The sequence below is a fragment of the Amblyomma americanum genome, chromosome 1 (genome assembly GCF_052857255.1).
Source record: "Amblyomma americanum isolate KBUSLIRL-KWMA chromosome 1, ASM5285725v1, whole genome shotgun sequence".
Lineage (NCBI taxonomy): Eukaryota > Metazoa > Arthropoda > Arachnida > Ixodida > Ixodidae > Amblyomma > Amblyomma americanum.
Window position 1 is genome coordinate 529,356,939 of NC_135497.1, and position 144,179 is coordinate 529,501,117.

Genomic DNA, 144,179 nt, shown 5'->3' on the forward strand with positions numbered 1-144,179 from the left:
GCTACTATGCGCATGTTTTCTCTAGTCAGCCAGTGAAGCGCATAATTACAGGTTATACTGCGCCGTAATTATTTCAGGTCGAAGGCTTGGATCGAGTGTGCCGAGAGAGGCGACCTGTTAGAAAAGTCGCCGACTCAGCTGTATACGCCACGTACCGCATCTGCGGGGAACATTTCACCACAGATGACTTCATGGACCCAGGGATTACTTCGCTGAAGAAGTCGGCTATTCCTACTGTTCGGCCTACAGGATACTCGGATTGTGAGCTTGCTGAAGGTAATTTTCAGTGTGCGCTTTTCGCTTGACAAAATCGCCCGGCCAATGAAGCTTTGAATAGCCTTTTTCTAGCTACGATTTATGATTACCACAGGACCCACTAGATGTAATCTCAGCGATTGAAACTTACATTTCTGTATAAAATATATAGAATTCACCTTTTCTGGCATGTACGTTTCATTAATAGAAACTTAGCATTCGCTTCAAGAAATCAGTGTCGGGGCAGACAGCTAGACGAATTTAAAGCCTGACGTCTTATTGTTTCTCATTGCTGCCAATAGAACACAGAGTTCGCTTACATATCACTTCAAGAATTGTACTCCCTGATATGTTCATTCTTTGTGTATTTTACTTTCTAGTATTAATGCCTTACGTTAAGTTTTACTCGTTATTTCCTTAAGTGTGCCTTTATGGCCTTTCATTACTACAGTTGTTCCTGTTTCATGTTTTTATCTTGGTAGTAATGTTGATGAGCCCTGTATTGAGGCGTATCTTTGTATACCACTTTAAAAGGCTGCTTACTCTGTAACCCCCCTCACACAATGCCCCCATGGGGCCTGTAAGGTATTTTAAATAAATAAATAAATATATCCGTCACTAAGTTCATTATTGCGCTGATCATTCATTACATCTTTCCTTCCCTTTGCTAGGTTCGATAATAAGTAAAGGTATGGTCTTATCTCTGTACATGTAGGAAAATGCTTGAAGAAAGTTGTATTTTTTCTCGATGGCAACTGCAGCCTTTCTCGAAGAAACGATTTACGTTGTTGTTTGCTATTTGTCTATATTGGTCTTGTTTTAGATCAAGAGCGTGCAGCATGAATGTCGATTTTTTTGCCTGGTGTGTACACCTTGACCAAAACATCGCAATAATCACCTTTTACGAAGAGTGCAAGCTTACTATTGTGTCAGTATGATGTATTGATTATGTTTTGAATATCTCTGAACAGCCCATGAACCTATCGCTCGGAGCTGCTGATGTGCAGGAATCGAGCTCGCTATACGTGCCTTTTTATCCCCTTACTTATGTGTATCTGTTGACAGCTCCTGTTGTGTTGTTGGCACGGGCGATGTTTTGGATAAGGAACCGTCAGAGCGTATGTGCAATAGTTTTTGTTCGTGACATGGTGCCACCGGCTTTACCACAACTTCTTTCTTGTTGCTCATAGTATAATTATGTATTTTATAAAATGTGTGTGGTCCAGTATTTTTTTTCTGTACAGTTCAAATTGTAAACCAGAAAAAATAAACTATTTGTGTGAAACCACTTCCTTCTCTGTCTGCAACTGAAAGAGGTGGCTCAATGACTGCACAAAATTAAAGTAAGAAGAGCTCTGATTGCATTGTTCGAACCTGCATGAGCTAATTCAACTTAGGTAGGTTCTTTGAGAAGCCTAGTAGTATTTCCAGTAAAAGTCTGCGTTTCTCTGCGATCCGAGAGTTAATTACGTCTATATGTATGGCAAGCTTAGAAATGAAGTATTAAAGCACTTGTGCTCCACTTAAACGATGTAGTTGAATATTTTTATAGCCAAATGTAGTCTGCTATTGAAACCGATACAAAAACAGACCTGAAGCTGGGCCTTAAAACCTCGGAGGACAAAATTAGCCGTCTGACCAGCCGCTCGGGGCGCTGGCGCAAGTGCAGTAGCTCCGCCGCAGGGCCCTACGGGAGTGCCCGCTCTTTACGTACGTTTCTCTATGGGCGCTTGCCAGGGCTCGTCAATACGGAGTGTACAGCAGCTGCCGTAACTTCGCGCCCTCACTCTCGTTCTTTGGATGATAAAAAATTAGCGGTCGTTCAGTTTTGGCCAAACCCAGACAGAAGCGGTAGCTTCACGATGGTTTAATGGTGTAACCTGGCAAAGTCTTGTTATGCTATGCTTAGGTCGTTTCTTTGTTGTTTGCCTGGCCAAACCATCGTGAAGCTCCCGCTTCTCCCTCGGTTCAACCCAAGCGAAACCACTGTCAATTTTCCGTCCCCGGCAGCCGGGTACGTCACAGCCTAGCAGGTGAACAGCACATGTGGACTTCATGCCTAGGCGTGCCGGTACTCCTGCTATATACTCGGTTTCGGAGGCCGTGACGTCATGGCCTAGGACGTGAACACCGCTTGTAGGCTTTGTTCTTAGGCGCGTTGGCGCTGCTCTCGTTATGTACTCGGATACTATCACGTAAACGCCGCTTCTTGGTTCCTCAGCGAGCCACGAGTCGATCACGTGACCCGATTTTGGTTGACCTTCACCATGACGGCCGTGTTGACCTTGACTTGACCTTGAAATTTACCTTTTCCTTAATCTTTGACCTTTGCAACGTCTTGACAATTGGTCTCACCACTGACCATTCACTGGTTCTCCAAGCATAAACTGAAGGGTTGACCTTGGCTGAGCCTGGAAGGTCATGTGAAGTACACGGCGATCTCAGCCCGTTACCTCTAGTAGTGAAGATACCGCTTCAAAACTGCTGTTCCTTGCGAGAGTGCCCGATACAACAGTGCTCCGAACACGTGAAATCGCAGTCCGCACATCATACGCGCCTAGGTTTATCTTCAAAAGAAAGAGAAGGAGGGTGTGAACATACGTCAGTTGCTCTACCCTCGGAGCTGACGAGCGCCGGCAAGCGCCGGTGAACGTAACGCCCGGCCACGCGCCTGCTCCAGCCACGTTCGCGGAAGCCTGGATACTTTTGCAAATACTGTACTATGTAGTCGTAGTGGTCAGCAGTCATTTCCCCTCTGAAATATATGTATACAGTTATGTGTGCAGTCACCGTGCTATCTAGTTTAATCTATGCCTCGTCACTGCACAGATAGCACGCCAACGATAATACCAGGCACCTACCAAAGATGCTGCAGACTTCAGTAGTAGCTGCACTGTTGACCACGCTTCTTACATCGAATAACATTGCGCATATAGAGATTGAATCTGTAATATCCGATCGCAGTCTCGTAATTACCGAGGTGTAACTGAGTTTTTTGTGATGCAGCCAAATGCTTATGGGTAACACCACGCAAAAATAACCCTAGAATACAGTCTTCCGTTTACGCACTAAATTCAAGGTATGCAAGCTATTAGCCCATGAACATCTGAAGGCTCGCCAAAAATGAATCACCACGCTTTTATCTCCAAGTCTTCTAGCAATTCTCTAGTTAACTGGTCTTCGGCCCTGTCCAGAACAGGGGTCATTTCGAAGCCTAAAGCGCACTTATGACGCCTACTTTTAACGCTTATATGACCTGAAATCAGATTTTCAGTCATGTTTGGACGCTCATATATTGTGTCGTTTAAACACCTGCCCGTTTGTGTAACGTTTGTAGCACCGCACGTCAACGGAACCGATTAAAATTTCTTTAAACAAGTAGCAGGCTTCTTGCCATGTTTCTTCCCTCAAATCTGCTTTTTTCACGTTGTGCATTCACCTTTGCACACACTCCTCTAAGATGTTTATGATAAGGAGCAGATATAAGGACAGACCGCACGCGTCGTTCTAGAAGTGCCTGTATGAACCAGATCTACCTTTCTGGGTTCCTTGAGCTTCCTAGGGATTTCTACTGCGACAATGGGGAGGACAACGCGCCACACTGAGGCGGCGGATCTGATGAAGATATTACTTTGCAGGTAATGTACGCACTACTTACGTGGCGAGATTAAACAATGTCTGCTTTTATCATTTGTGAATGGGATTAATCGGAAGAAAAGATGGGTTTGCTTGCTTTTCGCTGCACCTCCTGGCTAACCAGAGACGATGGGATTTCCATATCTACAAACCTTAAAAAATCATGGTCCGAAATTCTAGGTCAGGATTAATTGCGACTAAAGCGGATTTTACCATTTACAAAACTAACCAAGACTGGTTTTTAAATTGTTGTTTGCGACATTCTAAGAACAAGAAAAAGTCAACAAATCAATGCTTTCAATCTTTTTTTTCTGCTAAGCACAGTTCAATAGGTTATCTGTTAAGGCTAAAAGGTGTCGCTTAAAGCTAGGGCTAAACATGGTCCTATGCAAACACCTTCTTTCTCTAGGAAAAGGTCGCTTGTGTTCCATGTGCGTAGATTTTGACTACTCTCGGTGTGAAATGGCCGGCAGTACAATCAGAGCGATCTACCCGTCACCGCGCTTTCAGTATCAGCAGGCGGTGTGCACTAATGCGTGACTCGCTCACATGTGCTTGGCTGCTGCTGCTGCGGCCGATAGGCTTGACCAGCACCTCCTCTATTTATAGGAGATACTGCTCGCGGGGCAGTTCCGATGGACGGCGCGCGCGCACGTGCGCTGTCCCAGTACTAATCGCTATTCATAGCGGCGTCAGTATAAATTCCCATAGAGCAGGCGCTGGTTCTGGGCGACTGATGCTGATAGAAGCCCCTACTTCCCCATCTCAATAGAGCAAAAAGGTTCACGTTGGCTACATGTAGGACTAGCCTTGCGTTAAATATGCCGGCAATTGCTTTACCATAGCGACACATTAAAGTAACCGAGTCTGGCGCAACACCATGACTGAGCCAAGCACACAAGAACAACCAAGGTCGAACTCCCACTACCAGGATTGGTGCTAGTCCTCCAACATAAGCCCAGAGGCGCACGCAAACTCGTGCACAGCCGAGAGGAAGAAGCCTAAACAGGAGGAAAGAGCCTTCCTTCTGCAGCAATGCGCGAGGCTGTCCTCCCGATACGTGATGCTAGCAGCGCTACGCGAGGAGAGTTGTTGGGCTGCCTAAACAGTGCTTACGCAATGTAGCAGGATGTGGCGTGGCCAAATATTTCAAGGTGTAATTTTTGCAGTGTTAACGAGTTTTTCTCGAGATAAGCGTCATAATCTGCCGCAGCAGCCACACCTTATTGGTCGAAACGCCGGAAGTGGATGTGGTAGTTGGAATGCAGAGATAAGGGTTAAAGAAACTGGACGTGATGACAAGCACATCGCGTACGCCGCAGATGCTCAAGGGCAGCCAGCATGGCGGCGTGCTCTGGAGCGAAGCCCCTCTTCGAAGTCTACTGCGTTTTTCGGCAGATCAACTGGCTATAAACAGGGTGTGGGGCTTTCGCTTTGTCTTATCTTGCCAGTAACAAACTGGATGGACGAAAAATTTTTTACGTTCATTTCGTTTGACGACTCGGTAGCTCCTAGGCCTGATGAGCACCGGTTTGTTGTAGAAATTGTTCTCTTCATTCAAACAGGATGGCGCGAGCATCACCGTAGTTATCTCGCCTGCGTCCGTTTAATGATGAAACATACATCGTAATGTCCCGCAAAATGCCCGAGCTTACTGAGCGCAAACGTACATTTCCTAATCTATAGATCTATTAGCTCATGAAGCTTTGGATTATGAGGGTTTAACATCCCAAAGCGACTCAGGCTATGAGGGACGCCGTAGTGAAGGCCTGCGCAAATTTCGGCCACCTGAGGTTCTTTAACATGCACTGTCATTGAACAGTACACAGGCCTCTAGAATTTCGCCTCCATTGAAATACGACAGCCGTGGCCGTGATCGAACCCGCGTCTTTAGAGTCAGCAGTCTAGCGCCATAACCGCCAAGCCACCGTGGCGGCGGAACTGTTGAAGCGTTCTGCATCATGATTGTGTGTAATGCCTGGCAACGTCAAACCGCTAATGTGCATGGGTGGCCAGACGCAAGGAACTCGCTACTATACCGACGCGTCTGATATGCCAGAGGTGGCTTTTCAGCGCCCCTTATGGTTCCCGATAAGCACAGTGGTGTGGCTCCATTGAGCTCCCGAGTTAGCTTGCAATTTAGTTGTCAGGCATCAGTGGGCATGTGCGGGCTTCCTACCATGACGAACCTATGAAAACTACTTCCGCTGGGTCCTTAACACATATATGAAGAGAAACAACAAGAATTTTTTTGCTCAATCGTTTTCTCTATTTGCAGCAGAAAAATTAAAAACCTAACAGCAGTATCTCGCGGCTCTTGCAATGCCTACATGAAAGGAATGAAATACGTAGATTACCGTCTGCACAACTTACGTTCGCAGATGTTGTAGATGGCGAGTCGTCACGGCATCTTGGTTCAGCACGACACGGAGCGCGTATTGTGCAGCGAATCATTGAATGCTACAAATGTTCCTGTTTTCTTTTCCCTCAAGATAAATGTAAAACGCCGTTTTGTGCGAACAAGAAAGCTGCCCTTTTTTAACCATCGGCGATCTCAGGCTGTAGCGGCCGCATTTTGTCACTGAAAAGCCATGCGCAGTTGTGTAAAATATTTCCTTCTTTAAGTACACTTCCGGTCTTTAGGTTGAAAAAAGAGTATTTGAACTATTGTTTCTATTTGTTGAAGTCCATTGGGTAATTAAGTCAGCTTTGATATTACCCTTTTACAGTGGAAACCAAGGTGCAACTAAATTGTGCCTGAATTTTATTCTGTCGGATTGGTCGCGTTCCATTTCTCGGCAAAGAGCCGCAGCGCCACTAGACGTTCCGCTGCGGCAACCGCAACAGTGACATCCTGCCGCCGCTAACAGTAATCACCGAACCGACATCCGCTTCCGGCGTTTCGACCAATCAGCTGTGGCTGCTACGGCAGATTATGAGGCTTTTTATTATGACAAATCCTGAATACGTCCCGAGGCTGGTCTTGTTTCCTCACGGCTCATTTGACATTTATTCCCTTTGGTTGCATTCTTCCTGTAGTACAGTGTCATAGAAAAGACCTAGCGCCGAGGTATTTCCACACGCGGCTCCGCCAGTAGCTCTCAGAGGGTCAGAACATCAGCGCTGATTTATTAAGTTCAACACACAACTTCCGCGTCTACATCCTGCAAGGAATCCTTATAATTCTCAGTAGCCGTTGGTGCTCGACATGATTAAAGAGGCTCCCACATTGTTCCAACTGGCAGGATTGCGTTAGAAGAAGGTCGCCATGGACGTTTCGCTTTAATGTTAGGGGTACTGCTTAGTCTCATGACGCACACAGCAGAACAATTTATTTCTAGTCGGAAGAAATTTAAGTAAACACAGCTGCAGAACACATTTTAAAGTGTTGAAAAAGGAGCCAGGCAGTGAACAATGCTTCACCATGGTTCAAGTGGTAAAATGCCTAAAAGCACTAAAAGTTAACTTGATTTCAATTAGATGCGCCTAAAAACCTTCAAAACATTACCTTAAAAACTGTCGCTACAGCGAACACACAGTGACTGTGGTGGCCGCGGAGACGATGGTTCGCCGAGAGGACGACTCCTTGCTGCGGCCCACTTGAAGCCAGGAGGCAAGCCGATGCCGGAGGGCGAGCCGCGTGAATGCGAAGAACACGAAGGCACCCTGCGAAGGTGCGACAGCTTGGCACTCGGGGCGAAAAAATGCAGGCGGTGTGTTAATTGGCGGCGCCCGCATCCGCCACTCGAGTATGCTGCTCGTCTACAAGGAGCCAAAGTGCGAGTAAGCTGCTAATTAAAGAAACCGCTCCGTGCCATTGAGAGCGAGATTTAGCACGCCCGCAAAATAAATGAAATGAAGAGTCCATTAGCGAATACCTCAAAGGACTGTACTTTCGGAGCTCCTTACTGAAGAACTAAATATTTTTACACAATAGAAATTGTTTCCAAATCACACCATCACGCAAAGATTCCGTTATAAACACTCAGAAATTCACAATAACTTTTAAATAAAGTGTAAACTGCTTTTTATTTACCCCGATTCTCTAAAGAAGGCCGCATGGCTGCACTCGAGGCTGGATGCCAAAAACGTTGTGACACCAAAAATTAATATCGCGCAACAAGACTAATTCGGAGTAGGACATTGCCAATGCAGTCACAGCCAATATTTTGAGGACAGTACATTACTTCTATGACAGAGTTTTCATACGGCAGAGACAGGCAACGCTCACCCTAGCGGGAAGCTTCCCGCGCCGGCACAGCGTCAACGTCGACGCTGCCTCGCAGCTCCTCGGAATGACGCTCACACTACGCGCGTTTTCTCGCTGCGGTTGTCTTGGAATGTGGAGAGAGGAGGCACTGAGGGAGGACCCGAACGAGCAGAAAGAGAAGGGGATAGTCACGTGACACTAGAGAAGACTGGAAAGCGCACCCTGCTAGCTCCCCTCCCGTCGCCCTGGCAAAGCAGCCGCCGAGTGCCCCGGCCGGCCGGGGCCGGCCGGCCGGACGCGCGCAGCCTCCGCCTCCGCCGACGGGGTCACTGAACTGGGACCGACGTCACGGTTCACGGTCGGCGCCCATTGGCTGTTCTGTCACCGGCACGGGAAAAATAGGTACCGAACCCATCGCTCCGCGGGACGGGAGAGCAGGCTGTCCGCGGGAGAAAAACCGGCTTGGGCGGGAAGCGGCACGCGGGAAACGCCCGGCGTTGCGCGTTTTCCCGCTAATGTGAGCGCCCCTTAACAGTGTAGGTGAAGTTATGACGTCGAACGAAATGAAAGCCAATCGAGAGTGGTGCTGGGAATACGTTATCGGCTGCTGTCAAGGCGAGAATGGCATTAACCGCCGGCTACGTTCCACTTATGCCTGATTGGGGACATTGCAGATAACTCGTCTGCATAGTCGCGAATAATCCTGTGCATCGCATCGACAGGACGTGGTCCGTTTGTAACACATGCAATTTAAGTACAAATCGTACTTGTGAGTCCGGGCGCGCCGATACGTTAGACGTTTTCTCTAGTGAGTTAGGCCACCGTCTTCGGCGCTGTGTGTGCAAGGTAGATGGAGAGTTCTACCCTGAAGCCTGTGGGACACGCTGGTATCCCCTCCTCGTCCCCCGCGCCAGTGGCGACCGTGACCTACACGGGCGCGCTGGCCACCAGAAATGTGGAGAAGGCACCCCGCGACTCTGCTCATTTCCGCCCCAGCACTGACGTGACGTCACGGCAGCGCGCTGCCCTCTGCGGAGAGGGTGCCATGCCTAAGCTTGACGGCAACGATTTGCTGCTAGGGAGGCAATGACATAGGGGATAAAAGGGGGAACGCGCGGCGGGAAGGGACTCTCGCTGCTGTACCTGTCCTGACTGCCCCACGGACCCCTCCGCTGCCCGCCGGCCCCCGAACACCAACGCCAGACGACGTCAACGACCTGGTGAGCTGCTGAACATCTATTTTACGGATAGAACATTCTTCCGCAGTGCGCTTTACCTCGCGTTAGGATAATAAGCTGTTTCCTAGTGTGCCCTGCCGTTGCCTATTTCGTCCGGACCTGCCATGGCTGCTACTCTGTGCCACGGGTTGGGGAAACGTGTTGCGTCTTTGAATAACGCCTGCGTGTAGCTTGCACGGAAGCTCGCCTTCCCGGCCGGCTGGACGCAGAGTGACCCCATATCTTGTCGCCCGAACGTGGGGGGAACTAGTCAATTGAGCAGTGACCTTTGTTCGAGCGAACGACTGCCGTCGTCATAACAAAGGATAGCAGCCGGTAGACCTGACTTTCAGTCTTTGTTCATGCTGTCAGAGCTAGTGGCACAGAACCAGGGCTCCCTACTTGACGCGCCTTGGGAAGGGTTTGAGTTTGTGAATCTTGGGCGTTCCACGCGGAATAGCCGAGGAACATCCTGACGCGTTGGTAGGGGGCTCCACATCGGGCGCCTCGCCGCTCCGCGGCGCGAACAATGAGACCCCTAGGCCTCATCATTCGACGCCATCAGCGGCTTCGCTCAACTCCGGGGGCGTTAGTCCGCAATCATCCGAGGTGCTCTTGCAGAACGCAATGCAGGTTATGCAGAGTCTAGCGGGTATTTTGCAAAACAATTTGCACGCCCCAGCCCAGTCACCACTTGTTAGGATAGACTTGGCTACCTACACGGGGTACCACGACAGTACGGGAGCAAACGAGTACCTTGACCGTCTGCTGCATTATCAGCAAGTGACAGGAATAGCAGACGCCGAAATGTTCGCGCGTGTTGTGCCTGTTTCTTTGACGGAGCAAGCGGCCCGCTGGTACCGACTAGCCGGCAACCGAGCGAGGACAATGGAGGAGTTTTGCGCAAGCTTCCGCGACGAATTCCTTCCCGCAAACTATGAGTGACGTTTGAGGAGAGAGCTGGAGCTCCGAATCCAGCACCCCGACGAGTCTCTGTTAGAGTACGTCCGAGGGATGGACGAACTTTATCGCCTCGCTGACCCTCGCGCCACGAACACGGAGAGAGTTGAGCGTGTCACGAGACAAGCGCACCCGACTTTCAGGGCCTACCTGAGACGAGTCAGATTCAGAGATTTGGATGAGCTGGCAGCTGAGGCGAAGCGCATTCAGGGAGACATCCTCCCTGCGCGAGCGTATCGGCCGCCCCAACCCGCATCGCTGTCACTTGAGCCGCGCTGCGCGTGGAATGGCAGCTCAGCGCGCAGTCCATCTAGAGCTGAAGCGTCAGCACAGTTTGCTGACGAGCGTGTCCCAAGGGGTTGGGAGTTGTCCGACCGCGGTTTGGACCCGTTCAGCTACGCGTCGCGAACAGCACACGCTGCCGCAGAGCGGAACGAACCGAGGCGAGATCGCGAGGCCGACACGCGGCCCCCACCATCCGCGCCGCGAGTTCGAGATGACCGACCGGAACGGGGCGACCAGCGCCTAGCCCGTCGGGGCCCGGGCAACCGTTGCTACCGGTGCGACCAGCCGGGGCACTTCGCCCGCGAGTGTGGCCGCCCTCCCGCCCGTGACCAAGCACGCTCGGGAAACGGCCAAAGCCGCCGGTGATCGACCTTCGGTCCCGCGCGGCGTACACAGAAAGCCCCGGTTTGCTAGCGCCTTAGGCATGTCGCGTAGGAAGTTCTGTTGACCAGTCAGCGCCGTTCATTGAGCAAGCGATAGCTCGAAAGAAATTCACCGCGTTACTAGATAAAGGAGCAAGCGCTTCTTTGTTCGGTGACGAGGTGTTAAACCATCTCCTCGAGAACAAAATCCGGCTGAGAGAGTGCGATACCACTTTTCGCCTCGCGAGCGGCACAGCGCAATCAAGCGGTGCAGCTAGGATAGTGGTTCGCTGGGAAAGACGCGTGCGGCGACAACGCCTCGTTCATCTTCCCTGTTTATCCGTTCCTGTAATTCTTGGACGAGACTTCCTAGCCAAGACAGGTATTGTGATAGACATCAGCAGCGGAAACTACAGGGAGCGCACGTCAAACGCCTTGAAGTATTTCGCGAAAGCGCCCGTGGCGTCGCAGACCATTCAGACTCCGAACGCGGCGCGAGCGGGTGGAGACCGTGACAAATCCACCGCGCCAGCCCGAGATCCAGGAGGCGAGCGGACCATCGCCGCTGAGGGAGAGGGCAGGGAGAAGGTTGCCGGGGTAGGAAACTGCTCTGCCGCGCAGAGAAGGTCAGCGCACCCCCACCCCTTGTTGTCGGAAGTGAACAGCGTAACGGAGAGGGAGAAGGCACAATGCAAAAAAACAGCGCGAACAAACGGGGACTAGACGAAGAATACACAGGAACAAGCGCTGACTCTCAACTAAAGTTTAATCACAGGAAGCACACTTATAAAAGGAAACAGAAAACAAAAAAAACACAAAATCAGAACGCATGTGTTACTATGTGATGTCCAGATATGCAACCTCACAGTCACGCAGGAGCAGGGATGGTTGGCTGACACATAATCTTGGTTTCTTTGTCATGTTATACGCCTCGATAATTTCCCTGGTCAACTGGTGGGGTGTTTGTACAAAATGTCAGTAAAATGCAAGGACGGAAAACATGATTGACACTCTCGGCAATGATCAACTAGATTAGTGGAGCGATTAGATTCTAATGAATTGAGATGTTCTCCGAGTCGTGTGTTAATACAACGTCCCGTTTGCCCAATGTATATCTGACCACAGGATAGGGGGATTTTATAAACTACCCCTTTGGAGCACGGCACAAAACTTTTAGCGTGCTTAACACCACAGGACGCTACAGATTTCTTGGGGTTGCGGGACTTATTTTCTACTGCTGAACAAATTTTACTGAGCTTATTCGGGGCCGAAAAAACCACATCAACTTTATACCTATGGGCCACATTTTTAAGACCATGAGACAGGCGATGTACATAGGGAAAGACTGCGAACTTTTTCCGTTTCTGTTCTTTCTGTGAAGACGGCAGCAATGTCGGCGCTTTAAGCTTTTTAATTATTTTATTGCAACCCAAAGTGATAAGCTCAGCTGGATATCCTGCTTCCTTTAGTCTCTTAGCCTGATTATCAAAGCTTTCTTGCATAGCATGGTGACAAGATTTTGACAACGCAGATGACAAGGATGAAACAACAATTCCACATTTCACTACCTTAGAATGATGTGACTTATAGTTCAGCAGCGGTTTGTTGGCACGTGGCGCGTAATTCCAACACATGTGTCCCTTCCCCTCAGTCAAACATAAATCTAAAAATTGTATCTGGTTATCGACCGGTACCTCAGTGGTGAACTGTAAACCCCGTGCATTAGCTTTAAATGCTTCTAACACTGTAGACATGTGCTTAGCATAGTCCGTTTTTTCAATGAGGATTAAAAAATCATCGACGTATCTGAAAATTCGGTACGGCATTCCACACAAATCTTTCTGGATAGCTCTATCCACGAATGACAGAAAAATATGACTAAGCGCAGGCGCTACTTTAGACCCAATACAAACACCCGCTTTCTGGGTATAGAGTGTGCCTTCCCATTCAACAAAGGTAGATTTAACATAAAAAGACAACAGCTCAAGGAACCCAGACACAGCAATACCACAAACACTTATAAACTGTTCTTCATCATTGTCCGAAGTGATGCAATCAGAAACAGCAGTCATCATTTCCTTGTGCGGCAGGGAGTAGTATAAATCTACCACATCAATGCTGAAAGCCGAGCATGAACCTGGGTTATGCGCCTGTAAAAACTTGACACACTCAGAGTTTGGTACCTTAAAAGGATCATTAATAGTTAAAGCTGCCAATTGTTTCTGCAAATATCCAGAAATTTCGTGTTGCCAGGTGCTCTTTTCCGTCACTATGGCCCTAAATGGTAATCCCGTTTTATGTGTCTTAGCGTAACACATGCGTTCTGATTTTGTGTTTTTTTCGTTTTCTGTTTCCTTTTATAAGTGTGCTTCCTGTGATTAAACTTTAGTTGAGAGTCAGCGCTTGTTCCTGTGTATTCTTCGTCTAGTTCCCGTTTGTTCGCGCTGTTTTTTTGCATTATGTATCACCAACTCGCCCGCTTATCTATCCTGTTGAGAAGGCACAGTTGTCATCGCTCCTCTACGAGTACAACGCGACATTCACTGACCGCCCGGGCCTCACTACTCTAGTTAGGCATCGAATAGGCGCGGGTGACGTACTGCGTTGGAAGTGCAATCCTAGGCCAATTAGCTTGGCCAAGAGAAAAGCACTGGACAGCGCCTTAGACGAACTTGTCGACACTGGCGTTGATGAGAGGTCTAACAGCCCTTGGGGCTTCCCGGTAGTCGGTTCCAAAGAAAGACGATACGTATCGGCTTTGCGTGGACTACCGCAAACTGAATGAGGTTACGAGAAAAGACGCGTGCCCTCTACCAACCATTTCTTCCCTAGTGTCCAACCTAGGTGGTGTGAAGTACTTCACAACGCTCGATGCTAGCCGCGGATACTTTCTGGTTGAAATGAATGAGCGGGACAAGGATAAAACTGCTTTGACTTGTCACAGAGGCCTTTTCCAATTCAAGAGAATGTCTTTTGGCTTGGCAGGAGCACCCGCTACTTATCAGCGCCTAATGGACCGTGTTCTGGGAGATGCGAAGTGCCAACATGCGCTCGCGTACCTAGACGACATCGTGGTGTACTCGAAAACGTTCGAGGAACACCTGTGCCACTTGAGGGACGTCCTAGAGAGGCTGTGGTCCGCGGGAATCACTTTGAACCCGAAGAAGGCACAGATCGCCGCGACCCGAATGACACTGTTGGGATTCACGATCGACAGAGGCCGCATTCTGCCGTGCGATGATAAGATTGAGGCTTTGCTTAAGTTTCCGTCGCCCACAGATATAGCCGGTCTCGGGCGCTTCCTGGGAATGGCGAACTTTTATCGCCAGTTCATCCCAGATTGCGCAGCGCTGCGGGCGTCTTTGACTAAGCTTTTGAAGAAAGGCGAGCGCTGGAGTTGTGGTCACGAGCAAGAGGATGCACTGCGCAACCTCACCAAAGTGCTCGCTGACACAGCTGAGTTGCAGCTACCCGATCTAAACAGAGAGTTTGTGATTCAAACCGTCGCAATCGACCTGGGCTTAGGAGCACTGTTGCTTCAGGAGCATGAAGGCGTTCTCCGACCGGTAGCTTTCGCGAGCCGTTCGTTGACGCCGGCAGAGAGAAACTACTCGGTGACAGAGAAGGAATGTCTCGCGATAATGTTTGCTCTGCGTAAGTTCGACTACTACGTCGATGGGGTGGCCTTTGTGATCGAGACGGATCACATGGCGCTCACCTGGCTGAGACGACTCAGCGAGCCGAGCGGCCGCCTAGCGCGTTGGTCCCTGTTGCTGCAGCGTTACTTCACCGTGCGCTACAGAAAAGGGAAAAACAACGCTGTGGCTTACGCACTCTCGCGAGCGCCTGTCCAGTGCGAGGAAGGTCACGCGACCATCCGCCCGACAGCCGGAGGGAGTGAGGTACAGACCCGAGCCGTAGCCCATGTAAGGAACGCGGACCAACCGTTGATCCAGGGCGAGAGCGTGAACCACGTGGATTTCGTTCATGATTGAACTGCGCGAAAGAAACGGGAACCAAGAAGAAACACGTACACACACACAGCGCAGACTTCCAAAAAAAGTTGGAAGTCTGCGCTGTGTGTGTGTATGTGTTTCTTCTTGGTCCCCGTTTCTTTCGCGCAGTTCAATCGTGAACGAAATCCACCAACTAGCCCGCCTCATAACCCTTCTTGAACCACGTGGAGTACGCGAGTTCCGTGGGGATCATGTTCAGCAGAAAGGAGCTGCTCGAAGCTCAGCAGAAGGATCCGTTTTGTCGAAAGTTGCTCGACGGGCTACGGGAGCCGGGCGGCTGGGCCGCCACGCACAAGAAGACAGCTGGTTGTGCTGTCGGCGCGGAGCGCTCGGAAACAGCTGGTAGTGCTGGGAGCGCGATGAATTCATATCTGCTGGATTCCGACGGCGTCCTGCTGAGGTATATCCCCTCCGAGAACGACACAAACGAGGCGTTCAAGGTGGTGATAACGCGAGTATTGAGAGCAGTACTGTTAAGCTACTTTCACGACTCGTGCATCGCTGGGCATGCAAGCGGCCCCAAGACTTACACTAAGTTGTGTCGCTTTGCTACATGGCTTGGCATGAAAAGGGACGTAATACGCTACGCCCACTCGTGCCATTTGTGCCAAAATGTGAAGCCTCGAGGCTGACGACCACCCGGCCTCATGCAACCGATTAACAGCCAGACTCCCTGGCAAATCGCGGCGTGTGACATCATGGGGCCGTATCCATTGACACCGAGTAGGAACAAGTTCTTGCTGGTGGTCACGATCACTTCAGCAAATGGGGTTAACTTTTCCCCCTTAGAAAGCTGACGGAACGAGTGATCATGGAGAAGCTGATGGACGTATTCACCAGGTTCGGTTTCCCAGAGCAGCTGATAACGGACAACGCGTCCTACTTCACTGCGAAGGTGTTCGCGGATTCGTGCGCTGCACTCGGCATTAAGCACAAGAAAACGACCACCTATCATGCTCAGTCGAACCCCACGGAACGAGTCAATCGCAACGTTAAGCACTTGCTTGTCGCGTACTCTGAGAGGCACAAAGATTGGGACTCCTATCTGCCGGAGATCGCGTTTGCTTTGCGTTCGACCGTTAACCGCTCGACTGGGTACGCACCGTCTTCTCTCAATCTGGGTAGAGAGCTGCTTAATCCGATGGACCGGATCCTATCGGACAGCAGGAAGACGCCAGTCGCTTCGTCAGCACGAGCTGAGTACGCGATGCAGCTGCGCGCTAAGATGACAGGCCTTACGCAAGGCTCGCCGCAACCTGAGAATCGCTAGGGTGCAGCAGAAAGCGCAGTATGACCGCTCGCACCGGGATGTTCACTACGAAGTGGGCGATCTGGTACTTCGACGTCAGCCGTTCTCAGCGACGCTAGCAAACAGTTTGCGGCCTCGTTGGCGCCGAAATAGATCGGGCTGTTCCGCATGCGAGAGAAACTTTCCTCGGTCGTTTACAGGCTCGAGGACTTGCGGTCGAAACCGACAGGCGGACCGGTGCACGTATGCGACCTGAAACGCTACGTGCAGCGAGATGAGTGGGTAGAGGACACAGCCCGACCCGCGCTGCAGTCGGATAACGAGCGCTGCGATCAGCCGGCGAACCCCGCGTCCCGCTGTAACTTGCGCCCTAGGCAGAAACAGAATCTGCCTGCGCAGCCTAGAGCGAGGGCGCGAGCCGGCAGGCAGTCTCGTTAGATGCATGAACGTACGGGCCGCTCGTGCCGATCAGTGTCACGCAAGACTGACTTGCGTTAACCCTCATGACTATCGTGAGGGTCGAACAGCCACGCAGCACGGGCTGCGGGAGTTGGCTGCATCTGTGTTGACCTTTTTCAGCGCAGATGGAAAAGAAGCAGGGCACATCAGAACGACACCGTTCCACTACCAACTACCAGCCACCATCCAGCTTCGGCAACGCGCCGCGCCCAAGGCTCGACGCTACGCCCCGCCCGCGACCTGCAGTCGCCACCCTGGCCACCCCGGCTACCTCCCACATCGCATCGGAGCTGCCCATCCGCCGGCTGTGCGCCACCGCCTGCGGGACCCCATTACCACCGCAACCCTGGGTCCTCGTCTGCTGACCAGATATGCCAGGGCAGCCCAACCGCGGCTTCAACCATAGAAGCGCCGCAGCCCTGGTCCCTGAAGCCACCTGACCCAGTACCTCAGGGGCACAGCCATGGGCCTGACCTTCAAGCCATCGCAGCCGGCGCCAAGGAGGCGGTCGACCGAATTCACCGTAACGGCGCAGCAGCGCGCACTCGGAAGACCGAGACGAGCAAGATGCCGACCGTCATCGTGCGGGAGGCCAAGCCTACGGAGCGAAGCAGCTGATCGGCGGGGGCGTGGCGCGGCCGTCAACTGATGCACCTGCGGAAGCCGAAGAACATCGAATCTCAATCCCTGGATGGCGGAGGTCAAGTAATGTTGCCCCTGTTTCTGTGTTCGGGAGGCTTCTTAAGGAGGGGAGTATGTGGGATACCCTGGTATCCCCTCCTCGTCCCCCGCGCCAGCGGCGACCGTGACCTACACGGGCGCGCTGGCCACCAGGAATGTGGAGAGAAGGCACCCCGCGACTCTGCTCATTTCAGCCCCATCACTGACGTGACGTCACGGCAGCGCGCTGCCTTCTGCGGAGAGGGTGGCATGCCTATGCTTGACGGCAACGATTTGCTGCTAGGGAGGCAATGACCGAGGGGATAAAAGGGGGAACGCGCGGCGGGAAAGGACTCTCGCTGCCAGACCTGTCCTGACTACCCCCCGGAGCCCCTCCGCTGCCCGCCGGCCCCCGAACACCAACGCCAGACGACGTCAACGACCTGGTGAGCTGCTGAACATCTATTTTACGGATAGAACATTCTTCCGCAGTGTGCTTGACCTCGCGTTAGGATAATAAACTGTTTCCTAGTGTGCCCTGCCGTTGCCTATTTCGTCCGGACCTGCCGCGGCTGCGACTCTGCGCCACGGGTTGGGGAAACGTGTTGCGTACTTGAATAACGCCTGCTTGTAGCTTGCACGGAAGCTCGCCTTCCCGGCCAGCTGGACGCAGAGTGACCCCATAAGCCAAATGCCAAAAAGTTTTCCTTGCTCGTGTGGAGGCCTGCGTGTCGGAGGAGGCGTTTCATTTCGTGGCGTAAGGCCTTCGATTTTCGTTTGTATGCTGTAATCGCGTCTTAAGCACAGATTAGACCCTCTCTCAGCGTGCAATACTTGACTTTAAGGTTGTTTCCGAAAAGCAACATAGGGCCACTCTCTTTTTCTTCCTAATCGCCCCTTTCGTGTTGCTGTTCTACCTCGGTTGTTCGATCGGGCATGTGAGGCAAAAAATTACTATAATCGCATCTGCATGGTACGCACATTTCAAGATCAATAGTGACAATCTGGTTTAACAAAGGCAAACCAGACTGACATCAGTAGCCCCCGCTATAGATTTCACTTGCTATGGGAATTAGGCACACGCCACTTCCTTTACTATGAGACTCGCACCGCCTACATTTAAATTCTCGCGAAAGATCCTAGCTATACTGACGCTTGTGGTTATTTGTGGAAAAGCGAAGTCGAACTTGCTTGCGCCTCTTCAGAGTATAATTTGCGCATACGGGAGGCTGCATGAGATGATGTGGGTTACATGGTAAATGGATACGCTTTGTGCTGTCTCTCCTCCAGCATGCCGCTCACCGAGCCCCCTCATGTAGCTGTAAGGTCTTTTCTCCTCGCTCTGTTAAGGGGTAGTTTCTATTTGCAGTAAGCAGCAGCGTTTTCGCTTTTAGGTGTTTAGGCTTCACTACGGCGCCCGCACGCGATCGCGTTATTGCAACCGCACGCTGCTCAATTACGCATAAATTACCTGAATTCAAGGAGAGACTTCGTTCATATCACGTTCTTGCAATAGTTTTGGCACCATACCCCTATCCTCACTCGGAAGCTTGTTCTTGTTTTTACGGATTTGTTTCTTTTGTCAATCCCCAATGTTCTGTCCAATTTGCGCCCTTATAATACGCAGTGCCATACGAAATAGAAAGGAGGTAGAACTTTACAGTACAGCAAACTTCGGGATCATGTATGCCCGGTTCTTTGAAAGAAAAAAAAAGGTAGCATTAGACCGCATTATTCACTTCCCACTAGCGCGCCCACTCTTCATCCCTCGCTCATATCTTCGTGCTAGTCGCCCTGCGAAATCACATTTATCCGAGCAATGCTTGCTGCAGTGTCCTAGCACTTTAGCCGTAGTGCTTTTTCGCAGTCATCAGTGAAGTGGACAAAAATGCGCCGGTCTCTGTTAGCCATACTGTGAGATGGGCGCGACAAGCGACAGAGTCGCAGATATTGGAAAATGCAGAGGTGGCAGCTTAATAATCAAACACCAGATGTCGGTAGATTAATGTCATAGCCGCTAAACGAAGCTAACAGGAGTAACAGAATTCAGGCGATCACAAAGGCGCTGTGTTACTGTTCCATCCCTTAGAACGCCGAAATAATGAAGCTTGCGTTTTGCTTTTATACCGGGATGAGTGTTTGGCGTTTGAAGCGAACGGCTGTTGGCACGCGTCGCGTACACTGTAAGCGTTTTCGATTTCGCCAGAACTGGCTTCTTACCCATGCGCTTAAACAAATCCATTGCTGCTGGTCAAGAATGGGCGCAGCGTAACGACTCCGAAGAATAGGTATCTACCTAGGCTTTGCCAGAGAAGCCCTTTTCACACCTGGCTCTGTCAGATAAAAGCAAGCCTACCCATGGATTCTTTCTGGACGCTAGGTTCATTTAGAGGGGCATCGCTCGAACAATCGAGATCTGGAGCGTTTTTGTGCACCGCGAGCACACTAACCTGCAGGCTGTTGAGGATGACGAAGGCGTGCCAGAGCGCCTGCGCCCGTGCGAACGGTGCCACAAAGCCCAGAGTCCACGTGGCGCCCATGACCAGCGCCAGCTTCACGTAGACCACCAGGCGCCATCGGGTATGCGCACCTCGCCGCAGCTGGGCGCGGAAGGAAACGCTCTGAGCAGCATCGTCAAAATCATTGATTCCGACTGTTCGGATTCGGTGCCCGAACAACCCGCACTAAAGAACGTCCGGACTGCGGTTCAGAAACGCATAGAATTGTCCGAATTTGTAACATGGAAAACGTAGTGCAGGAACTCGACGGCATACGGCAGTTTTCATCCGTTTTCTGTACGTTTTTTTTCCTGTTGCACATTCAGATGTGCATATATATGCTCCGGATCTGCAATACTTGAAAGCACTCCCTATGTTTCCGCCCTATGTTTTCCGTGTGACAGACTGCGGTGCAGGCAGGAATTAATAGTACAGGGAGAGGACACTGCCATACCAATTGCGAATATGCAATATGCTGGCGGGCCGACAGCCTGAAAAAGATTCCGAGCCGCTTTTTGCACCACCATTAACAAATCCTTCATACTGCCAATTTAACCGCATCAAAATCATCACCAGGAAGGGCCCAAAGATATAACTAGGAGCACTAACCAAGGCGCTTCCCACAAGGTATTGTGGGAATCTCAATGTCTCGAGTATATATGACTACAGGCATTGGATAGGCTGCTTTTAGATTTAGACCGACTTGAAATTCGACCTATTCGGCGTGCAAGAATCGAAAATAATTTTTTGCAGTGATTCGCACCATCTGTGCTTTGGGATACTCTTACGATGAAGTGCGAGCACGATTCTCCATGGGCCTACAAAGATATTAAGTGACGCCCAGTTACCCCAACTGCGCAAAAAATTGTTCACGTCTGCGGTGAAGATATGATACCCCGTCTCAGCGTCTCGACAATTCCTGTGTAGAGCACCTGCAAGTGTACACCAATGGCACTGGCACGAAACATCGGCTATCTTCTTCTGCTGCATCTGTGATCCTTAGCCTCGAAATATCTTGGACAAGCACACTTCACAGAATGGTGCCGTCTAGAGTGGCAGCATCTGAGGGCATTGTAAAGCCTCTTAGACGCATTCCTCTCTGTGAACCTCAAAGTGAAGTGATTCTAAAACATCTCTAGAGTGGCTGCAACACCGGACATCCTAGGATAAATTCAGTCGTCAGTTGTTAATCTGGGCAGGAAAGCTCCAATATAATATTCATAATGTGCTTTAAGTAGCTCACCAGTCCCATAAGAGTGCCAGGTAACAAGGCTGCGGATTCTATAGCCCACGAAGGCCGGTCACATTTTTCATTATTGAAAGTCCCAAAGGATTATACTTTTGCAGGGCAGCTTGTATCAAAAACTGTTTCGCTTCGACCGGCTCTACGCCTGAATTGAGGCGCGAGATCTGTCGAGAACAAAAGCGCTTCTCCTGCACCGCCTGCGCACTATAACAACCTACACGCCGGCATGGATACACAAACTTCGTAGTGCTGCATCACTTATGTGCTCGAGGTGCGCCTTTCTTGGCGATATACAGCATTTTTGTGTTACTGTGCTAGTCTTTATCGCATTAGCACGAGACTTCTTTGCTCAGCCCTAGGTGATAGGAAGCGTCTATGGACTACGTCACTAACATCCTGTTTCCTGAAGGTCAAAGAACAAAGAAGAGCGAATAAATACGGCACCAATTTATTGATTTATTCACCGATAGTGCGTTAAAGGTGCAGCAATTGCAGACCATCAATGCAAGGCTTATTCCACCCGTTCCTTCAATGTAACCATCAACCATGATCTTGGCCCAGCAAAGAGTACACTGCTAACAATAGTGCTTGCGACTCGGTTACGTGTTCATCATCTTCGCGGCGTGCACTTAACATGCATGCGCGTATATTTGTATGTCGTCGAGTAAAAACATGTGATAATTTCGTGTGAAAGAGGCGTTCTGGGAATTTCGTACAACGACAAAAATTATGCATTTCCAAATTAGTACGATTTGCACTTCGCATGTTGCGGAGAACTGGCGAATATGTCACATATGAGATGTTCATGCCAGAAAAATCTGTATTGTGAGAATAATGACCAAACAATTGATGACTGGGATGCACTGCTGTTCAGCTCAGAACCGCACGACTAGCTTTGTCTAGTGAGCCGGCGGGCAAGAATGGCAGTAAAACTAATGGGCTACCGGAATGATGTGTGAATAACGGTGTCAATCACATGTGATTAATTGTGATTAACTGTAAGCTCATTTCAACATCTTAAGAGCGTTAGCTCTTGCTCATCCCGTTTCGAAATTTCGTGAGATCTCTTACCACCCTGACATCACAGCGCCATGTGTGACAGCAACTAGAAAGCAGCACATCTCGCACTGAGACTTGAAGCACCATCTACAATAGCATCGTAGAAACAACCACCTGCCGCCTGCAAATGATGACTTCACGGTCAAATATGGCGGATATAGGTAGAACTGTTTGAGTGACGTCAGGGGACGAGATGGCGGCATAATTTCGGTTTCTCGAATAAAAGATGGCGGTCATTAAAATTGCTTTTGCCCTCGCAAGCTCCCCCCCCCCCCCAGAAAAAAAAACATCTCATAACGGACGCAGAAACTGTCCTTTTACTGGAACTCAGTATATCTATACATTCGTTCCGTTAAATATACTCCGACAAGGGGCACCCCTCTGGGAACAGTTGTGTACCGAATTTGGTAGGAAAAGAAAACCGTATGGGTTGTGGTATCGAAATGAAACCAGAATTAAATAATAGGTAAACATTGTATGCATGTAATATCTGATTGAAGCGTTACCATATCGCACCGCAAGCCGAATTCTAGGCCCACCTTTACCGCTCAAACGAAGCAAATTCCGTTTGGGACGTATCTTGAGGGGGTGTAATTCGACAATGGGTAGACGGGCATCGTAATTTCTCTGACAGATGGCGTCGATCGCTCCGGTTACGTGCACGCGTAGCCGAGCATGGTGGCAATCCACCCCATTTCAAAGGAAACGCTCTTGTGTTCCATCCATCCATCCGTAATAAGACGTCGCCCTCGGAAGCTCCTCTCAGATACGCTCGTTTCGCCTATACCTTCACTACCACAGTGTGTTTGAAGAAAGACATGGATGTACCTCCCTCTAATCTCATTCATATCAATTCAAATGCTAACGCTCGTTACTTAAACGTCTGCCAGACGGTGGCGGCTTTTTTTCACAACCAGGTTTCTCTTGCTTTGTCAGTATGAAGTTGTGCATAAATCGTGTGTGTCCAATGCGAAGAAGACTTAAAATTACCACTATAAAGCACTCCTGGTGCCTACAGGTCCCCAGCAGTAGTTTTACAAAGTGTAGCTTGCTAAATTTGTTGTTCCAAGTCGCCTGCCATTTTGATCTTAGTTTATTTTATATGAACTTCATGCAGTATTTAAGAGGTGTATTTACATATTTTACTGTTCTGTTACGGATTAAGTGCCGCACATGCATCAGCGCTCTCCTTCCCGCTGATTTCTACGTGACCAGAAACTAAACAACATTATTGTACGTCCTTGTGCATGAGTTATTACATTATGCATTATGTCTTATATTATGGGTTGGACTGCATTTGTGGAGTCTAGTGGCGTAATTACTCTGAGGCAGTCGATGTATTAACCCTGTTTTCATGTTTTTCTTTTCTTTTTTCTTATTTCCACAGGCACAGCAGTGGCGTAATATTCTGCTATGAAAACTCAAGCGCACAGAGGCATCTTGACTACTTTCTCTCATTTCCCTTGTAATACTGCACTCCCCACGTAGATTAGGTTTAGGTTCAGAGGGGTTTAACGTCCCAAAGCGACTCAGGCTATGAAAAACGCCGTAGTGAAGGGCTCCGGAAATTTCGACCACCTGGGGTTCCTTAACGTGCACTGACATCGTACAATACACGGGCCTCTAGAATTTCGCCTCCATCGAAATTCGACCAGCGCGGACGGGATCAAACCCGCGTCTTTCGGGCCAGCCATTACATAAGGGGTGGGTCCCAGACCGATCTCAGACATGCCCAGACCTATCGTTACCGATATCCTACCTGCCTGGTTGAAGTGAACATTTAGTCTTAGCATTTGAAGCTAGTCTCCAAAGTTAAGCTAGTAATATCGCTAAAACCAATGACGATTACATAAGAGATTGGTTTGGTTTGGTTTATTGGGGTTTAACGTCCCAAAGCGACTAGGTTTATGAGAGACGCCGTAGTGAAGGGCTCCGGAAATTTCTACCATCTGGGGTTCTTTAACGTGCACTGACATCGCACAGTACACGGGCATCTAGAATTTCGCCTAAATCGAAATTCGACCGCCGCGGCCGGGATCGAACCCGCGTCTTTCGTGCCGGCAGCCGAGCGCCATAACCACTCAGCCACGGCGGCGGCGTGATTACATAAGAGATAACTTTGAATAAATGAATAATGAATTAGCCACTTTCCTAGACTTCCTCAGGACTCATTGTTCAGAATGAAGCATGAACGCTAATCGGAATATTTTTAAATCAAAAGTCAACGGATTCACTACAAAACATGAACCGAAACGTGTAATCACTTCGGACGCTAACACGCTCAGGTATAACGCCTACTCGCGCCGATTATCTAACTGAAAAACAATTTTATGGCACGGCAAAACTGGCTCCTTCAGACTGCCTTTGGGTAGTGTAAAGAAGTTAACAAAAGACGTTCTGGCACTGAAAACGCAAAAAATTACTTCGCGCCGGCTGCACTACCATGCATGCTCCATGATAACCCTAATCAACTATGGCACATTGTTAACCCTTCATCAAAAACCTCAGTAACACAAACCGACTCTTGCGGAGTTTCTGTCGCTGAGTCTCAATGCCCCACCATTTTGAATAATATAATTTGCAAGAATTTTGTCTTCTACAATAGGTAATCTTTACCGAATTCGCCCACCTAGAATTATTTGCCTACTAAAAATTTGTTGATAGTACTTAATCTTTAGTAATCTTTATGTGGCTAGACCACTTCCTTTGTCACTGGTTTCATTTTGTATACTATAACAATCATACTTCATCATGTAGCGCTGCAAACTCTGGAGTGCCTTAAGGCTTCGTTTCGGGTCCCTTCTTTCTCTAATCTACATTAACGACTTACCCCAGCACGTTACATCTAACATGTATCTACTAGCCGATGACTGCGTTGTGCTCAGAATTACCAGTGACCAGGATGTTAACACATTAAAAACTTATGTTAACGCCATTTTTGATGGATGCAGTAATTGGCTGATGTCACTTAATAGCAATCAATGTAAAGTCGTGTGCGTGTCTCGCAGTGAGTCACATCCAGCTGGCTATCATCTTCGTGACGCTATCCTTGTGTCAGCAACATCTTACCGCTTCCTTGGCGTACCTATCACGTCAGACCTAACGTGGTCCCTCCATGTTAAACATATAATATCCAAAGCTAATCGAATGCTCGGTCATCTGCGACATAATTTTTCTTCTGCCCCGTATAGCTAAAATTCTTCCTTTACTAAACATTAGTCCTCACTAAATTTGAGTTCGCCTCCTCTGTATGGGACCCGAACTTTGCTAGGCTAAATCACTCGAACTTATTCAGAACAATTCTACTCGGTTCATTCTTCATAACTACAGTTGGACTGCCAGTATCTCTACCATGAAACAAACCTGAAGTCTACCGTCACTTGCCTCTCGTCGCTTTAATTCTCGCCTTTTGTTCTTCCACAAAATATACTTCCGTAACACCCACCTGCGCTATGGACTAATCTCTAAACCGCACGATCGTTCTGGCCACGTTTATCACTCTCACAAAGTTCTTGTCACACTCATTCCTGTTCGCGCAATTTTATTCCACGCACATCGCAGGATTGGAACCACCTTCTAGGTCTTATGGCCGCCATTGAAGGCCATCAATGTTTTAAAAATGTACTACCTTATATTTTATAGTTAGGAGTCTAAGAACATGTGTTTTTTTGCAGTTATTGCTTTAGTTTAATGTGTTTTCATTTAATGACTACCTGTATTGTCAAATGGCCCAGGGCGTGTTCGAAAAGAATGAAAAAGGTTTCCAGTTATCTTGAACAGTTTCGAAAATTAGAAGCAAAGGGTGCAGTTGGTTATTACTGGCTTTGTTCAGTCGTTTTGTGCCATTTTCGAAGATAAAAATTCAGTGAGACCAAGACAAGAGTATTTCCTACATTCTAGAAAAAGAACTTGAATAAAAATCGTAAACATCGCCTGAAGCGAGCTGCTACTGCGAATGGCAGTGGCACCTCAGCCCCGACATGTACTTTCAAACATATATTCGAAAGACGCCTCTGAGGTGTGGTTTTGAAAAATGAAATGCACGCAATTGCTGAACTATACTCCTCAATTTCTTCTTTCTCTTTACAGCGCTAAGCGCGAGTAGGTGAGGAGAAGCGGAAGGCATCGCACACATTTGCAGCGCCTTTCTTTCGCCCATGACCTTTTGGTAACGCTGAGCGGGACCGACCTCGTAGTGCGCCACCTAGAAGAGGTCGAAGATCCCACACGTCCGTTTCTCGGCGCCTGCATCGCTAGTGAGATCGTAGTGTTGAAGGGGGGACGGCCAGACGCCGCGAACCTACTCGACATTGCTTGAAAAAAGGTGGCGCGCGGGTCATATCAAATGCGCGTCGTCACACCCACGGGTGGAGGTTTCTCAAGTCTAGGTGGTATTGACTAGAGTTTGCTACAGTGCCTTTTCTTCGCTCATAACCTGCTGGCAACACTAAGCACGACCGAGCTGGAGTGAAAATTCTCGCCACTCTCGACTAGCATCCACGCACTGATTTTTTTCCTAGAGCATTGCTTTGATAGCTACTAATGAATTAGGGCGTCTCGGAGCCAAAACATCGTCCAGTGTGGCTCGTACGGTGCGTAAGAGCGCAGTGGCAGTTTCCCCGCGCCGGGTTTATTTTATGGGAGACACCTGTTTTGGCAATGGGGTACGGAAACTCGGCGGAAGCTTTAGTCAACCCTGACATGTATGGTTTATGGGGGGGGGGGGTTAAAGTCCGAAAGCGAGTCTGGCTATGAAGAATGCCGTAGTGGAGGGCTCCGGAAATTTCTACCACCTGGAGTTCTTTAACGTGCACTGGCATCACATAGTACACGGTGCTCTAGAATTTCGCCTTCATCGAAATTCGACGCTGAAATGTAGAACTTTCGTATCCACACCGTAGCTATACGAAAGTTAGCAGTCAGGCCGCGGGCTGGACCCCGTAAGTAACAAAAATTGCGACATTCCTGGCACTGCTCAGCTCGTGCTAGGAATCTCGTCATTCGATTCCCTTGTCTTTTCTGTACCCAACAAATGTCTTTTTCACCACTGACCTTACACAGTGCGGGTAAAGGCAGTAATGCCACGCACCTTGTCAGCGTGGGTGAGGGTGCCGGAAATGCGGACGACACAGAGGGCGAAAAGCGCCATGTTCACTGCAACGATGGCCGCAATTGGCGCGGCGAAAAAGGCGAGCAATGCCAGCCGGTTTGAGATCCAGCAGACACCGCGGCCATAGCCGGGAGAGAGAGGGTGGGACGTGGGAAGGATCCAGAGGTCCATGGCCGCGGAGAGGACGACCACCGAGCAGGGAACAGACCAGCAGTAGGCGCTGAAGAGGCAGAAAGAGTGGCCCCCTCTCCTCTTGGTTGGGTCTTCGATGGACGCGACGGACCAGTACAGGTCCAGGGCCAGTGCATTGGTCCACAAGAAGCTGCAATAGAAGCGCTTTAGCATTTTTGCGGCACCCAAGCAGAGGCATCAGATCCCGGTAACTAATAATCTCCCGTTACGTTCTAAAGCTTCGCGACAGGATCCCACTTATCAGTATAGCAATGATCGGCAACGAAATTCCAGCAGAAATCACTGTTCTAATGAAACTACAACTCTGACAATTCAATCAAGCTTTGGTGACACCAGCCTTCAATTACAGCAGTTTGCAAGATGCTCTTCTGTTGCATCGACTTTTTAGGTACTAGACCTAATCTGTCATTACGTGATGCTAGCGCGGGCCGAATGAGCTACTACGTGGTCAAGGAGTGGTAGAGCGGCCTTCCGAGATCAGAGAAGGGACCTGTTCTCTGAACTTCGTGTATACCGTGTATCATTAAGAGAACAAAAACACCGAAGAGAACACAACACAAAGAAAGACAACGTAGGACTTCCAGCTAAATGCTTATAGGAAAGCGACCACATTCATCCCCCTTGCTAAACGCTCTACAAACGCGTGAAGAAACGCCGGGTGAACCGCTAGTCTAGGGTGGAAATAAAGCGCAGATGTCAGGTATTTCGGAACGCGGCCGAGTTTTTCGTCGTGCCACGATCTAGGATGCCGCACCCAGCAGCTTTACCTAAAGCAGTAGAGGACTCGTGCGGACAACCAAAACATAGGAGAGCAACTCTAAAAAGTAACACAAGTGCATGCGTAGTACTAACCTGGCCAAAAAGAAATAGTGCACGAGCATGCCGATCAGTGTGCACAGCGCCCGCTGCCGGGCAGCCACCATGACAAAGAGGAAGAGTAACTGCGCGGCGAAGATGGAAAGGGACAGCATGCTTATGAGCAGATCAGGAAGCTTCCAGGGCCCCGGCGAACAGATCTGCAGCGCCATTTTGACCAGTAGGCAGGCTAGGGAAACGATGCTGCCGGCAAGCGTGATGTAGCCGTCGGTGTCGCGGAACTTGTACACGGCCATCCTGCGCGCGGGCAGGAGGCCGGACTCGGCGCACACGAGTATGGAGCCGTCTATGCGCAGCTCGTACTCGCCAGGCACCAGCAGCTCCCCGGTGCCAGCGTCGGCCCGGAGCGTAGCCGTGTGGTTCTCCCAGAGTGTGAACTCGTCTGCGTCTAGCGCCACCTTGCTGCAGTTGGATGCCAAAAGAGCGTGAGACACAGCGGAAGACCCATATGCGGCCCTCAGAGCGCTGGCCACGCAGAGGCCATCCCGGAGCTCGAACAGCTTTCCGCACACTAGATTCCGGCAGGTCTGTTTCCAAGGGTCGTACGCCTGGTTGGGCGCACAGCGATCCTGGAGCCCCACTTTGGCTCCTCCCCTGGAGAAGTCGACGTCTATGAGCAGCGAGTACGACGGCAGCACGTCTTTGTGGGAGACTTCCTCGCTCTGGTCACCTTCAATCCAGGGATATTCCACCACACTGCCCTCTTCGACGCAGGCTATGTCTGTCGCTGAAACGCCGTAGCACAAAGCGCAATAGAAGTTCTTGTAGTTGACGCCTGTGAGTTTATCCTGCACGGGGGCGAAATACGCGTGACATCCGTCGCGCAGCCGAGAGTTGCGGTCATGGAAATCGGCCGGACAGTCCGACACCAGGTCCGAACGACAGACGCGAAAGTACTGCTGAGGCCTCTTGCCATGCATGAAATCTGGGCATCCCAGGAACACGGGGCACTGTGACGGGTCACCGAAGTGTGGGCAGGCCTGCACTGTATTGTCACTTAGGGAGCGCAGGAAAGTCGTCCACATCTTCACGTTGAAGTCCCGATTGCACACTGCGCAGCGCACGTTCTTGTATGTTACGTTGGTGCTCCTACTCGTTACGGGGATGGTAAGGAATGGATCAGTCTCCGCCGCCAGATCTTCGCACTCTCTGCGAGTAGCAAAATCGCAGGAGTCAGTGAGGGACCTAAACCTTGCATCACGTCTGACAGGGCCAATTCGCAAAGCACAGAATTACAAGCAAGTTTTCCAAGTGCCAGGAGAGCACACGGGCCACGTCTCCACGATATCTATTGTGCTCTACGTTAGCTGCTGGCTTTCTGCAATTAGAGTTGTGCCTATATTTGCTTATATACCGGAAGACGGCCCGCCTGCCTGCAGCTAGACTTGACTCCTAGAAGAACCGAGACAGACGAGTAGAACGAAACAACCCTGTGGTGCCAGCAGCGAGCCTATATTCGTTCTTTTAAAGGCATTCAGTGCTACAGGCTTTAACAACAAATTTATGAGCGAGTTCGTTTAACATTTCAAGGCGAATATGTCAAACATTGAGGCAGGATGTATCATAGAGAATATATGCAGTATTCTCCAAGTTCAATTTCAAGAAACAAAGCGTGAAAAGAGGTTTCATTAGCCATCAAGGATTGTGGACGTGAGTGCCTCGCTAAAGCTGGGAAGAAAGCTAAATAAACTGTATAACACTGAATTTGGAGAAGCTGTCACCCTTGATAGACAAGTGCAAAACAGCCTGTTTTACAGCAAAAACCAAAATATTGATGTTCCTTGGAATTTCATTGTCTCTGAGAATTTCGCATGTGAAAAGTGCTTAGGAAAATATTTTCAAACACAACTAGCTTTCCCAACTGCTGACAACCATTATCAGGACGAAAAATCCATGACAACAGAGACAAGCGGTTGTGCGCTTTTCCTATTGACGCAAAATAAATTTAATTCCTCACGACAATCATTTAACGTTCATTAAGTAAGCGATTGGTAGCCATGCAGATGCAGCTTTTCAGAATGAGTGAAATTTTCGTATATCTGAAACATTTTAGACTTGCTACAAACTTAAATTGAGTCTAGCTATGCAGAATGGGATGACTACACTTTTATGCAAAAATATTCGGTAGACAGACTTAAGACCGTTTACTTGGGGGAATGCGAAAAAATGACTGCCCTGGATGCATTGTTTACGCGTAATATTTTTACATACACTAAATTTTTTTTCTACGAACTTGTCCTTGCGTATTTGTTGCGCGCCAGACCGCAAAAGTTCGGACCCTGTCGCTGGAGAACCCAGTTGAAGGCATAAAATACACCACCCGGACACCACCCAGAAGGCTGTAAGACGAACAGTTGCATCACAAATTTGATACGAAAGTCTGCGAAGGCATACTACTCAAGGTCCATATGTCATCGGCTCGAATCCCTGTCATAAGCTAGCCTCCAACTTTACGTGCACATGTAAGCTATATCTATCGAGAAATCGTACGACACCACCCGGAACACTGTACGAAAAACAGTTGTGTTGTAATTTTGGTACGAATGTCGGGACGACTGGCGCAGTGTGGAGGTCGGCCAGTGTCGAGTGTTTTGCCTGGGACTTTACATATTTTTTGAATTAGGCTTTGAGTCAGCAGAGCACTTTTTTCAGCATAGACTTGTCAGCGGTGTAGTACATCAGAACGCAGATGAGACGTGCTAACTAGCAAGTTGGTTCAATAGCTAACTTTTTAACTAATATTGCTAGGCTAGTTAATTATTGACAGGCGTGTAGCCTACTGTACGTAATATGCATAACAACATACCTTCGACTATTTGGCCCAACCCACTATGACTACATCGCGCTAAAATACATGCGCTTTGAGAAGCTCGCAGGCAAAGAAACCTCTCCAATGCACGCAACTCGTCAAAATAACCAAAATTTCTTGGATTACGACCCCGAGGATAATCGGGTTTTCAGGATTCTAAAAAGTGATATGGATATTAACTACGTTGGGCTACACGCCTGTAAATAATTTCGCAGCCTAGCAGTAATAGATAAAAAGCTATTAAGCAGCCTAGCAGTAATAGATAAAAAGCTAACTATTCATAAATGCTAACCTGCCTGCTAGTTACCACGTATTAGCTACATTAAGATGCACTTCTCAGCCGGCAGTGCTACTCCGAAAAAAGCGCTCTTCTGACTCAGAAAGCCTATTTTCAAATATTGTGTAAAGTCTCAGGTGAAACACCCTGTATACACGAACGAGACCTATAGGATTGTCTGAAGTGGCGGGAATAACCTAACCAACTGTATTGAACTTGCTCAAAACGGCGCCGTTTGATTCATCTTCTCAAATTACTTATACTGCATCAGTGTTACTTCCCCCAAAAATAATGCATGCCTATACCTAACCTCAAGCAACGCCGTATAGTTGCAAGGCTATGCTTCTATCACAACTTTACTTACAACTGTCCTATCGAGCCTGCTGACCGTTCTTCAGCACGCACAAGCCACCACAAGGCCGTTTATACACCTCCTTCTCGCACCGTGACCCATCTTTATTCCTTCTTCATCAAAACAGCGTATGACTGGAACAGTCTTCCCACTAGTGCCATCCTTCATAAAAACGCGGACAATTTCAAGAAAGCCATCGAAACAATGTTTTATTAGAACCAGGTTGCTGGCCCACCTCTCAAGTAAAGCCCTCACCCAAGGGCATTTAAGGTATCTGTAATAAATAAATAAATAAATAAATAAATAAATAAATAAATAAATAAACGACACGTATAGGATTGTCTGAAGTGGCGGGAATCGGCATGCTGTGGGTCTCATACGACCGCTTGATGACATCACCTTGTTTTTCTTGCAATGCTTGGGATGTAGGCACACACATTCGCGCGCGTGCACGCACGAGCACGCACAAACGCCCCAGACTTCACTCGTAATGGGAGTAGTAATGAGACAGCATTAGGAATGGCGTACACATTGGAGCATATATTGTTCCGTTCCTCAGATTGTTAACAGTGCCCCACAGGACACTCAGAATTCCTCCGGCAATCCCACGCCAGAACATTCTTCCGCTTTGTCGGCAATTATTTTATTTTACTTGACTGTGGCTGTAGTTTTCAACACAGAAGTAACAGGCTTCTCTGTTTTTTTATGTTCCTGAACCAGCCGTGAAGTTCCTGCCAATCTCTGGATCAGATTCCTCGATTTGACTCTGTATTTTAGGGCTGTACCGTCTTTGGCAAAAGTAACCGAGCAGCCGCGTGAGCGCTGGAGCGGTCTCGCAGCCAATCAGCGGTCTTCAGCACTGGCCGTTGCTCTTCGGCTGGGAGTGTAAACTGGCTGATCTAAGCTTGCTGCCTCGCTCAGTTGTACATCGCTACAAAGGCATGAAATCGCTCGTCGGAAATGCTACCCACTTATCATCCAAGGAAGGACAGCGAGGGGGAAGGCTTACGTCAGCCAGTTTACACTCGCAGCCGAGGAGCAACGACCAGCGCAGGAGACCGCCGCGCCACCGTTCGGCTGCAAGCCCGCTCCAGCCGCCGACGTGCCTGCTCGGTTACTTTTGGCTAGACGGTACATGCGTGTGGATCTTCGAACCTAGGGATGAGAAGCCTTTACTTTCGTATAGTTAATTCTGACTAGAAACTTCTTGAACAAGGCGCTGTCGCGTCGTGATTCAACAATGCCTTAAAGAAATTCTGTCCTCATAGACTGGCTACGGTTTTTTACTTGTAAGGATGACATGCTGATCGCTTGATTATATCCTCTTCATAACTTCAAGAAAATTTGAAACATGGTACATCATTGCCCCAGAGTTGTCGAAGGAAACTGACTTTTACGGTTTCTTGGCTGCATTACTTCCTTATTACAAATGAACTCCACTTTAAGCGATTCCTCTAAACATTGGACCAACGCCGTGCCAACTTCGAGCTGTTGATCAATTCGCTTTCGCCCTAGCATCGCCAAGCCGTACTGATTCACTCGGTTGGTAGAACGACTGGCCTGGATGGGACGGTCCGTGGTTCGTACCCCGGACCAGGACGAATATTTCAACAACGAGGTTCCTGTGAAAGTTGCATAGCTTTGTAGCCATATGGCTGCGCTTGGGTGTATGCTAATCAGTAATTACTCTGCTATTGCCGGGCGTTAAGGACACGGCGGCACGCTCCTAGTTGAGACACGGAAGCCCATGGCTTCATAGAGGCGTGTGGCTGTTATCCGCTATTCAGCAGTCATTTGACCGTTTCTCGCTCCTTGTTGTGCGACAAGCTTTAAAGATTATTACCCTACGCTTAACCGTCTCATACAGTACGTAACGTAAACTGCAACTGCAAACTCAAAGCTGCTTGAAACTTAAAATTGCACTAAGGACGATTGTGGATAGTGGTTTTAACTTCCCAACACGACGTCCTAAGAAGGACGTCCCAAGAAGGACGTCGTAGTGGTGTGCTCCGAAAAAATTTTGGCCACCTGGGACTCTTTCAGGTGGGTTGCGTCGCCCAGTACACTGACCTCTCGCATTTCACTTCCACTGAAATGCGACCGCCGCTGTCGGGACCGACACGCGTCTTTCGGGTCAGCAGCCGAGGATCATAACCACTGACGTAGCCTAGCAGCTTCATTCGGCCCAGCGAAATTCGACGGTAGTGAGCCTGCTGCTGTTAATTTATGTATTTCCGCCTTTTCAATTATGTCACATAACATATTGGCATTAAGATCACGAAATGCACGCGATATAGGGGGCAGATACATGGCCTAGCATAAATAGGCCATGCAGGTTAATTATTAAAAAATGCAGGGGACACTCAAACACGATACCGCAATGGTTTCATTAATGACCGCATATGTGGAATTGATTTTTTTTCGACATCGAGTCATCTCACCGCTCCTGGCGGACTGGTGGAGCGGCTAATTGATCCGCCCCTGCCCTGCGATGGCAGGTTCTGCCACCGGTTGCGCTTTTGCGACGCAGGTTATTCTCCCCGAGTGACCAATCATTAATTTAACTACCACCTGCCGCTGTTACCAGTTTGCTCACAATCCGGTTGGCCGGTCGTGCTGACGCAGGGATGGCCGTGCGGATGCTCAGGAACCCGTGGTGTCGCCACTCACCAACGTCTGCACGCTGCAGGTCCTGGATTTGGATCCCATGGGCAGTATGCGTGGTTTTTCTTCTGCTGTCTGATCAACTGCCTTTACAAAATAATTACCCGATTATTTTTCCACTGATGAAAACCACAAATTAAATAAAAAAATTCCCTATGCTCCTTGGCTTCGGTGATTGCTAACTTCCGTCATGTATGGCATAACGAGCCCTTTTTTCCCTTTTGTCTACACTTCTGACTGGTAGCCAAACTCTAAACTATGATTCGCGCTAGAAAATTGTTTGAACATTTGGTCTGCCCTTAACTCAAAATCTCCTCCTTGAGGGTAAGACAGGTGTATTCGTAGGGACAAGTTCGGTTACCGTTGTGAGCTAGACGCCATCGCATGCAAAATCCAGCTAGTCAGAGAGCGAGAGATTTACACGGAAATGCACAAGACTGATCCCTCCGGGATGCTAACGACCTTCATTTTTCAGCGCCCCGATACAAAGGCGGCTAAGCGCTCGCGACTAACTCATACGCCAGCGAAGAGTGAGGAAAATTTGGCTTTTTCTCCCTTCTTTGAGAGGGGGCTCAATTGCCTATGTTGTAGAGAACAACACACGACTCAGAGGACCAATCGTTATTGATATTTGCTGTGATTGGGTTTCGGCGGATAATGGGCCGGACTCCAAGGTTTCTAAATAGAGACCAAAGCCTGGTCACTTGTTGTGGCTTGGGTTCAGTGCCACGCACCAAAGGGCCTGCCGACGATGCGTCTCTCCCAGTTAGACAGATTCAACTTTTGTGTTTTTGAAGCTGATGTATCACACAATGCGATTAGGTTCTATATAACTTCTAGTGAGCTCTTTACACTACCTTGAAGAACTATTGCTTGCCTCTGGCACGTTCCGTTTCTGGTGGGTGCACTTCTGGTTCGAAAGCTCCCCTACCTGACTATCACACGCCAGGCTCCGGTCAGCTTCGAAGGGAAAGAACCATCACAACTTTACTATCTCCATTGCCTTCAGAGGAATTTCACCGGCTCGGACAATGCCCTCATTCAGCGAAACATTTTGGGGCAGCACATAACGTGGCAAAAACGCAGGCGCCCTCTGGCTGCTGAGCCCTGCGAGCAGATGAGACTATTCCTGGAAGGCGAGTGACACGGCCCCCTGCACTACAGATCACAGGTGACAATGCCTTTGCTCGGTTCCATGCAGAGCAAATTTCTTACATTTTAAATTCCGCTAATTGCACGGAAAGAAAATCATGGCTAAACCAGCGCTGTAGATTCACGTACACGCGCATGTGAAAGCTTAAGATATGCAATATTAGCGGAAAACTTTTCTTGGTCGGGTATTTACATGCAACCGGGAATGCATGTACGCAGTCTTATCACCATGCGAATTTTGCACAGAGCTATTCAGTCTTAAAAAGATTCTGAAAAACCTGAGGAGAGCACATAAACGCTTTCATTCACTACACTTTCTCGCCATGAACAAGTGAGCCAAATGATACACTTCAGAACGCAGGAGAAAACCCACAATCGCGCGCGAAAGTTCAGTAGTTTTCGCCGACTTTTTCATGCTCGCGCTCTCCATCGTCTCACGCTGGTGCGTAATTCTGTTCAGAAATGGCTATTAGATTTTTTTCAGGCGTCGCGCAGCCAGCATGGCTGCGGCCAGTGAGCGGTTCAGGAAGCTTTCCCCTCCCCCTCTCCCTCCCTCCGGTAAATGCCTGCGCGCTTCGGCAGGAGGCGGAGAGGCAGCGAGCAAAATGCTCAAAGACGCATAAATTAATTTTGACTGCAGAGAACTCAGCTCCTACAATACGCAAAAAAAGATTCGTGCTGGAAGATGCTCGTGAAGCGGCGTCTTTAGCATTCCAGGAATACCGCACCTTTATTGAAAGCCTCTGTCGAGCCTCTTTAAGCGATCAGGTGCGAAGAGAAAATATCCTCAAAAGTCCCGCTCCACAAAACAACTCAACGCCTGCGATAGGAACATGTGCGATCAGCGTTCACTTTGCCAAAAGTGTGTCTATTCTCTCAGCAGTACACTCCGACAGGGCGGACATCGGATTGTCCCCTTTGAAAAGGGGCGGTGGCGGGAGCATATACTTCATTTACTTTTATATATTCAGGTTGGATGGATAAGGCTGAATCGCTTAAGATCGGCGTTGGCTCACGCCACCTAACCATTACTTGTGAAATTTCACTCTCGTTTTTGGCAATCAGTCAGATAGCCTTCGCTTGGTTGTTTCTGCCCGCTTAAAATCTACTTTTCTCTCATTGTCCGTAAACCCCAATGCTTTGAATAAATCAGCCCCACTGCTTTCAACTGTATGGTGAAGCACTTTACAGAAAAGTATCAAGTGTTCGTCTGTTTCATCCATATGTGCAATACTCCCGTCCTGGCCTCTAACAACGAAGAGCTTCTCTTAGAATTATCGTAGATATATTCTGTGCCAATTTCTTGCTTAAACGCTCCGGATATTCCCAGCGCAGATAACGTCAGTATCCCTGTTTTGAACAGACACCTCTCTGTGTGAAAATAAAGAAGCGCCGACCAAAAAGGTCTAGTCAACAAGACAGACGTTTCGACTTCCACACGGAAGCCTTGTTCACTGAAAGAAAAGATTTTCGCACACAATGCTTATGTACGTTGTACTAATCGTCGCAGGCATCTAGCGTACGAGGGCGGTAGATTGAGATGTTACGGTTAAGCGTGTAACCTGTTGTCTGGATAATCAAGGGCTCGAGATATTGTCGTAAGACCCAGTTTTTCTCACGGCCTATAATTGCCGCTTCTTCCCAAGCGATATTGTGCTTCGCGTTTTAAACGTGTTCAGCAAGTGCGTTGGAAGCTGCCTTCTTGTTTCTGACATCATTATTGTTCTCTTTCAGCTGTCTTTCAAAGTTTCCGCTTTCCCCTTTGTAGGAGTGGGCGCAGTCTGAGCAGGAGACTTTATAATTTACGCCGGTAAACTTCTTTTTTCAGCTTGTCTTTTACGGCCACCACCTCGTGACGTAGCTTACACGCCGGAACATGAGCTATGCACGTCGTACGTACGAAAAGCGCGGGCCAATGACTCGCTCACGCCTGGCACTAAGGTATTGCAGCTCGGGCATGGCATGGTAGGCCAACGGGCTGAGTGTCTCGCTGTCTGTTGTATTACAGCGTCCACAAAGTGCTTTGGGTAGCCGCAATTGTTGAGCTTGCGGCGCACTTGGCGTATGTGAAAGGCTTCAACTTCTGGTTTCGAGCATATTCTTTCCGCACGTCGGACTAGTGTAGAAACGACGGAGCGCTTGTGGCACGTAGGATGGACCGAATTAAAATGAAGACACCGGCCTGTGTGCGTGTTCCTTCTGTAAACCTTGAATGATAGGCGGCCATCACGTCGCTCCACTACACCTTTTTGGTCGGCGCTTCTTTATTTTCACACGTGTAATCACCCGACGAGACGAGATTTCGTCAAACCTCAGATTTGAGACCCATCTCTGTTTCCAACTTTTTAGAGCGGTACCTCTAATCAATGCAAAGTTCGCGAACCATACCGTGCCTGATCTGACCTTGGCTTAACCTTGACAAGCACAGCAGTGACAGATTAACTGACAGATTGACAGAATGACCTAGGTTGATTTGAACCGAAATTCATGTCCAACCATCATTCGCCGTAACCGACACGATGGGGACCTTCAAATTTGGCCTGGGTCATTGCCAAAAATTTTTCCCGGCCACCCCGAAAATGATATCCAATCATAACATAGCGTTCCCGACACTATGGCGACCTCTAAATTTGGCCCGAGCCATTGCAAAAAATGTTATCGCTCGACCTTTGGTTATAACCGTGGTTAAACCCCACCTAACTTTTCAATTAACCCATATTTTCATATTCGCACCCCAAACGCTGTCCACATATTCTTGCGAGTTTTCTAGTTCGCTTTCTCCATTTTGTGTCGACATTCCTCATGTACAAGTAACAAAACTTTTCAAGCCCACTGCTTTTTCCCCCATTTCTCTAAATCTCTCCTCAAATTCTGTTTAACTAAGCTTCTATGCTCTCGAATGGGGCCCACCCAGTATCACCCTGTACCCCCTGATTTGGTGTATGTTCATGCGCTCCTAAAAAAAGCCTACCCACCCCGCACTGCTTGATTTATAAACCTTGCTTGAACCTCTTGTATCCTGCTCGGGAACGAAGTCCGAATAGGAAACATCACCCCTGTACACATTTCTCTTACCACTTCGTACATATTTTAACTTCAGAATGCCCTATTTTATATGAGAGCTGCCCTCCTGCTACGTTTAGTCTTACCTATTTTTCATGCAACTTTAGATACTCAGCACCATAATATATCCACACCCCAAAATCGTTGTACTCTTGTACTACTTCTAGTGTGACCTATATCCTAGCTATGCTAGTCGCCCTCAGGAAGAGTCATGACTGCCAATTTTCCTTGCTAAACTTGAAACCTAATCTATCTTGCTTTGCACCACAGATGTCCATCAACCTCTGCAAATATTCCTCGTTGTCAGCCATTACCACTATATGAACCGCGGACATCAGTCCTGGTAGTTTGATTTGATTTATGGATTTTAATGTCCCAAAGCGACTGAGGCTATGAGGGACGCCGTTGTGAACGGCTTCGGAAATTTCGACCACCTGGGGTTCTGTAATGTGCACTGACGTCGCACAGTACACGGGCCTTTATAATTTTGTCTTCATCGATATTCTAACGCCGCGGCCGGGATTGAACCCGCATCTTCCTAGTCAGCAGCCGAGCGCCATAACCACTGAGCCAGCACGGCGGCCCCCCGTCCTGGTAGTGACTGATCAATCCATTCTCTTTGCTTGAAAGGTTCAAGGCAAGTCCGATCTTCTCTAGGTTGGTCTAATCCTTGTCTTATCTTTGTAAGTACGCATTGAACCACAAAGGTGACAGAGGACATCTTTGCCTAAGCCCGCGCTGTATCTCTATAGTCTCTGATACACTGCCCTGGAGTAGCATGACAGGCCGACAACCAGGCAGACCTCTTGTGTTCCATTAAGTCTCTCTTCCTCCTCTGATACACTGCCGCTCTTTCTTCCCGTTTTTCCCAATGATTCCCCTCCTCACGTGTAGTGTAGCCTACTGAACATCACCTGGTTAACCTCCCTATCTTTTGTCCTGTTTCTCTCTCTGTCTCGTGCTCTCATTCTGTAACCACCCTGTTAATTTTATAGATATCTTTTAAAAGATCATTTACTCCATTTTCCACATCCAATGCACCCAGCATGTCCAGTAAGTCATTTTGAATACCACTGTTGGTCCCCTTGATACCCAGAAATGCCAGCCATAGGGGCCTGTGTTTCTTTTCAGCAATCTCGATACTCTGCCTGAATGAAAGATTGCCCTGTAACCTCCTTTGTTACAGGAACCAATTTTGTAGCTTCTCCAGCTCGCCCCATCATCCACTCATGTCTGCAGTCTGTCCTTTATAATATGCGCCACCACCCTGTAAACCACTCACGTCACTGTTATGGGACGCTGGTTGTTCATCCCGCTTAGACGTCATTTAACGGGGGCTTTCCAATCCTCTATCATTTCGCTTACTACCTCTCTTAATGTTTTCTGAGGTTTTGGTCCCAATCTTTTTATTAACATCATTGGAATACCATGTTATCATGTCGACGTAACTAGGAAACTTCTCTGCCTTTTTCCACTGATTGTACAAGCGGATTCTAGCAGTAACCGGTCTATCCTCCTTTAATATATTATGCGCAACATTTCTTTGTTTTAAGTTTTTCTGCAACGATTGCTCCTATAGGTTCAATTTCATCATTCCCTTCTGGCCGAATACTTTGATCTGTAAATATAAACATCTGCTCTTACTCAAGGAGTTCAGATGCTTGCAAAATTTTTTAGCTGCATTTCTATCCTTTTCATCTGCTCTTGTCAACCATTGGGCCTCCTCATCTAATTTTCTTATTGATCAGTTAGGATGTTTCCTTTCTACAGTTTGAGTCTATTCCATCTTCTGTGCACCTCAGCTTTGGTTCCCCCTTTGCTTGTAATATGTCTGTTTTCAGGAGGCTTTGTAATGTACTTCTATGGCCTTCTTGATCACTTCATCCCACCAGCTCTTTTCTCTTCTAGCCTGACTCGCACTTAGCAAGGTCTAGCTCAAACAATCGAGTTAAATTTGCACAAGACCATGCTGTTTTAGTACCCTCAGAAATTACTTTTTCAACTTGTTGGCTGCTGCTTCCAATTGCTCTTTGGAGTAAAAGACCCCATGTAATTGTTCATCTTGCCTCGTTCCTAAATTAGATTCTGTTCTGACTCTGCTTCATACGTTTGTGGACACACGCTATACTTCTGGAGCCATATTCAACTGTTAATTACCTCTAGCCTATTATAAATCATATGTGACATAAGTGCATAATCTATCATCGAGCGCAGACTAGCTGCGGTTCAGGATACGAGACCTTCGCGCTTCTCAAAATTGGTAAATACAACTAAATCACGCCTTTCACACGTATCAAGCAGGATATGCTACCTGTCGAATCTGTGCACCAATCCAGGTCTTCTATGTGTGCATTCATGTCGCCTAGTGTAACTATCTTGTCTCCTCCTAGCTCATTCATGTCGCTAGCGTTACATTATACCAGTTTCTTCTTTTCTTCTTTGTAATTAGCCCCTGTCGACCGGTATGCAAAGCCAAGGAGCGTTTCATTCCCTGCCGCATTTAATGCGGAAGCATTACTCCCGACATACCAATCCCGAGCAAGAATCGTGTCTTGTGTGCTTTGTCTTGCTCGTGAGATATCGCTCGGGAAGAGCAACGTGGGTCGCACAATCTTGCCAGTGGTTTTGATAGAAAGAGCCACTTGCCAGTGCAGTGGCACATCGCTTAACCGCTGCACCACTGTGCTGGTAGTGGTATGAGGACTCGCCACGATCTCAGGATAAGTAGAGAATGTCCTATTCATAATATACGGGAATTAACCAGCTAAAGCCCTTAAAGAGGAGCTTAACTGTCTCTTCCTTTCAAGCGTGTACTCGGTTTAACTACGTTAAACCCTTATCACATTTTCCTTTTCGCCATAAATGTTCCTTGCATCCTGCTTCACCTGTTCCCAATTCATGCTTTTATGAATGAATGCGCAAATTCCAACTCCCTCCCAGCTGCCCTCTCTTCTATTGTAATATTCTCATCCATAATAAGGTTTACAGGGTGGTTGCTCCATGTCCCTGAGATGCGTCTCCACAGACCCATATACCAGTAGTTTTTGCTGCCTTGCTGCTCTTATATTTCCTCCCTCTTCAGGCTATTCCTGCCACCTTGGATGTTAATATACCTTATGTCGGAATTAATCTGGGACTGGCGCTTACGTCTATTATCTCGCCTATGTTTCCTACGTTTCTTTGATCCTAGTTCTTCCCTCGGCCCGCCCTTGTCTAAAACTGGTGCGCTCAGGGCTCGGGGTCCCCCCCAAAAAAAACGCCGTTGCCTGGTTCCCAGTTCTACCCTACCTTCTTGCCAGTGTCCTCACTGTAGTCAGTGCCATTTTGTGCAAAGGGGTGGCAGCCAGCCTCGTAAACGTCCCTATTAGCATCCATTATGCCGTACGAAGCAGTCTGTCGTTACCCTAATGACATGGTTAGCCTCAACGACCCTGCTTTCTATTCCGCCAAACTGGCTCTGGACCTCTGGAATCGTGCTTATCACAACATACATCCTCTCAGAAGCCTCTACGCCACCCCACTTCTGTCTTTCGAGGTTCTGGCTCCTCTCTTTCAGCACATCGGTGAGACCAGCATGGATAATGACAAGGTTTTCGTTGCACATATTGTCCCCTACCACCTCTGAGGCTATGGCCAGTGCATCTTCCATGCACTTTCCATTATGGGCCTCAACCTGTGCGCGCCTTCACTCTCTTTAGAACACCCTCCTCAACCCTCGCAACATTAGAGTCCCCCATCACCACCAGAACCTTTCTGTGCTCAAACCGTTCGTTAATTAGTTAGTTATATTGATTTTAATGGCGCAAAAGCAACTGAGGCTATGATGCGCCAAGCACACGGTTAGAGCTTTTGTTAAAGGTTACGCTTTTTATATCTAAAATTTGTTTAAAACATTGGCTTCTCTGAGAAGCTTAAAAATGCTTGAAAAATCAACCAGCGCTTGATCACCCAAAAGTAACATGGGGTGTAGTGGGATGTATTCATTGTAGAATGTTGCGAAATATTTTTTCCTCAGTTGTTCCAGTTTTGAGCATACAATTAAAATGTGGTTTACCGTGTGTTCATCGCCACACATTTCGCAGAGAGGTTCGTCTTTTTTGGTCAATAGGAAGTTATGTGTAATATGTGTGTGTCCAATGCGTAGTCGACACAAAATAACTTCTGTAAAACGTTCCTGATGTTTAGATGATCTCCACTCTCCCAAAACGTGTTTTATAGAGTGTAGTTTGTTGTTTGTCTGTTATTCCCATGCAACCTGCCACTTATGCCTGAGTTACTGTGCAGTAAATTAGAAAAAGCCCTCTGTGGTATGTTAACTTGTTTTATATGACCAATTCGAGCTTGCGCTGCGCAAGCGTCTGCTCTCTCATTACCTAAAATTCTAACATGGCTAGGGACCCAGCAGAATATAATGTTATGTTTTTGCTTTGTGATTTTAATTATGTTATGTATGATATTTCCTATTATGGATTCAGCAGCATTTGTAGAGTGCAGCGCTTTGAGCACAGTCAGTGAGTCGGTGTAAATGATGCTATTTTTTATGTTTTGTTTTACTATTTGTTCTACGGCTACAAAGATGGCATAACACTCCGCAGTAAATACCGATGCATACTGGGGTAATCGTATCATTTTTTCATTTTTTCCTTTAATTACTGCACTTCCGACATGACTGTTTTTGAGCCATCAGTGTAAAGTTCAGTGTCGGTGTCATATTTTTCTTGTAAGACAAAGAACTCTTGCAGTATGTGCTCGTGTGGAATTTGCTCTTTGTTTACGTGTGTCAGTGTGAAGTCACACACCGTAGGAAGGCTGTACCATGGTGGCAGATATATTCATGTCTTTGTGCAATATTCGGTAGGGCGTCCACCACTGCTAACTGTTCACATTTATCCTCAAAGCGCATTATTAGTGGCCTAATAAAATGTGGTTTATTATTGAATAATCTTCTAGATGGGCACTTGGTAACAATGGATTAGCTTCAACATAAAGACTATTTACCGGCGATGTCCTATATGCTCCAGTTGAAAAGCGCAGACCAAGATTATGAACAGGGTCCAGTCGTTTCAAGTAGGATGCTCTTGCTGAACCATATACTATGCACCCGTAGTCCAACTTGGAGCGCACCAAAGAGCGGTATATTTGTAATAGGCATGCTCTATCGGACCCCCACCGTTTTCGCGAGAGTACCTTTAATACATTGAGGGCTTGGGATGCTTTCTTTTTAAGGTTGTTAATGTGTGTAGAAATGTAAGTTTCTTGTCAAAAGTGACGCATAAAAATTTATGTTCCTGTTTTACTGGCAGTGTGGTTTGATTCAAGCAAAGATTGGGATCGACCTGTAGGCCTCGTCGTAATGAGAACAGAACAGCTATTGTTTTTTGAGGAGAGAATTTGAATCAATTTTTTCTCTGCCCAAGCAGCCAGTTTATTTAGTGTGATTTGTATTTGTCTCTCGCAGGACAGTATGCTGGAAGAAGTGTATGCTATCTGTAGGCCATCTACATAAACTGAATACATTACGGACTTGGGTATAACTTTGGCCAAAGAATTCATTTTTACTATGAAGAGTATCGTACTTAAAATGCATCCCTGGGGTACGCCATTCTCTTGGGTGAATGTCATTGACAGAGTTGCTCCTTGACGGACTCTGAATGTGCGGTTGGTCAGGAAGTCGTTCAAGCAGTTCAGCATCCTGCCGTGGATCCCTAGCTCTGCTAGGTCATGGAGGATGCCGAACTTCCACGTGGTATCATAGGCCTTCTCCAAATCGAAGAAGACCCCGATACAGTGCTGTTTGTGGATGAACGCCTCGCGGATGGTGTTTTCCAGGCGGACAAGGTGATCAGTGGACGAGCATGCTTTCTTAAATCCACATTGATGTACATCTAAGAGTCGGCGAGATTCAAGTGTGAAGGTAAGTCTAATGCTTATTATGCCTTTGAAAGATTTAGCAATGCAGCTGGTGAGGGCTATCGGTCTGTAATTGTTACGACTTGGTGGTTTTCCGGGTTTCAGAAAAGGTACTATTATTGCTTTCTTCCACTCCTCAGGTATATACCCAGTTGTCCATATTTTGTTAAAGAATTTCAACAATGCCTGTACGGCAGCCTCAGAGAGGTGAGCGAGCATAGTGTAATGCACATTGTCTGGGCCTGGTGCTGTCTTTTTACCCGAAGATAATACCCAATTCAATTCTTGGAGTATGATAAGTTGGTTGTAGTCCTCGTGCATACCTGCTGCAAATGGAAGTTTTTGTTTTTCTTCTATTGCTTTGTGCTTCTGGAAGGTGTTTGTGTAATTGGACGAACTGGAAACTTCAGCAAAATGCTCACCCAGTATGTTGGCCTGTTCTTCTAATGATGTTTGTGTCCCAGGTGTAGTCAACAGAGGAAGTGTGAAAGTGGTATGGTCACTACTGAATCTACGAACGTTTTCCCACATCTTTTTAGAGGTTATTGAGCTGTTTATTGAGGAGCCATATTTCTGCCAAGAGGATTTCTCGGCATTTCTTCGAATGAATCGCGCTCTGGCCTTGGCCCTCTTAAAGGCAATCAAGTTCTCCGCTGTTGGATACCGCGCAGAGAGCCCCAATATTTATTTTGTTGTTTTTTTGCTAATGTGCATTCTTGTGTCCACCATACTTTATGTTTTTTGTGTACGAGTCCTGTTGTTTGTGGTATGGCTGGTGTAGCGGCCGATATTATGCATGTAGTAAACCTTTCGTTAATTTCGTCTATGGTGAGGTCTTCACAAAATTCTTTTTCTAGTGTGGCATTAGCTGTAAAAAGTGACCAGTCGGCGAGGTGAAGTTTCCGGCGCCGTGGTCTTGTGGGGATGACTGGAGTAGACGACGAGAGGCTGATGATAATAGGTAGGTGATCACTTCCCAGAGGGTCATTTAAAACATCCCATTTAAAATCGTTAAAAAGCAATGATGTTGCGAAAGCTAAATCGAGGAAGCTCATTTTTACCGAGCTTGGGCAACAATAAGTGGCTTTTCCTGTATTTAAAAGACAGATGTTATTTGCGAGGATAAAATCTTCGATTGTTTGCCCCCTAGTCGCAGCGCTCGCTTCCCCAAAAAGGGGAGTAAGCGTTAAAATCCCCAACTACCAGTTATGGCTCTGGAAGTTCATCTATCAATTCTTCTAGATCATGGACTGTTAATGTGAAATGTGGAGGAAAGCATACGGAACAGATAGTTAAGTGTTTTATAGCTGACTATGCTGATTGTAACCGCCTCAAGTTTTGTATTGAGTTTGAATTCTCGAGCAGGGACGCCGCTTTGGGCGACAATTGCGACGCCTCCTTAGACTATTTGCCTGCTCGCGATCGCGTCTAAAAGTTTGATAATGTTTCAGGATATGCACATGTTGTGGACCAAGATTGTTCTCCTGAAGACATAAAACTATGGGTAACATTGAACTTAATATATGTGTTATGTGACTATAATTCCGCATAAGTCCTCTGCAATTCCATTGAATTAAAAAAGCCATGTTTGTGTTTTTGAGATAAAATGAAAGGGGATTTACTTATGCGGTGGGCCCGTTATGAGGGGCGTGTTTCTTTTTCGCTCAAGAGAGCGGTTCCGCCGCTGTAATGGAGGCGGAGTAGGTGTTATATCCATCACCTCAACAGAGGTGCTGGAGGACCGCGCAGCCGCGGTTGTGTTAGTTTCAGGTTTCTCCCGACAGGGGGAGGTCCTGCGGGATGCCGACCCATGGACCGGCGGTCCCTGCTTTGGCAATGACAGGGCAGCTTTCGCTGACCCTGCCTGGGGCGTGGAGGGCCCTGCCATAGGCTCTGTAAAAGCGGCCTTGGCAGGTGCCGGAGTGCTGTGTGTTGCCACGCCCCTGCGCACCACATCAGCGAAGTTTTGTTTTGCTGTGAAGGAGAATGTGTTTGTAGGCGCAAAACGCCTTCTCGCTTCTTTAAATGAAATGTTTTCTCTTTTCTTTATGGTGATTATCTCTTTTTTTTTCTCCCAGGACGGACACGCCCCGGAGTATGCAGCATGTTCTCCTTCACAGTTTGCACAGCGCAGGGCTGCGTCACATACATCAGACTGGTGATCGTTCGAGGCACATTTTGCGCACGTTTTGCGACCGCGGCAGCTCTGTGAGCCGTGGCCGAACCTTTGGCAGTTGAAATATCTGCGAGGGTTTGGTATGTATGGTCTTACATTGATTTTCAAATATCCCACGTTGATTGTGTCAGGCAGGGTGCTGGTGTTGAACGTCAGGATCATGTGTTTTGTGTATTTCCTTGTTGTCCTTCCGTATTTTGATTCGGTGGACATCTATGACGTCTTGGTCGATGAGCCATTCGAGCATTTCTTTTTCAGTGATGTGAAGAAAATCATTTTCCGATATTACGCGTCGGACAGTGTTAAGTGAGCGATGAGGAGTCACGGAGACCGGGATTTGCCCTATGGACGTTAGGTTGGAGAGCTTAGATTGTTGGACATTGTCACACAGTTCGAGCAATAAGTCGCCGTTAGCCTTTTTTGACAGCTTATAGCCAATGCCTAAGGTTTCAGTCAAGCACTTTGACACAAGGAAGGGGGATATTATTCTTGCCTGTTTATCTTGTTCTTCACTGTGGATCACATGATATTTGGGGAAAGTTACTTTTCTTTTTTGAAAGACGTTGTCTGCCTCGTTCCGCCCTCTTTTGAGAGAGCGATCAGGTTTTGAAAGTTGGGGAGCCATAAAAAAATTAGTTGTTCGGTCATGGTGCCAGCCACCCACCACGGAGTACAACAAGGGGACGGGACAGGAACTTGGTATAAAGTCCTGACCACGCCAGCTGTACACCTCATCATCATCATCATCATCATCATCATCATCAGCCTTACTACACCCACTGCAGGGCAAAGGCCTCTCCCATGTCTCTCCAATAAACCCTATCCTTTGCCAGCTGCATCCACCCTTTGCCTGCAAACTTCTTAATCTCATCTGCCCACCTAACCTTTTGCCGCCCCCTGCTACGCTTACTTTCTCTTGGAACCCACTCCGTTACCCTTAAGGACCAGCGGTTATCTTGCCTTCGCATTATATGCCCTGCCCAAGCCCATTTCTTTCTCTTGATTTCGACTAGGATGTCATTAGCCCGTGTTTGTTCCCTCACCCACTCTGCCCGCTTCCGATCTCTTAACGTTACACCTATCATTTTTCTTTCCATGGCTCGCTGCGTTGTCCTTAACCGAAGCTGAATTCCTTTCGTTAGCCTCCACGTTTCTGCCCCGTAGGTGAGTACCGGTAAGATTATGCTGTTGTACACTTTCCTCTTGAGGGAAATTGGTAAACTGCCACTCATGATCTGCGAGAATTTGCCATATGCGCTCCAGGCCATTCTTATCCTTCTAGTTATCTCCCTCTCATGATCTGGATCAGCTGTCACTACCTGCCCTAAGTAGACGTATTCCGGCACAATTTCTAGGCTCTCGCTGCCAATTGTGAACTGTTGTTCCCTTGCTAGGCTGTTGAACATTACCTTGGTTTTCTGCATGTTAATTTTTAGACCCATCGATCTGCTACAGCTGTACACCTCAACTATAACCAAATATGACGCAACTCAGGGTAGTTGGTCACACAAGGTTAACCCTCGCCGCCAGGAAAAAAGGAAAAACCAAGAAGCGAGTAGGAGATAGGAGAGTTGTGAGAAACATAGGAACGTGAAAGATGGAGGGGAGAATAGGAAAAGGCGACTGCCGATACCCCCGGTCGGGTCAGGCCGGAGGTTCCGTCTACAGGAAGCTGGGGCCAAAGTGGTGTGTTGCCTCCGCCGAGGGGCCTTAAAGGTCCAAACGCTCGGCATCGGCTCAACCACCAGGATCCCCTTTTCTCCGGACACGGCGATGCCACGCACGGCTAGGCGCAGGTGCTCGGGTCCGTGGTGATGCACTGTTCACCATCATCCCCTTGCGGGGATGTCCCTGCGGATGCTCGGGAACCCGCGGTGTCACCACTCACCGACGCCTGCAAGCTGCAGACGCCCCCCTGCGGGGTTCAAACCGTTCGCTTCCTGCCTGCGGCCCTCCAGTTCGCGATAGCTGGCCGTCGTGCCGCCGTACGTTACCTCCGCTAGTCACCGCGCCCGTTGCTATCTTTCAGTCATTCTCACTCAAAGCCCGCTGCGCTACCGCGCTGTACTGTCGTGAAACCTGCGTGTTACCACTACCTTCCGCCTGCGCGTCTACGGAATTTATGTGTCCCACGCGGTCCTCGTCTTCCACCTGACGCTACTCCGACCTGGAGTTACCCAACGGCCGCGACTTCAGCACCTCCACCCGCTCTTCTAGCTGGGCGCGTTTTTCGTGCTCTTCTTTCAGCTCGCCCGCAATTCGCTCTAACAAGCCGGCCTTACTCGGCGCCTGTCCTTTGTGATATCTTTCTCTCCATCGTAGGAGCCGACATCAGGTGCCATCTCGTAGATCCTCACGCAGTTTCTATATACAGTATGTCGATGATCTCTTGGTTATTATGAAGAAAATGTCTGAGCTTGAGCTAGACGCTGCAGTGACGAGGACTATGTCCGTGTTCGCAAGCCACAGCCAGGGTATCAGTTTCACCAAAGAGGTCCCAATTAGTAGGGAACTCCAGTTTGTCGATATTAGGCTGCGGTTTCCTAAAGACGGCATATGCTGGATGTATAATCTGCGTTCAATGAAAAGATTGCTGCCTTTTCACAGCGCTCATTCAAAGCTCGTGAAGGGGACGATTGTTCGGAATTCCCAGAAAGCGGCTTTGAACATATCTTGCCCCGATATGGTCTCGCCAAATTTTAGCGCTCAAGTTCAGCGGTTAAAAGAAGGAGATTCACCACGTATGAATTATTCTGTGTGGAAACCTTGCTGCATAAATTTAAAAAACGTCCTCATAAAAAATGCGGTTTCGCACACCGTGTAACTAATACCGTATCTCCAAACTGTTTCGCACAAAAGTTAAGATATTCGCCAGCAGACAACGTTCAGGTCGTATTCTCAGCCCCTTATAAGCTTTTCAAGCTTTGTCCTGTGAACAACCGAGCAAAACGACTGGTTTGTATAATGAAACAGTAAAAAAAAACTTCACCCAGTGCAGGACTCGTGTTATTTACCATATTTCCCTAAGACGCGGGTTCTTTTACATTGGACAGACAGGTCGTTTCAATGCGCGCCAGCGTACACTGCCGAAACCTACGCAGGAATGAAGGCAGCTTCCTAGTTGACCTCTGCAAAATGTGCAGAAATTGTCGTCCTATTTTTGAAAACACTTTTCTTGAGGCGTGGAAAGGAGTGGATTGAGAGGGAGATTCTGGAGGCCTATTATATTGAGAAAGAATGAAGCACGTGCGTTTGCAGGCCATCCATTACGCTTAATAATGAGAAAGTCTCTATTCTAGAAGGATTTCTGTAGGCTTTAGGTTATTCTTGGTTTGTCATTTTTCGTGCTTTCCTTTGCCGTTCAGATGCAATATTTTTGACGATGCGGCGTTGTTTGCGCGGTTTTCTTTTCGTTTTTAGGCCTTTAACTCGACTTTTGTCTCACAGCATCATTTCGCACCATTTTCCTGTTCTTTGTTGGTCATCTGGTAGCAGTCCTCACGTAGTTACTGTTTATCGTTTTCGGTTGTTAAAGGTTTTGCCTTCATCACACTTTTCATCTTTTATGTTTTTGATCCAGGCTTTGGTAATAACACTTCATTTATCACCTTTTATCCAAGTTCTTTGTTGGTCGATTGATACCACTCCTCACGCGGTTTCTGTTTTTTTTCGTTTATTGGTTTTCCTTGGTCTTGCTTGTTTTGCTTACTATGCTGCCGCAGAGCAGTTAGTTTTCTGGTTTTTTTTCTTGTCGTTTTGCGGGTTTTCTTCACCCGGATGGCCATCATAAAAAGTGGTTACGATGGTTTGCTCTCATATTTCTACTATGGTATGTTTATCTAATGTACTGCGCGCTTTCACTCCATGAATCTGCATTATTAGGGTCCTTGCAAGTGTGATACAGCTTGGTTGGCGTACAAAAAGCCAGGTTTCATCCGAAATAAAATTCATGGCGGAAAATCTTCAAGCGCCGACCAATCGTTAAAAAAAAAGATGACGTTTCGGCCCCGGCTTATGGGGGCCTTGTTCACAATGAAAGAAAGACAGGAGTGAAGGTGAGTTATATAGGTTTCATGGTATGACGCAAGCAGCGGGAGTATATCGGGGGTAGATTGCCTTCGTTGCGATTCAGTTCCTAAAATTCAGTTGCTAGAAGCGCCGAACTTTCGCTTTGTGTGCCTCCTTTGTCTTCGTCTGTCACACCGTCTTATGTAAAACTGATCCACCAACTAGCCCAAATAAGAGTGCTACAGGTGGGCCCTAGCCCCCTCCCTCTTAAGCGACTCGGTGACCTGAGATTCTAGATTTATCACCTCTGTCTGTCATCCTTCAAGTTCCCTTTGAGTCCCCTAAGCCTAGCTGCCCATTCCCCTTCCATCGTCCGAACAGCCTCCTCAAATCGGTTACGTAGCCTCCAAGCAATTCTAGCCTCCACTACATGGGCTAAACTCTCGAATTTCGTCTCGTTCAAATAACACTAACGCTTCCAGTCCTCGTACAGCACGAGCTCCCCTTCTCAGCTTGCTAACCTATCGTCCGATCGATCACCTAGCGCAAAAGCACGCCAAAATGCCTACACAAAGCCCTATGGCACTATGTTGCTACCTCCGCTAGCCTTTATACACGTACCACGGTTTAAAACTAGCACACCTACAGCGCGTAGAAAAAACACCTTCCCAGAAAAAACGCCAATAATACCAAAAGCACTTAGCTTCGGACGAAGTCGCTGGAGCTCCAAAAAAAAAGCGTTCTGCTGCGATGGCGTCGCTAGCCAAAAAAAAAAATTTCGTTAGGATGGCTGGATGGATAAGGCTGAACCATTTAAATCGGGCGGTGGCTCAAGCCACCTTTCAGCCTGATTGGTGGCTAAAATCAAGACAAGAGTAAAATTTCATTATTCATGGCTAGGTGGCATGAGCAACCACCCGATTTAAAGGGTTCAGCATCCACACACACACACTCACACGCGCACACACACACACGCGCACACACACACACGCGCACACACACACACACACGCGCACACACACACACACACACACACACACACGCACACGCACACGCACACACACACACACACACACACACACACACACACACACACACACACACACACCTGAGAAACTTATTTTTAAAAAAAATCGTCCTGTTAGGACTAGAACACAGTACATATTTTAATGCGCGGTGACATCGCACAGCACATAGGTGTTTTTGCATTTCGCCTCCATCTAAATACGGGCGCCGCGGCCAGGATCGAACCAGCTACCTTGGGATCAGCAGCCGAACGCCAAAGCCACTGTGTGACTCGCATGAACACTGAACTTTCCGTACCGAATTAGCAAATAAGCTTCCCTGTTCCAACGTCGGAATGAAACTGCAAGCACGCTGAACACCGGCCTACATAGACGGACGACACAGCTGGAAACATGCTTCAGTGTCGTGAAATTTAACCCCACTTTTAAAACACGTGTGTAGAGAGGTTTTGGTTTGGTTAAGTGGTTTAACATACCGAAGCGACTGAGGCTATGATGGACGCCGTAGTGAAGGGCTCCGGATAATTTCGACCATCTGGGGTTCTGTAATGTGCTCTGACATCGCACAGTGAACGAGCCTCAAGAGTTTTGCCTCCATCGAAATCAGCAGCCGAACGGCATACCTACTGAGCCAATGTGGCTGACTGTAGCGAGGTTTTCTGCTCACGCTTAAGTATTTTGCACACATGGCAGCACTTGTTAAGAGAGTTGTTAACTACAATGTTAGGCTAAACACAAAATGTTTGCCGAAAACACACACAAGAGGAAAACTTTGAAACTCCCTAGACTTGTCAGTGTAGCGCGCACAAAAGGAAAACTGAGTATCTTTAGCAGCTGGTTACGATACACTAAAAAGGCGATATGTTTAATTACCAGGGCTTTTTTCGATCATGTCTTAGCAGGTGTACAGTATGTGCGAAGCAGATGCGAGAAATACTGCAAGCTTGCCTTAGTTGTTGCTAGCGTTTCTTCTGAGTTTCCACTTAAACCCACTGTGCTTAGTACGGGGTGCATAGCTATGCACCGAATTAGGTTAGATATCTTAGTTTCAGACAGGACGTAATAAGTCCAGCAAGGACGACAAAGCCAGCTCATTATTTATGGTGTCTTAAAATACCTTCGTTCTTTAGACTAATCATTCATTCTTACAACTACAACAAATGCCCTTCAACAGCCATGCTTATTTATCGGTTCGGCGCTCATTCTCTGTTCTGCGTATACAACCAGTAATATTTTCTGCTCAAGAACTGCTTAATTACATCTCCGAGGTAAAATGTACCTGTGGCGTATCCAGACCGCCTTTTCTGACAGCCCACAAAGGCGCTATCGTGTACGCGAACAAGCGACGAAAATAAAGGAGGCACTGGAGCCCGTGCCTCACCTGCGCACTTCATCGTCCTTCCAGTCGCGGGCGCACCTGGTGCGCATGTAGACGCTCGACGAGACGTCCGCTAGATGAACGGCCCGGCACGACATGACGGGCGGACCGAGAGGCGACGCCCCCAAACTTGCGTCGAGGCAGCACGAGCCGTAGTCAACGCACAAAGGCGCGCAGTCGCAGGTGGGCCTCGCGAAACGGGTTCCGGAGGCATGGACCACCGCGGTCGCAGGACACGCCATGTGCTCGGCGCAGCTCATGTTTTGCCCTTGGCAGAGAACGGCGACCTGCGTGACGAAGAGCGCCAGGCACCACAGGGGAGCGGTCATGTTCACCGGCGAGCAGTGCAGTGGTGTAGACGAGCCGCCCAAAGGTCACGCAGTCGGGCGCCAGTCCGTTCGAAAGAATGCAGGTTTCGCGAGGGACAGCGCGCAACTGTCGACGAGTATAAATTCTCATTCAGCTTGCCGTGGCGTGAGCACCAGCAATGGGCTGTGTTAAATCAGCACAAATCCCAGAAGCACCGTTCACTGGCTGTCCCTCTCGCCAATCACCTTCTTGCCCTCACCTGTATCCCAGCATGGCGGGAATATCGCTGCGGGCCATGGCATAATGAATGTCGTCTTGTTTTAAGTTTGTTTTATCGCCAAGTTATTGACTGTTCAGTGCCGCAGGTGATAAAAACTGGCGCCTTGATAAAGGACCGCATCATGACGAGGCAAATGCTTGAAGTATGGGGCAGGCCCGCAATTTATACAGGCTTCTGGTGATAGAAAGCGACAGTTCTTGCTGTGTAATATGCACTTCATACTCTTCCGATTTGGATTTCGAATAAAATAGTTTCTTTCAATGCTTCTTCAACCCCGAACAGACTGCTTGAAATTCGCGTTATACGCAATGAATACCTCAAAATGCGTCGTAGGAGGGTGTACGTTTGCAGTGCTGAGAAGCTGTAGGTACCGGGCGGAATTTGCTGATGTGTGCATTCCGATGGCTTTGTGCATTTCGAGACGGTTTTTTCTGTTAATCAATAAATATTTTATTCCTCCTTTAACGTTTCTTAAATATTCATGATTTAATCTTAGGATCTGAACCAAAAGTACGTTTTCGAAGATTGAAGAACATGCCACAGGATAAGCTACAACCATGGTCCTGTCACAATTGCATTTTTGCTAACCTCGGTTGGCATGTGGCCAGGAGAGCACCGAACCTATGACCGGTCACCCATCGGAAGGGTCTACGGAGCTGCTCTGGCGGACTTCATGGCAAAGCTAAATGTTGTGCTTCTTTGCCCAGACAAATTAAAGCAGAGGCAGGGGAAGAAAGTTGCAAAACATAAGTTCACGCGATTTAGCACTAAAAGAAAGAAGTGAAATAATGAAGATGTTGCAAAATTCAGTGCACTTGTTTCGTCCAAATATGATTATGTTCTGGAATTCTAAGCTCACAAGACAAAGACCTAAAGGGTCTGAAAAAAAAAACGATAGACCCGGAAGCTCTGCTACTCGAAAGAACTGCTCAATGTTTTGTGGTTAGGAACGGCAGGGGATAAATTGGAGCTGCCCTAAAAGAAAACCGCTTGGACGCTCATGGTGTAAAACCAAGTCCTTATTAGGATCTTAAGGCACCTCTTCGATCTACAGCAAGCAAACTCGCTCTAGATGCTCTTAGTCGTGACAAAATGAAGGCTCTTCAGCAAATAATAGACAAGGCAAACACAGCTCCTGCAGTATTTGCAAGGTTTCTAACGTGGAAAACAAAAATTAGGGGCACACTTGAGCTCCGATTTTAGGGGCATGACTCAAAAGCGTTAATGGCTCACTTCATCTGTTTTTCTTCCCATGCAGTCACTGTTCTTTGTTCGCGTTTCCACTATTATACAATACAATTTGCATAACCTTTCTTTGAAATTTTCCACACTGCATTTTAAACAGGTAATGTTACTCTCATTAGCATTTCACTAATTATCACATCTCTAGTTCACTCCAGTAATTACCACATTACTAAGCTTAATACTAAGCGACAGCACACACACAATTCACCCCCACCCGCCTTTTAGAACAACTTAGCTTTCGTGCCTACGTGGCGTAATCAGCAGCGTGCTTGGCTCACAACCCAAGGGTTGTGGATTTCAATCCTGAGAACTTATGAATTTTTTTTGCGGAGATTAGTGTATCAATGTAATTTTTCTGAGACATGTGCAGACTTCTAATTCTCCTTAAAAGTCCTTTTCTCATTTATTTTTCTTCCTAGCATACTCGGCTACAGTTTGACTTTAATTTGACTGCAGCTGCGCCGTAGCCTTGGCAACGCCGCCGCCACGTGCGCTAGCCGCCGTCGGCTTGGCGCATGCGTCCTCCGCAGCTGCGTCGCTGCCTGATCCTGTCACTCGCTGCGCGCCTGGCTAAGCGGGGCGCGCGCTGGCCTAGTCAGTGCGAGCTTGGCGATGCATGAGAGCGAGGCCGGGCCGTCTTCCCAGAGCGTTGTGCAGGAGCGGGAGCCCTTGCAAAACTGGCTCCCCTGGAACAGTGGACACCTCAATCACACTTTAAGCTGCGTGACGGTGGTGACAGATGTACGTTGCGTGCGTTGGCATTGACAACGTTCAGGCAGAAACGCGATACTCAAGCAGCAGTCCGTCGGCATTCATTGTGTTCATTGGCTATGGCGTTGACAACGTTCTTGACTCCGTTGATTTTTAGAAGGAGGGCGCATAACTGGGGGGGGGGGGGGGGGGGGGAGGAGGGAGGGGGCTAGCTGAGTCAGTGGACGCCTCAGTCGCACTGTACGTGCAAGTACGTGTCGCAAGTATGCGGCGGTGGTGAAATAGAGATGTGGGCTGCTTGCATTAGCGCTCACAACGTTGTGGCAGATACGCGGGACTGTAGCAACAGACCGCAGCGTTCATTGGGTGGCTAACCTCTCGCGATCAACCATTACATTAACTGCCACCTGCCCGGATGGCAGGTGCATATCCAATGTGCGGAACGCACTCAACGTTACAGGCGCAAAGCCGCGTCTACTTGCCCGATACACCAAAGCTTTCGCTCTCTAACCATGCAGGTTAAGCAGTAGTTAAACCCAAGCCAATTTTTTGGATTCAGCAATGCAGGCGGAACTACGCTGGATTTTCTGCTGAATGGGAGCCTTAACGATGTCACGTTGAAATGTGATATTTATTTTATGGAATTTAACCCCCCAACGCAACTCAGGTTATGAGGGACGCATTAGTGGAGGGCTCCGGATTACTTGGACTACCTTGGTAACTTGCACTGACTACGCACCTTACACGGATTTCTAGCATTTCGCCTCCAGGATAATGCGACCTCCACGACCTGGATCTAAACCCCACCTTTCGGGTCGCGAGCCGAGCCCCATAATCACTCAGCCTGGAAACAAAAGAAAAATAGATGCAATAGAGTGCACTAAGTGGTGAAAAAATGTATACAGAAATGAGGATCTAAAACTACTTCAGAAAAAGCTTTGGTAGTGGAAGAGAATGAGATATCGTTTCGCGTGGCTTCAAAATGAGGATAGTTATTAAGACAGTCGTAAGGTGGCCCAAGACAGAAGAAAACTGCTAGCGCAGCTTGCGTAGGTGCCCATATGTTTAAAACATGGTGGTTTATGGTGCGGATCCGGCGACCTCTTTCAATTGGGCGGAAAACAAAACAATGACGTCATAATTAAAAGTTAATATAGCGACGTGATTTCTGGTGGAACAATATATCGTCGACAATCAGAAGGTTCAGCGCGACACGCGTGATAAGGTCGAAGAAGAAGACACTACGAGTGCAGGCTACCGACAGTCAGCGCTCGTAGAGGTGAAAGTGGAATTTTGAGCAGAATTTGCAGGTGCGGTCTAGTCTGGAGCAAAGGCAACTCACCATTCAGCATTTGCGTATTGCCACGTAGTGGTGACGGCAGTCGAAGCAGTGAGGACAGTGAAAAGTTCTAAAAGATAACTGTTCATTGGGGCTGACCTGCGCCCAGAATGGAGTGAATCACTCGGCAGCGGCGAAGCGACAACAAGCCCGCTAGGCGGTCGTTGAACGGAATATTCGCCAATCTCGGCTGTGCCCAATTTAAAGCTGATAGCCAACTTTCGAGATAAAGCCTGCAAAGTTACTAGAACATTCTGGAACAACATAGAATGAGCTCTGCCTGCATGCGATCAATAGAGATAAATCTGGTGGCGTCTTGCATCCACAAACAAAGCGCTAAAGCGGCGTGGCGGCAGCTTTGAAGAATGAACGAACACTAAAAAGATTCGTGGCATTACTCCCCTCTCAAAGAAGCATCGACCCGATGCATTAAAACTAATAAGGCGACTAGAAACAAATAAAACGGATCGTGCGAAAAAAACAAAACACGGAGTGTGGAAACACAGCGTCCTTTAGCGCGCGGAATAGGGCTTTAGACGGACGACATGGACGACTTCTTGGCGTACGCGGCATCGCTGGGATGCAGTTATTGCGTCTGGGACGACTTCATAATCCAGTTCACCTAGCCGATGAAGAACGGTGTACGGGCCATAATTGCGGCGCAGAAGCTTTTCACTCAAGCCGCGGAGGCGAATGGGCGTCCAAACTCAGACTTTCTCTGCTGAGTTCGATTCCTCGTCGCGTCTTCGCTGGCGTTAACGTCTGGCGTCGGTCCGCTGGTGGTCTTTGATCCGTAATCGGGCAAGTCTTCGAGCGTCTTCTGCGCGTTGATGGCAGGCGGCGACGGCGACGTTCTCTTCGTCGGTAACGTTGGGCAGCATAGAGTCTATAGGGTGGTGGTGGCCTCTCTGCTATGAACGAACCAAAAAGGATTTTGTTTGTTTGTCTGTCTATTTGTCTGTCTGTTTGTTTGTCTGTCTGTCTGTTTGTTTGTTTGTCTGTTTGTCTGTCTGTTTGTCTGTTTGTCTGTCTGTTTGTCTGTCTGTTTGTTTGTTTGTCTGTTTGTTTGTTACCACTCAGCCACTCCGGCGGCTGAGCCTAAAAGACGTCATCTAGGTTGTCTGCTGCACTGCGGTGTTGTAGGCGAAGACGACGTAAGGCAGGATGACGTCCCAGGTGTTGTGTTCGGCATCTACATATATCGCGATTATATCGGCGATGTTTTCGTTCAGGCGTTCGTTCAGTCCGTTGGTCTGCAGATGATATGCAGTTGTCCTCCGGTGTCTTGTTTGGCTGTAACGCAGGATGGGTTGCGTTAGTTTCGCCGTGAATGCTGTTCCTCTGTCCGTGATAAGCACATCGCGGGCGCCGTGTCGAAGAAGAATGCACTCCCTGAAAAATTAGGCGACTGATGCTGCTGTTCCGTTCGGTAGTGTTTTTGACTCTGCGTAGAGGGTAAGGTAGTGGGTCGATATGATGATCGGCTTATTTCCAGATGTTGACTTTGGGAAAGGGCTAAGCAAGTCTATGCGATCTACTGGGTCCTAATGGGGCTTCAGTCCCCCTACCCCCGAAACGTTTTCGAACTGTCACGCCCCGCTGACCAAAACAACCACCGGCGCCGGAAGTCATTCTGTATTTTGTCACATACAGTGTCTTTTTGAGACAAGAAAAGACATTTTGGCGCGAACATTGCTAACTCGGGTTGGATTTCGTGGCAAATACCATGCACCTCCAGTCATGTACCGCAAGGGGCCCCATCTCAGCACAAACTTTCAAGGGCCTATCGATTGCTCGCTGTTGCGTCTAAAATTTCGGTGCAGTTACTCGCAACACATTATCGGTGACAGCTGCTGCTGCGCAGTACACTGGAATGAAGGACAGCGTCATTGAGATTTTCCCCTGCTCATTGCACACGTACAAAAGTGTAAATGTTCTTGAACGACAAGCATTCATTAAAATATCTGTCCTCTACTTGCTAATTACATGGCCTTTGCGTTTTTCATATCAGCGACACGCACTGCTTTGGTTTTTCCGGACAAAAGAGAAGCAAACAGGACGAGGTCGTCCTGTCTGCCACTAATTTTAAGACATACGAATACACTTTTTTATTTTTAGAAAATACATATTTCTCTTGTCTAGACTCTGCGTAGTGTTTTCTAATACACAATGGCATTGTCAATGGCAATGGCAATGCAGCTATTATTGTTACGTTTGATCCTTCCACGAATTCTATGAGGAGGCCGCGCTGCAACATGAGCCCCCGCCCCCCGAACAAAATTTCTGGCTACGCCACTGGTAGAAACTGTTCATTAGCTGCTGTTTTCTGCGGGTCTGCGCTTACTCCATCCTTGCTAACGATGTGGCCTACAAACAGCACCTCGTCATAGGCAAAGTGACACTTGTCTGCTTTCAAGGTTAGGCCGGCGGAATTAATTGCCTCTGGCACTGTTCGAATCCTTTTTAGATGGTCTTCAAAGTGGGAGGCGAAAACATCGACGCCATATAAATACACGTGCCAAATTAGCCGCTTCAGGCCTGTCAGCACCGTATCCACTACTCGTGAAACGTCGCTTGTGCGGAACAGAGACCAAATGGCATCACCTTGAACTTGAAGTGGCCATACAAGCGATGAATGTGATTTCTTTAATCTACCTCGATTTGTAAGTGTGTCGTCGATGCGGGAGACGGGGTAGACGTCCTTCTCCGTTATGTTGCTTAAACAGCGGTAATCGACGCAGAACCGAAGTGCGGCGTCCTTCTTCTTCGTTAGAACCATCGGTGCCGCCCATGGGCTGTTTGAAGGCTGCATAACGTCGTCGCGAAGCATTTCTTCCACTTGATCCCGGATGGCTTGTCTTTCTCGCGGCGACACACGGTAAGGGCTCTGGCGGAATGGTCGGGCGTGATGGTCGGTTATAATGCGATGCTTGGCAATCGGCGTTTCTCGGAATTTCGGCGATGCCGAGAAGCACGCACTGTAGCTTCGAAGCAGATTGCGGATCTGGTGTTGTCTCTTGCGAGGAAGGGCTGCGTTTATGTCGAAAACGTGCTTGCGATCTTCTCTAGGTGAATCTTCTGGTACTCGATCGGAGAGAGCGAAGGCGTCGCGAAGGTCGGATAGTTCGTCGCGGAAAGCAATTGCCATTCGTATTTTAACATGTCAGTATTCTTCGCTGAGGTTCGCCAGCAGCACTTCAGCTGGTCCAGTGCGGAAATCTGCAGTGCCTCTTGCGATGCCGACTTCTCGCTCTAGAAGCAATGCCGTGTTCCCCTTGATGACAGCTTCCATGTTCTTGGCATCCGTGGCACCTACGGTAAACTTGACGCTTGATGGAAGTGTGGCGCTCACTTGTTCATCCAGCACACTCAGGACAACATGAGGCATCATTGTCGTCATTGAAGGGATGGCTTCGTCCGCCGAAAGCGTGATGAGCTTGGGACTCAGGGAGATGATCGCCTGATGCTCATTAAGGAAACAGATGCCGAGTATCACATCGCGGGAACATGGCTGTAAAACTAAGAAGGTCGCAGGATAGGTGTGTCCTTTGGCAGCCACTCGCACTTTTCATCGCTCCGATGGTGTAATGAGGTGGCTTCCGGCGATGCGAATTTGTGGGCCATCCCAAGCGGTCGCGGCTTTTCTCAATTGCGCAGTGAACGTTCCATTCATAACCGAATAATCGGCGGCCGCGTTGACTAGAGCGGTAACTTTCGGGCCGTCGATAGACACTTCTAAGTCGGATGTCCAAGCTCTTGCGTTGATCGTTGTCTTCTGTGTCGGGTAACGGCTTCGTCGCGTGTTCGAATAATGGGTAGGGCGTTTCATCGAAGCTTTTCTGGGTTGTGGCGCTTTTTAAAGGCGGTTAGCGTCGTGGTCGAGGTTTTAATTGTGTGCGGCGTCGGTGTAGCGGGTGCAGCGTCTTCATGCGGCGTGGTCAGTGGGGGATCTTCGTCGTTTCACTGGGGAGCAACCTCATCTCTAAATGTTGCTTTCTTTAGTTTCTCCTGCGGGGGCTGCGGGAACTTCGCCCACAGCCGCTGAGTAGCTGCGACCAGGAGACCAAAACGTGCGGTGGAAGATGACGGGGAGTGGGACAGACGGCTTAGCGACAAGTAATCTCTGCGCAATTAGTTGCCAATTTCCCGTGGTCGCTGGCCGGGGAGCAGTCGTGGGGCGTCGATGGCGAAACCGCCCCTGTATGGGCAGTGGCGAGATACGTGGGCAGCACGGCCACAATGGAAGCACAGTGGGCGGTTGTCGGGAGTCCTCCAGTCGTCGCATTTCCTGTAGCCGTTGCGCCGCTCGTAAGTATGGCGTGCCGTATCTAGGGAGCGTCTGTCGTGTACAGGTGATTACCATCGAAGAGGGCATGGGGTGTCTTGTCGGGGCACGGGATTGCGTAGTGCGGCGGTGTTGTTCATGGCCTGGGGCTCTTTGGTCGTCGGAGTCGTGGTGCCAAGTGTCTGGTGCACTTCATCGCGTACCACGTCCATGAGAGTCGCTGCTTGCGGCTGTGAGGAGGATAGCAGCAGTCACCGTAGTTCTTCGCGGACGATCTTACTGATGATGTCCCGTAGGCTGTCATTGGTGGTCGTTGAGGTGTCCGCATGGCCCATAGAGAAGGCTGGTGGTGTCCGGTCGTACTGCCCAGCCCTGATGTCGAGGGTCGTCTCGATCGTAGACACTTTGGTTGTGAAGTCGGCAACAGTATAGGGCGGGTTTCAGACCAATCGGAGGAAAAATTCTTCTCTGACACCCCGCATCAAGAAGCGCACCTTCTCCTCGGTCATGTGTGGGTCAGCGCGTCAGAACAGACGGCACATCTCTTCGACGTGCACTACGGTGGTCTCCTTTGACATTTGGATGCGCGCCTCCGGCAGTAGTTCGACCTTTTCTTTTCGGACAATGCTGGTGAATGTTTTCACGAGTTCTTTCCTAAATTCATTCCACATTCGCGCGGAAGCCTCGAGATTCTCATACCAGGTTTTAGCTGCGCCATTCAGGAAGAAAAAGACGTGCCGTAATTTCCTTGGGCGTGCGATCGGTGGAATGTCACCACACGCTCAATCTGCTCTATCCATTACTCGGCGCCTTCATGCTATCGATAGACCACTGAATACAGGTGCATCACGTGGCTATTGCATCACGTGGCTTCAGTGAGTCTGGCAGCGGCATGGCAAACGGTTCTTGGAAACAAGTGTGCTTCATTTTGCAGATGGCCGCAAGCATCGCTGGCCCATACTTCCTGAGGAACGTTTCTTCTTCAAGCTTCCTTCGTGGGCTTCATTTTTCAGATGGCCGCAAGCATCGCTGGCCCATACTTCCTGAGCAACGTTTTTTCTTCAAGCTTCCTTCGTGAAAACTGCACCCTCACTGGCCCTCCATTCAGATCTTGCTGACAACCGATAGATGGCAACGCATCCACAGCCTCATATCCCGTCGATCTCGTCTGTCTGAACTGCGCATGGCACAACACCGGAACGTCATCGACACGGACCCGACGGGACATAAAAGCGACGCACCGGCCAATCCTCTTCAGTGGGTCTGGCCGCGGCATGGCAAACGGTTCTAGGAAACATGTGCGCTTAATTTTGCAGGTAGGCCACAATTACGCTTTCAAATGTTATAGAAGCGATAATCGTTTCTTATTGCTGCTGCCAGACACTCAGCACTGTCTGTTTATTTTTTCTTGTGTACTGCATTCCCTAACAATTTTGTTGCAACTGTCTGGTGATGTCGACACTAATCCAGGCCGAAAGTGAGAGGAAATGCTAACAGAACTGTTAGCCGGACACGTACGAATCAGCGCAGAGCTTACCGCGCTCTACTCTAGAATGGCTTCTTTTGAACAGCGTATTATGCACATAGAGACGTTGGCTTCAACTGCAAACGACGCTCTTCAGCGCGTTAATGATCGTGAGAAAACTGTTGAGAACCCTTAAAGATGTCATCTCCAAACGACCGCTAAAACGATGACCTGGAAAATCGATCCCGTAGGAACAATTTAATCATCTACGGCTTGAAGGAGCCATCAACAGAAACTTCTGAGGAGCTATCAGCTTCTGTATCGGAGCTGCTGTCTTCCAAACTTGGAATCCAATGTGAAGGTATTGAACGCTGTCACAGGCTTGACACGCAAAGAAATGAAAAGACGAGACCTGTAATTTTTAAACTGCTAGGCTTTAGAACCAAGCTTTCTATCCTTAAAAACGCCAGAAAACTAAAAGGATCTGATACGTACATTAGTGAAGACTTTTCTGCGCGTGTACGGCAAATTCTAAAAGCTCTATGGGACAATTCGGTTCATATCCGCAAAGAAGCAGATAAGTATAGATTGCAGTACGATTCCCTGATAGTCGAGTGTTCGTTACACTTGGGATGATGTTTGCAAAAGGCTTGTTAAGGCTCCACGTGCTGCAGTGCCTACGAACCCAGAGTGACTCGTCAATGAGCAGAAACTAACTCTTGAACATAAATGCTCTAAGCTTGCTGAATAAGGTTGAAGATTTTAATTGGCTTGTAGAGTGCTACAGTCCTTCAATTATTTGCGTAACAGAAACATGGTTGGACAACTCTATATCAGATGTAGAATTTTTGCCTCCAGATTACTCGGTTATCAGAAGCGACAGGCAGTTCGCTAAAGGAGGGGGCGTAGCTCTGTTTACTAGAAAAGGCATTGAAATTTTTGTATTGCCAGAACTTCCGAATACTGAGTCTGTCTGGTGCCGGATAAACAGCTCTGGTTTCGTGACAGTTGTGTGTGCTGTATACCGACCGCCCGGTTCTGAAAACATTTTCGCGCACATTACAGAGTATATAGCGCAACACAGGCTCCACAATTATAAAATGATCATTACAGGTGATTTTAATACTCCATGTGTCGATTGGAACTCGTTAATTTCAACACGTCGTGACAAAGCTGCTTGTGAATCCCTAATTAATATGGCTATATCATTTGATTCAACACAAGTGGTTGACTGTCCAACTCGAGTAAACTCTGTTCTTGACCTTGTTTTTGTTAATGAACAGTTGCTACAGTGCGGTTTTCAGTGTGACGTAGTCGACGGACTGTCAGATCACAAAGGTGTTTTCGTGCAATTTAACATGGTTTGTAAGCCCCATAAGCCGACATTCAATATGGTTACAGATTTTACCCTTGCTAACGACCATGCTATTGTTGAACTGCTAGAGTCGTCTTTCGGAGATTTCGTGACTAGCAGTGAAACATGCGGTGTTGATGCTTTATTAGAGCAGTTTCGCAGCTTAGTACACAGCTGTGTGCTTCAGTTCGTCCCCACAAAATGTGTGAAACATAACCCCAAGCACCCATGGTACACAAGAGACATAATTCATCTCCTAAGACGCATCTATGCGCAAGCGCAGCCGGTCACAAAACGAAAACCGCGACTCACTACTTCTTTCACTCAAGTCTGAGCTAAAAACTAAAATGACAGAAGCGAAACACTTTTAGATCAACACAACACTGTCAACCTTCTTGAAAGAAAACCCATCGAAATTCTGGAAAACAATATTACCTCTTTCCCATGACTCTGTATCCTTCATTATCAACCATCAGCCTTGCTCCGATCCCGTAACAATTTCTGAAGCCTTTAATAGCTACTTTTACTCTGTCTTCCATCTTGATGATGGTAACGATCCTCCTTTCACTCATAGCTCGGAACACCAGTTACCCAACCTCGAAGTAAGTTACGCTGTGGTTCACAATATGTTATTAAAAATTGACACAACTAAAAGTGTGGGACCAGATGCCGTACCTAATATGTTCTTGAAGAGGTACTCGGAATGGAGTGTCCGTTATCTTACAGTCATTTTCAATAAATCAATGGACACATCCTCCGTTCCCCAGGCTTGGAAAATTGCCAATGTGATCCCGGTGTTTAAATCTGGCGATAAACAAAAAATTAGTAATTACTGACCGATCTCTTTAACTTCCACTTGCTGCAAGCTTCTTGAGCACATTATTCATAAGCACATTGTTCAGTACTTAACTTGTCATAATCTACTGTCACACTGTCAGCACGATTTTCGATCTGGTTTTTCCACTGTCACTCAGCTCATTGAAGTTACTCACGACATAGCTTTCGCATTAAATTACCGCGATCAAATCGATGCAATATTTATAGATTATTCCAAAGCATTTGACATGGTCTGCCATAAGAAGCTTCTTCGTAAACTACGTACCATATTTAACGGCAATGAGTTACTCAACTGGATAACCGACTACTTACTCTTAAGATCCCAGTTCGTCACTTTGAACCATGCAGAGTCATCGTCAGCCACTGTAACTTCAGGTGTGCCCCAAGGATCGGTGCTTGAACCTCTATTATTTATAATTTTTGCTTAATGATGTCGCAAATGTTATTACTGACACCGCAGTGAAGTTACGCCTATATGCCGATGACTGCGTGCTTTATCGTAACGTTGCTAACGCCCATGATCAACAGGAACTAAACAAAGTGTTTTCATTGTTCTGTGAATGGAGTAACGCATGGCAAATGAAAATTAATTTCACTAAAACAGTTGCAATGACCTTCGGTAACAAAAAGAATCCGCTGCATTCCTCTTACAGTAATAACGGTAACTACTTGACCTATGTCAGCGAGTTCAGATACTTGGGTGTTTTTACATATAACTTAAAATAGAACGCTCATATTAATAACATTTCTGGGAAAGCACTTCGCAAACTTGGCTATCTCAGACGAACCTTAAAAAAATGCCAAGAAGGAATATAAATTAACTGCTTACCAATCACTAGTTCGACCCATCCTGGAGTACGCCTCATCTGGTTAGTCCCCTCATCACGCGCGCAACATTGACCGGTTAGAATCAGTTAAAAAAAAAAGCAATACGATTCATCTTCGGCCGGTACGATCGAAACTTTTCACCTTCATCACATATGCACACTTTATCTTTGCAAACGTTGGAATATAGGCGCACACGTGAACGCATCATCATGCTGTACAAGATCGTTCACACGTCATCTCGCATTCAGGCACCCTTCTCTTTTGTGTCCTCAAGCGCACGTGCAACCCGACCGAACCACCAATTAAACATTGTTCCTTTCAAACCACATATAGACTGTTTTAAATTTTCTTTTTTCCCGCTAACTGTTGAAATTTGGAATGGATTGGACGGCTCACTTCGCGCATTGCCAATTGAAGAGTTCGTTGTTCAGCTGCCTAACAATTTGACCGGTTGATCTGTTTTTAATACTGCTATGTTATCTATTTCTATACTACCCATGTTAATTGTTTTTACTAATGTATGCACTCCCTCCTGCTATGTCTCCATTCCGAGACAGCAGTATTTGTAAATAAATAAATAAATAAATAAATAAATAAATAAATAAATAAAGAGCGGTGATGATGCAGTGTCGCCCTCGATCTTCGGTAGCAGTGCAAGTCCACGGTGCAGCACCTCCACCAAATACCACGTAGTGGTGACGGCAGTCGAACCAGGAAGGAAGACAGCCAAAAGTTCTTCTAAAAAAACTTCTTTGGGCTAACTTGCGCCCACATTGGACAGAATCACTCGGCGGCGGCGTAGCAACAAGCGCTCTCGGCGGTCGTCGAACGGTGTGTCCGCCGCTCTCGACCGTGCTCAATTTACGGCTGTTAGCGAACTTGCAAAGTTACTTGAACATTCTGGAACAACGTAGAATCAGCTCTGCCTGGATGCGATCATTCTCAAGAACATTCTGAAAAAAGATAGAATCGGCTCCACTTGGATGCGATCTATCGAGATAAATCTGGTGGCGACTTGCATCTACAAAGTGATAAAGCGGCGTGAAGGCAGATTTGAAGAATGAACAAACACCACAAAGATTTGTGGAAGTATCAACCATTATCATCTCCAAGAGGTAGTAGGCATAGAGAAAAATGAAATAGGAGCCCTTTGTGTTAAGATTGACGTAAAATTAAGGTCAAAACAAGGCTTTCCAAGCAAGTGCAAATTAGTACGCAAGGAATACACGGCACAAATCGTTAATCTAGAACTAGAGTGGGTAGATTATACTTGCATATAAATGCCACCACTTCGAAGAGAAGGCAAAAGTACTTGGATGGTAAATATCTATAGCAGGCCGAAGGATACAAGAGACTGGTTCAAGGAAATTATTGTAAAAGCCAAGACCGCTGCTAATGGAGGTCCACTGCTAACTCTATGCGACTTTAACGCGTCAAGCTACCTATGGGGCTGCTCTTACGAGTTTGCAAAAAGAAAACATTGAGCAGACGCAATCACGACTGAAGCGCTAACGATCTTAACGGATGTAAGCGAGCCTGCCAGAATGGGAAATAGTCGGAATAGAATAGTAATAGAATGGGAAATAGAATACGGATAGTCCACCAGCTGGCAATAATTAGCGCTGTCGCAAGAATAATATTTCAGTCGACTCTGTGCGTCGCACGCCCTGGCGAAAGAGGGTCGTATCGGTGATCAACTTTTCTTTCGCTCTCTTACTGCTGCGGTTCAAGGCACTCGCATTTTCTGAATGCGTTTTACTCCGTGTTTCAAAAGCGCTTTGGGCAAGACCTTAATCTAGTCAGCTGCCCTCGTTTGTGGTGTCAGAGAAGAACCGCGTCAGCTTAGCTCGTCTAACGCAATCGTGTGACAGGACGCAGATAGGGCTTCCAGACATAGATCCCTTTTCACTCCGCCTGATAGCAACGCAGTTCATTGGAAGGTTTTTCATCTCTCATTGCAGATTTTTTTTCTGACGACATCGTTTAAGCGCTAATATGGCGCACTGAGCTCGAACTAAACGCAAGTCACTAACCGGTCACCGTCCAAGTCCAGTTGCCAATGGTCCGTGATAGTAAAAAAATTTTATTGTCCCCGGCCGCGGCGGACGAATTTCGATGGAGGCGAAATTCTAGAAGCCCGTATACAGCGTGATGTCACTGCGCACTAAAGAACTCCAGGTGGTGGAAATTTCCGTAGCCCTCCACTACGGCGTCCCGCATAGCCTCAGTCACTTTGGTATGTTAAACCCCCAAAAAACGAAATCAAAACGAAAAGAGTTTTATTGTCACTGGCCCTAGTCCGGGGCAGTTACCTACGGTCGAACGGTGCACTCGAGGAGCTGATTAACAAGAACGATCTACCCACTGCGATGCCTCGGCCAGCGAATCAAATTCACGGCCCCAAAAAAAAAACATCAACGCCCGGCATGTTTCCAGCCCCCCGAACGGGAACTCCCGTCTGAACTTTCCGCTGACCCACATTCCGCACTCAAGGCCTTGGCCAACGAGGACGACTCCAGACTGGCGTGCGTTATGAAACCCAACGTCTCAGATGGCTGCCTGAGATCCACGCCGTTGCGCCAGCTCTATTACGACGCACTGCGTAAGCAGGGGCGCCACAAGTTCCGGTGCTTGCTGGCTAGCCGCTTAGGAAGGGGATGCGAGACTTGTGTCGTCACGCCAAGTTGGCCACGACTGAATATTGTTTCTATATCACGGCGAACAAGTGACGCTATAACGGCTGAAAAGTGCCCCAAAAGTTTAGGCATTGGGCTATATCACAACTGAAGTAAGTTCCAGGCTGCTGGAGGAGACAATCACGTTGTGTGGGGTGCTTAGGCAACACGTTACAGGTCATGATGAGAGCGAATTTGTATGGCGCTAGGGAGCTTTGGGAGCGCCATGGCACCAGGTATTTACTTTTACTGAAGATGGGCCCAAAGGTTCATTTTCTGCGCTTTTTCGCCCAAAATGAGCCGAGTTCCAGGCCAGACGTAAGCCTGTACCCATTGTATAGTCGGTGGGCACCCGCCGGCTCTGGGAATCGAACCCTGCACCTTCCTTCTAAAACCAATCGGCCACCGCTGCGGTATGACCTGTAATGTACACGTTTATGTTACAGGTCATAAGGCGGGGTCGGGTCTGTAAGCGTATGGTGCCAGTGCCTCAGGTTTCGTCACTACGCAAAGGAAGGACGCGCGTAAGTGGGTTAGCGTACTTCTAAGCGCTCGTAGGCGGAAAAGCAGGCGGTCCTTTAGTTGGCAATGCTTCAAGGGGAACAAGCGCCTTCCGACAGACAAGCGACGGAGAGCATAATCAACCACGTGCAGGACGTTTCTCGCATTACGGCCGAAATACGACTCCGTCAGTTCGGACGGCGGCGGTTATGCCCCACAAGAGTAAAGCTTAACTGCAAAAGCGAGTGTGATATGCCACAGAATATCACATAGATATCAGATTGACGCAGGTGCTGTAAATGCTTTCATAGCGCAAATTGACAGTGCCAAGAGTGTATTTCAGAGTCGAGAAGCAGAGCAGTTACCCTCTCCACACTGTAAAAAAAAATGCTCCGCAGTACAGAGAAACCCGCTGGTAGTGCGTTGCCGGAGGGTTTTCCGCAACATGAGGTACGGACTAAATGTCAGAAACAGAGACTCCGTATGACGACTGTCACATTCTTGGTAACGGAAAGTTACGCCATGCTATGCACGAGACCGAAATCGTTTTTTCACAACGAATGCTTCTGTTTTGTTCTTATTGAAGCTTCCGCAATGTGTATGCATACGTCCTCCGTTCACTCGGAAGTCATTTCATCTAGAGCGGAAATTATCTGTATTGTAATTATGTGCTTTCTGTAATACATGAACATGCGTCTCTGTAGTACATGAACATGCGTCTTCGTATAGCTTCTGCCCGCAATGCTCACTGCAGATATGGCCGCCCAGGTGCCGAAGAAGTAAGCATTATGTACAAGGCTTTCTTTTACGCATATTATGTAATGCATACGTACAAAGAATGCAGCTTAGAATGAAAGAGTGGTAAGTGTTTGGGTGAGTACAAGTACATACGTTTTATTTTCATGGCAAACTACACACATTTTACATCTGCACGTTGCTGTCGGATCCATCTGAAAAGCATAAAAAAATCCTCATTTAGTGGTTACACAACACCAAATATAAATCTCACAAATACATTTTAACCATCCGCTATTCAACAATCGGCTTTCGTAGAAGCTTTCAAAGGCCATTCACTGAGAACCAACCCGTTATAATTTATTGCCCAAAATTCATTTCTCAAAACAGTAAACAGTAAAAACCACAGGTCCAGAAAGAAGCAGACAAAATGCGCTTTCCCGGGTGGCACTGTGCGCATGAAAGTCTTTACAGTTGTTTGTAATTTTGTGCAAATAGAAAGTAGCTCAGGATAGGGGCCAGATGCAATTCAATGCAGGTGCCTTTCTGTACATAGTACTAAATGCACAACTTAGCAAGCAAGGAACATTGGTAACATCTGAAAAAGGCGGGACGCTTGCCGAATTTATCGTCCATCCAATTTGTTATAGGCAAGACAAGACAAAGCGAAAGTCCCGCACTCAGTTTATATCCAGTTCCCGGGCAGGCCCGTTGCGGCAGATTATGACGCTTTTTATTATGACACAAACTTGGAATACGGCCCCAGGAAGCACACTTCCCCCAAAACGCATGTTTTCACTCATAGTTTCCATTATCTCAGCATGTGCAAGAAAATGTACTAATATCTGATGTCAGTGAAAATGCAGTCACACGTACCGGAAGCAGCTCACTAAGGCATTCGAATATCTCTTCAGTGTGCCTCACGAGGAACGGATGCTCAAGTTTCTAAAAAGGGCTCTTGGCAGAAATTTAACCAAAGGCCGTTGCCATGTGAACCTTTTCAAAATGATGACCCAGAAAGACAAAGTGTCCTCATGTGTCTGATGCAAAAGAAGGAAAACAGCCGTGATACGTTTTTTACTGGTACTGCTTGGCGCAGCTTCAGTCTCCTTCTTGACATTTTCTGAAATAATTATATATCTGCGAACGATCTTGCTAGCAAACATTTTGGCACTAATGGAGAAGCAAAAAGACCCATGTCCTAGGCATTTTTTTGTGACACTAAAGGAAGGCTCGCCTTTTAGGGTCATTGATTACGAAGAGGTCCATGTGGCAACAAACTGTGAGAGAATTCCTGCAAGGGCTCTATGTTCTGATGCCTAAGAATTTCTCATTAGGTGCCCTGTAGATACATCACAACACCTCAGTGAGCTGTTACCAGCCCTGTGAGTGCACTGTACTTGACATCAAGGGAATGTACTTTTCCTTGCCACATGCAGCAATGATGTATATGTCAAGCGAAAGTATAAAAGATTTCTAGGTGCAATTCCAGATTGCTTGCGGAGGAAACCACAAGAGTGGCCATGCTCAGCTGTTACCTTTGCTTCTTGCTCGAGTTCTACAGTGAGTACTACGTAATGACAGAAGGTGTCTGCACCAACTCATATTTTACACCCGTCCTGTGCGACCTCCATCTTGCATTACATGACAGGCAACTTTATAACACCCTTCATGCAAAGAGTGGCATCAGGGTCAGTGTGTTCTGTCAGTTTGCTGGTCCTGTGGTTTGTGCTGTGTTTTCTACTCTTAAATTATTCACTGCCTTCATTCTCTACTCCACGAAGCCTGAATGTGCTACACTGGGCTGCTCCACGCGTCGTGGAGCAGCCCCGTGGCCATTTTTTTTTCATACGTCGGAGGCACTCAGCTCGAAAGCCATGCTTATTATATTCAGCAGACAAGGGTACATGTGAGACACATCATTAATAACTAATTCTCAAAGTGGTATCTGGTGCAAGAATATATAAATACTACTCAATTTTTGCTTAAGTTTTCAGATACACTCTTAGATTAAAAACATAATATGGCTACATTACCAGAAGCACAGCACCAAGGTACTCACCAATTGCCTGAAGCACTGTACGCAAGTTCTCGTGCCATCATGAATACAGCACACTATCCACGTCTTCATAATGCCATGTCACTCCAGCACTATGGTAGCAAAATTTTCCTTTAAAAAAAAGAGTAGTTTTGTTTATGTTAGGCTGGTCATATTTAATTTTACTATATACTATGTACTTCTCATTGTACTGCCCCCGACTAAAAAATACCAATGATCACGCTTTGAATTATGTCATATATGATTAGCAAATTAGGTGTAATTAATATGTTCTTAGAAATTCTGATTGAAATAAATCTGACAAAATATTATTTCAGAAAATGTGGCACAAGTGAAGAAGGACGCTAGCTAGATAACCTGGACGAATGTTTTCAGTTGCATGCAGCCATCGGCACCATCGCACGCAAAATGTATAATAAAGTGGGTTTTACCTTTCCGAATAGAATTTAATGCTGCAAACATTTAAGTGAAAACTTTCAACCTTCCATTCCGCATAAAGGAAAGAAAATTCCTCTGTTTTTTTTTCACAGGCCTCTGCAAGTACACAATTCAGTGAATCTACTCTACAAGTACTTGAATCTATCAGCACGAGACAGGGACGAGAAAAGAAACAAAACAGGCACTGACTCGCAACTGATGTTTATTGAAGTGAACAGAGTATACAGAAAAGCCACACACCACAAACTACACAATTACACCTAAGCTACATCACAACATAAGTAAAATATTGCCCTTAACATTCATCTCATCTAGACAGTCCAACCCGGTGCATGTTAATGCTATGGGCAGCACACTCACACATTCGAAACCGAGTCATAAGATTTGTCTAGCCTCGATAATTTTCTGGTTAATCTGCTGTGAACGTAGCGCCAAAATGCGTGTTGCCGAAAGGAATGGCTAGCAGCCTTCACATCCCTTGTAATATGCAGATAAGTTACAACCCCTACTAATATCCAAATACCTCTCGTGCTCCTGTAGTCTTACATTGATACACATTCCAGTTTCACCAACATAAACCCAACCACATGATCATGGTATCCGACACACCACATACATTTTGCAAGGCACATATATGTTGCCACGTTTCACTCGACACATGTGCTTTTCCCTAATGAAATCCACAAAATTATTAACAATTTTACAGATTGTAGACAACTTTTAGGGGCCGAACACACCATTTTTACGTCATACCTTTTGGCCACAGTTTTCAAATTTTGCAACAATCAATGTATGTACAGTAACACAGTCAGTCTTTTGGCATCTCACTGGCTGGCCCCGGCCAGAATCATGCCAGTCCCTGCGAAGGGGTTTCAGCTTTTAAAATGCTAAAGGGAAGAATGGCGCAGCATCAAGTAACGAGGAAAGCAGGACAGCACACCCACGCACAAGTGCCAACCCTGGAGCAGATACAAAATCCAAGAGCGCGTGCTTGACATTCAGGAAACGAGGAAACACGGATTTGAACACTAAAGATTGAACGAGCCCGATCACTGGCTGTCAACGCTGAATGTCAAGTACGCGCTCTTAGATTCTGCATCCGCTCCAAGGATGGCACTTGTGCGTGGGTGTGCTCTCCTGTTGTCCTCGTTACTTGATGCTGCGCCATTCTTATCTTTAGCATGTCAGACCAACTTGCCCAATCTTATATGCTCAGCTTTAACAATTTATCGCACGCTCCTGCAATAGCATGGTTGGGAAATCATGCTTTCATTAGCCTTAAAATCTTCTCTTGGAAACCAGTTGTCACGCTGTAAAAGCATGGCTTCACCAATACCGAGCCTAGACCTGACGACGCAATGCTATCTTTCACTAGCTTAGAATCGTTCGACCAACAGTCAAGTAGCTGCTTAACACTCCTGGGTGAATATCGGTAGCACACATGGCGTGTGCAGAACATCAAGGTAAAGTTCAGAAACCGCAGCTCTTTTTGTTGGGACATTTTCTCCAAGGTAAACTTAAGACAAAGGCCTTGCTCCTTAAACAACTTCAAAATATATACAGGTCCCACACTATCACAACCTTTGTAAAAGACCAGAAAATCATAGACGTAGCGAAAGATTTCCCCCAGCCCATGCAATTTCTTGGCAATCATTCCATCCACCCTGCTTAAGAAAATATTGCTTAGCACAGGGGCAACCTTCGAATCGATACATTTAGCAGACTTTTGAACATATGCCGCACTGCCATACTCCACAAACATGCTCTTCACTTCAAATAAAAGGAGGCAAGTGCCAAAAAAGACATGTTGCACACCCATTCCTAAACACAAGCTCATCGTTGTGCTCCGATATGCACATTCATAAGCTTTTCACAAGATCTTCATACGGAATAGAATAAAATAGTTCTAGATCAACACTAATCACAAGACAATCCGCTGGATTGTCATTCTTAAGATACTCAACCACACTGCGAATTGAGTACAGGAAATGGATCTTCAAGATGCGAAGTAGACAGATGCTTTTGCAAATAACCAGAGATAATTTTGCATGAATCCTTTTCTGAAATTTATCTGAAGAGCATGTTATTGAATAGCATTTATTTGAAGAGCATGTTTGTAGAGTAGCGCAGTGGGGTATGTGTTCTAAAGTCTCGAATATGTAGTGGTTCGAAGGTTGACCTTGTGCTAAGCGATATTTTCTTGAGTAGAGTGGATATAATTGTCCAGAATGTGCATGGGCTGGGGGAAAAATCTTTTGCTATGTCGATGATTTTCTGGTCTTTTATAAAGGTTGTGATAGTTCGGGACCTGTACATCTTCTCAAGTTGTTTAAGGAGCAAGGCCTTTATCTCAGGTTTACTTTGGAGCAAATGTCCCAAGAAAAAGAGCTGTGGTTTCTGGACCTTACCTTGATGTTCAGCACACTTCATGTGTGCTGGCGAGTGTTAAGCTGCTACCTGGATACATGTCGACCATTCCAAGCTAGTGAAAGATAGCATTGCACTTTCTAGCGCGGGCTCAGAATTGATGAAATTATGCTTTCACAGCATGACGACTAGTTTCCAAGAGATTTTAAGGTTAACGAACGCAGGATTTCCTAACCTTGTTACTGCAAGAGCATATGATAAATTGTTAAAGAAGCTGAGACAGTTTCGCGGTGACCGGCACAATCAGGCTGGTGCCAGCCAGCGAGATGCCACAAGACCAGTTGTGTTACCGTATGTACATAAATTGTCGCACAATTTGAAAAATGTGGCCAGAAGGTATGATGTAAAAGTGGCTTTCTCGGCCCCTAATAAGTTGTCTAAAGTATGTAAAATTTTAAGAATAATTCTGTGAATGTGGCTCGAGAAAAGTACACGTGTACGCGCTGTACACTGCACAGGATGTGAAGTCTGCTACCCTTTCCTTTTGGCAACACGCATTTTGGCAGTAAATTCAGAGAGATTAAATGGGAGATTATCGAGGCTAGACACATCTTATGACTCCGTGAAGAATGTGTGTTTTGTCTATCGTGTTAACACGCAATGAGTTGGACTATCTCAATCAGGGAAATGTTGAGGGCAATTTTTGACTCATGTTGTCCTGTATGCTTATCTGTAACTGCGTGATTTATGGTATTGCTTGGCTCTTTATATATTCCCTGTTCACGCCAATAAACTTTAGTCGCGAGTCAGCACCTGTCTTGTCTCCTTTCTCGTCCCTGTCTTTCGCGCTGGTGAATTCACCGCGATGGCTCACCTCTGCAGAAATCCAAGGCATGACATTTTCCTCTTCACACTCGTGGTCCAGCGCATAATACGGCAAAGGCTTTTCAATTCCAAGGAAAGTTCATGGCTCCATTGTACACTGCCTCCTGCTTACAAGACACAGAGAAGCAATCATTGTAGATTCTACCTGTGACACAAAGAGCAAAGTTTTAGTTTGAGTGGACTACACTAGGAAAGCAGCACAATATATCTATAGCCAAATAACTGAACTGAAAGAAATAGAGGGTAGTGTAATAGTGAACACACTGATATATTGCAGGTGAGATATATGCATGATATATTGTAATATCCAACACTGCTACCATTGCTTTAGCCAACTACTTCATAAATAACAATAAATGCAGTATCACAAAAATACTGATAACGTACTATTAGTGTTAATAGTAGCAGTGCAGGTTCCATGAACAAAAAAAAGGGCCCAGTGCTGACTGTCGTTCCCACAGCAGCCTTGTGACCAATGGCCGGAGTAAAGGAAAGAGGAGGAATGACTGAAAAGAGAAAGAGCCAGGGGGAAAGAAGATAGGTATAGAAGGGCTTAGGATATGAGAGGCAAATAAGGTTGTTTAGACAGTGAGCACAAAATAAACATTACCACACAAGTAAAGGCATACAAGACCAAACATATATATCATTGTGCAGAGTGGCAAACTTGATGTCATTTAGCCCAAAATATGTTTTCAATAAAGTGATTATAATTATTAATAGAATAACTGACCGAGTGAAACCAAAACAGGGATGAACAAGGAAGTTGTTAATATTCTGGCAGAAATTAAAAGTAGAAAATGGATCTGGCCAGGGCATACAATGCAGAGAATGAATCACCAATGGTATCTTAGGGCAACAGAATGAATTTGATGGATTTTAATGGCACAAGGGCATCTGTGGCCAAAGAGTGCCTTAGCACAAGTTAATTTCGTCTACTAAAGGTGAGATCAGAGACCCATTTCCCAAGCATTTCATTCCAGATAAGCAGAGCACCACGCCAGGAAACAGCTTGTGCGTTGTATTGCAATAAAATGAATTTCACCCTAAGGAAAATATAGCAGGAGATAGCTGATTATAAGCTCACTAGATAAGATTCGGAGATTTCTGATAGTGTGGCATGTAGCTGGTGCAAGACACAGATAATTAAACTGGAAAAGGCCATTGTCCTGAGGTGAATGTAAACTAAGCGATGAGGATAATGAAATTCGCTACACTAGAGCTGTTAAGAATCAGCTCAAGTTCCATGCTTCAAGATGATGCAAGTTTGCTCAGTGAAAAAAAATCATAAGTTCACCCAAGAATTGGTATCTTGGTGGTATCAGGCTGCAGGTGCAGATGAATTAATCCTGCCTCAGAGAAGAGCTACAAAGAGCACAAAACATTTTAGGCCAGTCCCACACTGACAGCTGTTAATAAATATTTTAAAACTGTTTTTCATTGCACAAACAATAATACCGAGTTTGTGTTGGTCATGTGATTATGTTACTGAGGCTCTCCTAAAAATTCTAGCCAGAGCTAAAATACAAGCTGTCTCAACTTAGTTTCTATATCAACAATGAAGAACATAAACACATGCAGATTATTCAAGTAGAAGTTTTATTCTTAATGGCGTGCCCTACAAATTTTAAATTATACTGAAAAGTAATAGAGTGGAGTGCTTGTGCCACAAAAACTAAACCTCAACAAAGAGAACACAAGATAAAGGCAACAACATATTGCCCAAAATTTAAATGTTTGACAAAACAAATATGAAAAGAAAACCTCTCCACAACTGGAACAAAACAGCGTGATACCGAGCACACATTTGAAAATTGTTTCATCCAAATTCCCAGTCTGGTGCTCCAACACTCGTCAGCCAGCATGTCATGAAATGTACTATAGTTCTGGTAGCTGTAAAGAGTATAGAGCTGATCCGGCATTTTGATATGTGAACAGTAACCCTCAATGACCACCAGGCTGAATACTTTCAGGAGGCTGTTCTAGTAACAAGACTGCAGTGAAACACTTAGCAAGTTATGCTGGCATAATAATGCAAACTGTTAATCTGAGAGTTCGCTACCACGCAACTATTTAGTAACTCCTAAAGTGTTGCAATCGAATGAAAAAAAGGACTACCTATTATATAAACAAAAGTCAAGAGGCTGCAATGCAATGCCACGATAGAAGTGCTGCAATACAGCAATAGCGATACAATGTACACTTTAAGCAACACAATGAAACATGATCTTTTATCCTTAATTATCAGAATTTAAATATCCGTTTTCCTTGTCCTCTTGCAAAATTAAGTTTAGATCGTGAAAGCGCTCAAAAAGACAAGGATACAGAAAGAGATTTCCGCGCAGTGTGCTTACTTCCAGTGTCTTTTTGAGCACATCCACTATCTAAACATGGTAACCCAACTAGTCTAAATGCTGTCGTTATTCCAAAATTAAGCCTTTCGCAAAGTGGGAGCCCCTTTCCCCATACAAGGTGCACCATAACTAATCCGACACTTTTTTCATGATATGTTTTCTCTGAGAATAAACACTGCTTGAAGATTTTGCAATAATACTTTTCTTTTCGATTCTACGAATGTATCATGCAAGTGATCAATGGAATGACCATCTGCCCATCTTGATCATTGCTCAAAATCAGGGTATAATGCACCATGAAGGGCTGGCTCTGCTTGATTTTTATGTTTTCCTAACGAAGCATGTACGTGCAACCCTTCTGCTGGCTTGTATGCAGCAGGTTTGTCTAGCTAGGCGTACTGTGGTTTTGCTATAAAGATGAAATGGTACTTTGGAAGTGAATGGCTTTCTAAAATGCATTTAACATACATACCGGGGCTTTAACAGCACCTGGTGTAAGCAACATCAGTGGGGGGACCGCAGGAGTGGCCATAGTGGCCCGAGCATCTGCCTCGCAAGCAGGAGGTGCGGAGTTCGATCCCCAGTGCCACCGGGTAACCACCGGTGATACAATGGGTCGTTTCAATGGCCAGTTTAAAACTTTAAATAACCATGCTGCAATATATACAAAAAATGATTTGTGTGCTCTCTCTTACATGACATAGTCAATCATATCACAGTGTTGGTAGTACACAAAATGCATGTGCGGAACATATACATGCACTGTTTTTATTCATATCTTACCTGCTATGTGCTGTTATGGCATGTTATGTGCTGGGAAAGCAACCGGAAGGGAGCAATGTTGTGTTGCAGCATTTCTTCTGGTGGAATTTGAATCATGTGAGGTGCAGCTGAAAGAAATTGTTTCATACATAAGTATATTTCATGCAACACAACAAAAAGTGCACAGCCCCATCATGAGTTGTGGTTTAAACTAACAGCGAGCTTTTTACTACTCTATTTAACATAGGATGCAAGTCAGTGATGCTGGAGGCACAAAACTAAATACTGTGAGGTAACAAGAGCTAATATGGACAATCATGTCTTTAAGAGATATTGTCAATATATATTTTCCTGAATGAACTAAAGTTATCCTTAGAAGCATTCAGAGGAAGATAATTTTGCTAAATGCCTTTTGCCAGAATAGGCGTTCTATGAACCAGTTGCAAATGAAAAGAATAACTTTAAGACAATGCTATGCATGCTCTAACGCCAAAGTAGTTGCATACAAGCAGCATACTATGCCCCTAGTTTTTTTTGGTGGGCCTGTACTGCACAATTTTCACGCAAGGTAGTGGAAAGTATGTGCCATGAAACAGACCTCTGCTTGCTGAAACTGGCAAATAAATACTGGGTTTTTAAGGCAGGAAAGAAGTTACAAAGTTCCTTCTGCAGGTTTTGAACTTCAGGTTAGTTATTTGAAAAATATCAATCCCTGACCTGCAATGATTGAAGTTTTTAGCAAATAACATTTCCATTGTAACAGTGGAAATGCTCTTTTATTTGAGGAACGACTTTTCAAAAGCCAGCGTTTCATGGTGGCTGTCAAGTAGCCCTGATAAAAAGAAACCAGTCACGACACACAACCAAGCCTTCGTAGCACATTTTCAACTATACCCTCATGATATAGCTTTATAGTAAGTGTTAAGCAATACAAATACAAATACCTTGATTTCCTTCATGATTTATCACTGGTGTATACATACAAAGATAACCGTACAAGATGTGGAGTGCATGGTACAGAGAGAGTAGGCAGATGGTTTCTTGACACTCACAAAGTGAACAAGGGAAGGAAAAATGTCAGGGTGCTTGCCAACGTTTCTACAAGACAACTTGTTTTCGTCTGGGGTCAACATATACAGAGGAAACTTAGAATCTCTCAAGTACAGGGTTGTCCACTCTTAGTGCGAACATGCGAGCACATGGCTGTGCTCTTTGGGCCACTGTGTCTGACATTGCCACACATCGAAGTGTAACAGATGACACGAAGCACCACATCCAGGTGCATCTCCTCCTGTGCCATTTTGCAGCGATGAGTGGCTGCGCCGCACACAGTGGACCTCTAAAGAGTGCGGCCATGCGCTCACATGTTTGCACTAAAGTGGGCAGCTCTGTACATTCCGGAATTGGCGTAATTATTTGAAAAGGCCTTGCACATGGTCAGAGGTTTCCCAACCCATAATTTCGACCTCTTTTCCTGGTTTCTTTAATTTATCGTTATACTTTAACCTTACTCCCTGCACCTCCTGACGTCACTTCTCGGAACCTTGGCTGCCACACTCCTCCCCCTTCTTTTTGCCTTTTCTCCGAACCTGCCCTCATTTTCTCTTTTTCCTTCAAATTATTTCCCCCCCCCCCTGTATTTTATTCTGCCATGCTGCTTAATTCCTTTATCCTAGTTTTTCAGGAAAAGGCAGCCAGCCATACCAAGCCACCTGTTGCGGCTGGTCATAAAGCCATTCAAGCTTACTATCCACACTCCATACCCTGAGATTCGTTTCTACTGAATTGGGCTTTTTTGTTTTCACAGTTTTGCAGGTCAACCGGTTAATCTTCTTTAGCAGCTATCATGCCTGGTCAAGGTTCACGCTCCCCATCGTAACGCACTTCCCATATCGCACCCTCGTCCCACACAACAGGCCTTTCTCTTCGAAGTGAAAACCTCATTTAAACCTCACCAATGATGAACGCTTTGCCAGACAAAGACAACTCCTCTTGTCGAAACGTCGGCAAGCACCCTGAGGCTTTTCCCTTCCTTGTTCAGTTTGTGAGATACCAGGGACAGGTGTTCAAGCAGCCATACCACACTAATACCCCTGTCACACGGGCACCGCAAAGGCCTTTGAGAATCATATCCAAAGGCGTAAGGAGTGCAGCTACCCGGTACAAATGTTGCGCCTTTGTCGCTAAGGGCCTTGGAGGCGAAGGCGCTCAACCGAGACCTTCGCAGCCCGAAGGTGCGGCATTCGAGAACCTCTGATTACAGTAGCATCAAAAGTCAAAAAGTAAAAGCAATAAAAAAAATAGATAAGCTAATAATGTTTGAAAACATTTTTTTCAAATACGAAAGGTGTGTCTGGCTTTGGTTTTTGTACGGGTGTTTATGTTTTATGTTCAAATTTCAAGACAGTGAAAGTGTTGCGGCAACACCGAGCGCCCGTGGTGGACAAGGCAATACACGTACAAAACCTGCTCCTGCCGATGAAGTAGCTGTTGCAGTACTTTTAAGGAAGAAATCAGAATAAAAAAATTGTCAAAGCTCAACGAATGAACAGAATACACCACTTTAATTTTAAAACACTCACTTCAGCCACCTCGAGTATAGCAGCAGTGCTAAGCCTGAACGACTTTCACCTCTGGGCTGCACCGTGTAGCTGCATCGCTGCTCCTTTAAGCTTTCGCTCCTTTGGTAAAAAATGGTTCCTTTGCTGGAAAGGCCTTCGAGGAATGCCGTGTGACAGGGGTATAAAGCACATCTTTTACTGACACGAAAGACTCGGTGCCTTTAGTTCTGACAACATTCTGAATCATGCTTTGGTGGCTTAGCATATCAAAATACTGGACATGACAAAATCAGCTAATTAGTGAGGGCTATTATTTGCTATAGGTAAAATTATAATATTCTCCTAAAATAATAAAAAGAAACCACCAGCACTGACATCAATGTACAATTTGGCTGTAACATACTGACATGACAATATAGTTACACGTAAATTCCCTTTTCGCACTTCAAAACTGCATGCATTATTTCTAGAAAGTGCGAGAACAGAAGCTCATACATAGTGCCAAAGAAAAGAGTGCATAATAGTACCACTTATGAGGTATTTATCGGCAACTGCAATGAGCAAGGCTATGTAAATGGCAATCCAGAGTTATTATGTGTCTTACGAGCGCATGCACTTGGGAGGTGATAGCAGCTGTGGACGCAGCTGCCCATCGCAGTTTTGAGTCTGTCGAGATAACACATGGGGTAAGGTATTCCCTGTTTTGCTGCCGAAGGCAAAATCGTCAGCGAGTGGAGTTGCCTTACTGCTCAAAGTAAAGGAAACTAGGGTATAAAAAATACAGCATTTCACATTATGCTTTGGCTAAATGCAGTGAGAATGAAACAGACTAGAGACTTGTCTTATGATGTTTGCACTCTTTACTTTGCACCAGAGAAAAATAAATTTGTGTACAGTTGACCTACTGCTTGCCACAGTCCTAAAAGAAATGAATCCAGGTCTCAGAAATTCTACCGAGAGAATACTGATACTGCATGTGCATTTCTCTGAACTGTTCTGAAATATGCAGAAGTTACCAATTTTTTTACTACCTGATTACATACTGTAATCTTTGCAAGGAATATGAGGTTAACGGACTGGGAAAAAATGTCAGGAATAGTACCTTTGGTACTCGGCACTTGGACAAACAAACGACCCACTGGGCGTCCCCAGGAGCTCTGCTACCAGGCACCCCTAGCAACAGTAGTCAATTTTCCAGATCCAAAGGAGCCATGCGAATGATTGCCGAAAAGTCAAGTTTAAGGACAGCAGATGCATGAACACAAAACAGTTTTCCAACTTTGTTTCAGCGTGATCAATGGTTTCAAATCTCTAGACTATATCTGGTAGTACACAAATTATCAAAAGACCATCTCCCGCTCAGAATCATCTCAAAACACATTCGACACGCAGTACCAACATGGACAGTTCGTGCTTAATTGAATCCAAAAGTTTACGCTGATCGACCAATGTTACTTGAAACAGAGACAGAAAGCGAATGCACGTTGTACTGATGTTATCGTGCACATAACATGCGACGAGACGCAGGGTTACAATACAAACAAAAAACCGCTTTCAAAATTTGAGAACAAAAGGCTCACCTTCTCACAAGTTTGCCAAAACGGAGACGTTGCCGAGTGGCTGCAGCCAAAGTCACTCGCAATGCACAGAAACAATAAAAATGCAGTGCCGCTGACTTTCCTTCAGCAATTCCAGTCGATTAAACTTCCAACTGTTCGCACCGACTACCTCTGCAAGCATGCCTACAAGTTAGCGGCGCAGCCACGCCATTTGCAATTTACAGAGCTGCACGAGAAATTCATAGCGCCATTCGCGTATTCGCGCTCAATCTCACGTCGCTGATGTCGCAAAGGCGCACAACGGCAAAAACATATAAGTAGTATTTAATTTTACGGTAGCTTTTTTAGCTGACAACCTGAATCGTTTGATATATTGTTTTTTCTTTTCGTTGCATGAACGTTATTACCACCAGTGGCAGCGCAGCTTGGCCATGGCTAGCCATGGCGAAGTCGAAGCGCTAGCCGAGCCCGCAGTCGGAAACATGTGCGCAGTTAGCGTAGTGTGGAGTTGAATGAACAGGCAGGCGCTTTGGAATGGGTTTTTGTTCTTCCGTGTTCGCTGCGTGCGTCCTACGCGTTGTGTGTCTTTAATATGTGTGTGTGTATGTGTGTGACCCGAACGCTGCATTGGAGTGTACATACAACAGCTTGCTGTCCCGTGCGGCATCGGTGCGTAGTAAAACGATCATGCAGAATGTGCGTTACAATGCCAGTGGCCCGGCACGAAAGAGGAGACTTGAAGCCGACGGAAAAGCTGCTCTCCCTCGTGGGACTGCAAGAATCTGGCGAGTAACAGTCGACGCGCGTTTCGGTGGATTATTCCGTTTACCACGCCAAAAAATTCAGCACTGGCCAACAGCAATGATGAACTGCTGCTGCATCATCACCTGTGTGATGTTTGTGACAAGCTTGTTGGATGTGAACGTGGCCATGAATGGTATTCGCCGAGCAGTGGCCCTCAGGGCGTGGCACCAGTGGATACCTGAAGACGATTACTGTTTGCCCGCGCCCTGGCGCCTCGCATTCAACCGAATGCTTTGGCGCTAATTATTTATATCTCAATTTCACACGTAGTTGAACTCGCAAATATTACAGCGTACAAACGTACCGTCGGAAGAGCACCCTTTTTCATTTTTTTTAGGGAGGGGGTGGGGGAATTACCGTCTGCTCAAATTTAATGTCACTAATATTTGGAGCTTATTTTCTAAACGGGTGCCGTGGTGGCACTGTAAGCAATGCAATTATTGGGCAGAAGTTTATTTTATGTTGTGTTGGCACAAGGTTAATGATTGTCATTGTACGGTGGTGCCATGTTCAAACAAAACACATCATTGTACACTCTCTTTGCAGAATGTCTAATGAGGTAATAAATTACTGAGCAGCGAGTATGCACTGTGGTAAATGCGAGGAACGTTACTGAATTATTTCACACTTGTCATGTTCTGTTGTCGTTAGTGATTACGTATGCCTTGGTGTCTGCTGTCTGCTGCTTTCCAGTGCAGGGGTCGAGAGGCATGTCGAGCTCCACTTAGCAGCTTTTTTCCTTCCACTCTCTACTGGCCAACATGGTAAAATAAACTCAACGTAATGCGTGATTGCTCAGACCTAGATTAGACTGCCATTTCACTTATTTGCTCTCAGGGCCGATTGGCATCGAAGAGAGGAGAGCGACTAACATAAATCCTTGTGTAGGCAGATTAATTAAAGTGATCATACACAGCAGACTTGAAGGCATTGGATGCAGTGGTGGACACGACGAAGGCAGAGAAGATGTGACAGCTGGAAACGTAGAAAAGTGGAGATCTGCGTGAGTTTGTACGCGACTTAAGGCGAATGCTAGCAAAAAATTAAGAAGGCGCAGAAGACTGAGGCCAGAGTTAAAACTGTAGTTTAACAGAGGAAAGCACCTACCAGCAAGCCAAAATTTGCACATGCAAGCAGTTATGTGAACACAGAACATAGAAAATGAAACTCCTTTTTGGACAGAAGGAAAGCTCAGGCACATTGCTTGTTGTGATGTTGCTTACAAAGTTGGTGTCTAGTTGTTGCCCTTCATATCTGGTCCTTCCACACCCAGCAACTGAAATGCCATCAAAAAGGAGCATCTCCAATCACTCTAATTACATAAATGGTACACATCGCCAGATGTCAGAGGCTTGGTGTCTCATCTTGCATACTAGCTAGTTTGGCAGATTTAAACTTTACTGCATGTAAGAGGCATGCGGTAGCCTTGAAGGGGAGTATTTCATAAGTGTTACAGCATATTGTACAGTGCTGGCATGCTTCATTATTTACATCGCAGTAATATGCTAGCACAGGCTGGAAAGTTTGTAAGTGATCAGAAAAAAACAATGTTCATGCCATATCTTAGCCACATTCTTAGTATTGTATAAAAAGTGCAAATAAGGAATTCCTCATTTTTTTGTCAGCTTTTTCTTTCTGTGCATTGATCTTTTGCAAGTTAGCAAGGTTCTACAGTCTTCTGTGCCTATCGGCTTGCCCCCTTGTTTGTCAAAGCTACCTAGTACACAATGGGTCGTGTTACTGCAAGCTAAGTAAACGATGGATAGAAAATTCATGCTTTCAGAGTATTTCCAGAAAAAACTGCTATTATTTCCTGCTCAGGATGGGGGAACAGCATCGATGGTGCACATCCTCCTTGTCACTGTAGCAATTATGGCTGCTCGCTGCTTTTTGGCGGCGTTTCATTTGTCTGCAGGAAGAGCAGGCATGAATGAGCAGGCATGAAATTAAACATTGCAATGAGCAATATGTTGTTGTGTCTGTGCTTTTGTTATCCATGAAGGAGTTGGTGTTTTTGATTAACGGTTGTGTAGCAAAGTTGTAACTGCTACATTGCACTGCATTCACAGATTTGTTTGCCCATGCTTTTGGTTTTCTCAGTGGTTCATTTCCTTACCAAATGGCAGATGGAAATTCGGCTTTCAACTTGTGCACTTTCATCATGTTTGCAATGTACTTTCAGCTGGTGTTCAGTTTCACTTTGGAGAAGTTGTCCAACCATTGTCTGTGTCTAAATGTTTTTTAACAGTTGACCTCATTACGCAGCATTTCTCACAGAAAGCAAATGTTACAGTAACATTTTTATTAAATGTTACTCTATCATGTGGCTAGCAACGTAGCGAAAACATTTTTCATCAAGTCAGCTTTTAAAATTATAGCAAATTAAGGCCTTTGCTATTTAACGTTGCTCACAATTTGTAACAATCACGCAACCTTGAAGCAACATAATGCGTTATCACCCTTCCTCGGCTCTTCATTGTGTTAATCGCATTAGACATGCTCACGGTCGTTCGCATGCTAGTTTGCGGACATTGTTGGCTAAGAGTAAACCAGACAAATAAAAAATCGGACGTCATGTGATGCCTATAGTCCGCGGGCCAGCAGTTCATCGTGTAAAAGTGGCGTCACATCATAAGGATCTTCTGTTTTTGCTGCCTTTAAGCAAGTTATTAGTGCAATTGGTGCAACACATAGTCGATGGGGTCAACCGTTCTGTCGTGTTAAGTTTTGATCCCTAAAATTGAATATTTAGTATTTTTTCCTGCAACGACTACAGAGGAACACGGAGGTTTCCTTCAATACTGGACTGAATATACGGTCATTCCCTACATTTCATTGAAAGCAGAAGTGGTTCTGTTTTTAAAACGTACATAGTCTACGTTATAGGTACGGAATTTTTTTACAGTGCAGTTTTCTTCCTCTTTGTTTATAACTATATAGTGCTTGTTTCTTTCTTCATAACGAACATTTTTGTCATATTGAGCCCCACTGGTGATTTTCACGCTTGAATGCAGAGATGTCCCATAAGTTGGCGTTCGCTCAAATACGAGCGAAAACGACCGAGCGGAAAACAAAAATGGCAAGCCAATGTTTTACGCAATCCTGCCATTTTTGTGCTCAAATACGGCTCATACAAGTCAGATGCAGCTCTTTTGTGTAATGACATCGATCAGTCTAGACGTCATAGCAATGGACGAGTCTGAATCATGTGAACGATCTCTGCCGGTCGTGTTTTTGCCTTTCAAGAAGTGAATACGTTTTGAATTTAATGTCAACTGCCATGAGGCAAGGCTCGCCAATTCCATTTGAACTTCCAACGCGTTGCGCCAATTTTAAAACAAGGTATGGCGGCAAGTTTAAAAACACTAAATGGGCAATTGATGAAACTTGACTAAGGAAGATAATTAATTTTGGTAATTAGGAAATTGGAGCAATTTACATTAGCGCATAATCGAGTATATGTGAGGCGAAGGGACAAGTAAAGCAAAGAGAGGCAAAGAGGTCCAAAGAGAAACGAGGAGGCGCATTGCTTTCAGAGCCTCCAATGCGGGTTACCGCAGGGACCTCAAACGATTTCATTGGGTTCGTATACTCGATTCGATGCTTTCATTATTCGTATTCCACTGAGCTTATAACTACTCTTCATTTTCGTTCGGTTTTGAAAAAGTACTATTCTAAGCCAAAATATCTGGGCTGACAGATGTGGGGATACACGCGAATCCTCTGTCCCGTAGTAACGGCCGCGCGTAATTATCACGCGATGTTATGCGCGCGCCGTTCGGGAGGTTTGCGAGGGAGGGAACTCACGCCGCCCCCGCGTCCTTTCGCGCCCCCGCAGCGACGCCGCCGCGGAGACTTTCCCTCTTTCCCTTCTTAGCACGCAGAGACCTCCTCTCCACAGCCCTGGAGAAGGCGCGGTTCTCCCGCGGCCCGCTTGTCTTCTGGCTGGAGGCGCGCACACACGCGGACACAGATCTGCCACCGAGACCGCTGCCGTTATCGCCCGGCCACCGCGCGTGAACTGACCGCCGCAGGCCGCGAGCGAGGAACCACGCGAGGTGAGCGGAACCTTCCTCCCCCACCATTTTGTCTGTGTTCTACCCTTTTTGTGCATTTCACCCCCGAACGCGAGCGGAACACTCCTTCGTTGCGGCGGTTGCTTTTTTGCTTGCTGCTAATTGTATTGCTCGGGAGCAATAAACGCTCATCCGAGTAGAACACTCGTGTTTGTCCCCTCTGGCCCGAACCCGCCGTGGCTGCGACTTACCGCACCGCGGGTTGGGGGTCAGAGCTCTGACTGCTAGGGCTGGTGCGCAGGTGCTAGAGAGCGACTACTGCTTCTAGCCCTCTGAGCGTTAATACAAGAATAACCCCTATATTCTTGGCGCCCAACGTGGGGCCAGAGGTGTGACAAACCGAGTGTCTGTGTGACCGACTGCTGACACACAGGCTAGCCATGGCGGCCAGCGGGATTGACTTCCAGTCCCTTCTGTGGTTGTCCGATATGGCATCTCAGCAGCAACATGTTGACACGGCAGTAACAACTACTACTGGTGTATTCTCTGAGGCTGACGCTAGCCCCTGCGATCTAATGCCGTTTGAGCCGAGCGGTGATTCACGCGACACACTGGCTCAGACGAGCGGCGACGCTAGGCACTTCTCGCCAAGCGCTATGCCGCCAGGCACGGAGAGCACGGCGCAACCTGCGCAGTCTTGCTCGTCCCACGCGGCCCCTCAGCCAGAACTTCCTGGCCAGACAAACCCCCAAGAGGCTGTGTTGCGCAACGCCTTGCGCCTCATAGACAGCCTCACGGGTATCGTGCAGAACAACCTGCAAACACCCGCTCCAGAGGCGAGACCGAGGCTACGGGTGGACCCTTCCAGCTACGGCGGCTATCATGATTTTGTCAGCGCCAACGATTACCTGGATCGCATGCTGAACTATATACCAGCAGGCGACGGGGCTTACCGATGGCGAGGTTCTGGCGCGTGTCGTGCCAGTCTCACTGACAGATCAGGCTGCCCGCTGGTTCCGCCTAACTGGCCATCGGTCACGCACAATGGAGGAGTTCCGAGTGAGGTTTCGCGAGGAGGTTCTTGCCCGCATATTACGACCGTCGTCTGCGCGCGAGTTGGAGCTGCGTATTCAGCATCCGGACGAATTCTTGCTTGAGTACGTGAGGGTGATGGATGAACTTTATCGTATCGCAGACCCCTCAGCTCCGAACGGCGAGAAGGTAGAGCGCCTCACGCAACAAGATCACCCTACCTTCGCAGCCTACCTACGAGGCGTGCAGTTCAGGGACTTGGACGAACTCCCCTCGGCAGCCAAGCGCATACAGGTGGACATACTCGCCTCCCACGCGTATCGGCTACCACCGCAAGCGTCGCATGCACTTGAGCCGCGATGCGCCTGGAACGGAGACACTTTTCGCATTCGTTCCCGGGGTGCCGAAACGGTTGCATTCAGTGACAGGCAACTGAGAAACGGTTGGGAATTGTCTGACCGAGCTCTCGGCCTGTACACGTATGCTATGTGGGCAGCACACGCTGCACGTAGCCAAGGTACGCAGAATCGGGACCGACGTGCCGACCCGAGGACGCTGGAGCAAAGGGCAACTGCGACGGTACGCCCGGCAGGGAGGAACGGTCAACCGGCGCGAGGCGACAACTGCCCCGCCCGGCAACGGCCGAACACCCTCTGCTACCGGTGCAACCAACAAGGGCACTACGCCCGGGAATGCAGACGTCCCGTGAACCGAGAGCACGCGCTTTAGGGAAACGAACGGAGCCGCCGGTGAGCAACGCTGCACAGCCGGCGGCGTCAACAGCGGTGCTCAGTGACTCACACGAACTCCTAGCTCCGGTGGCTTGTCGTTTGGAACCACCCAGCGATGTGCCAGTCCCGCCTATTGAGCTTACGGTTGCTCAACGTAATTTCATGGCTTTGCTAGACACAGGAGCGAGCGCATCCCTGTTTGGCGACGAGGTATGCGAGCATCTCCGTCGGAACGGACTCCGACTGCAAGCGAGCAACCTCACTTTCTGATTAGCCAGCGGCGCCGCACGGCTTGTGGTGCCGTGGGAGAAACGAGTGAGGCGCCAGCGCTTCGCTCACCTACCCAGCCTATCGGTTCCAATTATTCTTGGTAGAGACTTCCTCGCGAAGACGGGCATTGTTATTCACGTCTGCAACGGAGGATATAGGGAGCGAGCATGTGGCACCCTGAAACCTTTCGTTAAACCCCCAAAAGCGTCAGAAGCACATTCGCTTTCCGATGCTACGCGCGCAGACGTACGCAACGATCGTCCGAAAAAGCCCCTCCAAAACGCCTTCGCCCGAGCTGCCATACCAGCCAGTCGACCGCGCCGAGAGGAAAAGCGCGGTAGGGAACTCCTCCCCTCCAGGGCGACCCCTGTCCCCCCTCCGGTGGCACTCTGCGCCACCGTGGCATGCAGGCCTTCCCACCCGCTGCTCGACAACTCGGGCGGTTTGTCGGGGGAGGAAAAAGCGCACTTGTCTCTCCTCCTCAACGAATACCACGCTGTATTTACGGAGCGGCCTGGCTGCACTACGCTGGTTAGGAACAAATTTGAGACAGGCGACGCCGTTCTGTGGAAGTGCAATCCTCAGCCAGTCAGCTTGGCTAAGAGGAAAGCGCTCGATAACGTTCTGGACGAACTTTTCGAGACAGGCGTTGTGGAACGCTCTAACAGCCCCTGGAGGTTTCCAGTGGTGCTGGTGCCCAAAAAGGATGGAACTACCCGCCTTTCTGTGGACTATCGACGCCTGAACGAGGTGACACGGAAGGACACATATCCACTTCCGAGCATTCCCTCGATCGTGTCTAATCTCGGTGGAGCGAAGTACTTCACTACGCTCGATGCCAGCAGAGGATACTTTCAGTTGGAGGTGACTCCCAGTGACCGAGAGAAAACCGCTCTCACTTGTCACAGTGGACTTTTCCAGTGTACCCGAATGCCGTTCGGCCTGGTCGGAGCGCCCGCGACGTACCAGCGTCTGATGGACCGTGTCCTAGGCGATGCAAGGTGGCACGACGCTCTTGCTTACCTGGATGACATTGCGGTGTATTCGGCAACCTTTGATGAGCACTTACCCCATCTCAGGGATGTACTGGAAAGGCTGAGGTCAGCGGGAATCACTCTGAACCCGAACAAGACCAAGATAGCGGCGACCCGAATAACACTGCTGGGATTCACGCTAGATAAATGACGCCTTCTGCCGTGTGAGGACAAGCTGCGGGCTATACTGCAGTTCCCGTCGCCGGCAGACATAGGCGGACTGAGACGCTTTCTGGGGCTGCTGAACTTTTATCGCCAGTTTATCCCAGATTGCGCAGCTCTCCAAGCCCCTTTAACGGCATTGTTGAGGAAAGGTGTGAAGTGGCATTGGGGACCCGAGCAAGAGGCGGCACTACGCCATCTCACTTGCGCGTTCGCGGAAACCACAGAGCTGAGGCTGCCTGACCTTAACAGGGAATTTGTGATCCACACGGACGCTTCTGACCTGGGCTTAGGAGCAGTCCTGCTTCAAGAGCACGAAGGTAGCCTGAGACCGGTGACGTTCGCTAGCCGATCATTAGCTCCCGCAGAGAGAAACTATTCCGTGACAGAAAAGGAATGTCTCGCGATTATCTTCGCTGTGCGGAAGTTCGACTATTACGTCGAGGCGCCTCGGCGAGCCGAGCGGACGCCTAGCGCGATGGGCGCTACTCCTCCAGCGTTACGACTTTACCGTGCGCTACAGGAGGGGTAAAAACAACTTGGTGGCGGACGCACTTTCGCGCGCGCCCGTTGATGGCGTGGGAAGTAACACTCCGCCGCTCCCGACAGCCGGAGCAGCGCGACTGCCGCGAAGCTCACCCAACGCCCCGAGGGAAGGGGCTACCCACCTTCCCAGGGCGAAAGCGTGAACCACTTGGAATTCGTCAGTTCAGTGGTGAGCGTTTTCAGCAGAAAGGAGCTATTGGAGGCACAGCGGGAGGATCCATTTTGTCGAAAAGTGTTCGACGGGCTCAGAGAGCCACGCGGCGGGGCCGCAGCGCACATGGAGGCAACTGGTATTGTTGTCCGTGCGGGGCGCTCGACAACACCTGGTAATGCTGTGAGCGCGATGGATTCCTATCTGCTCGACTCCGATGGTATCCTGCTGAGATATATCCGCTCCGAGAAGGATACACACCAGTCTTTCAAGGTGGTGATACCACGCACGATGAGAGGAGCACTTTTACGGTACTTTCACGACACGTGCATCGCTAGGCATGCGAGTGGCCCTAAGACTTACCTCAAGTTGTGCCGCCTCGCTACCTGGCCTGGCATGAAGCGGGATGCGATTCTCTACGCCCGCTCGTGCGACGTGCGCCAAAGGGTCAAGCCGCGTGGCGGACGCACACCCGGGCTTATGCAGCCAATCAATAGCCAGGATCCTTGGCAAATTCCGGCTTGTGACGTCATGGGACCTTAGCCGAGGACTCCGAGTGGAAACCACTTCCTGCTCGTTGTCACAGACTATTTAAGCAAATGGGTGGAATTGTTCCCACTTCGAAAGCTGACAGCACGTGTAATCACGGGGAAGCTGATAGAGGTGTTCACACGATTCGGCTACCCCGGGCAGTTGATAACGGACAATGCATCGTACTTCACTGTCAAACTCTTCGTGGACTCCTGTGCGGCCGTTGGCATTAAGCACAGGAGAACAACCACGTACCATGCCCAGGCGAATCCCACGGAACGCGTGAACCGCAACATAAAGCACATTCTCGTTGCATTTGCGGAGACGCACAGCGACTGGGACACCTGTCTCCCCGAGATTGGGTTTGCCCTCAGGTCGACCGTGAACCGCTCGACTGGGTACACACCTGCCGCTCTCAACCTTGGCAGGGAGCTGACGAACCCGGTAGAACTTACTCTCCAGGTTCGCAGCAACACCTCGATTGCTTCGTCGGCACGCGCCGACTACGCGACCAGGCTGCGCGCGAGGATGACGGAGGCTTTACACAAAGCCCGCCGGAATCTGAGCACTGCACGGGCCCGGCAGAAGGCGCAGTATGATCGCTCTCACCGGGAAATTCACTACAAACCGGGTGACCTGGTGTTGAGGCGCAATAATGTCCTGAGCGACGCCAGTAAGAAATTCTCTGCTTCTCTTGCGCCGAAATGGACGGGTCCGTATGTAGTTCGGGAGAAACTCTCCTCTCTCGTCTACAGGCTGGCGGACTTGACGCTAAGACCGACCGGCGGACCGGTGCATGTCTGTGATCTCAAACCCTACTTTGACAGAGGGAACGAGTGGCCGGTGGAGAACACCCTCCCCCGCCAGCAGGCTGCCGCACCGAGAGGCAGGGCTCGACAACAGAGCCCAGCGCCTCGCCACAACTTGCGCCCATGGCAGAACTAACTCTGGCCAATGCGCAGTGAGCAATTTCTCCTGCTTAATATGGACGGAACACTCCTTCCATATTTTGCACTGTAGCTTCCAGAGTGAGCACACGCTTTCTCTTCGGAAAAGACCGAGCGGGGTTAGATTAACTTAAACTAGAACAAATGTTAAATGTAAAAATAACTACAAAGAAAAGACAGCCTTCGCAGCGAGCCCGGGGGAGAGCTGATGGACGCTGAGACGACCGTTGCTGCTTCGAACATCCGAAGCAAGGCCGTTCGGAGAACGGCCGCATTCCAGAACCAGAGAGCCCGCTCTCACCGCCAAGCAGCCATGCTGAAAACAGCTTCCGGTCGCACGCGGGACGAGCGAGCGAAAATTCGGGGAGGCCGGCGCCAGTGTCTTCCACAGCGAATGCTACAGCAAAGAAGCCGCCTTGCAGTCCCCCGTTCCCAGAGGCAGAGGCTTCGCCTACGAAAGCAGCTTGGTACCCCGCTGGGCCCGCCTCGCAATCCGCCTTTTTCATTTTCCTGTGCTGCCACCTCGCGTACAACGCTGGAAGCTCACTGGTAGGGTACTGCGCGCCCAATCCGGCCAGACTGAGTGCCGCTGCGGAGCAGGTTTTGTTGGAATCTGTCAACCATGATGTGTCCTGGGCAGCACCTGGTACCTGGAGGATTTCTAGGGTTGACTGATGGCTTGGTGCGAAGTCCGAGGCAGGCTGTAGTGCCACGGCCGCTCAATGGCAACGCACTTGTAATCGTGCCCAAGCGCTGCAGATTAGCTACACGAGCTATAAAAGCACAAGCGTACTCGCAACAAAGCAGCTCTGCTAGCACTTCACTGTATTTTCCCACAACACACCGCTGCATGGGTTAAAAAAGCATGCGCGTCCGTAGAGACGAGCGCGAGAGGCGCACATTAATCCATTCCGGCGATACCACGCAGAGCTCTTCATCATGGATATGATTCGAACACACGCATAACGCACCTTCTTCTTCTTCTGCCTCTTAATACATGGCATATACCCACACGGGGGGATTGGCCAGGGTGTAGTGGCATAAAGAAGGAAATTTCCATAGGAGATTATGACAACATTTTAGCACCATGCGTAAATGCTCTCGTAGCTTCTTTTTCGTTGCCCGCTCCATCGCGCGTTGAAAGCGGCTCACAGCACTTGCCCATTTGGCCTTCTTGCTTGAGAAAGCAAAAAGCGTCGAAACGAAGTCTGGGTGCCGCGGTGACATTCGAGGCCTTCCTGCCCATGAATAAAACAATTCGTGATAGACTGCACACGCATTTAAACACAGTACCTCGTCCGTACCTGTCACAAAGTGTCCGTGTCCGTGACCGTGACCGTGACCGTGTCCAAGGGCGGCACGATCGTCTAGCCGGCGAACTGCTTTTATCCACGCTTCGCTTCGAAGGCTGTCCCGGGAAGCGCTCGGAAAGCGAAAAAATCCGAGTTTCCTTTCCTTTACATATTGGGCATTGCTGCCGTATGCAACACATTTCGTAGGTATCGCCAAATGCGTCGCGCTGAACGCCCGACGGCTGCAGCAACGCACCCCGCGTAGGAAGCCGGTTTGTTTACACTTCCACGACCTGTCTCGAGTGGAGCGAGCGACCCTTCCAATATGTTTCGCGACACCGCCACCAGGGAATGGGCGCATGCGCAGTCGCGTCGTGAAAAAGGCGCATTCCTCGGCGGCCGCGGGAAAATGGGTCGAAGCGCCTTTGCCGGCCCCGCCGAGAGGAAAAGAAGGCGAGCCAAGAAAGAACGGTGCAGCCACCTGAATGGAGGCCTGCTGTACGCTGTGCAACGGGACAACACGGTGCGTAATTGCCCCGACTCTCCCTGCCGACCGGGCGTCCCTGGAAGGCTGCCTTGGCCGACTGACCCCCTGAAGCGGGACATGCGGTCATCGACCCCCTTCAGTACTTGGCTCCACGGTCGTCTATGGCGGTCGTCTGCACTGCCTTCCTGTCCTGGCGTCCACGGCCTTCGAGGACGGCACCGGCGGCTGTGAGCTGAAACTTTTCTTAATTGGTTTTAAAATTAAACGGCGTTTCGCCGGCCCCACTCGGTGCGCCCTTCGGTGAACGCAGTCGCTTCTCGGCCGTAGGGCAGTTTTAAGGAGGGGGGGATGTAGGGATACACGCGAATCCCCTGTCCCATAGTAACGGCCGCGCGTAATTATCACGCGATGTTATGCGCGCGCCGTTCGGGAGGTTCCGAGGGAGGGCACCACGCCGCCCCCTCTTCCTTTTGCGCCCTCGCAGCGACGCCGCCGCGGAGTCTTTCCCTCTTTCCCCTCTTAGCACGGAGAGACCTCCTCCCGACAGCCCGGGAGAAGGCGCGGTCGCACGGTTCTTCCGGGGCCCGTTTGTCTTCTGGCGGGAGCCGCGCACACGCATGGACGCAGATCTGCCACGGAGTCCGCTGCCATTATCGCCCGGCCACCGTGTGTGAACTGACCGCCGCGGGCCGTGAGCGAGGAGCCACGCGAGGTGAGCGGAACCTTCCTCCCCCACCGTTTTGTGTGCGTTCCACCCTTTTTGTGCCTTTCACCCCCGCACGCGAGCGGAACACTCCCTCGTTGCGGCGGTTGCTTTGGTGCTTGCTGCTGCTTGTATTGCTCGTGAGCAATAAACGCTCATCCGAGTAGCATACTCGTGTTTGTCCCCTCTGGCCCGAACCCGCCGTGGTTGCGACTTACCGCACCGCGGGTTGGGGGTCACAGCTCTGACTGCTAGGGCTGGCACGCTGGTGCTAGAGAGCGACTACTGCTTCTAGCCCTTTGACCGTTATTAGAAGAATAACCCCTATAAAGAAAAACAACATCGCAACTACTATCTAGAAGTTAAGCGCCGTAGTTAAAAATGAAGCTACAAGGAAAATCACAGCGAAAACAATCTTCTTACCATCCGGAATTGTGCGTACGAAATTTGTATCGCGACATGATATCTGAATTCACTACTCCATGGCTCTGATCGGGAGCTCCGTAATTTTTTTCCTTGAAATATGAAGCTGGAATTCGCTGCTATTTTCTTCGTTTTTTAGGGGTGTGCGAATATTCGAAGTTTTCGATCATTGAACCGAATCTCTTCATATTAGATTCGCTGAACGAATAAAGTAATGCATATTAAATATTATTCGAAAGAAACTGTATATTTCCTCAAGGCTTCGAGCAGGTTTTGAATAATTTGTACGAATTACGAATAAGGCACTCGTAGTATTCACCGACGACTGTTTCAAAGACACGACCCACAGCACGCTGCAGCGTCCAGATTGCACAGGTTGGGCGCCGCGTCGCGGTCGGATTCGTGTCGAGGCATTCGTAAGATCATGCATGGATTTCAAGATTGGCCTACGCGGCTGGGCACGTTTAGCAAACCCTGTCTTGCTGCTCGATCTCAGAGGTCATGGCTCATAACAGCCGCACCGATCATCTACTGTGATGTGGCGCTAGATTATTCGCTATCGCGATCAGCACCAAAAGGTAGCTTTACTATGCACAAGAATATAGTTACTATACTTGCCTCGGGCTGAGTAGCCCCTTTAGATCAGTGTTGCTTCTTTTGGCAAATATGAGCTATAGCAACCTACCGCAGCGTAGTGCTTAGCCATTTAGCACTCATATTGTTTGTTTTTATGAATATTCACGAATGTGGCAAATATTTGCGCTATTATTCGGTTCGTATTCGATTCAGTGATTTCTTTATTCGTATTTCACTCAGCTTTTAGCTACACTATTAATTTTCGTTCGGTTTGAAAAAGTACCTATAGGCACAGCCCTGGCTTTTTTATCCAGCTCATAATTTGGAGCGGAATTTAAACGTGTCCATCTAACCGTGTCCTTATGCTTCTCTTAGGTTTCCTCTGGTGGGTGAGGCCGATCTTCGGAATCTTGACGGCGCTGTGTAATAGCTGATGACACCCTCATCGGTGCATTAAGTATATTTCCGCCACGTATTGTTCCTACTCCCTAAACTTGCGCACAAAGAGCTTGCTGCGGGCTGAATACTGCCACCGAATTTCCCCCACCACGCAGCGTCCTATCGGGCTGACATGGAGTGACATGTAATTATTTAAGGCTATCGACAATACCGCTAGCAGGGACGTGTTGAAAGGAAGTGAGAGAAATTCAATACGGACAAACCAGCACAAACGCGCAGTCTTCTTTTGCCTTGGACTTCTGACGAACTTTTTCATCGGTTCTACACTTCTTTCGTCGTTATTCGTTCCAATTTGAAGGCGTGGAAAGGTAGCGCGCTTACGTTCGCTACGATGGAGCGTTGAAGCGAGGGCAGCTTATATCGTTGCTCATCACTGTGCCATTGTACCATGACACTTATTTCTTGCTTTGCAGAGAAAAAACTCCGTTACGACCAGTAGACTGAACTCCAAACTAGACAAAACAAAAAAAGCCTTATTTTCTGATGACCTATGGAGTCAGGTACGAGATAAGGCTGTTTGTTTTTTCACACGAATCTGTCGGTATTTTCATGGCATGATACTCCTGGCATGCAGTGCGGCCCAAGCATGTACAGCGCTTTTTTTTCCAGTGTGTTTCAGTGACAGCTTCTTCGAGCTCAAGCCAGTAAATTTCACCCTAGGCCAGCATGATGTCATTGACGTCAGGGCCCTAGTCGTAAGCTTCCAATGAACGCTAGTAGACGCCAGTGTTCCCAGTAAAGGCCAATGCGGAAAACATACTGTTTACAAGATCGAAGACGACTCTGGTCAGGGACTTCGTGGCATCGATATGACTGTCAGCAATTGCATTAGTATGGTTAATGTTTACCATCCCATATTTCACAAGTGATTTTTCATTTCAGCCCGAAATGCACATAAGCAGGTATGCGTAAGACAACGGCTGGTTTGTGCGCAACACAAAACCAGCACAGAGCAAGCACATTAATTATGACATTGTTAATGAATATATAGTACATGAATTGAAGCAAGATTTCTCAGGGAAATAAATAAAATATATTGCTATTTTTCAGCAGTAATCGAGTTGAGTCGCTACGGTGGCTCAGTGGTTATGGCGCTCGGCTGCTGACCCAAAAGACGTGGGTTCGATCCCGGCCGCGGCGTTCGAATTTCGATGAAGACGATATTCTAGAACCCCGTGCACTGTGCGATGTCAGTGCACGTTAGAGAACCCCGGGTGGTGGAAATTTCCGGAGCCCTTCCCTAGGGCGTCCCTCATAGCCCGAGTCGCTTTGGGACGTTAAAGCCCCATAAACGAAAGCTGAAACCTGATCAAAGTGAGTAGGGGTCGCTCTGAGTGGCTGACTTCTAGAATTTAAAAAACGGTACCTGAATAACTAGCTCATTAACAATGGCTGGAATTCAGCATGAACGTATTGCATTTTCGTAACAAGTAAGTGAAACCTCGTGACGAGTTTTCCTTAAAGGGACACTGAGGAGAACCCTATCAAAATTTTTTGTTAACAATATCTGATAGTTCGGTATTTCATGGCTATGTTGACGCTTGTCCGGGAGCGAAAGATGCATTTATTTCAAAGAAATTTGGATTCGAATTTGAAAAATTTTTTCCCGCCATTCCGATTCAAACTCGAGAACTCTTATGACGACACAGAACGGAGTGACGTGAAACGTGACGTAAACGGAGACTCCGTGATTTCTGGCCGCTAGCGGTGCGGTCTAGCAGCTGCCGAAATGAAAGCTACCGCCGCCGCACGTTGAAGGCATCTATCGGGGGTCGCCACCGTCGCTTCGTTTACGTTTGCACCGGCGTCTTGCCAGTGTTACGATGGATCCCGTTCCCGAACCCGACGACGTAGTTCTCGCAAAAACTCTGGCCTGCATTTCAGCCACCTCAGCGCCACAGAGCGTGCGATGCTTTTGAGGGCGCACGGTTAGGTTAGGCGCCGGCGGGTGGTTTCCCCCTTCCTCAGAGAGCAGCCGTTGCGAACTAAATATCATAACCCCAGTGCGAGAAGTCGCGAGGGGTGCGTTGCGCCCATCGGAGGCTGGCCGAGGCTTTGGGGCCAACGGATTGTGATTCCTTGAACGGAGCGGTTGCACGGCGCAGCAGGCAGCGTCGAGGTCTCCCACGGTTGCAAGGGCCAAGTTATTTATTTATTTTTTGCCACAAAAAACAAATGGGTGCTCGAGGGCGGTCGCGTTTAAAGTCGGCGGCTTGAGACCAAAGCCGGCGCACGAAGCTTCAACGGCTTCCGGTAGATCCAGCGGGTCCACTGGATCTGGCTCTCTCGCCAACTTGCATGTACCTTCAAATATGTACTGTGAATAGATTCAAATAGCCGAGGTCGAAAAGAACAGCTGCGCCGAGCTGCCGCAGCTATTGAATATAACGCGCACCTTGCCGCGGAGCCAAATCAGTCTGGCCGGGCCGGCGGCGGCTGGCGCACTCGGCGCGGAAAAGATACATGCTCCAATCTTCCCGCCAATGCGGTCAGAGTGCGCCGAAGCCGCCGTACGTGTCGGCGGTCAAGCGCAGTTGGTGTATAGAGGGTCTCGCTTTGACCGACGTGACTTCGCCGCGCAGGGCGCGCGCGCGCGCGCCTCGCCGCAGCATAAACGCGTCTTAACAGAGCCTGCGCTTAACCGCTAACCAACGTATTCAGCGGCGGCATCCATGGGAGCCACTGAAGCCCCCCGCCCACTCACTAAATAGAAGAAAAGTCCGGTTCCGAGGTTCGGAATCGAACCTGGGCCTTCGGCGTTTGAGGCGGAAACGCTACCGCTCCGCTACGACGGCTCAAGTTACAGCCGTCAATAAAGGCGCATCTAGTGAATGCACTCTTCTGATGCAGAAATTCCGCCCTTTCGCTAGGTATATCCTAGCCTAACAGAGCTAAGCCATTAGCAATTTTTCTGAACTGCCTTGTACCGTGTCTTCCGTCCCTAATAAACGGTTTCCGTTAAGTAGTTTGAAGTTGACTGGCACAGCCGGGAATGTTTCGCCGGGCAAGCGTGCGAATACACAAGTGCTGCCTTGTGCGATCACCGACCATCGTGCCATCATAGCTTTTTATCGACCGTGGCGATCATCTGAGAAGCCTTAACAGGCTCCTTCAAAGGTTAACTAGCACTTGAAGCGGCACTTGGAGTTCCTCTGCTGTTCGCCGCTTGTAAATCGAAGCGCGTCAAAAACAAAACCAAGGGGGACGCAAAGCTCATAGACGCGAAGCGCCATAACAAATCGAAACACACCTGGCCGCCTGTGGCGCCGTCAAGCATCCGTTTTCGTTTCTTCCAACATTCAGGTTGTCTTTTGCCTGCCTTCCTTGTGTGATAAAAGTGAACTATTGGTTTTAAAACAAAACTTACTTCAATATTGATCTGCGCAACCTACCTTTGTCAGCCTCAGAGATTCGCGACCCCAAGTAGGATGGAAAATTCCTCCAAGGTGGCGTCTCTCGTCCTATGGCGTCACCACGCTTGTACTTGCGAGATTGGCCTGTGGTGGCGATACCTGTATTTTGGTTCTTGCTATTTTCTACCTTACAAGAGCTTTGTTTTCAGTAAGAGCGGCGTTTTTGTGATCAGGAGCTTGTATTCTATCGATACAAGCCAACTTCAATTTCTCCTCAGTGTCCCTTTAAAGGCGAGTCTTTATAACAGTTTTTTACCACCGGTCGTCTTTCCAAAACTGGGCCGGACAAAATTATGCCTAAATAAACTATCATGCGAACGGAAACCAAGTTTTATAGCGATAGCTACATTACGCTGGCATTTCGAGCCCTCAGCGTGGCCACCCCGTGGTCCGTGGCGGCGCGGTGGCTGGTCACGTGGTTCGTAGCAGCTGCCGGCGAAACCGAGTGGGTGAGGAGAGAGGGAGAGAGAGTGAATCCACGTCCAGGGCCGGAGATGAAGAAGGACGCCCAGGCGAAATGGAGCGGCGGAAGACTCACTTTGCAATTCGACTGAGCGAGTTCCACTCGGCCAGCTGTAGCTATCTCGTCACTCCAGGTAAAACCAGAGCTAAACCACAGCCATTTTTTCAACTATGCTTGTTTAATTCTCGTTGCTCCGATTATAGAGAAGACTCTTGGGTATGGTCTTAGGATATTATTCTCTCTCTTTCTCCGTGTACACCAGCACGTAAAGAAGCAGCACATTCCGAAACTTACCAGGCATTTTACCTAAGATGTTCTGAAATTAAAAAAAAAAGGTTTTCTGAGTTAGAAGACCGCTTTTTCGGCATACCACTGCCAGGCGATATAGCACATTAGAATACAGCTAAGATGTGCTAACTAGTAGCCTGGTAAACTAGTATTGAGTAGTTAACTCTAACTATTACTTTTAGTCTCCGTTAAGTGGAAGCCCACAGGGCCGATGGGACAAACCTCCCCCCCCCCCCCCCCCCCCGCAACTGTTACCAGGAGCGGTCATGCCCGGGGGGGAGTGGGGGGGAATCGAGGAATGTACGCCGAGGCGTGACGCCCGCGCTTAGGGTGAGCTGCGGCACTAATCCTTTCTGTTCCGACGCGTGGCAACCGGTGGATCGAATGCGCATGCAGCGAGCTGCGTACGCAGTCACGCGCCCAGCACGTTCCAGGAGGAGCGAGGTCCACTGTGCTCGGACCGGCGAGCCCTGGGCTCCGCCCACTTGCACATACGGTGCCACTGCACGGCGGTTGGTTAAAATTGGGCGAGAGCTAGATTACTCAAGCTCTGCCCAATTATCGAAGGGGTTAAAACCCGCTGCAAAGAATGACTTAAACGAGCGCGCCGAGTCTCAAGCTCGGCCGTTTTTAACAGCCTTTTTTAAACAGCCTTTCTTTAAACTGCCTTGTCATCACTGCCTTGTATTTTGGTCCCGTCTTTAATAAATAAGTTTTGTTCTAAGAAGTTGGAATTGCTGCCCCAACCGGCAACGTGTCGCCAGACGAGCGGACGAAGAACATAAGTGCTCTTCGTACAGCTAACCGCCGTTCCCATCCGTAGGAGGGCAGGGAAGATTAACTGTCTCCTTATTAATTGAGGGGTGTGTTGCCCACCGTAAGTAATATGCAGTAAGTAATGATGCGAGCAAGGCTGATTCTTCCGTTGATGAAAGAACCGATGGCTGGCTGACGTAACGAGAGGCTTGATTTTAATGAGGAAAGCCTTTCTTTTGCGCGCAAGCTGATCTTTGTGCCGGAAAAGAATGCACATGTCAGAGAGCAAGAGGGCGCCATCACATTTTCGGCAGTGCACGACCACGTTCGATTTCCCTTGGCCATTCGCCTGGGCCATACCTATAGTACTCACCTTCGTACTTCTTGCGACACAAGGGTGCAACTATTTTAACTGTATTGTTCATGCAGAAAACAAACTATGCTATTGTTTATGCCACTGTCTCATATTTTTACGCTAAGATTTACTTTGAAATGTTTGTCCCTTTCGACAATCTAACGGGCGCCGAAAAAACTACGCGGCCACTAAGCCAACTAGCAACGGGCTTGAAACTGTGAAAATCATGTAGATACATTCCCGACTCAGTTCCCGGACAAAGAACTGGCATGGCTCAGGGATGCCATATCTGCACGAACTTAAAGCTGCCATGAGTGCGTCGATTTCTTCAGCTTCCATACTTCGCTGAATCTGTTCACTGCAGGGCTTCCAAATCGAAATTAATAACCGTATGTGCGTAGCCTGTTTACACTCCGGCTGGAAGGGGCCTAGGCGGCGCGCTGCCAGCATTCCGGCATGTTGGTGCAAGTAATGCGTCACAAGCATGGGTGCATTATTCTTGCTTGTAGGTTACAGGTAAGCTTATCTCTTGCCATGTATCGAAATGACGATATATCGAACTATCGCTATCCCCTTCGAGATCGATATATCCCGGTTCGACTGTAACGGTGACGTGCGCAGGGTTTAGAGTCTCAGAGCCGCACATGGGCTATGAGAGGTGCCGCAATAGAACGCTCCCTAATAATTCCGACCAACTTGAGTTTTTGTAATGTGCACTGGCGTCGCACGTATTAGTGCAATTTATGCTTGCTTTTTCACTTCCCCTCACCATTAAGAGAAAGTATTTCTCCCGCAGATTATCTCAACAGAGTTCCGTCAGTCTGTGTGTGTGTGTGTGCGCGTGTGCGTTCGTGAGTGCGTGCGTGCGTGCATGCGTGTGTGTGTGTGTGTGTGTGTGTGTGTGTGTGTGTGTGTGTGTGTGTGTGTGTGTGTGTGTGTGTGTGTGTGTGTGTGTGTGTGTGTGTGTGTGCGTGTGTGCGCGTGCGTGTGTGCGCGTGCGTGCGCGTGCGTGTGCGTGTGTGTGTTTGCTTCATCCCATTTTCTTGTCTTTTCTTTTCTGTCCTGGTTTATTTTTCTCATTCCCTTTGGTCTTCAGTTATCCTTTTCTTGATTTTTCTCATTTTTCCTCTGACATTACTGCCTCCACACCACCCCTTTCTCTTTTCCTGTCCCCTTACTATATATATAATTGCACGTGAGCGGAAAAGAAAACATTCCCATTTCCACGTCTTTTGATTTTGAGCCAGAAGAAGAAGCATTCGAAATCGATAGCACCTGCCCGGCCTAACGTACTGCTGTCAGCTTTCTTCATGAGGGGGAACGCGGGAGCGCGTGGCAGATGGTCCCGAACCCTACTTGTGGCGATACGCGGTGGTCGCTTTCACAGACAAAGTGGACAGGGAGGTGCTCCGCTGCGTATCGCCACAATTAGGGTTCGGGACTATCTGCAGCGCGGTCCCCCTCATCAAGCTCTCCACAGTACTTATGGTCGCACTCGAGGCGCGCCCTCTCCTGAACTCACTAAGTCGCGTCAATGGAGTGACGCGATTTGGTGGACTCCGCTGGGCGCTCAACGCGTTCGCAGGATTTTCAATTTGCGCGAAAAGGGGCAAATGTTGTCGAGCTAAAGCACCGTCGGAAATCACATTTTTGATATTCTCAAGTCTGATATAGCCTTTACTAATAGACAGCTACAAACCTGTATTTACAACCAGGCGTCCAGCTAGACTAAACTATTAGAATTTAGTTAACCAACTGACTAGCGAAAGAGTTTCACCGGTTTTCTAGTGTCTGGCAGTGCTTTGCTGCAAAAGCCATATTGTTGTCCCTAAAAGCCTGTTTTCAAAAATTAGTGGCGGGCTTTGCTGAAACACCACGTATAAGAGGAGACTAAGCAGAACGTTCAGTTAGGCAAGTTGGTATAGATATAGGACAGCGCTCGTCCCGTGTCCTTCTTGTCCTAGTCCGACGTTGTTCGCGCTGTTCTACAAAAGATACAAAAAATAGGAGACACCTACAGGCGCGTTTTGGAGGAAATAGCGACGCAGCAAAGCGGCAGCACAGAGCAGATGTGCTCCGTCACCGACAGCCACACTATTCATAGCCAGCTCAACCACTCAGAATCACTTATGGCGAATTCCACTGATGGATCCGAAGAGAGGCGCTCCAATCGCAAAAGAGCGCCCCAAACCGCCACGGAGCACAGCGACCGTTGTCGACCAGCGCTCCGTATGGAACAGAGTTCCTCCAAACGACCAGCGGAATTCGCGTGGTCGGTCCAGGTCGACCAGTGGAAGTCCAATTCGTCGTCGCGGAGCAAGAAAAGCTGCTCCAGCACGACCAGTGGAAATCGCCATTAGCATCTGTGTCGTTCATCTGCATTGTCCTGTGTGCGCGCTGTTTCTTTCTGTCATGTCAAACCAACTAGCCCGCAGCAGCACCATTTTGAACACATTTTCATTAACGCATTCAAATGCATCATTTTCCGGAAAAATGAAGTTCTAGGTTCGGCCTCCACATATGCTCCGATATCGCTCATTGTAGTGTTCTACTTTGGGCTACACTTCACCACACTTCGGGCAGTGTTTTCAGAAAGAACCAAAAAGTGCCAATACATCAGTAACGAAGGTTTTGGTTTGTGCACATAATTTTTTCTGAGTCCGTCAAAAAAAAAAAATGCTTGGCTGGATGGGCTGGCCGGTGGTACGAACGGCGTGACAGGCGAAATATACTTCTCGTTTCCAATGCACTCAGGAAACCCCCCACCCGCAGCAGGCCGCTGCACTTGCACAAGGAACCGCAGTCAACAATCACACGACTCGGCTAACGACAGTTGGGTTGGGTTGCTTAGCCGCTGTGTGTGCTAAAAGACAATCCGCTATTATTTATTCTTCGTTTCTTGATTCCAGCGGCAACGCTGACGACGCCAGCCTGCAGAGATTCGCATCATAGCCGCGGGTATCGGCCGTGCGCACCCGCCTCAAGCAGAAGGTGGCTGTCAGCGGGACAGGGCCCCGCCCCCTAGACGAGCGTCGTGCGCACGTGGCGGTCGAGGGGGCCCCCGCCTTCTTCGCCGTTGCTCGCATCGCGCCCTCCAGATGCGCGAGTGACGCATTCTGGCACTCTTAGTTACTCGGGAGACGCCGCCGTCCCGTCTGGCCGCGAGACACAAGACAGCTGCGTCTGCGCCTCTCACGACACCCCCAAATCCTCCCCGCGGTCCGAGCGCCAGACCGTCCTGCGGCGTGAAGCAGAGAGGCGCACTGTGCGGACGAGCGGCGGCTGCTGCTGGGGAGACCACCCGAACGAGCATGGCTGCTTTGGACGGCATCGACACGAGGTGAGCGCCCCCGTTGCCCCGCAACCGCAGGGCAGTGACTGTGACCACGCGCACGCTGCTGGAGCAGGTTGTAGCCGCGATATTCCTCGCGAAGAGCACCATACGTGCTGAACAAAGAGCGTCACTTTTACGTTAATCATTGATAAGCGAAAGATTGATGGTCAATGAGTGGCGGCATGAGCAACGAAGACCCCTCCGCCACCCATTGACATTCTTTCTGAGTCTTAGTAGCCACCGTGTTGACGCTTGGCTCCAGGAGTACTACGGCGATTTTCACGGATCATTAGCTCCCAGCGGCTGACTGGTCACGTCTGTCTGAAATATATCCGTGATAAAGATCGCTAACTATCGCTGCAGCAGGCAAGCACATTGCAACGGAGCCCAGCAGCAGTGCAGCGCTGCCACTTCTATGGCACATCACCACTTAGAGGCTCTTCTGCGCTCAGCCTGTCAGCAGAATAATCTGTCAGCCTAAATAACGGAATTCTAACAAGTGTTTCATACTGCACCCCTTCAAAAGTGTACTTCCTTACACCAGAAGTGGAATACTACACATAGTGTCGTTTTTAATGCGCGTGTACATTGGAATGAGCGGCGAGAGACGGGAAAGCGTTAACGACAACCAATCAGCTTAGTAATACCCATTCATGAAAAAAAAAGAAAGAGGATTCGAATGAGCCAATAGAAGCACGACGCATCAAATTCTCGCTCTATACTCAGCTTTGGTTCTAATGAGCCCTAACTCACTACTGCCTAGCGTACGGGGTGCCCTACTGTCCGCGTCTGCCATGCTGTTCATAATAGCTGCTAAAGCTTTTGTTTGAAGAACTACGAAGTCATGATGTCACGCCGCAAAGATATAAATATTTGCGTTATTCAAGATATTTTGGGCGAGTAATCAGACATTACGGAAAGATACCAAAACTATCCCGCGGAGCTCCCACCCATTGTCGTTTGGCATATTGCCCTCTGATCCCTTCCACGGCTACGGGGGAGCTCCCACCCATTGTCGTTTGGCATATTGCCCTCTGATCCCTTCCACGGCTACGGGGGACTCCGATCAAACATCGGAAAGCCTTACCCTACATCTGTGCATAGATATTTGAAGCAAATGCATGCCCACTAAAATAGCCACACAAGTGAATGTGTGTGTGTGCGTGCGCGTGTGTATGTGTGCGTGTGTGCGTGCGCGCGCGTGTGTTTGCGCGTGCGTGCACGTGTGTGCGCGCGTGTGTGTGTCGTCCAGTCGTGTCCAGCAACGGGGCTGTGACGGAGAACGTATCTAATTTTATCAACTTTCTCACCAAGGACATTCCTCCCAGTTTTCCTTCTTACATCAAGGACACAAGCCATTTCCTTTGGGAAATTTCCATCTTCACCATCCCCACAAGAGGCCTTCTACCGACTAGGGATGTTTGCTCCCTGTATACAAACATTCCGCACGCCGACAGCATAGCAGCAACTCTGGAAGCCTTCGAAAGGTCAAGTTCTTCGGTAGATTTGGACGATGGAACTCTTTCCGTCCTTCTTGAACTGGTCCTGAATTCGAACAATTCTGAGTTTCATGGTGAGCACTACCTCCAGATAAGCGGTACTGCGATAAGCACAAAAATGGCACCTAACTACGCCGGAATCTTTGTGGCGTCACAGAAATTCCCTTCCTTGAGAAACATCCCAAAAAACCACTCTTCTACAAGCGTTTCCTGGACGACACATTTCTTGTATGAGAACATAATGAAGCAAGCCTGTTGGAATTCATTGCTCAGTTTAATGCCCTGCACCCCTCAATAAGGTTCATTCACAGTATCTCCGAATCGAGAACTAATTTTCTCGACTTGGAGATATCGGTAGACGGCAACTGCCTTTCCACTACACTATACAAAAAGCCCACGGATAGACAGCAATGTCTTCATTTCCACAGTAGCCATCCGAAACACTGCAAAACAAGCATTCCATACTCTCAGGCGCACAGATACCGAAGAATATGTTATACAACAGAGGAATTTGACCAACATACAAGGGCTCTCAAAGCCGCTCTGTCACGACAGAAATACCTCGGGGAAATAGTCGATGACGCGATTGAACGCGCTCGCAACCTAGACCGCACATCCATCCTGACAGAAAACAAGGTGAAAGACAACAGTAAGACAAGCTTAATCCTTACCTTCTCCTCAACGGCTCCCAGAGTAAGTAACATACTAAGCCGTCATTTTAATATAATCAGACAGAGTAATGGGTTGTCACTAATATTCAAGGAACAGCCCAGTGGGGTGTACCGCCGGGACAAGAACTTGAGAGACTTGCTTGTCAATGCGAAAACAAAGAACGCTACCCAGGGAGGGTGCCACCCATGCGGAAAGCCTTGGTGCAAAGTCTGTCCGAACATTTTAGACACCAAACTGGCAAAATCCAAGTTCGAAAACTGTGTTTCACTTAAGCGAAGACCTAGACTGTGACTCAAGCAATGTGATTAAAAAACTTCAATGTGAGGTGTGTGGCAAGAGTATATTGGTCAGACCAAGACATCATTTCACTTCCGCTTCAACAACCACAAAGCCCACGTGTCATCCTTACCCAGCTTACCCATTTCCAAGCACCTACGTCTGCCACTCCACAGTTTCGAAAACATCCGCGTCATCTTTCTCCAGTCCGGGTTCCCTAGCACCTATTACAGGGAACAAAGGGACTCATACCTCATTTACAAGCTTGGCTCATTCTCCCATGCATGGACGCTACTCCCGGAAAGCTCTCCTGCTTGAAGGAGACAACGTAGGAAATTTCATCCCTCATAGGCTTTGGACAGCATAATGAATCAAAATACGCCGAGCCGCCGCTGTGGCTCAGTGGTTATGGCGCTCGGCTGCTGGCCCGAAAGACGCGGGCTCGATCCCGGCCGCGGCGGTCGAATTTCGATGGAGGCGAAATTCTAGAGGCACGTGTGCTGTGCGATGCCAGTGCACTTTAAAGAGCCCCAGGTGGTCGAAATTTCGGGAGCCCTTCACTACGGCGTCTCTCATAGCCTTAGTCGCTTTGGGACGTCAAACCCCCATAAACCAAACCAAACCAAACCAAATACGCCGGGTGTTCTTGACAACTTCAACCACGCTCTGAAATGGCTGGGAATCTACCTCTTTATTTTCTCAATACTCTCCTTTGTCCAACCTACAGCCAGCATCCATGTTCTATCTGAAATAGACACCTATATTATAACTCTATCACCTAGCCCACTGGGACCACGCGGCAGCCCCGCGGGCCGCAGACCTTTCGCGGTTTCCGTACACACGTATTATTATTCTTTTCTTTTTTTACTTTTCTTTTATTATTTATGTATTCTGTTATGTCTTTTGCGCCTTTTTCATTTCTATTACCCATTTCGTATTTGTTTGGCGCCACATTCTATTCATTTTTGTGTGTGTGTCTTAATATGTCTTTTTTCAAAGTTCTTTGTGCTAATTTCTTTTTCTGCTCTTTCTCTCTTTAGTTTTCTCTTCAAATTCCTCTCTGCCTTCTCATTACGCGCTCCGGCTTCGCTCAATATTTTTCTCTTTCCCCCACGGCTGCCGCATTTTGAAGGGAAGCGCACTGCCGGACACGGGTTGAAACGGCCTAGTATATTTATGGGAAGAAGGGCGCCAGGGTGTCTGGTAGAAAAGTCCGACAGAAGAGCCTAACGAAGAAAAGAAGCAAAGATACGCATACGACACGGTCACAGGTTGCCGTTGCGGCGCGCAACAAGTGTCTCTCGTGCGGGTCCCCAGCAAGCGTCTCGGGATACCTGACACGGCGTTTTGCGGGAGTGTCGTAGAGAGAGAGAGAGGGGGGGGGTAGAGTGCGGCCACCCGGTGCGCCGAGAGCCGTGTTTAACGCTCCTTTCCCTTTTCTATCGCTGTTCAACATCGTTGTCTTTTCTACACCTTTATTAATTAGACCTCCCCGTTCTTCTCTGCGTTTTTCTGGGTTTTATTCAGCCGCGGCCCCTGTGCGAGCTGCTGCGCGTTCCATTATACGGCTTCTTGCCCACACTCTCAAGTTTGCTTTGAGGGCGGAGATTATAAATCCTTGCTCGCTCTGTGTCCTTATAGTGACAAAACTATTTCAGTATAAGCCAGCCCTAACGAAGGGAATGCCATTCCCGACACTGTTGGCACAATAAACCTTTAAAACGAACAGTCGCGTTTGTCGTAATGCTGTACGTACACTTGTAAACTGGCGCACAGGATCCTGTACTGAAGATATATATATATATATATATATATATATATATATATATATATATATATATATATATATATATATATACATATATATATATATATATATATATATATATATATACATATATATATATATATATATATATATATATATATATAATCAGCAGACAAGGCAAATGAAATAAGGGGCTCGTTTGACAAACATATTAAGGAAGCCAACAATCACCGAAACCCAGGTGCATAGGGGAATGTTTCTAAATTTTTTGGAGTGCCAATCAGCTGGTTTAAAGAACATTACTAGTAAAGCAGCAGAAAAAACAACCATGCCGCCGGTGGGATCCGAACCCACGACCTCCAAATATCGCGTCCGGTGCTCCAACAATTGAGCTACGGCGACGGCTGTGCAATCTGCTGCTCTCGTGGGTATTTATGTTTATGGGGGGTAAGCGAACCTTGAGAGTGTTCACCAGCGCCACCCTCGTCCATAGCGGTGGACGTAGCACGTCCTGTAATACCGCGAGTGTGACGTAGAACATCATCTAACGGCGAGGGTGGAAACTGCGCGAGAACCCTCTTATGCTACCTATGGCATCAAGACTGCCAGTACCGAGACCCCCATTAAGCTATTAGCAGACAAGGCAAATGAAATAAGGGGCTCGTTTGACAAACATATTAAGGAAGCGAACAATCACCGAAACCAAGGTGCATAGGAGAATGTTTCTAATTTTTTTTTGGAGTGCCAATCAGCTGGTTTAAAGAAAATTACTTACAAACCAGCAGAAAAAACAACCATGCCGCCGGTGGGATCCGAACCCAAGACCTCCGCTGGTGAACACTCTCAAGGTTCGCTTACCACGAGAGCAGCAGATTGGAAAGCCGTCACCGTAGCTCAGTTGGTAGAGCACCGGACGCGATATCCGGAGGTATATATATATATATATATATATATATATATATATATATATATATATATATATATATATATATATATATATATATATATATATATATATAATATATATATATATATATATATATATATATATATATATATATAGTATTAGTAGTAAAGACTTTTATTCGACCATAATTTATAGGCCGAGCATGTCGACCGCCTGGGCGACCAGAAGCCGCTGTTCTTCTTCCCCTTCAGCGCCAAGCCAGTCGAGCCAGGTGGTGATGGATAGAAAGGGTGGGGGGAAGGAACCCGACTGCTGAGCAGCCGGGCAATAGAAGAGGCAATGGGCCAGGTCCGCATAGATGCAGGGGCAGTTGGGACAGGAAGGGTCCGATCGATAGCGATAGAGGAAGAGGCGGGACGGGGTGATAGCTGCATTCATCTGAATGTGCCGAAGAAGGCGAGACTCCGGCACCGTGAGTGATGGATGAGGAGGAGGGTAAAGGCGTTTGTCGAGGCGGAGCTCAAGGTAGACCTCTTTTATGGTGCGGCGATATATATATATATATATTGTTATGAAGACGAAGAAGAGTGCAGTGGCGCGGGACGGAGTGCTCGCGCTAGGTCCTGAGACATTAAATCATATCTTCATACTGTCATCATGTCGTGCTTTCCTTGGCTTGCCACCACGTAACATTTGGTGGAGGTGCCGGGTACTCATCGTCATCCTAGTCCCCGGAGCATCGCCGCCTTCTGCTCGCCTTCGTCGTCGGCCGAGGAGACCTGGGATCCGCCCGCCCGGCCCAACCCCAGCTCGAACTGACCAGAACCGACCAGCCGCTTTCCCCCGCCCCGTCCCCAGCCCCGTCCACAAGACACGACGACCAGGACCTGATGTACGATGACCCGACTACGACCCGAACCAAGACGGCACCCCCGCCCAGGCTGTGCGGCAATCCCTCGACCCTTGACCTTCGGCTGTGGGTGACCGACCGCTGGTCCTGAAGCTCCGGGGGCAACCGTCCACCAGATATCTCCTTCATCTTGGTGGCAAGCCTTTCATCTTCTTCTATCCTTCCTGATCATCATCATCGTCACCTCGCCATTCGTAATTCAAGCAATCGATCGGGACGATCGCTCTGAGGACCGGGGTCATGTTATGAAGACGAAGAAGAGTGCAGTGGCGCGGGACGGAGTGCGCGCGCTAGGCCCTTGAGCCATTAAATCATATCTTCATACTGTCATCACGTCGTGCTTTCCTTGGCTTGCCACCACGTAACAATATATATATATATATATATATATATATATATATATATATATATATATATATATATATATATATATATATATATATATATACGTTCTACGTCAGACTCGTGGTATTACAGGACGTGCTACATCCACCGCTACGGACGAGGGTGGCACTGGTGAACACTCTCAATGTTCGCTTACACCCAATAAACATGAATACCCACGAAAGCAGCAGATTGGAAAACCGTCACCGTAGCTCAGTTGGTAGAGCACCGGACGCGATATTCGGAGGTCATGGGTTCGGATCCCACTGGCGGCATTGTTGTTTTTTCTGCTGCTTTATAAGTCAGTTTCTTTAAGCGATAGATTATTCTAAATATTATTATCCTAATACACTTTAAAAAAAAAATTAAACATTACACTATGCACCTTGGTTTCCGTGACTTTTGGCTCCCTTCATAAGAATATGTGTGTGTGTGTGTGTGTGTGGTGTGTGTGTGTGTGTGTGTGTGTGTGTGTGTGTGCGCGCGCACACACACACACACACACACACACACACACACACACACACACACACACACACACACACACACACACACACACACACACACACACACACACACACACACACACACACACACACACACACACACACACACACACACACACATACCGGGTGTTTTAGTGAACACTAAAAACTTAAAGAAATAAGCTTTGTGGGGTAAAGATATGGCTTCGGCGTTGTAGTGTCGCCAGTGTTGGCGGACACCAGAAAACTTGTAAATCGTCTCAAGTACTTATTTGGATTACTAACTTTTAATCTAAGTTTTTAGCTACTAGAGTTAAGCACCTGGATGCAATTAGAATTTTAAATAGAATTAGAATTAGAAATTCGAAAACGCGGTTAACCTTGGCGCTGTGGCTTGACAAATTTTGGTTGCGCCGTGCGAAAATACATGCGTTTTCGAAAGTATGCAGGCAAGCCAGCCCCTCAGTGCACGTGACTAGTCGTAAAAGCCAAATTTTGTCGAGCCACAGCGCCAAGGATAATCGCGTTTTCGCAATTCTAAAAACTGATATGGCTGTTACTAACGACCGGCTACAATTCTCTAATTGCAACTAAGAGCCTAACTCTACCAGTTAAAAAGTTAATTATTAAAAATTAGTTAACCAGCTTTCTACTTAAAAGGAAGCACCGGTTGTCTGGTGTATGCCAACCCTTGTAATACTATGCCGCAAAAGCCATGTTTTTACTCCAAACAGCCTACTTTTGAACATTTGTGAATACGTTCGCTGAAACAATATATATATATATATATATATATATATATATATAATATGTGCAACGGGTGCTACAAGGAAAACTAAGTAGCTTTGAAAAAGATGACTTTTGAATCAAAAATATGACGTTTGCGGCGTGGTATCCCCAGGGTTCACGGATACCAGGAAACTGGTGAATCATCTTAACTAGAAGTATGGCTAACTAATTTCCAATATTTTACTTTTTAACTATTAGAGTTATGCGTCTGGTTGCAATTTTAGATTTGTATCCGGCCATTAGGAACCACCATATTAGTTTTTGGAATTTCGAAAACGCGATTACCCTCGCCGCTGTGGCTTGATAAAATTTTGCGTTTTCGACTAGTTACACGCACTGGAGGGGTTGCTTCCTGGATGCTTCCGAAAGCACAAATATTTTCGCACGACGCAGCCAAATATTTCGCGGGCGTCCTTTAAAAGCCGAAAAAAAGACGACGTAGGAGGTACGTTGCTGCAAACAGTGCATCAGTTCTTTCTTAACCCCCTCTACAACTTAAGTAAACGCACGTGACCCCAAACTGAATAATATAAAATTTGCATGTTTAATGCTAACTAATGAGTAATTAAGCAGAATTTAAAACTCATCGTGAGGAGCGCCACACGACGGAAACAATAAGTGCGGTCTTTTTAAAAATTCTTGGTTCATGTTATTTGACACACCCGGTATAGTGCAAAGCAACAGCGACAGAAAGGGCCATGCTGAGGGCTATGAATCAAACAGCCACGCGTGCGTGACAGACATTAATTCAGACAAAAAAAAACAGAAAACTGATACGGTAAAACAGGAGCACTGCGCTCAGCATACATGCACTAGACAATAACAATCTTGGTCAAATATCTCCAGTCCAAAGGCTTTTCGCTTCAGCCGCATAATGGAGCCATCAGAGCACCATTAAAGAACAAAGGGCCTTGGAATGATGAAGTAGGGTTTCTTCTCGCGGTATAGAAGCTTGACGTCTACTTTGAATGCTTTGCTACACGGAGAATTCATAGGACATTCATTAATTTCACTGCAATCGAACCCTGTGACATGAAGACGTTCTCTGAGCTTATATAGGGCATCTGAGTCCCTTTACAGCTAACTGTGCATGGCGGTTCGGAAAAGCTGCCTCATTAATGAACATAAAATAGTAACAATTGGGCTGTTGCATGGGTTGGGCTGCACCCAATGGTATGGGGTAGCGGGGCTCGTGCCGAGGGAACGGACTGTGCGGTGGTTATATTACAGACACTGCATGGAGGCTTTGGGCAAAGAAAATACGTCACTGATAGCTGCTACTCCGCTAGCAGAATCATGTCAAATGAGAGAGCAAGCATTTACAATTCGACAGCAAGAAACATCGCTGCAGCTGCGCCCATGCAGAGCCTAAACGGAACCCAGAGAGAAATGTCGCAACTATCATGCGGCATGTCCCAAATTGGCACATGCGTGACATGTCCCTAGCAGTTCACCTGCGGAACTGAACGACGGGATATACCATCCAGTGGCTGGAAAACAAATTTAATTTGATTTGATTCTTCTTCAGCTGCTTCAACTGCGGCATAATGTTTTCATTTGGTACCTGTGGCTTGCATCTTTACAGTAACGTGCATTTCTGTCGCCGTAATCGTGACAAGAGCCCCCTCGATTCCACCTCTAAATTTCGTTTTATATCGATAGCCGCCTCTTCTTTATGGTTTCATTCTATTTAGCGCGGCTACCTTAACTACACCTCCCGTGGGAAGCACGTTTATCAACTTGTTAATATTCTCTTCGCTTTTCTCGTTTTATCTTGCTGGTTGCCTTTGGCGCATAATCTTAGAACGTGTGGTCGATGATGAGTGGTGAATATACATGACGATTTCGTGCGTACTATATTCTTACTGGCCACTATGAACGCTGTATTCAAATTAAGGACATAGATGAAATGCGCAATGCATTCTATGAAACAGACATTAACAAAATTTCCCAGGTGACTTATTACAGAGTTTCGTAAGATGCTAGCATAAGGAGCTAGTAAATATTGACGGAGTGAACCCTCATTTATTAAATATTTAATCTAGAGTTCGTCAGCGGTCTCTTCTTGATCCTATATTACTTATTACCTACATACATTCTTGTCCAAGCACTCCAGCCTTGAGCTTAAAGGAAATTAATAAAGCAACGCATTTAGCAGCTGCATTCTGGCCTCCCTTCACGGACGAATTTTTTTTTGTCCGGTGTCATTCAGGCTCTCCTCTTGGAACTGCATGAGTGCATTATAGGAGGTGCTTAAACGAGGTTCAAAATTTTCGATGCCTGTTTCTTGTAAATGCTCGTTCGCGATATCGTCGGTTTGAGCTGTGCTATATACGTAAGTTTTTTTTAAAGGGACAGTAAGGAGAACTCTATCATATTTTTTGTTAGCAAAATCTGATATTCCGGCATTTCATGGCTTTGTTGCCGCTTGTCCGGGAGCGAAAGATGCATTTATTTCAAAGAAATCTGGATTCAAATTTGAAAAAGTTTTTCCCGCCCTCGCATTCAAACTCTGCGCGCTCTTATGATGTCACTGTTACTGTTATGACGTCCACAGGACGGAGTGACGTGAAACGTGACGTAAACGCAGACTCCGTGATTTCTGCTAGCTAGCGGTGCGGTCTAGCAGCAGCCGAAACGAAAGCTACCGCCGCCTAACGTTGAAGGCATCTATCGGGGGTCGCTACCGTCGCGTCGTTTACGTTTGCACCGGCGTCTTGCCAGCGTTATGATGGATCCCGTTCACGAATACGACGACGAAGTTCTCGCAAAATCTCCGGCCTGCATTTCAGCGACCTGATCCGGAGTAACCGGGTTCGAACCCGACCGCGGAGGCTGCGTTTTTATGGAGGCAAAACGCTAAGGCGCCCGTGTGCTGTGTGATGTCAGTGCACGTTAAATATCCCCAGGTGGTCGAAATTATTCCGGAGCCCTCCACTACGGCACCTCTTACTTCCTTTCCTCTTTCACTCCCTCCTTTATTCCTTACCTTACGGCGCGGTTCAGGTGTCCAACGATATATGAGACAGATACTGCGCCATTTCCTTTCGCCAAAAACCAATTGTTATTATAATTATTCTTCAGCGACCTCAGCCCCACAGAGCGTGCGATGCTTCTGAGGGAGCACGGTTAGGTTAGGCGCCGGCGGGTCGTTTCCCCTTCCTCAGTGAGCAGCCGTTGCTAATTAAATATCTTAACCCCACTGCGGAAGTCGCGAGGGTCGAGGACACGGTCGGCACATCGCGACCATCGGAGGCTGGCCGAGGCTTTGGGCTAATGGATTGTGATTCCTTGAAAGTCGCTGTTTCACGGTGCAGCAGGCGGCGTCGAGGAGGTTTCTCAAGGCTGCAAGGGCCATGTTGTCTATTTTTTTGCCACAAAAAACGGATGTGTGCTCAAGGGCGCTCGCGTTTAAAGTTGGCGGCTTGAAAGTAAAACCGATGCACGACGCTTCAACGGGTTCCGCACGTTTCCGGAGGTACGGGGTCCACTGAATCGGGCTCTCTCGTCCACTTGCATGTACCTTCAGATGTGTACTGTGAATGGATTAAATTAGGAGAGAGCTCGAAGAGAACAGCTCCGCCAAACTGCCGAAGCTATTGAATGGAGCCGCAAACAGACGAGTTGGAGGAGAGCGGAGTCACGGTCTCTGCAGGTTCCAAATCTCTTTTAAAGCGACAGCTTTACTGGTCGCGAACTTGCGATTTCGTCGTGGCGGTGCTGCGAGGAGGCACATGAGGTCACAACGCGCGTCTCGCTGCGGAGCCGAACCGGTCTGGCCGGGCTGGCTGCGGCTGGCGCACTCGGCGCAAAATAGAGACGTGCTTCATGTCTCCGCCAGGCGCTCAGAGTAGCCGAAGCCGCCGAACGCGTCAGTGGTGAAGCGCAGTTGGAATATAGAGGGTCTCGCTTTGGCCGACATGCCGTCGCCGTGCAGCGCGCGCGTGCGCTTACGCCGGAGTATAAACGCGCCTTAACAGAGCTTGTGCTAAACCGCTAACCAACGTATTCGGTGGCGGCATCTATGGAGCCACTGAAACTCCCCGCGCACTCACTGAATAAAAAAAAGCAACCTGCGCCGAGGCTTGGAATTGAACCAGGGCCTTCGGCGTTTGAGGCGGAGACGCTAACACTCCGCTACGACGGCTCAAGCATTGGGCGTGAATAAAGGCTCATCTAGTGAATGCACTCTTCGATGCAGAAGTCTCCGCGCTTTCGCATATCCTGGACTAACAGAGCTAGGCCACCAGCAATTTTTTTTTATTAACTGCCTTGTATCTTGTCTCCCTTCCCTAATAAACGATTTCCGTTAAGTAGTTTGAAGTTGACTGGCACACCCGCAACGTTTCGCCGTGCAAGCGTACGAAGACACGAGTGCTCTTTATACTGCTAACTGCCTTGTACGTCCACCGACCATCGTGCCATCATAGTTTTTCATCGACCGTGGCGACCATCTGACTAACCTTAACAGGCTCCTTCAAAGGTTAACTAGCACTTGAAGCGGCACTTGCAGTTTCTCTGCTGCTCGGCGCTTGTAAATTGAGCCGCGTAAAAAGCAAAACCACTGGGCACGCAAAGCTCATAATAAATAATAATAATAATTGTTTTTTTTGGGGGGGGAAGGAAGTGGCGCAGTGTCGCACACCTTTATATCGGCGCACACCTGAACAGCGCCGTAAAGGAAGGAAAAAAGGAGGGAGTGAAAGAAGAAAGAGGTGCCGTAGGGGAGGGCTCCGGAATAATTTGACCACCTGGTGGTCTTTAACGTGCACTGACATCGCACAGCACATGGGCGCCTTAGCGTTTTGCCTCCATGAAAGCCAAGCTGCCGTGGTGGGGTTCGAACCCGGGAACTCCTGATCAGTAGTCGAGCGCTCTAACTACTGAGCCACCGCGGCGGGTGCTCTTAGACGCGAAGCGCTATAAAAAACCGAAACTCTCCTGGTCGCCTGTGTCGTCTTCAAGCATCGGTTTTCTTTGCTTCCAACATTAAGGTTGTCTTTTGTTTCTCTTCCTTGTGTGATAAAAATGCACTGTCGGTTACAAAACAAAACTTACTTCAATACTGAACCGCGCAACCTTCCTTTGTCAGCCTCAGAGATTAGTGGCGTCCATGGAGTAAGGAAAATTCCTCCAAGGTGGTGTCTCTTGTCTTATGACGCAATCACGCTTGTACTTGCGAGATTGGCCTGTATTTTTGTTCTTGCAATTTTTTACCTTACAAGAGCTTTGTTTTCTAGTAAGAGTGGCGTTTTTGTGTTGAGGACCTGATATTCTTACGATACAAGCCAAATTCAATGTCTCCTACGTGTAGCATTAAATTATCACCTACACTAACGACTTTTCGAAAGCTGGTGCACACGGCGTCACAAGAAGGAAAGTTGATACACTATTAGGCCGCTACATTCCGGACAAGGCGCGCGTGGTACGCACGAGAATCGCCGCGAGGGCGCCAGAGGGAGCCACGGCGAGGTAGCCGCACGCCTGCCGCGACGGAACCAATCAGCGTGTGCCCACTGGCGGAGCGAACGTCTCTATCACCCGACGCTCGAGATGAAACGAACACTTGGACTTCCCTCGGAACATTTCATTCTTGGTGTTGCCATGACCTAACACAATAGCAATAACATACGCTGTTTCCTGGGAAGCGTCAGCCGAAATCTTTAACCACAGAGGAGGACCGATAGCACGAACGTCTTTAAAAAAAACACACAGGTCACCACACATGCATTCAGGTGTTGGGGCGATCGGTCCAATACATCGGTACTTTTTGCAGATGCCTTTATAATTTTGAAATGCTGTATTCATTTCCGGTCAGGTAATTTTTAAATGATTAATTGCAATTGTCAGCTCGTCATGTTGGCGTGATAGGTGGACAAAATGCCTTATATTAAAAAAAACTACTGCGGTTGATGTCAGTAATATAATGAATAAACTGGATGTTCTGCGTAGCATTAGCAATAACGTAGATAGTTGAATGCTTAGAAGTAAACACTTTGGCCTGACAGCAACATAATGATTAGAATGGACGAAGGTTCATGGCAATATATGCTTCTCAGTGCACAAAAAACTAGGCTTTCTGAGTAACGGAATGAGCAAGTTCCTCAGTTGATTAAAACTTTCAGCTTCCAAGGCTTACGGCTGACCTGAACTTCGCTTTGTCGTAGCTCTTCTTTTTACTCCTGATCGACACAGGCTTCACGACTCACCATCACCCATGTCTTGTCTTGCTGGCCGTCAACCATGGGCTGAAAAGCGACAAAAATCCGCCTGCCATTCTGCCATGCTTATATTTTTCGAAACTTAACATTAAACCCGTAGATCTCTTCTCGGGAAGTTCTACAAGCCCCCCTCCGCCCCCCCCCCCCCCCCCGCTATAAACATTAACTATAACACATTGCCTACAGTTTCCATAACTGACAAGCACAAATTTCAATTTTTCCTCCAAAGTATTTCACGAAGAAACGCCCTGCCAATTAATTCGCCGTTGTTGCCACCCGAAGATTAAAACAAGATGTGTTGCACAGTGTTCGTCTTGTCATTCCTTATAGTGGATGTATTATTATCAATGTAGTGTTCCTTTCCGTTTAGCCGCCACGGTGGCTGAGTGGTTACGGCGCTCGGCTGCTGGCCCGAAAGACGCGGGTTCGATCCTGGCCGCGGCGGTCGAATTTCGATGGAGGCGAAATTCTAAAGGCCCGTGTACTGTGCGATTTCAGTGCACGTTAAAGAACCACAGGTGGTCGAAATTTCCGGAGCCCTTCACTACGGCGTCCCTCATAGCCTGAGTCGCTTTGGGACGTTAGACCCCCATAAACCATAAACCTTTCCGTTTGTTTATGTATTCGTTTCTGCTGTGCTGACCCTTTCTTCTTAGGCATGTGACCAGTGCGCTTTTTCTAAAATAGATATAGTCCCATGGTGAATTCTCTTCACTTCCCCTCCTCTTCCGGCCCCCAAAAGTTTTTGCGTCGGTTTGTCGCAGGACAGAAGCAAGAAGGGTATGGATTCAGAGTGTCATCACCTGCATAACCTGGGAACTCCAATTTATCACTGTATAGCCTCAGGATGGGATTCTTGCTACAAAGGCTGGATTGTTCCAAAGAGTACGAGCATGATTGAAGGCGTGCTAGTTTTGCTACCTCGGCACCAGGCAGCGCAGTGAGACAGCTCTCTGGAAGGTGTAGGGAATTTGAACAAGACTCGAGCGACGTGTCAACGGGGGTTTCAAGCAGCTGTAACAAAGACTGCGGAGCAGAGTAGAAGTAGGAGCGGCATAACAGTGAGGGTTACGTCTACAAAAGAATTCAAATCGCACCTCAGTTGTGCACTTGTGGATTTCAGTGAGTAGAATGAAAATTGTGTTTTGTGTGGCTCAGTGAGTAGGTCATTCGCACTAGATATTTTTGCCAGTTATGCGCTTGATCACAGCTCTCAGGGGCATGAAGAAGGCAGTAGAAAGGGTGCTGAGTATCGTCTGAAGTGAGCACAACATGCAGTGTTCGTTTTGTTTACAAACACAGGCCGCCTTTTTCTTATTTCTCACCAATACTGTTTTTCTGGGCTTGTTTCATTCCATGACAGCCGCACGGGACAATAACGTGAAACTCAACTTAAGCAGACCATGCACTTGAATGGCCTGGACTGAAACCATGTTCCTTTCATATCGCGACACCACTTGCGGGGGGTTTTGAGCATTTTTGATGTTTTTGTTGCTTTCCGTCACATGTATTAATAGTATTTAAATCTCAGCAATCAGAAACCCTTCCATGTACAAGGATATTTGGTTTTGCGGTGCTATGAGTTCTCTTGTTTCTCAGCGGGCCATATTGACCGTCACAACATCACCAGCACATGATGTGGGGAAGATAATAGAAAAAAAATTGGTAAAACGTTCTGCTCGGCGAGTTCGTTTCTCGTGGAAAAGGAATACGTTTAGCTCGAAACAACAAAATGATGAGGACAGCACACAAGACACGAAAGAGCGCTTTACCTTTACCTCACTCTTTCGCTCTCTGGCATAACGGTTGTGGCAGCTGGAACTGTCCTATTCAGGACGCCTCTCTTCTGGCAAGTTGCATTTTTGGAACGCAGCCGCATCTCTTGCACAACACATAAATGTAGCGGTGCTGTTATGGAAGTAATTATTTGTGTGCCTCGCCTGAGCGCAGCCATACAGCTGAAAAGAAACGCTACGCGGTGACCTCAGATTTCTTTCATTTATAAACACTGCGGCCACGAAAGCAAGACCACTGCAGGTGAGTATATAAATTTGTATGACACCAAAGGACAAAAAGAAAAATACAGCAGACAAGGCGTCACCAGCAGCGAAATTACTACATCACACTGTATCATTATCAAAACATTAGAATATATACACTATTGTCATCCACAAATTACCGAGGAAATGAACACTCAAAATTCGTCACTTATTGCAGCGGCGCCTCAAAATGGGACAAACAGTTTTGTTCTACTATATAACCAGCAAAGTTGTTCCATTCGGTAATGGTTGTAGGAAAATAAGAATATTTGTAGCAGTTCATTCTTGTGGATAAAGGTTTTACGGAAAGAGAATGTCGTAGGCGTGTAGCATAACCACTAGAGTAACAATTTTCGAGATGTCAATGGAAGTACCATGTAGGTAGAGGAGAAGATGATTTTTAAGCGTTATTCTCATATATACTGTTTTATCAAAACTTACCACCATTTGCCACCTATCGCAGCAGCGCATCACCTTCTTAAAGCCATTACTTAGCCTGATTTGATCTTCAATTGAAATAATTCGATCATAGAAGACACAATCATTCGCATATAATTTAACATCGACAGAGAGATCATGAACAATATCGTTAATAAATATAATAAACAAAAACGATGAAAGCACAGATCCTTGGGGGACCCCTGATTCAACTTGTATGCCATGTGAGAGGGCACCATTCGCAGATGTTTCGCAGCTGGAGAAAAAATTCTTCCTGGTCCAGGCTGGAACACGAAACTAGCGTGTGTCCGTACCACGGACCCTACCAGTGAATCTATCCAGGAAGAGTTTTGGACTTAATTGCTTACTGGGCAGGTGCAGAGGTTAAGAAGTAACTGATCGTTGAGTGGGTCATTGCATGCATGGTTTTTCGCACTTTCTGATGGACGTCACGACTACTGCAGAGAATACAGGGTTTCATTTTAGCCAGTAGCTATCGATTAGAACATTATTAACCAGAAGTTTATTGGACACATGTATGTAGTGAATCAATTATATCCGTATTTAAGGAGAGCGGCTGGGGGTCAGTGTATATGACGTACTGTTTGGTAGGGGAAGCTGAGCGAATTCATGGACATCATGTACTGTTCAGAGGATCTCCAAGGTAGTACTGTCTGGTGGGTATAGGTAGGCACCGCTGGCAGCAGAGAGAGGGGATAGGGTCAGTGGAAGAAGAGGAATGTATGAGCTGGGCTGCAGCACCCAGACATCTGCGTGTGGAAGCGTCGATATATGCTGCTGCGCGACTGTGTAAAGGCGGGATGTGACGAGCAGCTTGTCGTGGCAACGTTCCGAGAACAGGATCGCCAGCATGTTGCGGTGAATGGGTGCGATACAGAGGTAGGAGACGTGTGGGAGGCGAAGGACCTGAAGGAAAATGAGCTTGGGATGGACCCGAGCCTGGGAAAGCATCCATCTGTCTTGCTGTGCGGAGGATAGGCGAGCAAGTTGACGATCGCGGTGAAGATTTGGGAGGGAACGTTTAGGGAGAAATAAGCTAGTATCGCAGAGACGCTGAGTAGATGTTGGTACTGAGAGTCGGATGACCGCTTCGTAGCGTGTGCAGTGCAGATCCCAATTTTTCTATTTGGGTTTGTGTAAATCGGAGAAAGAGAACGCTGTAAAGGGGTTTGTTGAGTGCTAGTGCTTGAACAAGGCGACCTGAGCCTCCTGGAGGCCACAGTGCCGTTTGACTACACGACGGACAAGATGGGTGACCGTGCGACAGGTAGAAAGAGCTTGGTTGCGCGCCTGCAGGTTTTTGGGCTAATGGAGTGGCATGACTAAAACGCGACAACATGAGACAGCAGGGACAGTTTGAGATTAAGAGAGATAAAGCTACAGTGCTTGCGATAGTTAGAGTGGCCGAGGAGGAGGAGGAGTTCAAATTTCTTTGGTGTGGGACTCAGGCCGGCCCTGGATAGAATGGTGGAAACAATGTCGATACCCTGCTGAAGAGCTCAGGTGCAGCAGAGAGTGATGTCGTCCACATAGAATATATGGAATAGAAAGGATATATTCATGTAGGGTATGCTCGCGAGTTGCTGTGCTAGAGCGCACACGCCAAGAATAAATATGGCGTAGAGAGGACAGCTTCTTGCGGAGTGTCCCGGGTCACAGTGAAAGGTGTAGAATGTAGAAGGGATAGGAGAGAGCCTAGACGAAAGGAGTCTTTGTGTTGGGGGAGAAACTTGCAGATATGTGTAGAGGTTCGAGCCATAGCCAGTTTGGGCCACGTCCTCGAGCATATGTGGTCATGGGAGCTGCAATAAAAAAACTTTCGTGTGTCTACAGTGATCAAAGCATGTATCTAGGCGGAGGGAGGATCAAAGAAAGTGTGTTGCAACGTGAGGAAGCGGTCCTCGGGAGAGATGCAGGAGCGGGAACTAATTAGGGAGGGATGTAAAAACATTGGGTTACCAAGAAAAACGAGGAACCGTGTGAAAGCCATGAAATCGAAGGTTTTTCCCACACATGTAATGAGCAGAATAGGGAATAGGTTAGAAAGAGCGGGGTTTGCCGGGTTGGGGTAGGAGAGTGATTAATGATTTCCAGTCAGAAGGGAGGGTTCCCTCTGTACAGTGCTTGTTCATGGTGTGGAGTAATAATTATCCGGAAGAGTTGGGAAGATTTCTAAGTGTGTATTTGATCGTGTCCTCCAAGGGGATGTTTCTTTTATCGACATGGACATAGAATGAGATGTTGGTGTGTGATAGTGATGCTGGCTGCTCCTTTTCACTTAATGGAAGAAAATCACTTCAATTTACGACACAACGCTCAACAAACCACAGCTACAAGGCACACAATTCACAATATAAATAATTAAATGAACACGCCAGTAGTGTTGACAAAAATTGTAAAAATATACTGTAAGTAATGATATTGCCTAATGATATAAATTGAGGACACATATAAGCAATGCCATGTCTTAATCACAGTAAATGGCATAAAAACCACAAATACAAGAAATAAAGAAGAACAACGAGCAACGACGTCACATACATTATAGAAACACACAAAAATGGTTGCCGGGACACTAGAGAGCACGAAACAAGGCGAATAATAAGAAAAATTATTCAGGCAATATCTAATACCTCCCGAGGATGCCACTGTCCACGAGGAAAGATTTCAACGCTATGATCACTCGTTCTGCATTGCATGCATTGTCCACGAACCTAATAGCTTTTGGAGACTAAAGGCCTTTTATCAAGGGTGGGTAAATCCCTCTTCAGCCGTGCCTTAGCACTGTCATGAACTGGGCGACCCTGTAAAAGGTGACCAGATACATATTGTGGACTGTCTGCACGCCCAATTCTATTTAGAAAGTGAGTCGTGTAGGCTCTTCTCAATCGTAAGCCGTGAATAAGTGTTTATAGACTTCTGTTGAAGGATAGTGGGGTTGTAAATCGTGACAGGGGGCCAGTTTGATAAAGGATAGAATTTGTATAGTTTGGCTGGAGCCACATTTTTCACTCATACCGACTCGCATGTATCTTAAAAGACGGCAGATTTGACATCCTAATTATGGAAAGTTAGAAGTTGTAGCCTTTGCATGAGCTTGCCTCACCGCTTAATCTGTCTCAGTGTTTCCCTGAAGAAGACAATGCCCTGGTGTTCACTGAAAGACTACCGTATGCTGAATCTTTGATGCCTTACGACAAGAAGAGTTAGATACATGTGATTGTGCATGCGCGATAATGTCTTGTTTCGAGTTGTAGGCCACTCGTAAGTGACGCCAGTGCAACCCCGGCGTTCCGTTCGTGCGTTCTCTACAAATGTGTGGACTATTGTAGTATCTAACTCATCATATCTGTAAACGGATGCACAACACCTCTAACAACTCTATGCCGTAAAAGTGTTCTAGATCGAAAACCCAATAGTGCGAAATCTCTTTTCGGATGGACGATACTCTGAAAATTTATACTCTCACTGCAATAATCCCGTGCTCTGACCGCCATCATTCCGCGACAAACAAGCTATCGTCGGATACACCTCAAATCTGCAGCAAATATCCACCCACATTCAGGACCGCAGCACAGAATTTCTTCGTGACAAAAAGTAGACCGTTGTTAAAGTTTTTCTTGTTACCTAAACAAGAAGCTGCTCACGAGACGAAGTTACAAGCTCAAGAATTTTGATGCCTGTGGCGTGTTTGATACATTAAAGCGTTAAAGAAGTTGATATCGTGTAGTGCGGTAATTGGTCATCGGAGTAACACAGGACGCCGTGGACCGTGAGCAGTATTACCAGCTACTGTTTTTTTTTAACTGGTGTCTAAATTAACTTTTCTTAGCCTGAGCTGTCTATTCTTCGGCACCGAGCATTGCTGTATACTTCAGACTTGTTAAAACCGTACTTCGATTTTGAAGTGTCAATTTTGAAATTTTTGAAGAGTGCTTTTCCATTTTTGTCTATTTTCGCTGTTTGGTTGTACATTACTGGTTGCTTGGTTGTACCATTTTATGTGTCTTCCTTTTGTTCTTTCACTGTCCCGAAACCTATACGCACGCTCCCTCCCCTTACGTAATGCCTAAGGGCCTTTATGTGATAATTAAATTAAGCAAACTGAAATTCCTGTATCAAGTTCATATGACGCTTGAGGGTTCATGTCGAAAAGTTGTTTAAAAATCTGTGCACGTAGAGCTTTACACAAATGTGACGCTTCTATAAGGAACTCAAAGTAAATATAAAGGCAACTTAAGCAACCTTCCAACATGATTCGGCGTTTGCTGTGGCCTAGGAGGTGTAATATGCAGCTAAACTGTTCATGACAACTTGATCTAACGCCTGAACTAGTTCATTTACGATGTTCAAGAGGTATTTAAAGGCGGCTTTATGACTGCGCGAGATTAACATACATTCATGAATCTTCCATAACATAATTTTAACCGAAACGGCGGATAAATATTTTAACCTTGCAACACCCCTCCCCTCTTTAAAGATATTCTTTGACACTGGTGCTTTCAGACTAGTAAAGCAATTCTAAAAGAATTCAATAATATTCTAAAACAATTCGTCGCCGGATTGGTGAGGCAGAAGCAGTGACTGGTGTCCTCTAAAGTCAGGCTTACAGCTGGTGCACTCCCGACTGTCGCCACGGCACTCAGAATGAGACAGAAAGCCTTTGTTTCTACTTTGTCCCAACTTCCAACTTTACTGTCGCCACTCCCAATATCGCTTTCAACTTTATCGAACACAGGAGGTGTTGGAAAAAAAAGAAACCATCTCTATCTAAAGGTGGCCGGTTATTTTTTTTTGAAATATTAAAAAAAGACACCCACGTGCTGCGGCACGAGAAAAAAGAATTAGAGCAAACAAACGATATATAGAATAGAAGATAGACGCATTGTTTGTCAGTAAATACAAATACAATTCTTTACAACTGGAGCAAAAAACGACCGCGAGAGGAAGCTTTACTGGCTGCCGCAGCTTGCAAGAGGATCTTTTGAGCTGCATCTACTCCATAGGAAAACATAAGCGTGGAAGGAGGTCATTTTGGTAATAAGTAAACAACACTACCACCGCATGTTCTTCCAATTTATTTTCGGGAAATCTTTTGAGGCACTGAAGATTTCAATGATTGCAGTAATGCGATCCTGCAGCTTGGCTGATAGGGACGGCTGGAAAGAAAATTTACCCCTCTTTATCATAATCTTTACTTATTTTTTAGTAGCTTTCTTTTTGCAGTCGCATTCCTCTCTGCTTAAAGGTGTTGCGAAACACCGCTTGAACGGATGCCGGTTACACTTCAGATGCATTATTTATGTCGTACAGATGCTGACTCAAAAAGAATTACGAGAATCGATGCATAGGAACAGGAGTTATTCAATAGAGAAATTTCAAAATACAAGCAAACAAAATGCTGCCCTCAACTCTATTTTCGCGCATCTTCCCATTCCCGTTTCACTCTCCCACTGATGACACACTGTGCGACCAATCAAAAAAGCCTATCTTAGCACGTGGCGGAAGTTTACACTTCATGGTTGCCTCTTCTCTGTAACTCGTTCATGCTAAGGCTGGCGGCGTCGTTTGCATGGTTACAACAGCCATGTGAACGCCCAGCTGACCCAGCGATGCTTCATCGTCACCACGACGGCGCATAAGGGAACACTGATCAGTGACGTTCCCTTACTTATGAATCCCATCTCGAGCGCGAGATACTGCGATGGTGTGACAGCCTGCGCAAGATATCAGACACATTTAGCATAGCGCTTACCGCTACTGCTCATCGCCAACCATCACCCCTAGCGCGCTGGTTGGTCACAGCGAGCAAGGAGCGCGCGCTGTTGACGAGAGCGTGGCGCCATCTGGCGCCGCCGCCCGGTGATCCTCCACAAGCTGACGATCCGCACTGTCTGCTAAATGTGAACTGAACGCATCATTCCTCGCGACCGAAACGAACGCTTATAGAATGCAATGGCTCGATCGGATCAACTCTGCAAAGCCACTCTCAGATACATAGAGAGTACCCATAAGTGTTAGTGCTAGGTCGTAGCATGTTTACAGAGAGGCGCGAAGTCCGTCGATGCAAAAAGTAGTCAGAGCCTCTAGTGGTGCATTTGTTTTACTTGCTTTACAGTGCTTTTATCTAGGGCAAACAAGTTGGTTTTGTTAATGTAATATAGAACACAAGAACATGACAAAACCTATCTCTAGTTATTAACAAAATTTGCTGTATATTTACTCTTTGTCCAGTCATAAAGCTCGCCCTCCGTGATGTCACATCCGATGCTAAAAACCGCCACTGTATGGTGACACCGTCAGCGCCACGAATTTGTTTTTGCGAGCTAATTAAAATATTAAAAACAGGAGTATACGTGGTACGACCGATACTAATAACATCACTATAACTCCTATGCAACCAACGGGCAAAACAATGCACTGAAAATGTGTTTCGGGGCCCCTTTAATACCTTCCGTGCATTAAAGGACGACTGCACCACTTTATATGAACTTCACGGTATTCAAGGATTCAAATGTATATAGGCTACACGTAAAGCATGTCAAAACTTTTTGCGCCAGCATTTAAAATGCTGACGTAATCGACGATTAAATGTCAGGCTTCCCCTCAGGGTCCTCACAGTACCGGAGGTGAAGGAAGTTGGGCACCTTCTTCGTCGTGACACAGATGGGTGGACGAGCGCCGGCTTTCCTCGAGAATGGAACCTTTAATGCTGCCGCATTTGGCAGAAGGTCAGGTGGGCGGATGAGATTAAGAAGGTTGCAGGCATAGGGTGAGCACAGCTGGCAAAGGACAGGGTTAATTGGAGAGACATGGGACAGGCCTTTGCCCTGCAGTGGGCGTAGTCAGGCTGCTGCTGATGGTGATGATATTGATAATGATAGCCTATCATGGTGTTGGCGGCGCCTGTTTATTAGCTCCGCATAGATGAATGGTCAAGTAACTCTCCATGACGGGAGACTGGATACAGGTGAAGCGCTTAGACCATGCGAATGCTTGGGCAGGACGAAGTTAACCTGTAAACGGAGTGTGCGCGAAGAAGACAAAAGATGCAGAAGGCCACAGAAACGTCGAAGGTATATGTTCTCTGAGTTCTATGTGCATTGCCTTTTTGTTCTTTGTTCGTTCTGACCCGATTTAAAATTAACTGCACCGACTATCCCAAAATGAATAAGCGCAGAAAGACACTGTCCCTCTTACCAAAACAGATAAGAAGTCTGTACTCGGAAGTGGGGATAGCTTCCTCTGTGCGGATACTGCATATTTTCCCCTTGCGCAGGCATAAGGCGGCGCTCCTCCTGCTGACGGCCGTGCTGGTGGCCTGCCGCGCCCCAGGCGCTGGCGGCGAGGAAGATGGCAGCCTGCGGCTCGTCATCGGCGCCCGGGTGACAACGCACGAAGGCCGCGGCAACGTGGAGCTCTTTCACTCCGACCGTTGGGGCGCAATGTGCGACGATGAGTGGGACACCCGCGAGGCGCAGGTCATCTGCCGCATGCTTGGCCACGAAAACGCCTCGGCGCGCGCCACCGTCAGCGCTCACTTTGGCAAGGCCCTCAGTGAGTGCGGGCTTGCAGTGGCCGCTAAGCAGCTTTGGTTGACTGCAGCTGTTTGATCGTATTAAGCAAATGTGAAACTCCGCTTACAAGCCAAGCCACCTTGAGGACGGACGGACGGACGGACGGCAAACAGACAGACGAACAGACGAACAGATGGACGGACGGGCAAACAAACAGACGAAAAGACGAACAGATAGGTACTTAGTACCATTGCCTTTTTATCGGGTCGGGATAATTGTCACCTAGCTGTTAAATCCTAGCCTGCTAAATTTCATGAGAGTAACTGCCAATTGCTTTCTCCCCCGTCTAAACTACTGCCTTTTCCTTTTTCGCCAATCGTCAAATAACCGTTTAGTTTCTTCGGCTCCACTTGCAAAAGTTGAGCGTGCTCTGGCTGTTCCTACACCCCAGGAAGAGCCAGGAATCCAGGGCCCAGGTTGGAGGGCCTTACACTGCAAACAATATGTTCTACCACTTCTATGCCTTGCATGCACTAATAGCTAATGTCATCAGTGACTCCAAGTTTTTGCTGGTAGCACTTCGTCCGCAAGCACCCAGCCCTAGACATTTCTATTTATTAGCAAGCATCCAGTTCTGTCCATGTAGTATCGTCATTGCAATGGGATAGGTATCTAAAAAATCACCATCTTTCTCTTTTCCTCCATTTGCCTCAGCCGCATCCTTTAATTATTTTTTTATTATTTACAAATACTGCTGGCAGCAGCGCTGCTCATACAGGAGAGGATTACATGTGCTGCAGTAACAATTTAGAGATTTTTTTCATCCGAAGCTTCAGTAATTAATGGTGGCAAACAGTTCAAGAGGCGCGTTGTGAGGAGAAAGTAGGAATTTTTTTCAAATTTCGCTCTGGGGAAATATGGGTGTATTACCTGGTAGTGGTTCAGTCTACTTAATCTATGGGGTGCAGCAAAAATGTAAGTATAGCGTGACAAACCTAGCTTTATTGTGATACAGCATGTGAAAAAAAAAAATAAGCCTAGAAACTTGACGGCGTACATGAAGGGGTCCCAAGCGGAGCTGTGTTGGCATGTTAGTGACAGATGATGTTGCTCGATAATCAGACTATAAATCTGACAGAAAGGCTCCGGATGCGCTCTAGTCTAGAAATGTCCTTGGCATAGTATGGGTCCCATACTATCGAAGCATACTCGAGAGCAGGTCTCACTGGAGGGTGGTATGCTTCAAGCTAAACTTCTGGAAATGGCGTTTTTAATTTTAGCCGAAGAAGACAAAGTTTATTAAATTCCTTAGTGGTGACGTTGCCAAAATACATGTTTCATTTGTAATTATATATAATAAATAAGCCTAAATATCCAACAGCAGAAAGAGAGTAAATAAACTGGCCCTCTATGTGGTAATTGTAATGAAGCCGCTTTTTATTTCTTGTTATTGACATGGAAATAGCATTAGGAAGGTTCATATTTATATCACTCTCCTCACACCAGTCCGCAAGTGCACAAAACTTTCCATGCAACAAGGTTTGTTGTGAAGCGTTGTTTATACGCTGTACAGGGTCGTCCAAAATATGTGGGAACACGGCGAAGCATGGTCGCGCTCCGCGGAGCGTCAGCGCATCCGGCGCGGCCGCGCATCGACGCTACGCGGCGCAGGCGCGCAGGAAACTGAAGGCGGTGCTTCATGTCGTCTACTACAGTGCGCATGAGCACCGTGCTTCCTTTGCTGGGAAGCGCACCTAAACAAACGCGCTGAGATAGATTGCTTTGAGGGAAAGCGCACTTCTTTCACAGTAGTGCGTTGTTGTTTCCACGAGCTACAACTCAGCGGCCTGCGTTCTCAGTGACGCGATCTCGGTTGAATCTGGCGTTGTCTCATATTTCTCATTTCAAGTTTGGATTGGCTTATGTCGCTAAAGATCCCAAAACGATGCATGCCATGAGAGGGGTAGACGTAGTGGAGGGCTTCAGATTATTTTGACCCCCGGCGATTCTTACCATGCGCTGATAGAGCACATTAAATCAGCGTCTTTCGTTTCGCCTCCATCAAAACTGAGCCGCAGCAGCTGAGATCGAACTTGGTTCCACCAATTCAGTAGTCGGGCGTTTCCCATACAGTAGGAATGTTCAACGACATAAGCCAATCCAAGCTGGAAGAAAGAAATATGAAACAACGCCTGCCTTTAACCGAGATCGCGTCACTCAGAACACAGGCCACTAAGTTGAAGTGCGCGGAACAAACAACAACGCACTGCAGTGAGTCAAGTGCGCTTTCCCGCAACGCCATCTCAGCGCGTTCGTTGAGGTGCGCCTCCCAGCAAAGCATGCACGGTGCTCATACGCGCTGTAGCAGGCGACACGAAGCACCGCCTTCAGTCTCCTGTGCGTCTGCGGCGCGTAGCTTCGATGCGCGGCCGCGCCGGACGGGCTGACGCTCCGCGGAGCGGGGCCACGCTTTGCCGTGTTCGCACATTTTTTGGACGACTCTGTACCTGACACCGCCGTCGGCAAGCAATTTCACTTCCACACTGCCATCGACTTTGTCGGCTGTGCTATTGATATGAGTTAAAAATAATAAAGGATGGAACACAGACCCCTGACGCACTCCGGATAACATATCTTTGTCAGTAGATTTGAACCCTGCATATTCCACAAATTGGGCCTGATTGCTTTACCCGCCGCAGTGGCTCAGTGGTTAAGGCGCTCGTCTACTGAGCCGAAGTACCCGGGTTCAAACCCGACCGCGGCGGCCGCATTTCGATGAAGGCGAAACTCAAAAAGGCACCCGTTTGCTGTGCAATGTGAGGGCACATTAAAGATCCCCAGCTGGTCTAAATTATTCCGGAGACCTCCACTACGGCACCTATTTCTTCCTTTTTTTTCACTCCCTCCTTTATCCATTCGCTTATGGCACTGTTCGGGTGTCCACTGAGATACGTGAGACAGTTACTGCGCCATTTCCATTCCTGAAACATAATTTTCAGTTTTCTATTTTTCTGGTTGCTTGATTCCACAAATTCGGCTCATGTTGAGCCTAACTTTTTGCCTAGCATTGACCGCTTCATACTGCCTTCAACTGCATTAGTTGTGTTCCCCTGTGGCTCTCAAAGCAAACCTACTAACTATATTCTGCTTCACTTCAAGCGCATAAGTTGTAGCAGATCTCAAGCATACTTAACCGATTGCAAACGTCAAGCACAGTACAACGGCTTCATTCAAGGTTTTCCGAATCGTTTCATATTTGTTATATCCTCAGAGTGCCGTGTGCTTCATGACAGCTGCGTTTCTTTTCACTTCCTTTATTACTTCCTCCCTCTGATCTCACATGTACCCCCTGCGATCTTTTATCCGTATATCAAGATTCTTGTAAGCATTAACTGTAAATAGCGCCAAATTTTGTCGTGCCACGTTCATTATTATAAACCAGGCACGTATCCAAAGGGTGGCCCAAGGCCCTCCACTTCCTGAAATCATGCTCCCCTCCCCCAGCAGTGTTCTTGTTAGGCATGGGCCATGCCCCCTCCCCCACCCCCGGGCTTCGCCCTATACAAATACATCGCCCCCCCCCCCCCCCCCCGAAAAAAATTTCTGGCTACGTGCCGGTTATAAACCATTACCTTTTGATTTTTTTGCACTAAATCTCAGTAGTTGCAAATTTGCCTCCTGTTCCTAAATGTGCGCCATATCTTGGTCTTCCCAGTTGTCTGCTAGAAGTACATTATCATCGACACACATAGGACCCTGTTAGGGACTTGTTTCTAGACGGCCCATTTGCCGCACCACACATTAAACCTTATAGTCTGCTTTTTTTCTAGCTATTTTTCCGTCCATCTGAAGTAGGCTCTAAAAAAAGTGGCGTCAAAGGACATTCTCACCTAAGCCTTAATGCCGAGTCACACTGCACAGTCAGCCTGTAAGCCCCGTGCTCCAACACAACGTTGGCGTAGTGTTGCCGACCCTGTCACACCGCGTCAACACGAACTCTTTGGAAACACATACCTTTCGTCCAGCAATTCGCATCGTACACTTGTGCGCCAACAGTTGGAGAACCCCTAGCCACACCAGAAAAACAGGTGCGGCGGCGCTTGTCCGCCGCCTCTCTGGCATTGCACTTGCGTGCTCTGTCCCGTGCGCGATTACTGCATGTGCACAGCCGCGGAAACCGCAGACACTTTGCACTGCCGGGCTAATAGTGCGTTTGGCAGTAATTTGTAGGAAGAATTACTACGATGTGTGGCTGCTGAAGCAGTGGTTATGCTGATATTTTGCGCCGTTGATCCTGGCTTGGACGGCACATACGCATGGCAGGAAACCCGCCTCGCCTTCTCACTTTCAAAACGAGTGTGGTACTTGTTCAAATGTGTACGCGGAACGCGTCCCTTCAATGAATTTCAAAGAAACTACGCAATGGTACTTTCATAAATCTCAGTTTTGAAGACACGTGGAAAAACAACCTGTTCTCACTTTTGAAATCCGATTCCAATTTTGTAGCGATCTTTTCAAATGATATATCCTTGAGTGCACAATGATTATACCTCCTCCGTTACGTTCCAGAACTGGCTGTCGTCGACCATCGTCAAAGCTCACTTTCTTGGCTGGAAACGACAGCGGCATGTTTGCACGAGCACCTCACACACTGGTCTGCCGGCAACCGCGCAGAGTCGTTTATGGCTGGGCGCGCTCACCTCAGCGAGCCGCCTTTCTGACGCCGTTTCCATTGCAGAAGACGAGACCTTCGCTAAAGGCATAGAGGGGCAAGGCCAGTGATGAAAAGGGCCTTTTGGAAAGCCTTGCTCGTCTGAAGTGTGCGGTAATTTCAGCACAACTGTAGGACGGGAACCGGAGGGAAGGTGCTCCTCCGTGGCGGCTCCAGCGGAGGCGCGGGAATCAGTGAGGCACGGTGGCGGCAACCACAAGCCAGCAGTTTCGAGAGCAACAGCCTGCCCGCCTGCATGCGCCCGCCAGCTCCGCGCTGCACCTAGCCAGACAACAATACGACGAATGGAAACGTTTTGCAAACGATGTTCGCAAGTACGAAAGGCACGGAAGCGGTAAATTAACGACGAGTGAGTGCTTTAAGTGGCTGGTGTATATAGTCGCCAGGAATTTCGCTCGGCTGGCGTAGAGGCCAAACCGCGCATACGAATGCTGTTTTTCTCTAGTTCTTGTTGTCGAAAGCGGTCATTATGAGGCAATACTGCAGCAAGCTGCATTGTTTCTCTGCCGTTTTGACACTGTCAGCAGTAATTGAGCTAAGTCGTGCTAATTAGCAGGCAGGTTAACTAACGTGTAAAAAGGCGGAGAGCTCGCTTGTGAGGAGCATGGCGTGTTCTCCTTGGCACCCGTTGACCACCACGCCCTCGGTATGTGCTCCGCACACCGCCAGTTCCTGCCGGTGCGCGTTCCATGTCACGCGTTTGCGCCCTTAGCAGTGTGACGCCCCCAAGCTTTCGGTGAACGGCTACATCGACGAATGGCGCCTCTTGGTCTCCCGCAGTCCTGGTCATAACACCGTGTTTAATAATGTACATGAATAGTTATTCCGTTCTTTTTTTATAATCCGGGCGGTGGAGCAAAAGACAACTTATCTGTGACGTCACGTCTTTGAAACCACGAAGCACTCTATCGGCTCTCACCAGAACACCCCTGTTCCAACGCAGGGCCAATCTTGATGGACAACCTGTACTGCACGGGTGAAGAATTGCACATTGCAGAGTGCCCCTTCGACGGCTGGGGGGTGCACGACTGCGGCAGAGATGAGGCTGCAGGCGTGGAGTGCTTCCTGCCACCGCCACCAACAACCACCGACACACCCTCTGCCGTAAGGGCCAAGAAGAAAATACGTGTAAGGAAAGCGTCACTCTGGCTTTCGCCATGTTTGCTGCCTTTCTCGATACCCCTCGAATTCTCTTTGTCACCCGTTCTTTCTTGCTTCTTTTTCTCGTTCTGTGATTGCGGAGAGCCCTTTGAATGTTTATTCACTGATGCAGTTGCATTATTTTTACAAAAGTGAAGCCTTTATCAAAATATGCAGCCAGCCGATTCGCTTCTGTGTCATGCGCCGTGGCTGGCTGTGCATCGTCAGCGTTCTCAAGTCTTGATGATGGTTTATCGCATGCTCATCTCGGCGGAACTCAGTATTTTCACCAGTGCTGCCTCCTGCGTGTCTCACATGTAAATTTCTGACAAATTCTTGAGGTTAGCCAGTGGGGAGTACACATAATGAGCGACATGCAATATGATTTTCTGAAATGCCGGTGCTCGGCTTGCTATGTGCGTCGCCGCTTGATGACGTCGTCCTATCTTTCTTGATATCGCTGGGATTTGCTCTGCCATCTGTGAGTGCACACATTTACACACACACTTGGCCGGCTTTCGTGGTTATGGGGCAAGTAATCCTTTTGCACTAAAATCCTGCGTTTACAAAGCAGCGTTGAACCACAAAGTCACGCCATCTCCCTCAACAGCACCCATAGGCTATGCGTTGTGCTGCTATTTCGCACCCCCTCTGTTTTTCATTCCTTTCTGTTTAGTAAGGCGAAAGCCTTACAAGCCCCATTACACAAAACTCGGGCGTTGAGGCCGAGAAATGGTTCCAACATTATGGCGGCGCAACAGCCGCCGTCTGGCCACCGAAGCGGCAAGTGCAAAGTTGGCATGCCCAATAGCTGCCGCACAAAAGGTACGGCCTAATCGGCGGACCTCCATGTGGTGCCAGATTTCCCGACTACATTCGCACCAAAACTGTGAAGTAGCCGGTTGCCATACAGGGCTCCAGGTGGTGTCATGTGGTTTCTCGTTGCATAGCTTACATGTGCTAGTAAGTTGATATCTGGCTTGCGAAAGGGATTCAAACCGACTACATATGCACCTTGGAATGTTCGCGGCGATGACAAGTGAGAGATCGAATTACTCGCTTCTGACAAAGCTGTTGTTCCCAAAGAAAGTCGTTGCACTTTGTTGAACGAGGTATTTGCATCCTCCTTTTTGAGAAATGCTTCTTTGGCCCTTCGTATCGTTTCGCAATTTGATTACCAGACAATGGATCCTATCACCACAAATTTGAGTGGAATAAGCAAATTAATACGTTAAATTAAGCTCTCTTCTTCACCAGGCGAAGAAGGTATCAGTGCAAAATTTTTCAAAAACACTGATGCGTACTTTTTATATTGTCAAAACTTTTTTCGCAATCCTTGGAATGTGGCGAACTTCCAGACGACTGGAAAGTGAGGAAGGTAGTTCCTATTTTCAAACTGAAAACAACCAATCAGAAAAGACAAGGGACAAGAGGAGGAGTGTTCATACCACAACGACTTCTCGAGGCAGGGAAAGGAACCACGTTTGCACAACGCAGCACAAGAACCGTTTCACGGCGTGTGTCGCACAGGTCGTGTACAAGTTCCCCCTCACATGTGCGAGATTGTACACACTAAACAAAAATAAACCCAGATGGGTGTTTTTGGCCTGTCCTCTAGCGGCCTCCCAAATCGAGGTTCGATATACAGCGTTAGACTTGGGGTAGGTTTCAACCCCAAAAAATACGGAGGACTTACGATTGGCGAAGGGAGCAGATTTGGTGTAGATTTTTACACCAAAAATTACGAAGCACTTGCGGTTGACAATGGGAGCATATTTGGTGTCGATTTTTACACCAAAAATTACGAAGAACTTCCGGTTAGCAATGGGAGGTTTCAAACGCGGGTGGTGGTAAAAACGTTTATTTCCTCTGAAAAGAGGGAGTTACATGGAGGGTGCTCTGGAGTCAGGCTTAGTGCCCTTCCCCTCACAATCACTAGGTGGAGTCCCTAGTACGGGACCCCAGTGGCTTCCGCTGCCGCCATAGCTCGTTCGACCATCGCCTTTTGGGCTTTCAGGTCGCAACAGGCGAGTAGGGTCGCCTCCCAGTCCTCCCGGGTGGGGTTTGGGTTTGGAGTAAAAGCAGGGTTGGAGGGGCACGCCCACATCATGTGGTATAGGTCCGAGGACCTCTCCCCACAGTGCGGGCACTCCCCGGAGAAGGCAGGGTCAAAGTGCTTTAGCGAGGCCGGGCACATCATGGTGTTCGTGACAAGGCGGAGGAACAGGCGTTCCTCCGCTCTCGTTAATCCTTTACACGGATTGGGGTACAGTTTATGTCTATCTTTGTATAATTGCGTTATTTCCTTGTAAGTGTAGGTCGGCGTGGCTTCCGCTACTTCTTCAGAGGAGGCGGGGGACGAGGTTGCCCGGTTAGAGAGCGCGCGGGCGGCTTCATCTGCTGCCTCGTTTCCTCCTAGCCCCGAGTGGGCCGGAGCCCAGACTATGAAGCGGTGGGATGAACCTCCTACGTACGAGCTGTTTTGCAGTAGCCGGTAGGCCAGGTACGGGACCCAGCCCTGTTGGACGTTCCCACACGCCCCTCGCGAGTCGGTAATGATTGTCTTGGAATCGGAGTGTGTTGCCGCTAATGCGATGGCGACTTCCTCTGCTTGAGTGACGCTTCGGGCTTTGAAGGTGAGCCCGTTCACCGTTTTGAACTCGTGGATCACTGACGCCGTATACCTGCCGGCCTTGGTGCGGACCGGATGCGTCCACGTAGTATACCCCGGGTTTCCATCCGTAGTGGTGAGCTAAGGTCTCTGCCCTGGCACTGCGTCTACCATCGTGGTGTCCCTGGACATCTTAATTGGGAGTGGTCTTACGTGCAGGGCGTAACGCCACTCCTGAGAGAGTCTTACTCTCTCCTCGGTTAGAGTCGTGTGTTCTATGTGCAGACGGGCTAAAAGGCGGCGTCCTGACGGCGTCTGCGATAATCGCGTGTATTGACCTGTGAGGTGGGCTTCTATAAGTTCATCGAAGGAGTTCGTCATACCCAGACCTTGGAGTCTCAGGTTAGACGTGGTTATCGGTAGGTCGAGGGCCTTCTTCGCCATGTTGCGTATTATCACCTCGATGATGTTCTGGTCGTGTTTGTTGAGGCGGAGATAGGGGGTCGAGTACAGGATTCTGCTTGTTACAAAGGCATTGGCCAGCCGCAAGGCGTCTTTGCTTCGCAATCCCCCTTTCTTGTTCGAGACTCTGCGGACCATTCGGCCCACCTGATCTCCCACCTTCTTTAGTTTGTCGAGCGTGGTCGTCGCCAGCCGACGCTGGTGGATGAAAAGACCTAGGACTCTAATTTCTTTTCTTTCGGGTATCGGTTCCGATCCAAGTCTCAATTCTATCTTGTTTGTGCATTTTTTGTTGGGGCGAATGTGCACGAATTCGGATTTTTGAGGGGAGCAATGAAGGCCACATCTTTTCGCGTACTCGTTCACCGCGGTGGCCGCCTCCTGCAGGCTGGCCTCCATTTCAACGAGAGAGCCCTGCGTGGCCCAAATGGAGATGTCGTCCGCGTATAGCGCGTGCTGCACACCCGGGACTTTCTCCAGGTGGACCGGCAGGTTCTTCATTGCCAAGTTGAAAAGCAAGGGGGATAGCACCGCTCCCTGTGGCGTCCCTCTCGTGCCTAATAGAAAGAGGCCGTGTTCCGCGTTCTGGATCCTCACGTAGGCCTGTCTGTCCGTGAGGAAGCGTTTTATGTACTCGAAAGCGTTCCTGCCGCATCCCGTCTCTGATAGGTGTGTGAGGATCGCCTCGTGTGTCACATTATCGAAGGCTCCCTTCAGATCTAGGGCCAGCACTATCTTATCCCCGTTCGGATGTTCGATCGGGTTTAGTACCTCCCTGCTGAGCTGCAGCAGGATGTCCTGAGCCGATTTATTTGGCCTGAAGCCGTACATCGAGTCGGCGAAGACTCGCTTGTTTTCTAGGTACTCAGATAGTCTATCTCTGACCACAGCTTCCATCAGTTTGCCCACGCACGAGGTGAGAGAAATAGGTCTTAGGTTATCCGTATCTATGGCCTTGCCCGCCTTGGGGATGAAAGTTATCAGCGCCGTCTTCCACTCCGTGGGAAGTGGAGCTTCGCCCATCCAAACCGAATTAAAGTGTTTTAGGAGGGATTCGTATGCGCGGTCCGGCAGATTGGCTAGGAGTTTTACCGAGATCCCGTCCCTTCCTGGCGCGGTCCCGCGTTTCATCCTCGCTAGAGCGGCCTTGAGTTCGTATATTTTGAAAGGTTCGTCCAGCTCAGCATTTTGGGCTCCACTGTATCTGTAAGCTTTTCCCCTTGGATCTTGGGTCGTGCTCAGGTATTGGTCCCGAAGCTTCAGTGCGAGCTGGGCCGTATTTCCTTGAAATGCACGTACCGCTCACTGCAGGTGCTTCTGCGTCTCGGTGCGCGTCTGGTTGGGATCTATGAGCGCCCGGAAGAGGCGCCACGTGTTTTTGCTAGACATCTGCCTAGCGGCCGCGTTGCACCTATCTACCCAGTTCGCGTCCGCGAGTTGCGCCGCGTACTCCGCCGCTTCTTTAGTGATTGCCGCGATCCGAGCTCTTAGCTTTCGGTTATGCTTCTGTCTACGCCATCTTTTGACCATGCTGCGTCTGGCTGCCCAGAGGTGGAGGAGGTGGGTGTCCACGTCCGTTACCGCCTCTGAGAGCTTTACCTGCGTCTCCGTCGAACGCAGGTTGATCAGCAGCTGTTTTGTCCAGGCTTGATAACCCTGCTCCTGGATAGAGCTTACCTCGTATTCCTTTCGAAATTTCGTCCAGTCCGGCAGCATAGTGTGCCCCGTAGGCCTGGTAAGGGGTTTCGTACGGATCGTTATGGTGATCAGGCAGTGGTCACTACCGAGAGTTTCCTCCGTATTCGTCCACTCCACTCGCCTCGCGTTTTTCGTGAAGGTTAAGTCGGGACACGTGTCCCTCTGCACCGAGTTCCCTATCCGCGTGGGGCACGCCGGGTCAGTGTGTAGGGTTAGACCTAACGCGGACGCCGCCTCCGCTAGCTTCCGTCCTCGTATGTCTTCTCGATGATAGCCCCATGAGGGACTCTGCGCGTTGAAATCTCCCATTACTAGTAGCGGGTCTCGTCCTGCTTCCCTGATAGCTCTGCTCAGGAGTGTGGAGAAGGTTACGTTTTTTGCTTTAGGTGGGTAGTACACGTTCAGGATGTGTAGCGGCGAATCCTCCTTTTTCAGTGGCAGAAGAGTCACCATCACGTGCGAAAGGCTGGTTTGTAATTCCAGATCTACCAAATTTGCAGTGAAATTTTTGTGCACAAAGATGCACGTTAGGGGGTCGAGTTGGAACGTTTTGTAGTTTGTGAGGCTCACGTTCCCGCCAGGTTCCTGTACGGCCACTACTGCCGGAGTATGCTCGTACGTAGACAGGTGCATCCTAAGACCCGCTCTCTTAGTCCTCGATTTCAAGCCTCGACTATTCCACTGCGTTAATGTTATGGGATTCTCTTTAGTTTGTCTCGCCATGTTGTATCTGAAGATTGTTGTTATTCTGGAGGGGAAATTGCTCCTGGTGGTCTTCCTCCTCGTCCTCGCTCAGCACCCAACGCATCCTGTAGGCTCGGGGATTCTGGAGTCTCCTCGTGTTAGCGTATTTGCGAACCGTCATCGCTTTCGCTATCTGTTGTGAGACTATGGTGGGAATGGATTCCTGGACCCTTCTCATCATAGCTTCTAGTTTATTTTCAAGACTAGGTTCTGTGTCGCTTTCCATCGCCTCCTCTTGCTGAGGTGGCTGGGGTTTAGCTAGCGCACTTTCTAGTTTGCTCGTTAGCGCCGCGATCTGCGCTTTTAGGGCTGCTATCTGGTTTCGTAACTCGGTTTCTACTGGGTTGGGTGTGGGTGGAGAGGAAGGTTTGGGAGGAGGAGGAGGAGAGGCGGTCCCACTCACCTGCCGCTTCCCGGTCTGGACTATGCTGGCCCAGGTCCTCTTTTGCTTGGGTTGATCAGAAGTCGACTCCCTGCTAGGTGGAGGGGGCGGGAGATTCCCGCTTCCTCCCTTCTTCTTCTTTTTCCTCCTCTTTTTCTCCTGATTGCTGGGTTGTTGCTGCGCGTTCGTGCGGAATTTCGCCGTGCAGTCTCTGGAGTTCGTGGCGTGTTCGCCGCCACACACCGCACATTTTGGTTTGCACACGTGAGGGGACCGCACCCCCTCCACAAACGGGGCTAGCGTTCCGCAGAGTGCGCAGTTTTCTGGTCTCGGTGTCGGGAAGGTATCTGGCCTATGTCCCACCGTGCCGCACAAGTTACACGCTGGTATGGTGCGGCGGTACGTTGCTACCGGTATGACTTGCGCGTTGTACAATACAGCTCTGGGCTTGTACTTGCCTTCGAAGGTGATTCTGGCTTTGTTCGAAGTTCCGACCTTTCGGATCTCCAGGATGGTGCTTTCTCCGTGAAAGCTTTTCACCTTCCCTCGCAGGGACTCGGTGGTTTCCAGATTGGCCACTGTGATGACTCCGTGAACCACGTTGTCTTCGCTCTGTTTTACGTGCCCGTGCAAATGGAGGTCTGCTCCTTCTTGGATTTTTATCGCAAAGTCCCCGACCAGTTTGTCTGCCGCGTGGATGTTCGACGTGCCCACGATGATCAGGTTTTGGTCCGGGGATATTGTGAAGTAAAAGTTGTCCGCTTCGGCCTCCCCGACTCGTTGTCGTAGGGCTAGGCCTAGCTCACCGTGTTGTAAGTTCTTCAAGCTTGTCGCCGTCAATGGTTTGATGATTAGCACCACATCGTCTGGTCTAAATCTGCAGAGAAACTTGGGTTTCCATGCAGCTTTGACTTGCCTTGGGCCTCCGGCTGCGCGCTCATCGGATGCCTTGTCGGGTTGCGCATGGAGTTTCTGGGCTCTTTTTTCAAAAGCCCGGATCACATTAGCGTTGCAGGCTTGGTCCCGACTGGTCTGCGGCACAGTTGACCATGCCATGCCTTCCGGGTCGTAGCCGCGTTGCTGGTTTGCGCTTGCCATGTTGGCCTGGAGCGGCCTCCCCGCCGCCGAACGCCGGCGTTCAGCCTTGAAGCTGCGTCGCGGCGCTATGGTGGATGGGAGGAAAAACGCTAAAAAAAGGTCAACAAATCGGCCCACCGGGTTGGCAGTGGTCTCCCTGCGTGCCGGCTGACTTGCTGGTCCTGTCAAGTACAAAATTGTCGGGATCCAACGCGTTGGTCCGCCGCCACGGTCGAAAATCGCCGGAGCCGATGTCCCATGCATCCGCTTGCTACGCGCGCTGGTAGCGCCACCTCAACCGCGGCGATACGCTGAGCGGTGGCTGAGGTGTCGTGTGTATGCAGGCGCCAAGATTTCCCAACGCCGGCATCCAGGAGGAGGAGGTGATGACAGTGGTCCGTTTTTCTATATTGCATTTTTGCTCTTTCTCACAGGCGTACCAGAACTGCTAACTATATAGGCGGAACAGTGTTAGTTCGTTAATCATAATAATCAGGTTCGAATGCGTTTTGTAATCACGAACAAAGCCCAATCGAACTTCAATGTTGAGATATAACTAGCCCCGTTCTGTCCATGCCGTTACCAAGTAGTACTGTAAGGAGCAGGGCAAAAACGCTGGATACAAAGTGCATCGGACCGCTGTCTTCACCACCTCCTGAATGCCTGCGTTGCACGATCGTGGCACCATGCATACACACGACGTCGCAGTCACGTCGCAGCGTACTGCCGTACATCGCGGAAACAAAACGAGACCAGCGGCGGCGGCAAGGAAACGTCTTTGATCTGACTCCGCTGTGTATACGGCACTTCTGTAAAAAAATACACAAACCATGGCTCCGGCGCTAGCCGAAAGTATCTTGACGGGGTGGCTCGCAATGGGCAAGAAAAACAGAGTTGGGGAGACGACAGGCAACGAAACTGAAAACAAGACCGTGGTAACGGATCTACGTGCCAAATTCCTGCAACACAATTTTTCTCCTCGTAAAAGTATACCATCTCTTCACTGTGGTCCAAAAACCGAATCCCTGAAGTTGAAGAACCTGAATGGTGCACAAGCCACTTGCGGGCAGCTCCACATTAGACAAATAATGTTTGCTATCTCTCTGCCTTTAGAAGTTTTTAAAAAGAATGCATTTGTATATTGTGTACTTAAAATCCGTTCATTACTGTCACTTAGTTTTGCAGTCCATAATGGACCTTATTAAATAAAATTTTGAATTCCGTGCTCCACTCGCGCATTGAAAATATTTTTCGAGCATTATTTTCATCCAGTCTATAAGTCCTCAAAGTCGATAAAAGCAGAAGGATTCGCAGTAAGGATTACACAAAAACATGGCATATAGGCGTGCTCCGTGGTTTTATTTTCGAACAAAAGTATAGTTCTTAGATTTTACCTTTATAGTGCAAGGTAGCTGTGTAAGTTTGTTAGACATTTTTTTCCCGAGACTGCAGTTTTAAGCACTTTACAAAACATTGTTACTAGCACGTCCTCAAAACACTGTTCGCAATTTAACTTGTGCATGCGACTTACATTCATTCCATTGGCTGTTCGAAAACACTGAATTACACAGACCACCGCTACAAATAGCACTGGATTATCACAAATGTCAGTTACTAACCTACACACATATCTTATATATAAACACCAGCAGCATTAAAAGACTGCTTAACATGTCAAGCTTAATCAATTGAAAGAAAATTGAAGAGCCTGCGTAAAGTAAACAAAAGGTCACGAAAACCTGTAGATTACAATTTAATTTTTTATATGGAGGGCAATAAACAACATTTGAAACCACAATTCTTGGACAAGTATTAGAGATAGGGACTAACATGAAATCAGCACCTAAAGGTAATCAAAACGATACAACAGCAAATCTTGAAAAACAATGCAGCGTTGACTTGAAAACTTCTTCGCTACACTTAAGGCTAACTGGTGCTGTCAGATAAGATTAGCTAAATAAATGGTATGCACCAGACAATT

General features: G+C 47.9%; 2 protein-coding genes across 3 annotated transcripts in view; one reads left to right on the forward strand and one right to left on the reverse strand.

The window, feature by feature from the left end:
- Positions 1 to 7,339: 7,339 nt before the first annotated feature.
- LOC144129018 (uncharacterized) lies at positions 7,340 to 53,433 on the reverse strand. Its single transcript, XM_077662890.1, has 5 exons — positions 53,108 to 53,433; positions 28,267 to 29,439; positions 27,202 to 27,544; positions 19,760 to 19,909; positions 7,340 to 7,557 (listed from the first exon to the last, which is right to left on the reverse strand). The coding sequence occupies exons 1-5, from the start codon at positions 53,431 to 53,433 to the stop codon at positions 7,414 to 7,416; spliced, it is 2,136 nt and encodes a 711-aa protein (XP_077519016.1). The 3' UTR covers positions 7,340 to 7,413.
- A 51,803-nt stretch (positions 53,434 to 105,236) lies between these two features.
- Positions 105,237 to 144,179, forward strand: part of LOC144116268 (lysyl oxidase homolog 2-like) — a 92,930-nt gene continuing 53,987 nt past the window's right edge. The window contains exons 1-3 of one of the 2 annotated variants that reach the window (XM_077650986.1): positions 105,237 to 105,432; positions 129,115 to 129,392; positions 135,028 to 135,212. In XM_077650986.1, coding sequence (XP_077507112.1) covers positions 105,404 to 105,432; positions 129,115 to 129,392; positions 135,028 to 135,212 — 492 coding nt within the window. In that variant the 5' untranslated portion in view covers positions 105,237 to 105,403. The remainder of the gene's footprint in view (positions 105,433 to 129,114; positions 129,393 to 135,027; positions 135,213 to 144,179) is intronic. The other variant, XM_077650985.1, reaches the window with a different exon arrangement.

What these genes read in the sequence shown, in the direction of transcription:
- LOC144129018 (XM_077662890.1), bottom strand. Translation starts at nt 53,433, where the DNA reads ATGACCGCTCCCCTGTGGTGCCTGGCGCTCTTCGTCACGCAGGTCGCC. An exon ending in AAGGACGATGAAGTGCGCAG is followed by an intron (nt 29,440 to 53,107) that starts GTGAGGCACGGG and finishes TGCTACTCGCAG; the next exon opens with AGAGTGCGAAGATCTGGCGG. An exon ending in TCATCCTCAACAGCCTGCAG is followed by an intron (nt 7,558 to 19,759) that starts GTTAGTGTGCTC and finishes GCACCTTCGCAG; the next exon opens with GGTGCCTTCGTGTTCTTCGC.